The sequence below is a fragment of the Pristis pectinata genome, unplaced genomic scaffold (genome assembly GCF_009764475.1).
Source record: "Pristis pectinata isolate sPriPec2 unplaced genomic scaffold, sPriPec2.1.pri scaffold_93_arrow_ctg1, whole genome shotgun sequence".
In the NCBI taxonomy this organism is placed as follows: Eukaryota; Metazoa; Chordata; class Chondrichthyes; order Rhinopristiformes; family Pristidae; genus Pristis; species Pristis pectinata.
Window position 1 is genome coordinate 54,897 of NW_026262577.1, and position 123,952 is coordinate 178,848.

Sequence of the window (123,952 nt, forward strand, 5' to 3'; positions counted from 1 at the left end):
TATCTATTCCTCTCCTAACATTGTATATATCTATCAAGTACCCCTGATCCTCCGACGCTCCAGATAGAGCACTTCAAATTTGTTCTGCCACTCCTTATAGTGAATACACACTAAAGCAGTCAACATCCCAGCGATCCTCCTTTGCAGCCTGTCCAAAGCCTCCGCATCCATCCTATAATGCAGCGACCAACATGTACACAATACTCCAAATATGGCCCAACCAATGTTTTATACAGCTGCAACATGACTTAGGAATTTCATGCTCAATGCCCTGACCAAATAATGAAAGTATTATGTACACCTTCTAACCACCATAAAGAACATACAACATTACATCACAGTACAGGCCCTGCGGCCTACGATGTTGTGCCGATATTTTATCCCGCTCTAAGATCTATCTAACTCTTCCCTCCGACACAGCCCCCCATTTTTCTATCATATAAGTGACTCTATAATATCCTCTTAAATGTCCCTCATGTACCTGCCTTCACAACCTGTGCCGGTAGTGCGTTCCACGCACCCACAACTCTCTGATGAATAAAAAACTTACCTCTGACATACCTTCTGTATCTTCCTCCAATCAACTTAAAATTATGCCCCGTCCTGTTAGCCATTTTCGACCTGGGAAAATATCTCCGTTTGTCCATTTGATGTATGCATTTTCTCATCTTCTACACCTCTATCAAGTCACTTCTCATCCTCCTTCTCTCCAAAGAGAAAATCCCTAGCTCACTCAACCTATCCTCATAAGACAGGCTCTCCAACCTGGGCTGCATCCTGCTAAATCTGCTCTGCAGCCTCTCTCAAGCTTCTACATCCTTCCTACGATGAGGCGACCAGAACTGAACAAAATACTCCAAGTGTGGTCTAAACATATTTCTATAGAACTGCTATAGAGCTACTATCCCTCTGTTCCTCCACACTGCTGAGAGTCCTGTCATTAACGTATTCTGCCTTCAAATTCTATCTGCAAACATCTCGACGTTTCGGGAGAAAAGGACTTGCACCCCAAGATCTCTCTCTAAATCAGCGCTCCTTGGGTTCCTGCAATACATTTCTTCTGTGGTAGTACACTTTTAAAGCTGTTGTCTTCTTTGTTAAACTGGTCTCCGACCTGCGGTCTCCAATGAGAGGGTTGTATCACATGGTGTCACGAGAGGTATTTCGCGGAAGAATTGAGGAAGCTGTTACATCTGAAGCGGAGGGGAGGCAATATCCTTGCATGCAGTTTTGCTGGGGTGGTTGAGGAGGGTTTAAAATAGTTTGCTAGGGGGATGGGAAGCAGAGGGGTAGGTCAGAGGAAGAAGTGGATGTGGAAGAGTCAGATATAACATGTAGAGAGGCTTTGAGGAAGGAGAAGCAGAGGACAGGCTGTAAAAGTAGTAAGGTGGATGGGCTAAAGTGCATTTACTTAAATGCAAGAAGTATCAGGAATAAGGGTGATGAAAGAGCTTGGATAAGTACATGGGGCTATGATGTTGTGGCTCTTGTGGAGACTTGTCTGTCATCAGGGCAGGAATGGATATTGAATATTCCTGGATTTCAGTGTTTTAAAAGGGATAAGGAGGGGGAGGAGAGGAGGAGGGGTGGCGTTACTGGTCATAGATACTATCACACTGCAGCAAGTGTGGATTATGTAGAAGGATCCTTTATATAGTCAGTATGGGTGTAACTTAGGAACAAGAAAGGAACAGTTACTCTACTGGGAATACTCTTTAGGCCCGCCGGTAACAGCAGGTATACCGAGGAGCAGATTTGAAGGAAGGCTTTGGAAAGGTACAAGAATAATGGAGTTGTTATCATGGGAGACTTCAACTTCTCAAATATTGATTGGCAGCTGCTTAGTAGCGAATTTTTAGACGGGGCGTAGTTTGTTAAGTATGTCCAGGACGGGTTCCGGTCACAGCATCTTGATAGGCTGACCAGAGGGAATGCCATATCAGATCTAGTATCAGGTAATGAACCGGGTCAGGTGACAGATCTATCAGTGGGTGAGAACTTCGGGGACAGTGACCACCGCACCCTAAACTCCAAGATTGTCATGGACAAAGATAGGCGCAAAGAGGACAGGAATATGTTTAATTGGGGAAGGGCAAATTATGTGGCATAAAGGCTAGAACTTGAGAGTGCGAATTGAGATGAAATTCTGGAAGGGAAATGTACCATGGAGATGTGGTCGTTGTTCAGGGATCTCTTGCAGGATGTTAGGGATAAATTTGTCCCGGTGAGGCAGAGAAAGAATGGCAGGGTCAAGGAACCATGGGTGACAAGAGAGATGGAACAACTGGTAAGGAGGAAGAAGGCAGAATACATAAGGTGCAGGCAACAAGAATCAGATAGGGCTCATGAGGAATATAGGGTAGCAAGGAAGGAACTTAAGAATAGGCTGATGAGAGCAAGAAGGGGACGTGAAAAGGCTTTGGTGTGTAGGGTCAAGGAGAATCTCAAGGTTTTTTTCACGTACTTGAAGAACAGAAGGATGACGAGAGTAAAGGTAGGACCGATTAGAGACAAAGGTGGAAGATGTGCCTGGAAGCTGTGGAAGGGGGTGGTTCTCAATGAATATTTCTCTTCAGTATTCACCAAAGAGAGGGGCCTTGATGAGCTGAGGACAGTGTTGCGAAAGATAATGTTCTGCAGCATGTAGATATCAAGGGAGAGTTTGTGTTGGAGCTGTTAGAAAATATTAGGTCAGATAAGTCCCCGGGGCCTGAAGGAATATTCCCCAGGCTGCTGCGCGAGGTGAGGGAGCAGATTGCTGAACCGTTGGCTAGGATCTTTGAGTCCTCTTTGTCCAAGGAAATGGTACTAGAGGACTGGAGGGTGGTAAATGTTGTCTCCTTATTCAAAAAGGTTAGTAGGGATAGTCCTGGGAACGACAGACCAGTGAGCCTTACCTCTGTAGAGGGCAAGCTGTTAGAAATGATTCTTAGAGGTAGGATCTAAGAGCATTTAGAGAATCATGGACTCATTAGGGACAGCCAGCATGGCTGTGTGAAATTTCAGCCAAGAATCATCAGCACACAATGAACGTAAAATTATGTTACCCGCGTCAGCAACTAAATGGTCCAACGAAAGAAGAGGCCAAACTGGACCTGGTATTGTGAGAACAGCTCGGCCAGGTGACTCATCTTTCAGTGGGCGAAAGTTGAGGGAACAGTGATGACAATATTTTAGATAGCTGTGAATAGGAACAGCATGGATCTTGCGGGAGAATAGTTACCTGGGGCTAGAAATAAAAGCGAGTATTGGGTAGGAACTAGGGAGAGTTAATTGGGAACAGCAGTTTGGGATCAATCCACAACTTCCATTTAGAAGGTGTTTAGAACCATAGAACACTACAGCACAGAAAAGAGGCCATTCGGCCCTCTAGTCTGTGCCGAAACTTTATTCCACTTGTCCCATTGACTGTCCATAACCCTCCAGACCTCTCCCATCCATGTATCGATCCAAATTATTCTTAAAACTTAAGAGCGAGCACGCATTTACTACATCAGATGGCAGCCCGTTCCACACTCCCACCACTCTCTGAGCGAAGATATTTCCCCAATATCCCCGGATTACTCCCAGTTTCCATACGTGGATGCAGTGAAAGACACAGTTATTGTTTCTCATCCATCGAAAGAGAAACCTGCAGGCTGGTGTCTCTCTCCTTTCTCTCTCTCTCTCTCTCTCTCTCTCTCTCTCTCTCTCTCACTCTCTCTCTCTCTCTCTCTGTCTCTCTCTCTCTCTCTCTCTCACTCACTCTCTCTCTCTCTCTCTCTCTCTCTCTCTCTCTCTCTCTCTCTCTCTCTCTCTCTCTCTCTTCTACTGGCTTCGACTGCCCTCTTCGACCGCGTCATTATCTCCTTTATCTTCAATTGACGTAAGCACGCCACACGCACACACTACAAACTCTATCCTAAAGGGACATTCACCGAGTCCGCAACAGCGGATATTAAGTATTTAAGCTGACACGAAGGTTGGTACTCTATAAATCACCGATTTCAGCACCAGCTCCAGCTGTGTCGTCAATTAACACAGTCCATTGAATGCATTTTAATAAGAACTGCATGTTCCCGGGGCAAATTTATGTATTTGCCGAGAGCTTGCTCGACTTCTCTAGGAAGGTAAATCGTGAAAATCGACCTTCTGGCATAAATCAACATCCTTCAGCACAGGAAGCGAGCAGCTATCGCCAAGATCATTTGACGACGAGCTGAAACATGGAAAAATCCACAATGCAAATTTCAGTTATAGAAATTCTATATTACGAGACCAAATGAACATGAGCAATTTGAAAGCACGTAAAATCGATTGCTTCCCTTGTGTGCTGCGATCAATTGCTCAGGGCACTGAAGAAACAAAGCGTATAAAACCTCCAGTAACCCCTCCTTTGCGACATGTCAGGCGAAATTCTGACGATCACAGCAGTTCATATGTTGCATATCTTATAACACGATATTGTTTTCATAAACCTCCCAATCATCTTACGGTTAACTCTTTGCCTTTTTTCAGTAATTCAGAGAAGGGGGACAGCGTTGGTATTCGATTAGTCGTTATCTTTTATGTTATTCCGAATAAAGTGTTATTGACAGAAATACCTCAATTTATTTCTGTAAGGTGGAAAGTCATAGAGAGATTTCCCTGTAGGATTGTACAACAGCAAAAAATCGTCGCACAACGTTACTGCCGACATATTCTATCTTCGCCTATCCCAATTTCCCACTTCGAGAATGTATCCACCTTTGCATTGGCCTTTTACGCAGTTGATTATTGTCTTCCGAACGGAACGATTGTACTTGACTCCATAACCTTCCCTGGTAGCTCCGGAGATGTCAGAATCGATGCATTGCACATCCAGGAAGATACAGTATCGTATTGTTGCACGTTATGAGACGCAAGTCTAGCATTTAAGATGTTATTTCTGTTTTGCATTTTGTACTATTCACTGATATGGCAACAATGGGACAGTGGAATGTATATACGCCTTTCATTGTCGCCGGGACTGCATTCTCATTGAGACTGGTTGCTGGACATTATGGGATACTCAAATGGATAGTCCGGAAGTGTTGTCGCAGGGGATACGACAACGCCACATAATACATTGTGGAGCATAATCGGGATGAACTCACAAACAGAGAATGGAAGAGGAGCATTCCAAGTACACAGATTATTAGTTTCTGCAGGACAAGGGTGGTTTGGGGCATCGATGCAATTTTGTCCTCAATGTTTTGCTCTGCATTATTAACAAGTATCTACCTGAAAGAAGTAGATAAGATTATGAAAGGCATAGACGCGGACGATAGACAAAATATTTGCATGTGTATCAATAAACAAAATGGCGAAGATCTAAGAAAATTGTAAATAAGTTCTTAAAGAGACGAAGTGCAAGCTTTTGTCTACATGGATAGTGGTTGGTATACAGAAGGAGCTGCCAGGGAAGGTTATGGAGTCAATTACAATCGTTACGTTCGGAAGACAATAATCAACTGCGTAAAAGGCCAATGTAAAGGTGGATACATTCTCGAAGTGGGAAATTGGGATTAGCGAAGATAGAATATGTCGGCAGTAACGTTGTGTGACGACTTTTTTCTGTTGTGCAATCCTACAGTGAAATCTCTCTATCACTTTCCACCTTACAGAAATAAATTGAGTTATTTCTGTCAATAACACCTTATTCGGAATAACATAAAAGATAACGACTAATCGAATACCAACGCTGTCCCCCTTCTCTGAATTATTACTGAAAAAAGGCAAAGAGTTAACCGTAAGATGATTGGGAGGTTTATAAAAACAATATCGTGTTCTAAGATATGCAACATATGAACGGCATGGCGATCAACGGATTTCTAATCTCACAATTTATGAAGAAAAAGATAACCGGATCACCGGATTCCCGGCGGGTGAATCGGAAGTCCCTGCATTTTCGAAGGAATTTATGGAGAAATAATTTCAGCCATCATTTGAAGTTTCAGTGTATCCTGGTCCAGAACGGAGATATTTCTCAGGATATTCATCGACAGACATCTTAAATACAACATCTATCTCAATATCACTGTGCCCTTGGTTTAAATTATGGTTGAACGATGAAGGGTTAGACAATTTTATTTTCATTGGATGCTGATTACCTTAGCTCAACTTCCAACATAGCAGAACTGGACACATGGCTTACTAACGTTACATAGGTTCTCTTCTATTTCGTGCATCGCTTCTTGTGATTTGCCGGGCCGATCACAATTTGCTATATTTGTGATGCCGCTGGCACAGTTGGTACTTGTCTTTTGTCTAGTACCTGACACAAAATCTACTTGATCTTAATCAACTTCCGCTCTGAAAATAAAACGTTTTCCTGTATCACTCTGAGATTCGCTGTGGGTAAGTTGGGTATGCACCGTTTCTATGGTAGAATATCAAGGAATTTCAGCAGGTTTCCAGCAGCATCTCCAGTCCATTGAGAGAAATATTCAATATGACATCCAATTGAGTAAGAAACACTACCTGCTCCGTGGATTGCTAATTTAAAGAGTCCTTTAAGTTTTATATGAAGGCCAATCAACTACAGAAATAATTAATATTTGTAGCAGCGTTGTTCAGATACGAAAGATGATGTGATCATTTGAATCTTCGTGCCGAAGCACTGACAACAGCAGCGCAGAAACAGTTATATAAAGTCTTCATGGGAATGAGCAGTTCGTTCGTACTATTTGCCTTCCGTAGTTTCCAATTCCGAGGATTCGAAATTGACTGTCTGGGAGTAGTAGTGATGGTAGTGGATGATTGTGTCTCATACTGGAGACCTGTGATTAGTGGTGTGCCTCAGGAATCTGTGCTGGGACCATTGTTGTTTGTTGTCTATATCAATGTCAAGATGATAATGTGGAAAATTGGATCAGCAAGTTTGCTGATGACACTAAGATCGGAGGTGTAGTGGGCAGCGAGGGAGGCTTTCAAAGCTTGCAGAGGGATCTGGACCAACTGGAAAAATGGGCCAGAAATGGCAGATGTAATTTAATGCAGACAAGTGTGAGCTGTTGCATTTTGGAAGGACAAATCAACGTTGGGCATACATAGTAAATGGTAGGATACTGACCAGTGCGGAGGAACAAAGGGATCTGCGAGTTAAGAGACAAAATTCCCTGAAAGTGGCGTCACAGGTACAGAGGGTTGTAAAGGCAGCTTTTGGCATCCTGGCATTCATAAATCAAAGTATTAAGTATAGGAGTTGGGATGTTATGGTGAGGTTGTGTAAGACAATGATGAGGACAAATTTGGAGTATTGTGTGCAGTTCTGGACACCTAACTATGGGAAGGATATCAGTAAGATTGAAAGAGTGCAGAGGAGATTTACTAGAAAGTTGCTGGGTCTTCAGAGGTTGAGTTACAAAGAAAGATTGAACAGATTGCTCAGAAGCGCAGAAGAATGAGGGGGGATTTGATAGAGGCTTACGAGATTATGAAGGGAATAGACAGAGTAAATGCGTGTAGGCTCTTACCACCTTGGTTAGGAGGGTTAGGTATGAGAGAACATGGCTTTAGGCTGAAAGGGGAAAGGCTCAGGGGGATCATTAGGGGCAACTTCTTCACTCAAAGAGTGGTGGGAGTGTGGAACGTGCTGCCATCTGACGTGGTAAATGCGGGCTCACTGTTAAGTTTTAAGAATGGATTGATACATGGAATGGGGAGGTCTGAGGGTTAGGGACTGGGTGCAGGTCAATGGGACTATCGGAATAAAGTTTCGCACAGACTAGATGGGCCGAATGGCCTGTTTTCTGTGCTTTATTGTTGAATGGTTCCATTGTCGTTACTCAATAACAGTCCCTGTGCGTGTACAAGTCCCGTTGCCGAATTAACGGAATAAAAGACAATCCAGCAAGAGAGAAAAAATGTTCGCATCAACAATTCCGCCCAGAATACATCGGGATTTTTGGGAAAACTCTCCCCGTTGAAAAACAATATTTTGAATAAAACGGGCAAAAATCCTTGCTTGGACTCAACTTTTTTTTTTAAAGCGAAAACTGAAACGTTGAAATCGAGATGAATCGGATCGTGAATCAATGTAGATATCTGAGAATACGCAGACTAATAACTGCATTTATAACTATGGTTTCTAAATCTTAGGAACATGCTCATATAAGTAAACATATATCATCGGAATCTATGTGGATCATGTTGCAGTTGTCGGCGCACAGGGGAAAACAGATTGACGAACAATTCAATGGCAAGTTTGTAAATTCCGTGCATTACCCGTCCAATTTGAGAGCACGTCTGGATGATAGCTTCAACAACGAGCTGTCTCTGATGGAAAGGCTTGTTCTGTCAATCTGCATTGCATACATGGCGTAACATATTCTGCAATTATGTTCAAAACTATCTTTCCGTTTTACCTGCCAGTAATTTAATTGGGGAAAGGATATACAGGAGAAAATTTTGCAACCGTTTACTAAATGATGAGGAAAAAGTCGGAATTTACGGCACGTTCCTTCTAAATGGTCCAAATAGGCAGAACCTTCTCGCCAATCCAGAGGTATTCTCGTCGGAGTTTTTCTCACTCGTTCGTTTGATTTTTATTTCAAATAGAACCTGAATCAGATATTGGACAACAGTCTCGGGTCGAAACTTCCGATGCGATTGTAAATATAGATGATGGAGATCGACCGTTGACGTCCCAAGGAGAAACGGCCGAATTTTTCGAAAGGGCCACCGGTGAGTTCTTTGTTTAATTCTGCTCTACTGACATTTATGACGTGATTAATTATCATCCAATGAACCCGGTTAATTAAGCCGTTTCTTTTAACTCTGGGATATGCGAAATACTACTGAGGAATACTTATATCTCACTGAGGTAGAATTACCCGAATTCGTCATTCTTCTGCTGGTAAATTGGGGAGTCATATAGAACATAGAACAGACAATATAGGCACATCGCCCCGAGATGTCTATGCCAAACATGATCTCAAATTAAGTTAATCCCACCTGACGTCACATGATCAATATCTCTCTGTGCCCTGCCTGTTTAGGTATCTGTCTAAATGCCTCTTAAACGTGTCTAGCATATCGGTTACTGCGACTGCCACTGACTGCGCGTTCCACGTAGATAATGCTCTCGGTGTAATAGGTTTTCTCTTAAATCTCCTTTAAATGACCTCCTCTCACCGTAATGCTATGCTCTTTAGTATTTGACACTTCTACCATGGTTAAAAAAAAGAATCTGCTGCATCTACCCCATCAATATCTCACATAATTGATCGCCCCTCAGGCTTCGATGCTCCAGAGAAAACAATCCGAGGACACACGGTTTATTATATTTAATATATTCCAATACAGTCAACGTGATGGTCACCGTATTCTGCATTCCCATCCAAAGGCTCACATTATTCCTGCACTGCAACGATCAGAACTGCACACAACACTCCAGTTTCAATTATTAACAACATTTTAAAGGTACTTATACAGGGGCATGGCTCGTAAAGGGATGAGGAAAATTTGGGTCAAACCCAGACAAATGGGGCAATATTAGATGGTAATCTTCGTCAGCATAGATCAGTTGGGTCGAAGGGACATTTCCGTGATGTATGACGCCGTGGCTCTGGGTCTGCGGAAGGTGGTGAGGGAACCGACAAAACAGTCACAGGTGGCGTCATGGAGTAATGCAACACTGAAACAGACCCTTCCGCCCAACCTGTCCATGCTGTCCAAGTTGTCTATCTGAGTTAGGTTCATTTATTGACGTCGACCAATGTCCCTCGAAACCACATGGATCCATGTTCCTGTCCAAATACCTTTCATATGTTATCATAGTTCCCACCTTCAGCACATTCCCTGGAAGTTCCTTTCATAACCCTCCACAGTCTGTGAGAAAAATTCCGCTTCAGGTAACCTTTATGTCTTTTCCTCTCACTTTAAACCTCGCATAATTCCAGATCTAGTTACCAGACATAGTGACTGCACCTTTCTAATGACTGATCTCTATTTATATTGATTCATAGAGGAGCAACTCAGGATGTCCTCGTTAAATGCAGCCGTGTAATTTTCCCTGTTCAATTGCGTAACATCCCCACCACTTTGACATCCTTTTCCATTCCGTCTGAAACATGCAGACAGAGGATCGCCGAACTTCCTGTCCTGCCTTTCCCTCAATCAAGTCTCTGTGATGGCTGCAGAATCTTACCTTCATGCTCTATTCCAGGCTTAAAGTTCATCTGCCTCAGCAGAAAAGCGCCTTCAATTGAAATAAAGACACTTCAGTCCATCAGCCAGTCCATCATGTTCACTCACCTGGTGTTGCATTGTCTTATTTTCAGACTTATGAACTCACCACTACCGCTATTGATCTGCTTGTATGGTTCCCATCCACTGCCATCCTGTGTTAAACTCTCACGTGTAGCAGTAGCATACCTCAGAATGAGGATAGTGATGCCCCTCCAGTTTAGGTGCAACCCGTTCATTCTTTTTCATGTCCTACTTGCCATGGAGTAGATGCCCAATTATTAATGTACCTGATATTCCCTCCAGTTCCTCAGCCACGCCATCAACTGCAGTGTCATCCCACTTCAGCCGCGCAAACGTGTGGCACAGGGAGTAACACTGAGATCATATCTATGGAGGTGCTGTTGTCTTTTTAAAATTTTTACCTTAATCTTAACTGTGACCTCTCAGAGACATCCTTCACCCTTGCACCATGGCGGCAAAATACCATCCTGGCATATTTCCCGCTGCCACAGAAATGTCTGAATGTGCACCTGACTAGAGAATGAGAATCATTTCCGCTCGTCTTGAATTTTAAGCTGCAGAGCAGAGCCAGCCCTGGCTGCTGCTGTCGTTTTCTCTGGAGAGGCTATTCCACACAATATTATCCGAAACAGGATCCTTTCTCGAGAGGATACCAGCCACAGGATAGATACAGGACAGTGAGCCACATATTGCAGCCCTCGATGTCACCCATCTATCTGGCTGCATCGCTTTATTTCCTGTATGGTAGTGATTGAGTCTATGTACCGCTCTAATCGATTCATGAGGTCTGAGAGGAGCTGCAGCTTGATCGACTTCCTGCAGACATAATTATCAAGGGCAACTGAACAGTGTTTTAATGCAACTAGTGCACCAGTGAGTAACTAGTGGAGTCTGATAATAACTGTGTGTGGAGAGGGTTTCATCGGATGTAGTCAATTTGTAACAGTAACGTAACAATGTCCAGTGTTTGGCCAGAGCCAAGGTCTACATTTTAGAACCATAGAACCATAGAACAATATAGCACGATACAGCCCCTTCGGCTCACCATGCTGTGCCGACCTTCAAACCACACCTAAGACTATCTCACCGCTTCCTCACACATATCCATCTATTTTAATTTCCTCCATATGCTTATTTAACAATCTATTGAACTTGACCAACGTATCAACCTCCACCACCACCTCAGACAGCACATTCCATGCACCAAACACTGATATCTCCCTGAACGTCTCACCCATTACCTTAAAGCCTTATCCTCTTGTATTGAGCATTGGTGCCCTGGCAAAGAGACGTTGGCTGTCCATTCTATCTATTCCTCTTAATGCTTTGTATACCTCTATTATATCTCCTCTCATCCGCCTTCTCTCCAATGATTAAAGCCCTAGCTCCTTTAGTCTTTCCTCATAATCCATACTCTCCAAGCCAGGCAGCATCCTGGCAAATCCCCTCTGCACCCTTTCCAACGCCTCCACATCCTTCCTATCATGAGGCGACCAGAACTGGACACAGTACTCTAATTGTTTTCTAACCAGAGTTTTGTAAAGCTGCATCATTACTTCGCGGTTCTTAAACTCGATCCCACGACTTATGAAAGCTAACATCCCATAAGCTTTCTTAACCACCCTATACACCTGTGAGGCAACTCTCAGTGATCTGTGGATATGAATCCCCAGATCCGTCTGCTCCTCCACACTGCCCAGAATCCTACCATTTACCTAGTATTCCGCCTTGGAGTTTGTCCTTCCAAAGTGTACCGCCTCACACTTCTCCGGATTTAACTCCACCTGCCACTTCTCAGCCCAGCTCTGCATCCTATCAATGTCTTTCTGTAAGCTTCGACAGCCCTCCACACTATCCACAACACCGCCGATCTTCGTGGCATCTGCAAACTTGCTAACCCAGCCTTCCATCCCCTCATCTGTCATTAATAAATATCACGAAAAGTAAAGGTCCCAGAACCGATCCCAGAACAAAACTGTGAAATGAAAGTATCTAAACAACAATTTATCAGTCAATTTGTCATTAATCGTTGGCAATTTGAGCAGAATGTATCCTGCGAGAAAAACCCTGCAAATAAAGTATTGACGTAACCGCGATTCTAAAACCGATATCCACTCGTGTCTGCATTAAAGTAAAGCTTGCTTAAATCTTCTTCAGAAAGTTATTCTCAGCCTTTTCTGAGATTTTTTTAAAAACCGAATAATTATGTATTTTTCACTTTGTTCCATCTTTGTGGACTATCAGTTTAACTATACAGACATTGAATATTGCTGCATGTACTCCCGCAGGCACGTAAGCCGACAGCGGAGACAGTGAGCGGGTAAGCGATTGAAGGGTAATTAATGAATCTGGGAAAGTTTGAGACAAAACCAGTATCCGGAGTGATGGCGTCTTGGCCTACCATAGTTGGTATCCTGAGAGGGCTACGGGAGTTGAAGCAGTCCTGGCTGCTGCTGTCGTTTTCTCCGGAGAGGCTATTCCCCACAACATTATCCGAAACAGGATCCTTTGTCGAGAGGATACCAGCCACAGGATAGGTACAGGACAGATAACCACATATTGCAACCCTGGGGGTCACCCATCTATCTGGCTGCACCTCTTTGCTTCCTGTATGGCAGTGATTGAGTCTATGTACCTCTTCAATCGATTCATGCGGTCTGAGACGAGCTGAAGCTTGAGCGAATTCCTGCAGACATAGTCATGAAGGGAAATTGAACGCTCTCTGATCTCCCACATCCAACAGATGTGCAATCCAGTGCTTTAATGCAATTATTGCACCTGTTAGTAACTAGTGGAGTATGATAATAACTGCGTGTGTCTAGAGGGTTTCATCGGATGTACTCAATTGGTAACAGTGACGTTACAATATCCAGTGTGGGGCCAGAGCCAAGATGTAAATTTTGAGGCATTATTGCGAATGGAGAAGAGGTGCGAAGCATTGGACAAATGTATGACTTCATGTTGAGTCTGAGATGCGATCGGCAGTAGAGTGCATTAGAATTTGGCCACTTTTCTGGCCAAATCTGGCTGGGTGTGCGGCTGCCACCCGTATCCAGGGTTAATGAATGTTGAATTTAAATTGAGAATTTGAAGTGATCAAGCTGAGTCGTCGTTTGGAACTGTTATATTACTGAAGGGTTAGGTAGCCGTATGGAATTGCGACATAGAGATCATTGCGAGAGTCCTTACGTTATCTCTATGGTTTTGTTCACGTGAAACCGTCTCACGCTCCAGTGAACAACGACGTTTGCGCGCGCAACTCAGGATAGATGGCGCTTCCACTATCCATAGAATTATAGAACCATAGAACCATAGAGCACAAAACAGGCACTTCGGCCCACCTTGATGTGCCGTCTATCAAACCACCCTCACACTACCTAACCCTTTCCTCCCGCATATCCCTCTATCTCACATTCCTCCATATGCCTAACCAACAAACTCTTGAACCTGTCCAATCTATCGTGGGGAACATTTCTCAGATAGACTGGTTTAACGTAATAAAAGCATCCTGTCTGTGTCCTTGCACCTTGCTCAGATAGCTCCATTGATTCAACAGGGGGATATGGCACCATCGACAAAATGAAGCTTAGAGAAATCCTGGCGAGCAAAACAGATTTCCAGTTGTTCAATATCATGGAATGTGTCCGTGAGCGATTAGAAGACTCGATGGAAAACAACGTGGAGAAAATTAGTGAGTCGCTCTTAAATAAGAAGGGGATTACGAAGAGAAATAATGAGGTATGGCTCATCTATATTGCAATCATATATAACCGGACGGGTCTTGATGTCAAAACATTGGTATGGCTTAGATTTTCAATCTTGCGTTTTAGCGTAAGTTATGAACGTGAAATTATTGCCCTTCGCCTTGAAACTAACAATATAAGAGCATTTCTGGGATATCTCACTGGAAGCTTTGTTTCTGCTTGATGCACTGTGTCATACGAAAACGACACCTCGTGCCCCAGGAACGAACTTTGCCTTCTCCACTTAAATCCTGTCGTATCTTGATAAATACATTTCGATGGTCAGGTCACAATCATGGTTCTCATTGGAAAAATGGCACTTGTTTCATTACATGCGCAAATCCGCAGCCAAAATTGTTTAACTTCCCTTAAGATAGTCGACTTTGCAGCAGAGAATTACCATCTTCATTTTCTATGCGGATAAAGTTTCTTCTGGCGTCTATACCATATATTAAGCGAGGTTACGGAACTTGTGCAAACTCTTTAATTACTTACTTAACCAACATCTAAGTTCCACTGCAACTATATATTTGTGCTTCCACAAATATTCAAATCTTTTTGAAAGTTTTCCCCGTCTCTCATTATCAGAAACAATGATAATGTCTAGAAAATATTGCTCTTAAAATGGTCACGGTTGACAGTGCGGTGAAGATGGCTTTTGGCATGCTGGCTTTCATCAGTCAGGGCACTGAACATAGAAGTTGTGATGTTGTGTTGCAAATGTACAAGAAGTTGTTTAGGCCACGCTTGGAGCATTATGTTCGGTTTTGGTTATCTTGTTATTGGAAGGATGAGATTAAACTGGAAATAGTGAAATCAGATTTACAACGATGTTGCCAGGGCTCAAGGACTTATAGAAGATGTTCAGCGTGCTGGTCCTTTATTCCAAAGAGAGTAGGAGACTGATGAATGATCATAGGTCAGAGTCTAAAATCGTGAGAGGCATAGTTAAGGTGAGCGGTCTTTTTTCCAGGGTTGGTGAATGGTAAAAACTGAGCTCTGATACCCTCCTGTACTTTCCTCCAAACACCTTAAAATTATGCCCCCGTCGTGTCAGCCATTTCCACCCTTGGGAAAGCCTCTGGCTGTCGACTCGATCTATGGCTCTTATCATCTTGCACACCTCCATCCGGTCACCTCTCATGCTCCTTCGCTGCAAAGAGAAAAGCCCAAGATCTTTCAACCTAACCTCATAAGACATGCTCTCTAATCCAGGCAGAATTCTGGTAAATTTCCTCTGCACCCATTCCAAAGCTTCTACATCGTTCCTGTTGTGAGGCGACCAGAAATGAACAAAATATTCTAAGTGTAGCCTTACCAGGGTTTCTCGAGCTGCAACATGATCTCGTGGCTCTTGAACTCAGTCCCCCGACTAGTGAAGGCCAACACGGCATACGCCTTCTTAACAACCTTATCAACGTGCGCGGCAACTTTGATGGATCTATAGACTTGGACCCCACGGTCCCCCTATTCTTCCACACTGCTAAGATTCCTGCCACTCACCCTGTATCCTGCCTTCAAATTCGACCTTCCAAAGTGAATCACTTCACAATTCTTCGGGTTGAACTCCATCTATCACTTTCGATCCCAGGTTTGCATCCTCTCAATGTCCCGTTGTAACTCTCAACAGTCTTCCACACTATCCACAGCACCACCAACCTTGGTGTCATCTGCAACCTTACTAACTCACCCTTCCACATCCAATCCAATTCATTTATAAAAATCACAAACAGAGGGGTCCCAGAACATATCCATGCTGAACACCACTGGTCACCGACATCCACGCAGAATATGCTCCATCTACAAGCACGTTCTGCCTTCTTTGGACAGGCCAATTCCGAATCCAAAAAGCCAACATACCCTGGATCCTATGTCTCCAGATATTATGAATGAGCCTATCATGGGGAAACTCATCAAACGCCTTACTAAATTCCATATACACCTCCTCGGCTACTCTACCCTCAATAATATGTTTTGTCATATCCTCAAAAAAATTCAATCAGGCTCGTGAGGCACGATCTGCCTCTCACAAAGCCATGCTGACAATACCGAATTAAGAATATGCTTCTCCAAATACTCATAAATCTTTTCCCTAAGAATCTTTTCTAATAATTTTCCCACTACTGAAGTAAGACTCACTGGTCCATCATTCCCAAGGTTATCGCTACTCTCTTGTTTGAACAAAGGAATAACATTTGTCATTCTCCAATCATCTTTTACTGCACCTTTGGCCAATGAGGATACAAAGATCATCGCCAAGGGTCAGCAATCTCTTCCTTCCCTTCCCGTGATATCCTGGTAAATATCCCGTCCGGACCCGGGAATTACCAATGCTACTGTTTTTCAAAAGTTCCAGCACATCCTTCTTCTTAACTTCAACATTTGTAGCTTATCAGCCTCCTTTACCCTGTCCTCACAAACGTAAAGATATATATCACGTGAATAATGAAGCAGAGTATTCATTGAGGACCTCCACTACCTGCTACGACTCGAGGGACGTTTCCTCATCTATCCCTAATCAGTTCTACCTTCACTCCAGTCAACCTCCCGTTTTTGACAGACGAGTAGACCGCCTTGGATGACAAGAGTTCAGAGGGATATGGGCACAATGTTAGGAAATGGGATTAGCTTGAATATACATCTTGAACAACATGGAGAGGTAATAGCCAAAGGGCATTTTGCCATGTTGTTCAACCCTATGACTCTACCTCGCTGTGTGTAGCCGTGTTTCACTCTCTCTGTCTCTGTGTGTGTCAGTGATTATCTCTCTCATAGAATCAAAGAGCAATACTGTACGGACAAAAGCCAGTCCGACCAACCAGTCCGTGCAGACCACAGTGCCCACACAGTTAGTCCCAATTTCCTGCCTTGGGCCCATATTCCTCTAAGCCCCGCCATTCCATGTAACTATACATGTGTTTATTTCATGAAAATATTGTATCTGCCTCAGCCACTTCCTCAGACAGCTAGTTACATGTACTCATCACCCTCTGCGTGAAAAAAGATACCCGCAAATCCCATGTAAAGCTCTGCCCCTTCACCCTGAATCTGTGCACCCTAGGTTTGAACTCCCCTACCCTGGTGGACAGGCACATGCAAGACAAGAGCTGAGAGGGATATGGGCAAAATGCTGGGAAATGGGATTATCTTGAATATACATCTTGGTCGGCATGACCAAGTACGGGATAAAGGGCCATATCCCTGCTGTACAGCTCTATGAATGCCTTGGACAGGAACGTCAGTGCTTTTCTGGGTGGAGCGGGTGTATTTATTCATTATTTGGACTCGAGCATCTTTGCCAGAGAAGTTTCTAAATGCATTAATCTTTTTAAAGGAAATCATGAGTCTGGTTGAACGAAACCGAAGACACGATGCTTCACAACTGCTTCTTGAATCTATATTTGAGACTGCACCTTGGGGGTGCAGAATAATGTGGAACACACTTCTTCATCTGGGAACTATGAACGAAAATCTGCTGACATTTTTGACACACGAAGACGAACGAGGTGAGGTTGCGAAAAAACATGTGAAGTAAATGTCACTTTGTGAAATCAACGAAAATTAAGGTGATATTAATAACTGTGCAAGATTATCTCTAACAGGTTCCAATACACTGGCAGAATCAACACTGAAAGATCTGAATTCAGCAGGAGCCAATCTGTTATATGGTATGTGCCCAGGTATGACGGTGTAATCATCGTCTCCGCTGTCGGCTTACGTGCCTGCGGGAGATTATATGCAGCAAGATTCAATGTCCGTATGGTTAAACTGATAGACCCAAAGATGAAAGAAAGGCGAGAAGTAGATAATTATTTGGTTTTAGAAACAAAAAGCTCAGAAAAAAAACTGAGAATAACTTCCTGAGGAAGATTTACGCATGCTTTAATTTAATGCAGAAACAGAGTGGATATCCGTTTTAGAATAGCAGTTACGTCAATAGAATTGACAGAGCATTCTCTCAGGATATATTATGCTCAAATTGCCAACGATTAATGGCAAATTGACTGATGAATTGCTATTTAAATTATTTAATTTCACGATTTCGTGCCACTAATAATCTAATTACCCCATCAATATTTCGAGGAAGTATCCTTCAAGTATTATTGTTGTAATTTAGCTGCTCGTTGTATCAAGTGCCAAAATTATGGAATCATGTAACCATCCTGCAAGGCACTTTCCGGCAGGAGAATCAACTAAATTCAATTTCCCATTTACTCTACTGTTTAACCCTTCGGCACGCCTCGAAAGATAATTATGCGACTATTTCATGATCGGCTCCTTGAAGGTGTGCAAAGTGCCACCATCGAGGAACCAACAACCAGTTTATCTTCCTGCTCCGTTGCCCAATCATAACCTGCATATTCTAGCATTTCGCGCATCAGCAGAACTCTCCCTGTTGAGTCACAGTAAAAATCATATCTTCGCGGTGTGTTTTCGAGCCACGTTAACGTGAATGTATTTACTTTCAGTTAATATTATTTTTCGATGTTCACACATTTGTGTTTTTCCATTGAAATTATAATAAGAAAATGCCTTCTTTTAACGAACCAATCATTGTCCTGAAGGAAGGTTCTGACCCGAAACGTTGACCTGATGCTTTTCACCAATGATGCTGCCTGGTTTGCTGAGCTCCTTTTGTTTTTTAAAATTTTTTTTCTTTTTTTTATTTACAGCTTGGTAACAGGCCCTTCCGGCCCAACGAGTCCGCGCCGCCCATTTTAAACCCAAATTTACCTACCCGTACGTCTTTGCAAAAACTGTTGTTTTTGGCTTTGAATTCAGAATGCTTAATTAATTATATTTAGTTTCATGCGGATCAGTCGTTTACTACTGTGTAATATTTTGTTCTGCATCCGCTGGAATGAAATGGAAGACCATTACAATTGTTCTTTTGTCTCTATTCCAATTTCAAGAAGTGGAAGACATACACAGATGCACTCTCCGAAATCAGAGTATGAAGCTGAAAGGAGCAGCCGAAGTGGCTGAGACACGTCTACTTGATGAGTTGTACATTGACCTGACTGTTATCAAGACGTCCCCTGAGCGGCCATTCATTGAACATGATGAGGGACAGGGGGAAAATACCACGCAAAATCTTCAAGTTGAGTTTGACCAATTGTTCAGGAGCAGCGATACTGACACAGGCAGGACCACCACCACCGTGGTCTGTGGGGCGGCAGGGACTGGGAAAAGCACCATGATACAGAAAATAATCCATGACTGGGCCACGAAGGATAAATATAAACAGTTTGCATTTCTATTTCATTTCAACTTCCAGAACTTAAATAGAAGAAAATGTAGAACGAGTTTAAATACTATCATCCTTGACGCCTATCCTTACTTCAAAAATGTTCTGGAAGATCTGTGGAAAGAATCCGAAAAAATTTTGTTTATATTTGATGATTTCGACCAGTTTGATCAATCCATTAATTTCAGTGATGATGAGATAAACAGCAAACAATCTTACCAATGTTTAGACCCCCGTTTTAATTGCTCTATGTCAGACATCATCCGCTGCCTCATAGAGGGAGACTTCCTGAAAGGGTCCTCAGTGCTGATCACAGCCCGGCCGTGGAAACTGGAGACTCTACGTCAGATAACAGCAGATTTGACATTTCAAATCATGGGGTTCACTTCTCAGAAAGTAAAAGAATATTTTCGCCGCTATTTCCGAGATGAACAATTTGCCGCAAATACAATCCAACTCATTGGGCAGAGTGACATATTGCGCAGTATGTGTTGTAATCCTTTATTCTGCTCAGTCCTCACCTCTTCACTGGAATCAGAGCAAACATCAGCCGAGGTACAGGGTCCAGGCTTCGTTGTAAACCACACTCAGCTATTCTGTGCCTACGCCACAAAACTTTTCCGCAGATGCGGATATAACGAGAAAACCTCTCGAGAGAGTTTGTTTCAATTGGGAAATTTGGCCCTCAACGGAATTGCTTGTAAAAAATATTTGTTTGAAATGGAAGCACTTGGTGATCTCAATGTCCGTCTTCCCAATTTTACCTCTGCATGTATGATTCCGGTTCCAACCAACGATATGTATAGTGTTTGTTACAAATTCACGCACTCCAGTCTCCAAGACTTTGTTGCTGCACTAATTAAAGTCCTAAGTACCTCAGGAAATGGACTGAAAGGATTGTTAAATGAAACATTCCCTGCCAGAGATGGCAGATTCAGTACGTTCTCACGTTTTCTTGTCGGTCTGTCTTCACGGAAGTCAACTTATAGCGTCGAGTGGGAATTGGGCTCATTTCATTCGAATGCCACTTCCTGTGTCTCAGAGTGGCTGAAAGAATTTGTCAAAAGACGAGTGCCGAACCTGAACAGCGAGATTAACCAAGTCATGTTTTTAAACATACTGCACTGCTTATTTGAATTTGGAGACACAGAAACAACGACGGAAACATTGGAACCATTAAGGACAATAAAATTCAATCTATGCCGCCTTAAAACTTCCGACTGCGTGATTATGTCGGGAACATTAATCTACTCTGAGGTGATGGAAGAGCTGGATCTCAGTTCATGCCGTGTCCAACTGGAGGGCATTCAGCAACTGGAACCCGTGCTGCACAGATGTAAAATACTCAGGTAAATTTCTAAACTCGGAACCTCATGAAAGGAAAAGCGTCGTGCTGTTTCCTGCAGTAACAGAACTGAAGCCCAGTGTTTGCAATTAATGTTTAATTTACGTTGGGGTGGTGGTGGAACAGTGATCTTTTCACTAGATTAATAACGTAGGACAAAGTTCTGGGGATCTGGTTGGAATCCTACCCTGGAAGATGGTGATAAATTTGAATTCGAATTCCGAATTAACAAGTCTGAGAATGACCATTGAATGTATCATATCCCGTAGGGCAGGAAATCTGTCATTCTCACCTGGATGTAAGGCCACACAACATTGTGGTTGACAATTAACTTACTTCTGAAATTTCCATTTAAGTTATTTAGTTGTAATAAACTGTTAGTAAACCACAAGGATTAACCGGAACCCACACAGGCACCGTAAACGACAACGTCAATCCGATGAAGTGATCCTTGCCAACATCCGCGGTCTTTTGTCAAATCTGTGGGAGCTGCCTCACACACTAGTGAAGCAACATCCTGATATAGTCGTACTCACGGGATCTCATATTGCAGTGAACGGCCCACTCAGCACCATCTCCATCGCTGGGTATGCCCTTCTCCACCTGCAGGACAGACCCAGAAGAGGAGGCTGCTTAGTGGGTTACAGTCCGGAGGGAACTCCAGTGTTGGAATCGCCAACATTGTCTCCGGATACCATGAAATCTCACCTCACCAACTTAAAATTGTTTACCATCGATCCCCTCCAACCCCCACCCATTCCCCCATCGCTGATGAATCAATACCGATCCGTGTGGAGGAACGCCAGTTGGCGGAAACACGGAGGGAGACAAAGGCGCAGAAAGGGCACAGGGTGGGGACTTCAACGTCCATCAGCAAGTGACATGCGCGGGCACCACGAGGGACAAGCTGGCCGAGTTCTGAAAGGCATTGCTGCTTGATTGGATCTGCAGCAGGTGCTGAGTAAACCGGCAATAGAGTTCGAAACAGGGGCATGGAGTTGTGCAGCAATAAATAAGTCCTTCGGCCCAACTCGTCTCATTCTGACACAGTTGCCTACCTGAGCTAATCCCATTCAGCCGCGTTTCACTGATGTCCTTCCAAACATTTCCACTCCATGTACAGTAACATTTCCAGCCAGAGTATGTTGGAAGAAACAACAAAGACTTAGGCGAGCCATGAACTTCTTGCAAAGTGGGGACGAATTAGGATCTTATCACGAAGTTTTTTCCGTTCTTCTATCAGATGTGTTACGCCGATTCGGCAGGTGGCTATTGAGCTCAATGACACCGTGAGTCAGACATGGCTTCAGGTGGGCGACTGAGCTTATATTGCGTCATATTCAGAGACGAGCTGACAATTAAAATTGAATATCTTCCTTCAGATGTTCTACTGCATGTTCTTGGGATCTCTCTCAATTACCGATTAATAGACGGCTCAATGAACATGACACTCTATGCATTTTCTACAAACAAGTTGCTGTTGTGATCCTCAGTGAAGCAAATGGAAGAGTTGGTTCTTACCTTCATCTGTTGTTCAACCGACCATTTGAATGACCTGAATAGGGTGCAACAACTCAATCAATAACAGATTCGCTCACAACATCCAGTGCTGTCTGTGAGACGTTTGCACGTGCTATCTGAGACAGCGTGGGTTTCCCCCGAGTTATCCGGTTTCATAACATATCCCTAAAAAGTCATTTTAATGAGTGGGATAGTTGGCTACTGTAAATTGTTCCCAGTGATTCAGTGAGTAGTAGAATCTGAGGGGAGTTGAGAGGAATGTGGAGACAATAAAACTGGATGAATGCAGGACTTGTTTATGCGGTGCTTAATGGTAGATCTAGTGAAAGTGAAGAGCCTGATTCAGTGCTGTATGACTCTGTGACTCCATGGATTCTAATCGTGCAGGACCACTCTTCATTGTAATGCGAACATTTTCCGATGATTTGTAATTTTGCAGGATTGTTGCCGTGCTCGGGGCAGTTCCTTCCTTCAACCCTGTCTGTGCTCTGCAATAAAGTATTCAGAAACAAACTAGAGCCACGACTCCGGAATATTTGAGCTCCCGTTGCTTCTTTACTCGGTACAGCTCGTTGTCGCCAGTTTTTTACCTGGTCACTGTCTTGGGAGTGACGTTATCTTGAAAACGGTCACTGACCTTAATTTAATAATGCAAGTTGAGCTAATGCCATTATTGTTTTATTTAATCTCAAACTCTGAGTTATATTTTGCAGCTTGGTAGGTCTTTATTTTCACTGCAGATATTTAGTCAATATATCAATCCGTATTTATGCTGAAAAAGGATCATTTATTGTCCCTTGTAGCAGATCATAATGACTAGAATACAAAATAATGGATATTGAATTGAAGTTTCTGCATTTTCACAATATGAAAGTTAAAATGATTGATGGCGAATATCTGTATTTTCTGCATTCGTCCAAATTAATTATTGGTTGTGCTCATTTACATTTAGGCTTAATGAGAATGACCTGCAAGACTCTGGAGTAAAGTGTCTCTCTGAAATTCTGAAGAAACCGGACTGTAAAATACAACTGCTAGAGTGAGAAATGTTTAAAGCTGTTGACCTGTGAAAATATAAAGCTATGCTTACGATCGGCTGATAAATCTGTTCACAAATATCAGGCAATATTGCTTATCTATCGGCACTTAGATGGGACGAAGTAACTACTTGGTGTGCAATGGGTGTGGGTGGACCTATCATTAGTATGGATTAAATCTGCCCATGATCAAATTCCGTCGGGTAATACTTAAAGTTGGTATATATAATAGGCGAACGCGCGAGAGTTCATGCACGGTTGTGGGCCTGTATGCGTGTGTGAGAGCTTTACAGTCCCATTCTACATTGTATACAGGTTGAAATCCAACCATATCACAGATGATTGCTTGGAAAGTCTTTTCTCAGCCCTCACTATAAATCGTTCACTGACGGAGCTGAACCTGAGCAATTTCAGCCAGGATGAGCAACAAGCCAACAAGTTCACAGATTCTGCACTGCAGAATCGTCTGCATAGTGGGGCTCTTCAACGCAAAATACGGTGCGTTCCCCTTCGCGACGTTTATTAATTAAAATTACGTTGAAGAAAAATAATCGTCTGACGACTTTTACTTGAATTAGGGAGGGTAATTAATGTATTTTAATCGGGAGAACAAATTCGTTGGTTGGCGAACAGAATCCCTGTGCAAAGCAGTGCTAGTTTCAGATATTTATGAAAATATGCCTATCTATTTTTCAGATGGATTCGCAATCAAGATAATGGAAATCAGCAGGAAATTGCAAGGGAAAACACTGAATCACGTCTTTTAATTTTAATATCAGAATGAAGGATTGTTGAACTTTGAAATGTATGACATCCAATGCGTCTGCACGTCCAAATTCTCAAGGCAATTCCGGCTGTAGCCGGCAATTTTGAGAAAAACCTTGATGAAAGAGACCATCGGAAGACTTTTTCAAAGCAACAATGTCCCTGTGATGGAACAACAATACATCATGCGTCTCAGTTTGCTCTCACTTATTTCCTATCATCTTATTTTGTATTCAAGTCTGAACAATTGTTTTTATCCTTCACTAACGCAACCGGTGCATGTAATTTCACAATAATTAATGGAGCACCCACAAAATTGCCCTGAACGACGAAAATCCGTACTTGACTTGCTTTAACGGATATCGGCTCACATTATCTTACATTTTTGCCAGGAATTTACACTTGCCTGAAGTTATCTGTTTCAGCAACGTGTTTTTTTGTTCTGCTTTCACACAAAACCAACAAGTTCTGAAGAAAGTATTGAAGCAGCTCAGTCAAATTTTTCATGGTGTGAGGTTGGATTGTATTTGTGTTAAGAAAATATCTCGAGGATGAATGAAATATCGAAAATAGTTTCTAGGTTTTGTGTCACACGGTTGCAATATGAAGCAAACTACCGATGACTCATTGATTTACATGCATGCGCACTGGTAGTGGATAGTACAGGACACTCAACAAATTGTTAGGTTTAGTCTAGGGAATTACAGACCAGTGAGCCTTACGTCTGTGGTGGCCAAGCTGTTGGAAAGGATTCTTAGAGATAGGATCTATGAGCATTTAGAGAATCATGGACTGATTAGAGAGGGCTAGCATGGCTTTGTGAACGGAAGATAATGTCTCACAAGCCTGATCGGGTTCTTTGAGGAGGTGACCAGGCGATTGATGAGGGTAGTGCAGTGGATGTGGTCTACATTGATTTTAGTAATGCGTTTGACATGGTTCCATAAAGTAAGTTTCTTCAGAATGTCAGACGGCATGGGATCCAGGGATGCTTGGCCGTGTGGGTTCACGATTGGCCTGTCTGAAGAAAGTAGAGGGTTGTGGTGGAGGAGGTGCATTCATATTGAAGGAATGTGACTAGTGGTGTCCCAAAAGGGTCTGTTCTGGAACCTCTACTTTTCGTGATATTAATTAATGACTTCGATGAGGCGGTAGACGGGCGGGTTAACAAGTTTACAGGTGACGCAAAGGTCGGTAGTGTTGTGGATAGTATGGAGGACTGTCTAAAATTGCGGGGGGGATATTGATAGGATGCAGAGCTGGGCTGAGAAGTGGCAGATGGAGTTCAATCCGGAGAATGTGAGGAGGTACTCCTTGGAAGAACAAATTCCAAGCGGAGTACAAGGTTGATGGCAGGATTCTGGACAATGTGGAGGATCAGAGGGATGTGGAGATTCATATCCACAGATCACTGAAAGTTGCCTCAGAGGTGGATAGGGTAGTTAAAAAACTTATGGAATGTTCGCTTTCATCATTAGTGGGATGGAGTTTAAGAGCCGCGAGGTAATGACGCAGCTCTACAAAACACTGCCTAGACCACACTTGGAGCACTGTGTCCAGTTCTTGTCGCCTCGTTACAGGAACGATGTGGAAGCGTTGGAAAGGGTGCAGAGGAGATTTAGCAGAATGCTGCCTGGTTTGGAGAGTATGGATTATGAGGAAAGACTAGGTGAGCTAGGGCTGTTCTCATTGGAGAGAAAGAGGATGAGGGGGAGACTTGATAGAGGTATACAAAATATTAAGAAGAATAGATAGAGTAGAAAGCCATCGCCTCTTTCCCAGGGCACAAATGCACAATACAAGTGGGCATGGTTTTTAAAATAATGGTGGGAAATTCAAGGGAATTATTTGAAATAATCTTTACTCTTGCATACTGGTTGTTACTTGCCCTCCATGTACACCCCATACGAAGTGATTGTCGACCTGCCAATTTAGGAGCTAATGAAAAGTGGCAGAAAGTAGGCGGGAAATGAGAACGTTTGAAGCCTGAATTATCCGGCTCGAGGATCGCCACCTTCCAGCTCTGTTGAAACATACGCTGACATGTTAACAAACAATCTGGATAAATTGCACAATGTTGGAAAGATTCCTGGAACAGTTACTAAATCAGGTTGTTTCGCGACACAAGTTAGAAAGGTATTGAGGCTCCAGTCACACTGCCCCTGTCACCGTACCAACCACCTACATTCCAGAGACTGGATGGAAGTGGCATTCCGGACTGTGTGGACGGTCGTTTCTGCTGTGGTTCTTTGGGGACAAGAGCAAACTCTGCTAATGGACCCCAACTCTACTGTCACTGTTCCAGTCACCCCTGTCCCACACAGACAACAGCCGAGGTCAGCATGGAACCTCGAACTCTGGCGCAGTCGGTCAGCGACTCTATTCCTTATCATACTATGAACCTGAATCGTATTCCACGGAAGTGCAGACGATCTGTCACCAGCCCTGTTAGCATTTCTACAGGTTTTCTGTAAGATCCTCTTTAATAACATAATTTCTTAAATAAAGGGCCGATTCATAAGTCTGTCCGGTTAAAGAAGTTAGTTTAATTGATGTAAAAGCATGTTTGACAGGTTTGGAATAGACTGTAATACTGTTGAAAAAAGCTAATTTTCATGGCATTTATCCCCTGCGTGTCTATGCCTGTGAGACAAAATTTCGACTTGAAATATTTGTTCTGCTCAGAATGGTGAGAGTTCGCTGAACTCATTCCGCAGCAAGAACTCTGATGGGATGATACATCAGACCGCCCCCCACGCGCCCCGACCACCATCATTGCCACCAGGAACACCGAGGAACAGATATGCAGGCAGATTAGGTAAAGGTGCCAAAACAACAAGGTTGTTGTGTGGGTTTCTTCAACAACAGAATCAGAATCAGATTTATTATCTCTGAGATCAATGACGTGAGATTTGTTGTGTTTCGGCAGCAGTACAGTGCAAGGAAATAACATTTCCATCTATCACAAATATACGAAAATAGGGTAAAAAGAAGGAATAATGAGGCAGTATTCATGGGTTCATGGGCAGTTCAGAAAGCTGATGGCAGAGGGGAAGAAGCTATTTCTAAATCGGTGAGTGTGGGTCGTCCGGCTCCTCGACATCCTCCCTGATGGTAGTAACAAGAACAAGGCATGACCCGGATGGTGGGGTCATCAGTGATGGAAAACGCCTTTTTGAAGCACCGGTTCGAAACTGTCTTTGCTGGTGTGGAGGGTTGTGCCCGTGATAGAATGGACTGAGTCTATAACCCTCTTGCGATTCCGTGCATTGGAGCCTCCATACCAGACAGGAGCTGGACCTGCTGCAATTCTCCTCTAAAAGGAACCTCCTCAGTGCAATAGGTTTAGACGGGAGAGAATTTATTTCATGCATCCAAGCGGGGTTCTTAAATCAATATGTAGATGTTCCAACATGAGGAGTGGCCATACTGGACCTGGTATTGGCAAGTGAGCAGGGCCATGTGTTTGAACTTGTAGTGGGGAAACTTTGGGAATCAGTAACTACAATTCCAGAAGTTTTAAGATAGCGAAGTTAAGGTTAAGCATGGACATTACGGGAGAATACTGAACTTGGATCGGGTAACCAAACGGTATTAGCCAGGAATTAGGGAGAGTTAATTGGGAGCAGCTGTTTTTGGGCGTCCTCATCTGACATGTGCAAGGTGTTTAAAGACCAACTGCATGGAGTACAGGTATGTTCCAGTTAGAAAGAAGGGGAACGATAACAGGGCAAGGAAAGGGATGTCCAGAAAAAATGGTGAATTTAGTCAAGAAGGAAAACGAAGGAGATATGAGGTTTAGGGAGGTAAAATCAAACAGTACACGAGGAATAGAAGGAATCCAAAAAAGAACACAAGACGCGTGGGCCGAAAGGTCCTGCTCCTATACTTTACTGTTCTATGTTCCATGTCAGAGAACGAGTTATGAGAATATTTCCTGTTAAGAGGGATTACCAGTACAAGGATAGATACTGGGAACGTTTCTTTTTCTACAGAAAAGCGAGCCGTGATAAGCTATATTAGAAGCATGTAAAATGTTACTCACTGTGAAAAGCTGAAGCAGAAATTGCAGAATCCCTGTTTGAGATATGCATTATAGTTAGCGACCGGTGAAGATCCGGAGAACCGGTGGGCAGCGAATGTTGCGTTTTTGTTTAAGAAGGCTGCAAAGAAACACCCGAGAACTGTATACCAGTAAAATGAAGACCTGTGGCAGGTCGGTAACGTGAGAGTTTTCTGAGGAATAAGCTGTACAAACATTTGGAAAAACAGGGGTTGATTATGGATAGTCCGCATGGCTTTGTGCGTGGCAGTCATATCTCATGAATATGACTGAGTTTTTTTGAAGAAGTAACCAAGAAGTTCTATGAGGGCAGGGCGATAGACATGGTCTATATGGACTTCAGAAAGGCCTTTGACAAGGTTCCTAATGGTAGGCTGCGATAGAAAGTTAGATCCCACGGGATCCAGGGAGAGCTAGCTAATTGGATACCCAATTGCGTTGATGATAAGAAGTCGTGGATGATGATAGAAGCTTGTTTATCAGACTAGAGTCCCGTGACTACTGGTGTTCCCCTGGAGTAGGTGTTGTGTCGATTTCGAGTTGTCATCTATTTCAATGATTTGAATGAGAATGTACAAGGAATGTACAAACATATAGGAGGTTCTGTGGATGTGAGTATGAATCCAGGATGTATGTTGCTTCTCAGGGGCCAGGGTCTTGGAGTCTCTGATCGGGTCCATGGTACTCTTGAACGTGAGGGAAAACAGCCAGAAATCGTGGTACATGTTGCTACCAACGACATAGGTCGGAAGAAGGATGAAGTCCTGAAAAGTGAGTTGACGGAGCTAGGCAGAAGAACAGGACCTCAAGAGCAGCAATCTCAGGATTGCTGCCAGTGCCACATGATAGTGAAGGTCGGAATAGGAGGAGATGGCAGAAGAATGCGTGGCTGAGGAGTTGGTGCAGGAAGTAAGGGTTTAGATTTTTGGATCATTGGGATCTCTTCTGGGGCAGGTGGGGCGTGTACAGAGAGGAAGGGTTACACCTGTACCCGAGGAGGGCTAATATCCTAGCAGGCAGGTTTGCTCGGTTGCTTCGGGAGGGTTTAAACTGGTTTGTTAGGGGGATGGGAACCGGAGGGGTAGGTCAGAAGAAGAAGTGGATGTGGAAAAGTCAGATCTAATATGTAGAGAGGCTTTGAGGAAGGAGAAGTACAGGCTATAAACGTAGAAAGGTGGATGTGCTCAAGCACATTTACTAAACAAAGAAGTATCAAGAATAAAGGTGATGAACGGAGATCTTGGATAAGTACATGGGACTATGATATTGTTGCTCTTGCATAGACTTGGCTGTCACCAGGGCAGGAATGGATGTTGAGTATTTCCGGATTTCAGTGTTTGAAAAGAGATAGGGAAGAGGGGAGAAGAGGAGGAGGTGTGGTGTTTCTGGTCAGGGACACTATTACAGCTGCAGAAAGCGTGGGTAATGTAGAAGTATCCTCTCTAGAGTCATTATGGGTGGAAGTTAGGAACAATAAAAGAGCTGTTACTCTACTGGGAGTATTCCATAGGCCCCCGGTAGAAGCAGGGATATTGAGGAGCAGATTGGGAGGCAGATTCTGGAAAGGTGTAAGCATAACAGGGTTGTTATCATGGGAGACTTCAACTTCCCAAATGTTCATTGGCACCTCCTTAGTGTCAAAGGTTCAGACGGGGCAGAGTTTGTTAAGTGTGTCCAGGACGGATACCTGTCACAGTCTGATGACAGGCCGACAAGAGGGAACGTCATATTAGATCTAGTATGAGGTAATGAACCGGGTCAGGAGACAGATCTCTCGGTGGGTGAGCATTTAGGGGAGAGTGACCACAGCTCCCTAACCTTCAGCATTGTCATGGACAAGGATAGGAGCAAAGAGGACGGAAAGGTATTTAATTGGGCAAGGGAAAATTATGAGGCTATAAAGCTGGTACTTGCGAGGGTAAATTGGGATGACGTTTTTGAAGGGAAATGTACAATGGAGACGAGGTCGTAGTTCAGGGATCTCTTGCAGGATGTTAGGGATAAATTTCTCCCGGTGAGGCAGAGAATGAATGGCAGTGTGAAGGAACCATGGGTGACAAAAGAGATGGAACAACTAGTTAAGAAGCAGAAGGCAGCATACATAAGGAGTAAGCAGCAAGGATCAGATAGGGCTCATGAGGAGTAGAAAGGAAGGGGATGAGGAGAACAAGGGGCCATGAAAAGCCTATGGCCAGCAGGGTTGAGGAGAATCCGAAGGATTTTTTCACGTACGTGAAGAGCAGAGTCATAACAAGAGTTAAGGTACGGCCGATTATAGACAAAGGTGGGAAGATGTGCCTGGAAGCTGTGGAAGTAGGTGAGGCTCTCAATGAATACTTCTCTTCAGTATTCACCAAAGAGAGGGGACCTGATGACGCTAAGGACAGTTTTGGTAAGTTCAATGTTCTAGAGCATGTAGAAATCAAGAGAGAGGATGCGTTGGAGCTATTAGAAAATATCAGGACATAATAAGTCCCCAGGGCCTGACGGAATTTACCCCAGGCTGCTCCGCGAGACGAGGGAGGATATTGCTGAACCGTTGGCTTGGATCTTTGAGTCCTCGTTGTCCACGGGAATGGTACTTGGGGATTGGAGTGTTGCGAATGTTGTCACCTTGTTCAAAAAAGCTAGTATGGATAGTCCAGGGAATTTCAGACCGGTAAGCCTTACGTCTGTGGTGGGCATGCTGTTGAAATGGATTCTAAGAGATAGAGTCTATGGGCATTCAGAAACTCATGAACTGATTTAGGGACAGCCAGCATGGCTTTGTGAAGGGAAGATCATGTCTCTCAAGTCTGATAGGTTTCTTTAAGGAGGTGACCAGGACAACTGATGAGGGTACAGCAGTAGATGTGGTCTTCGTGGATTTTAGTAAGGTGTTTGACATTTCCACATGGCAGGCTTCTTCAGAAGGTCTGAGGGCATGGGACCCAGGGAGCCTTGGCCGTGTGGATTCAGCATTGGCTTGCTTGTAGAAAGCAGAGGGTTGAGGTGGAAGGAGTGCATTCCGATTGGAGGGATGTGACTGGCGGTGTGCCACAGGGATCGGTTCTGGGCCCTCTACGTTTCGTGATATTTATTAATGACGGCTGAGGGGGGTGGAAGGGTGGTTTGGAAAGTTTGCAGATGACACAAAGGTCGATGGTGCTGTGGATAGTGTGGAGGACTATCGAAACTTGCAGAGGGATATTGATAGGATGCAGAGCTGGGCTGAGAAGTGGCAGATGGAGTTCAATCCGGAGAAGTGTGACGTGGTACACATTAGAAGGACAAACTCCAAGGCAGAGCAAAAGTTTAATGGCAGGATTCTGGGTAGTGTGGAGGAACAGAGGGATCTGGGCGTTCATATACACAGATCACTGAAAGTTGCCTCACAGGTATACAGGGTAGTTTAGAAAGCTCATGGGATGTTTGCTTTTTATAATTCGTGAGATCGAGTTTCCAGCCGCGAGTAATGATGCAGCTCGACAAAACTCTGATTAGACCACACTTGGAGTACTTTGTCCAGTTTTGGTCGCCTCATTATTGGAAGGATTTGGAGGCGTTGGAAAGGATGCAGCGGAGATTTACCAGGATGATGCCTGGATTGGAGAGTATGAATTATGAGGAGAGACTGAGGGATTTAGGGATTTACTCTTTGGAGAGAAGGAGGATGAGAGGAGACATGATAGAGGTGTACAAAATATTAAGAGGAATAGCTAGAGTGGACAGCCAGCGCCTCTTTCCCAGGGCACCAATGCTGTACAAGAGGGCATGGCTTTAAAGTAATGTGTGGGAAGTTCAAGGGAGATATCAGAGGAAGGTTTTTTTTTACCCAGCGAGTATTTGGGGCATGGAATGCGCTGCCTGGGGTAGTGCTGGAGGAAGATACGTTGGTTAACTTCAAGAGATTGTTAGATAAGCACATGGAGGAATTTGTAATAGTGAGATATGTGGGAGGAAGGGGTTAGATAGTATTAGGCGTGGTTTAAAATTCGGCGCAACACTGTGTGCAGAAGGGTCTGTATTGTTCTGTTTTGTTCTATGGTATGTTTATTTACTTTGAAAATGACAATAAAATAGGTGGTTCGTTGACAGTGAAGATAGTCATCAGGATTTACAGCGGGATCTTGATTAGCTGGGTAAATGGCCGTGGAATAGCAAACGGGGTTTAATTCGGATGAGCGAGTTGTTGCGAAAGAGATTTTGCTAAAGACTTCCACAGTGATGCAAAACACTCTGATGATGGAGAAACTCAGCAGACCAGGCATAATTCGTGCAGCAAAGCAGGTGGTCAACATTTCGGGTCAGGACTGTTCTTCAGCATCTGCAGCGTCTGCAGTCCTTTATTTCTCAAGACTTTCACAGTGAACCGTAATGTCCTTGGAAGTGTTGTAGAACAGAAGGACCTAAGAGCACGAGTCCTGGTTCCCTGAACGTGGCATAGCAGGTAGACACGGTGGTGAAGAAGGCTTTTGGCACGCTGGTCTTCATCAGTCAGGCCATTGAATATGGATATTCGGAAGTAGTTTTGCAGTTGTACACGATGTTGTTGAAGCCGCAGTTGGATGTTTGTGTTCAGTTTTGGCCGACCTGCTATGGGAAAGATGCCATTAAGCTGGAAGGAGTGCAGAGGAGATTTACGAACATGTTGCGGAGACTCGAGGGGTTGAGTTTAGGAGAGGTGTTGAGCAAGTTGGGACTTTATTTACTGGAGCGTAGAAAACTGCGAGGTTATGTTATAGATTTGTATGAAATCATCAAGGACAAACATAACGTGAATGCGCACAGTTTTTTTTTCCAGCGTTGGGGAGTCAAGTACCAGAGGGCATATGTTTAAGGTGGGAATGGAGAGATTTAATAGGAACATGAGGGACAACTTTTTTCACACCGAGGGTGGACAGTAAATGCAAAGAGCTAGCAGAGGATGTGGTTGAGGCAGGTATATTAACAATATTTAAAAGGTAGTTGGACAGGTACATTGACAGGAACGGATCAGACAGATATGAGCCAAACGGAGGCAAATTGGACTAGTTTAGGTGGGCATGTACTCGGCATGGACGAGTTGGCCGAAGGGCCTGTTTCGGTGCGGTATGACTGTAAGTCTATGAGGCGGAAGATATTGGAGAGTGGAAGACTTTTTCCTGTCGTGTAAAGGTTGAGGAATAGACCAGGGGTATCAGGGGATGTGACTTTTCAGCACGATATAGCAGATCTGCTGCATCAACCGGTCTCGTAAGACCAGTGCAACGAAAACTATTTTAAAAAAAATATCCAAAGTTCATTTGTCATCGGGAATATATTGCGTGCAAATGTGCTGGAGGAAGTCTTCCTTCTGGCTTTCAAGAGGGAACTGAATAATTGGATGCTGGAGGAATTTGCAAGGCTACAGGCAAAGTATGGATTGGCAAACTGGGCAGTTGCTGTGTTTGATGGGTGAAAGATCTCCGTCTGTGCTATACATGTTCTATGACACTGATAATGAAGCTACAGAGCGAAATATATCAGTTGTGACAGTGCAAATATTAAAATTGGAATAACATGAATCAAATAAATTAAAAAGTACGGAAAGAAGCAAACCAAAAAAGCATGATATCTAAGTAAAGAGAAGATGGGGAATGATCAGGACGTTCTGGCTCACGATTCATAAATGCTCATTTCAGCAATCAAATCATTGGGGAAAGGCCCAAGAATATTGCGGCACATTTCCCGGGTGAAATTGAAATGCAAATGGAGGGAGATTATACTTCTGTGAGGCCGGGCATTGTTTATGATATCACATCTGGCATACGGTTTGATATTTCTCTCCATGTTTAAGGGAGTTGTTGTGTTTTAACACAGAGGAAGTTTATGGAGTGATACCTGCAATGGACGAAGGACTTTATATACTCACGGAGAGCTGCAGCAAAGACACAGGCCTTCCGGCCTACCGAGTCCGCATCGACTACCAACCTTTCCTTTGCATTAACCCTACCTGAACCTTAATCTCGCCGCATTCTGCCAGCTTCCATCAGATTCTAGCATTTACACAAACAAAAGGGGGCAATTTGCAGTAGCCAATTTATTTTCCAACCCGCACGTCGTTTGCGATGTGGAAGAGCCAGAGCAGCAATGGGAAACCCATGCCGTCAGAAACCATACAGGCAACACCGAGGTCAGAATGGATCCTGGGTCTTTGGCGCTGTGAGGCAACGTGTTGACTTGGTACTCCACTGAGCCATCGCTTGCAAGCCAACACTACATGCACTGTAATATTAAGCAGGGGATTTTATAGAAGGATGTAGTATTCTGTTGTTTTTAGAGGAACGTGGTTAGCAAGTTTCCTTTCACGCGTGAATCCAGGACTAGGGAATGCCTACTGAAGTTAGAGTCGGGGTTTTCCTTTCTCTGCCAGGATCATGAGCCTTTGCTCTTTCCTCCAATGGCAATGGAAGGAGAATATTTGTGTTTATTTAAAGCAGAGGTAGGAAGATACCTCATAACCAGGTTGGGGAGTGCGAAAGATTGCAGGGAAAGGGGGTTTTGCTGGGTTGAGTTTATGGTCGAATCAACCATGATATTATAAAATGGCGAAGTGGTATATCATTCGTAGCTCAGTCTCGACAAGCTGAAGGCGCGACGGCTTTAATATTAAGCCGGTCACGAAATATTTTGAACTATACTGGTGAATCAAAGGTGAAATCAACAGGATGAAACACGAACAGGAAGAAAGTTAACAAGACCTGGGATGTTAATTTTAGTTGTTTTTCGCCAAGATGGACACTTTTTCTTTTCGTGAGCACTCAACTGCAGATAGAAATAAATATCTTATTTCGTCTTGTGGGATTACACACCCGGCAAAGTTCCAAACTTCCACGTAATTGCGAAGCTGCGTGTGTTTGCTTAATGAAATAAGCGATGTCCATTTTGAATACAGCTGAAGGTCGCATCTGCGCAGTTAGATTCTGCAACAACCGATCTTCGAAGTCACGGATTATTCCAAATGCTTCCGTTCTACCCAGGGTGTTTGTAGAGCTCTTGCCCCTGCTGTTTCTTCCCAAACTATCTCCGTTCCTCGCCCTGCCTGGGTGATCTACTCTGATAATACACTGTTAAGATTAGATCTTTATTACTGACACGTACTTCGAAACCAATAGTAAAATACATCTTTTGCGTAGTGATTTTGGGGGGCAGGCCGCAAGGATCGCTACGCTTCCGGCACCAACATAGCATGCCCCTAATTTCCTAACCTGTACGTCTTTGGAATGTCGGAGGAAACCGGAGCACCCGGAGGGAACCCACGCAGACACGGGGAGAACGTACAAACTTCTCACAAACAGTGACCGGATTTGAATCCGGGTCGCTGACGTTGTAAAGCATTATGTTAACCACTATGCTACTGTACCGTGCGTGTTCATATGTTGGAAATAAAACGAAACCGAGGATTGGATGAAATCAGAGCCCTTGCCGTCTCGGGAGACTCAGGCAGAATCCCTCAGTGAAATGGAGCAATTGTGACCCGAAAGACAATTAATAATTTTATGTCCACCAATGTTTAAGAACTTCTTGCTTTGTATTAAGCTGTGTGTGACCTTCTGCACCAGGGAGGAAAGAGTAGAGCAGCTTTGCAGATGAAACTAAAGTCCAGATTTACGGCAGTGATATAAATTCATCGTTACACAGGCTGTGCTCAAAATAAGATAGAAACCACAATGCCAACCTGCTGAAGTCTTCTTTCTCTCATATCGGATTCCTTCTTCTTCGCCCTTTTGTCTCTTCGACCTATCATTTCTCAGCTCCTTAAAATACTCTCTTTCAATCCCGTCCCCCACCCACTTACCTGCGCCCCTCACCTGGACTTACCTATCACCTGCAAGTTCGTGCGCCTCCACCTCAGGTTGAGGGATCTCGGCCTTTTCTCCTTGGAGCGACAGAGGATGAAGGGAGACCTGACAGAGGTGTATAAGATGATCAGAGGGATTGATCGTGTAGATAGACAGAGGCTTTCTCCGAGGGCTGAAATGGTTGTCACAAGAGGACAAAGGTTTCAGGTACAGGGGAGTAGGTACAGAGGAGATGTCAGTGGTAAGTTTTCATTACTCAGAGTGGTGAGTGCGTGGAATGGGCTGCCGGCAACGGTGGTGGAGGCGGATACGATAGGGTCTTTTTAGAGACTTTTGGATAGGTACATGGAGCTGAGAAAAATATGGGGAAGCAGAGTAATTTCTAAGGTAGGCACATGTTCGGCACAGCTTTGTGGGCCGAAGGCCTGAATTGTGATGTAGGTTATCTATGTTTCTAACTCCTCCGAGCTTCTTATTTTGGCTTCTGCTCTCGTCCTTTCCAGTCCTGATGAAGGGTCTCAACCTGTAACGTTGACTGTTTACTTCCCTCAATAGATGATGCCTGACCTGCTGAGTTCCTCTGGCATTTCCTGCGTGTTTCTCCAGAATGCAGCTTCTGCAGAACCTCTTGTGCCTCCGATCCAATACTATAGGTTCCTCGGGGTCATGTGATAACTGGCAGATGAATCTATAATGTAAAAATCACAGAGTTTCAAGGGAAAATATGATGATACGAATAAAGTATCACTAATGATGCCGCCATGAAAAAGTACCCTAAATGGAGGTTTCATCGCTGCTGTGTTCAGCAGGGATCAGATCAGAGACGTTGCTCCACCTGCACCAAATATGACTTGTGGTTACGCAAATACCGCAATAAAAGCAAAAAAAACCTGTTATTTGTGCCAAGGTACAAAGTTACATCCAGGGTAATGATCAGATCAGGCGGACATAGATTGTCAAATAGTATACGACCTGAAGGCGTTGACATTATGTATTAGCTGTGAACAAATAGAGTGGCGGAATAATTGATATATAGCACGATAGCCAGAAGTGTAGTTGGATAGAAGTGTGTTCGTGTGCACACCTACAGAAGGCTTAATGTTGCAGAACAAGTGTGTAATGTAGGTAAGGAAGCGAACGGTATAAGTGTTTGCATTGGCTAAGGAGTGGAGCAAATAGCAGGAAGTTCATGATAGATTTGTGTAAGCCTTTCTCAGGATTACAGCTGGAATATTGTGTGCAATTCTACAGGGATGCTGGCTGACGATTATATTTACTCTGGCGTTATCTGGGTGGACAACTGCCCTCGTGAGTGCAGTTGCGTGTGACCTCGATGTTGCTTCCACCGGAGGGCTTCAGTGATGAGCTGGTCTTGTTTTCGCTGAAGCAGACGAGGCTGCGGGAGACCCCATAGAAGATTATGAAGTGAAGAACCAGGGCAGAGGGTAAACAATTGTTTCCCCACAAGTTAGAAAAACAAAAGCTTATTTGTTAAAGGTGAGATGAAGAAAATGTATAATGAATCTAAGGATAGTTTCTCTGTTACACAGAGAGCAGTTGATGACAGGAACGCGCTGCCGCAGGACATGGTGGAATCAGATGCAATTACTATGTCTAAGAAGCATTTAGACAGACACTGAAATTGACAAGGCATAGACAGATACGGTCCTGATGTGAGCAGAACGGATTAATGTGGATAAGCAAAAGAGTCGGCATGGTCGTGCTGGGCCGGAATGGCCCCTGCTGTGCTGTATAGATCTGAATCTCAGACGCTAATTATGCAGAGCGATTGGCAGGTCTGGGCTGTTTTCTTCGGCATAAATGAATCAGTTGAGATTGAATTGACGTGATCATGTATGTGGCAGGAGTTCAGAGGGTGAACAAACGCAGAGATTTCGATAGCTGGGGGAATAGATTTACTTCAATTGACAATAGAAATAGAAAGGGGAGTTGAACTCTTGTCCCTCAAGCGGTGGAAGTTTAGAACTCAAACCACGGAAGGTCGGTGCAGGCAGAAATCCTAACATCCCCGCATAAATGTTCCCCGTATGGCACTTCGAAAACCAAGGATCTAAAATGCCATGGGCTAAAGTCTGGGAAGTTGACCTACGATTAACTAACAAGATTAACATAATCCACCCCCCACCAGAAAGTCAAACAGGAGCTTTAGACTCAAGGTTCAGAACATTGCTGACACGTATGCAATCTTATTTCGCTATTAAACATTAACTAGGGAGTGTTCCAAGAACACTGTATTCGTTGTAATGTTGGAAAACAGCCCTGTAAAGTAAATTCTCCAATTGAGAGAAAAGGTTCAAGACTGCTTTTCTAAAAGGCGCGATGCCGAACCTGATAGGAATGTAATTGTGCTGTATTAGAAAATAAGAAAAGAAGCAGCCAGACTTCAGAATTAAATAATAGTCCTCACATTTAACTGCTTTCTCCAGAAAAGTGTGGAGAGCATCGTTGTATTGTTTGATCGCAATAGACTCGCAGCGACCTTTGTCCTTCGGTATCTGATCACAAACAGTTTCCAGTAAATAATATGCAAGTAAGGTCACTCCATGAAACAACACGTATCTTTTTTAAAATTAACTATTCTTTTACCGTGCACGCAATGAATTATTCTGCATTGAACAAACTTGCTGGAACGATTTTATCACAAAAGGACTGTATGTGATTCAGAACAAGATGTGCAGAGTAATGGTACATAGAATTGCATAGAGCAAAACACAATGAATGCTAAATCCCCAGGGGTGACTGAGAAACAAGAGTTTCCTGGCATTCAAGTCCAAAAATTGTTGAAAGTTGGTGCCGGTTCGACCACGTGAGGATAAAATCATGATGGGTATTTGTCAGTATTAGCCGGACATGGAATATAATCCAGGAAATATCCTAGAATGATAAAGGAAATAAGGGAGGAAATATTTGGGTCCTTGGCTGATACCCTTCTGTCCCCATTCGCCAGAGTTTCCGGAAGACTGAAGGATAGTTAATGCTCAGGGGAGGGAAGGTGGTGGGAAACGGTAGCTCGGAGAAGCGAGGGGTGACCTCATAGAAGTTTATAAAATGATGAAAGGCATGAACAAGGTAGACAGTCAGAGACTCAATCCATGGGCGGAAAAGTCAGTCAGATATTGGAGGGGACGCTGCCGGGTGGGGCTATTGGAAGCACATACGATGTTGACATTTAAAAGGCATTTGGTCAGGCAGATAGACAGGCAGGGAATGGAGGGATGTGGATCATTTATAGGCTGCTGGGATTAGTTGAGTTTGGAATCGTGGTCGTGGGCCGAAAGGCCTGTTCCTGTTCTGTACCATGTTCAATTATTTCGAGTGGTATCAATTGCGAAATTGTCATCGTAAGAGTAAGCCCCACCTGATAGTACTTGAACTAAATTTTAAGTTAACAGGTGAACTGAAAATGATCAAACTAACAACAAAGTTAGGTGTGGTTAAGGCTCAAGAAAAAAACTAGAGCAAAATATTTATAATATAAAGACTTAGAGTATCCCGACCTGAACATTTCGCATACCAATTAACGGTCGGACAAAGACATGAATGAACACATAAATGCATTGAAACGAGATAAATACAGCAAAACAAAAACAGATTGAAATACACAGAAGATAATGTAGTATCTAAAAAGCTAAAGTTGGATAAGATTTCTTCACCAAAAATTGCCAGACTGAGACAAACTGGAAAGTCTAACTTCCTGAACTTGTTGGATTACATGTTGAGTCCTAAGGGCTGAAACGATCACTGTCATAAATTATTCACTGAGTCATTTGGTCTCGTTGCAAGAACGTGGGACACAAAGACAGCGAGGTCAGAGTGGGAGTGTGTTGAGAATTAACAGGAATGCATTTTTATAAGAACTGCATGTTCCCGGGCCAGATTTATGTATTTTCTGAGAGCTTGCTCGACTTCTCTAGGAAAGTAAATCGTGAAAATAGACCTTCTGGCATAAATCAACATCCTTCAACAGAGGAAGAGAGCAGCTATCGCCAAGATCATTTGACGACGCGCTGAAACATGGGACAATCCACGGAATTCAAATTTCAGTGGTAGAAATTCTATATTACGAGACCAAATGAACATAACCGATCCGAAAGCACGTAAAATCGAGTGCTTCCTTTGTGTGCTGTGATCAGTTGCTCAGGGCACTGAAGAAACAAAGCGTATAAATCCTCCAGTAACCATTTGTTTGCAACATGTCAGGCGAATTTCCAATGATCACAGCAGTTACAAATGAGTACCGGAGATGTCAGAATCGACACATTTCTCATCTAGGAAGATACGGTATCGTATTGTTGCACGTTATGAGACTTAAGTCTAACATTTAAGATGTTATTTCTGTTTTGAATTTTGTACTATTCACAGATATCGCAACAATGGGACAGTGGCGCCGGGATTTCATTGCCGTCGGGTTTGTATTCTCTTTGGGACTGTTTGCTGGACATTGTGGGCTACTCACATGGATAATCCGGAGGTGTTTTCGCAGAGGTTACGAAAACGTTGCATCCGGCTCTGACACCACCACAGACAACATTGTGGAACATAATCGTGAGGAACTCACAAATAGAGAATGGAACAGGAACAGTCCAGGTACACCGATTTTTAGTTTCTGCGGAACAAGTGTGGTTTCGGGCATCGATACAATTTTGTTCTAAATGTTTTGCTCTGCATTATTAACAAGTATGTACCTGAAAGAAGTAGATAAGATTATGAGAGGCATAGACGGGCACGATAGACAAAATATTTGCATGTGTATCAATAAACAAAAAGGTACAGATCTAAGAATATGTAAATAAGTTCTTAAGGAGACGAAGTGCAAGCTTTTGTCCACATGGATAGTGGTTGGTATACAGAAGGAGCTGCCAGGGAAGGTTATGGAGTCAAGTACAATCGTTACGTTCAGAAAGCAATAATCAGCTGCGTGAACGGCGAATGCATAGATTTATACTTTCTCAAAGTGGAAAAGTGGGATTAGCGAAAATGATAAAATATGTCAGCAGTAACATTGTGCGACGATTTTGTTTTTCTGTTGTACAATCCTAAAGTGAAATCCCTCTATGCCTTTCCGCCTTACAGAAATAAATTTAACTATTTCTGTCAAATACACTTTATTCCGAATAACATAAAAATAACTACTAGTCGAATATCACCGTTGCCCTCCTTCTTTGAACTATTACTGAATAAAGGTAAAGAGTTAACCGAAGATGATTGGAAGATTTACGAACAACATCTCGTGTTCTGAGATATGCAACATATCAACTGCATGGCGAACAATGGACTTCTAATCTCACAATTTATGAAGTAAATGATAAATCACCAGACTCTCGGGGGATTAATGTAAAGTCCTTACATTCTTGGAGGAATTGCTGGAGAAATAATTTCAGATATCGTTTGAGTTTCAGTGTATACTAGTGTAGAATGGAGATATTTTTCAGGATATTCACCAACAGACATCTTAAATACAAGATCTGTCTCAATATCACTGTGTCCCCTGGTTTGAATTATGGTTGAACGGTGAAGGGTTACACAATTTTATTTTCATAGGATGCTGATTAATCTGTCTCAGCTTTCAACATAGCATAACTGACACATAACTTACTGGCGTTACTTAGGTTCTCTTAGAATTCATGCATCTGTTCGTGTGATTTGGCGGGTCGATCAGAATCCGCTATAATTTCGATGCCGCTGTCACATTTGGTACTCGTCTTTTATCCAGTATTCGACACAAAATCTACTTGATCTTAATCAACATCCGCTCTGAAAATAAAATGTTTTCCGGTAATACGGTGAGATTCTCTGTGGATGATATGGGTATGCTCCGTTTCTGCATTTATAACTATGGTTTCCAAATCTCAGGAACATCCTCATATGAGTAACCATATGTAATCGGAAACTATGTGGCTCTTGTCGAAGTAGTCGGTGCACAGAGGAAAACAGACAGACGAATAATTCAATGGCAAGTTTGTAAATGCCCTGAATTTCTGGAATCCAGTTTGAGATCACGTCAGGATTATAGCTTCAACAATGTGCTGTCTCTTGTGGAAAGGCTTGTTCTGTCAATCTGCATTGCATATATGCCTTAAATAGTCTGCAGTTACGTTCAAAACTTTCCTTCCGTTTTACTTGCCAGTAATTTAGTCGAGGAACAGGATATGCAGGAGAAAATTGTGCAACCGTTTACTAAATGATGAGGGAAGGGTCGGAATTTATGCCACGTTCCTTCTAGATGGTCCATATAGGCAGAACCTTCTCGCCAATCCAGAGGTATTCTCGTCGGAATTATTCTCACTCGTTCGTTTGACTTTTATTTCAAATAGAACCTGATTCAGATATTGGACAACAGTCTCGGGTCGAAACTTCCGATGTGATTGTAAATATAGATGATGGAAATCGACCGTTGACGTCCATAGGAGAACAGACAGACTCTTTCGAAAGGATCACCGGTGAGTTCTTTGTTTAATTCTGATCTATTGACATTTATGACGTGATTAATTATCATCCTATGAACCCGGTTATTTCATCCGTTGCTTTCAATTCTGGAATATGCGAAATGCTACTGAAGAATACTTATATCTCACTGAGGTAGAATTACCCGAATTCGTCATTCTTCTGCTGGTAAATTGGGCAGCCATATAGAATATAGAACAGGACAATATAGGCTCATCGCCCCGGGATGTCTGTGCCAACCATGATCTCTAATCAAGTTATTCCCACCTGGCGGCACATGATCGATATATCTCTGTGCCCTGCCTGTATAGGCATCTGTCCAAATGCCTCTGAAACGTGTCCAGCATATCGGTTTCCTCTACTGCCACTGACTTCGCGTTCCACGCAGATAATGCTCTCTGTGTAATAGGTTTTCTCTTAAATCTCCTTTAAATGTCCTGCTCTCACCTCAATGCTATGCTCTTTGGTATTTGACACTTCTACCCTGGTTAAAAAAAATCTGCTGCAACTACCCCATCAATATCTCACATAATTGATCGCCCCTCAGGCTTCGATGCTCCAGAGAAAACAATCCGAGGACTCACGTTTTATTATATTTAATATATTCCAATTCAGTCAACGTGATGGTCACTGTCTTCTGCAACCCCATCCAAAGGCTCACATTGTCCCTACACTGCAACGATCAGGACTGCACACAACACTCTTGGTTTAATTAGTAACAAAGTTTTAAAGGTACTTGGGCAAGTTCATGGCTTGTACAGTTTGAGGAAAATTTGGGCCAAACCCAGGAAAATGGGGCAATATTAGATGGTAATATTTGTTAGCATAGATCAGTTGGGTAGAAGGGCTATTTCCGTGCTGTATGACGCCATGGCTCTGGGTCTGCGGCAGGTGGTGAGGAAACAGACAAAACAGTCACAGATGGCGTCACGGAGTAATGCAGCACTGAAACACACCCTTCCGCCCAAACTGTCCATGCTGTCCAAATATGCTATATAAGTTAGGTACATTTACCGATGTTGGCCAATGTCCCTCGAAACCAGACGGATCCATTTTCCTGTCCAAATATCTTTCATACGTTATCACAGTTCCCATCTTCAGCACATTCCCTGGCAGTTCCTTGCATAACCCTCCACCGTCTGTGAGGAAAAGTACCCTTCAGGTAACCTTTATGTCTTTTACTCTCACTTTAAACCTCGTATAATTCCAGATCTAATAAACAGACATAGTGATTACACATTTCTAATGACTAATCTCTATTTATATTGATTCATAGAGGAGCCACTCAGGATGTTCTCGCTAAATGCAGCCGTGTAATTTTCCCTGTTCAATTGCTTAACTTCCCCACCATTTTACCATCCTTCTCCATTCCGTCTGGAACACGCAGACAGAGGATCGCCGAACTACCTGCCCTGCCTTTCCCTCATTCAAGTCTCTGTGACGGCTGCATAGTCGCACCTCCATGCTCTATTCCAGGCTTAAAGTTCATCTGCCTCAGCAGGTAGCACCTTCCATTGAAATAAAGACACTTCAATCCATCAGCCAGTCCATCCTGTTCATTCACCTGCTGTTGCATTTTCTTAGTTTCAAACTTATTAACTCACCACTGCCATTATTGATCTGCTGGTATGGTTCCCACCGACTGCCATTCTGTGTTAAACTCTCACGTGTAGCAGCAGCAAACCTCAATATGAGGATAGTGATGCCCCTCCAGTTTAGGTGCAACTCGTTCATTCTTTTACATGTCCTACTTACCCTGGAGTAGATGCCCAATGATTAATGTACCTGATGTTCCCTCCAGTTCCTCAGCCACGCCATCAACTGTAGTGTCATCCCAATTCAGCCGCGCAAGCGTGTGGCACAGGGAGTAACCTTGAGATCATATCTATGGAGGTGTTATTGTCTTTTTAACTTTTTACCTTCATCTTAACTGTGACCTCTCAGAGACATCCTTCAGCCTGGCACCATGGCGGCAAAATACCATCCTGGCATATTTCCCGCTGCCACAGAAATGTCTGAATGTGCACCTGACTAGAGAATGAGAATCATTTCCGCTCGTCTTGACTTTTAAGCTGCAGATCAGAACCAGTCCTGGATGCTGCTGTCGTTTTCTACGGAGATGCTATTCCCCACAACACTATCCGAAACAGGATCCTTTATCGAAAGGATACCAGCCACAGGTTAGATACAGGACAGAGAGTCACATATTGCAGCCCTGGGGGTCACCCATCTATCTGGCTGCATCTCTTTGCTTCCTGTATGGCAGTGATTGAGTCTGTACCGCTCCAATCTATTCATGAGGTCTGAGAGGAGCTGCAGCTTGATCGACTTCCTGCAGACATAATGATCAAGGGCAATTGAACTCTCGCTGACCTCGCACATCCAAAAGATGTGAAAAACAGTGGTTTAATGCAATTAGTGCACCTGTTAGTAACTAGTGGAGTCTGATAATAACTGTGTGTGGAGAGGGTTTCATAGGATGTAGTAAATTTGTAACAGTAACGTAACAATCTCCAGCGTTTGGCCAGAGCCAAGGTCTATATTTTAGAACCATAGAACCATAGAACAATACAGCACGATACAGCCCCTTCAGCTCACCATGCTGTGCCGACCTTCAAACCACAGCTAAGACTATCGAACCGCTTCCTCACACATATCCCTCTATTTTAATTTCCTCCATATGCTTATTTAACAATCTCTCGAACTTGACCTCCACCAACTATCAGCCTCCACCACCACACCAGACAGCACATTCCATGCACCAAACACTAAGATCTCCCTGGACGTCCCACCCATTACCTTAAAGCCTTGTCCTCTTGTATTGAGAATTGGTGCCCTGGAAAAGAGACGCTGGCTGTCCACTCTATCTATTCCTCTTAATATTTTGTATACCTCTATTATATCTCCTTTCATCCGCCTTCTCTCCAATGAGTAAAACCCTAGCTCCTTTAGTCTCTCCTCATAATCCATACTCTCTAATCCAGGCAGCATCCTGGAAAATCCCCTCTGCACCCTCTCCAACGCCTCCACATCCTTCCTATCATGAGGCGACCAGAACGGACACAGTACTCTAATTGTTTTCTAACCAGAGTTTTGTAAAGCTACATCATTACTTCGCGGTTCTTAAACTCGATCGCACGATTTATGAAAGCTAACATCCCATAAGCTTTCTTAACTACCCTATACACCTGTGAGGCAACTCTCAGTGATCTGTGGATATGAATCCACAGATCTCTCTGCTCCTCCACACTGCCCAGAATCCTGCCAATTACCTTGGACTCCGCCTTGTAGTTTGTCCTTCCAAAGTGTACCACCTCACAGTTCTCCTGATGGAACTCCATCTGCCAATTCTCAGCCCAGCTCTGCATCCTATAAATGTCCCTCTGTAAGCTTCGGCAGCCCTCCACACTATCCACAACATCGCCTATCTTTGTGGCATCTGTAAACTTGCTAACCCAGCCTTCCACCCCCTCATCTAAGTCATTAATAAATATCACAAAAAGGAAAGGTCCCAGAACCGATCCCAGAACAAAACTGTGAAATGAAATTATTTAAACAACAATTCATCAGTCAATTTGTCATTAATCGTTGGCAATTTGAGCAGAATGTATCGTGCGAGAAGGCCCTGCAAATAAAGTATTGACATAACCGCGATTCTAAAACCGATATCCACTCTGTGTCTGCATTAAAGTAAAGCTTGTTTAAATAATCTTCAGAAAGTTATTCTCAGCCTTTTCTGAGATTTTTTTTCTAAAACCGAATAATTATCCATTTTTCACTTTGTTCCATCTTTGTGAGCTATCAGTTTAACTATACAGACATTGAATATTGTTGCATGTACTCTCCCGCAGGCACGTAAGCCGACAGCGGAGACAGAGATTGGACCGACGTATCTGGGCACATACCATTTAACAGATTGGCTCCTGCTGAATTCCGATCTTTCAATGTTGATGCTGTCTGTACATTGGAACCTGTTAGCGATAATCTTGCACAGTTATTAAGTTATCACATTAATTTTCGTTAATTTCATGAAGTGACATTTAGTTCGCATGTTTTTTCGCAACCTCACCTCGTCCGACTACGTGTGTAAACAATGTCACCAGATTTTTATTCATAGTTCACAGATTTACAAGTGTCTTCCACATTATTCTGCACCCTCAACGTGCAGTCTCAAAAATAGATTCAAGAAGCAGTTGTGAAGCATCATGTCTTCCGTTGCGTTCAACTAGACCCATGATTTCCTTTTAAAAGATTAATGCATTTAGAAATTTCTCTGGCAAAGATACTCGATTCCAAACAATGAATAAATACACCCCGCTCCACCCAGAAAACACTGATATTCCTGTCCAGGGCATGATCTTATCCAAGGCATCCTGTCCTGTCCTGAACCTGTGCACCCTCGGTTTGAACTCCCCTACCCTGGTGGACAGGCACATGCATGACAAAAGCTTAGAGGGATATGGGTCAAGTGCTGGGAAATGGGATCAGCTTAAATAAACATCTTGGTCGGCATGGGCAAGTATGGGACGATGGGCAATTTCCTTGCTGTACAACTCCATGAATGCCTTGGACAGGAACACCTTTGACAAAGAAGTTTCTAAGTGCATTGAATCTATGTTTGAGACTGCACCTTGGGGGTGCAGAATAATGTGGAACACATTTCTTAATCTGGGAACCATGAATGAAAATCTGGTGACATTGTTTACACACGTAGTCGGACGAGGTGAGGTTGCGAAAAATCATGTGAACTAAACGTCACTTTATGGAGTTAACGAAAATTAAGGTGATAAATTGATAACTGTGCAAGCTTATCTCTAACAGGTTCCAATGCACTGGCAGAATCAACGTTGAAAGGTCTGAATTTAGTAGGAGTCAATCTGTTAAATGGTATGTGCCCAGATATGACGGTCCAATCATCGTCTCCGCAGTCGGCTTACGTGCCTGCGGGAGAGTATATGCAGCAACATTCAATGTCTGTATGCTTAAACTGATAGACCCAAAGATGAAAGAAAGGCGAGAAATAGATAATTATTCGGCTTTAGAAACAAAAAGCTCAGAAAAATCTGAGAATAACTTCCTGAGGAAGATTTATGCATGCTTTAATTTAATGCAGAAACAGAGTGGATATCAGTTTTAGAATCGCGGTTACGTCAAAATATTGACAGGGCATTCTCTCAGGATATATTCTGCTCAGATTGTCAACGATTAATGGAAAATTCACAGATGAATTGTTGTTTAAATCATTTAATTTCACGGTTTTGTTCCACTAAATAATCTAATTACCCCATCAATATTTCGAGACAGTATCCCTCAAGTATATTTGTCGTAATTTAGCTGCTCGTTGTATAAAGTGCTAAAATTATGCAATCATCTAAACACCCTGCAAGAAACTTGCCGGCCGGAGAATCAATTAAACTCAATTTCCCTTTCAATCTACTGTTTTAACCCTTCGGCACGCCTCGTAAAATATTTATGTGACTACTTCATGATCGGCTCCTTGAAGGTGTGAAAACTGCCACCATCGAGGAACCAACAACTAGTTCATCTTCCTGTTATGTTGCCCCAATCATAATCTGCATATTCTAGCATGTCGAGCATGAGCAGAACATTCCCTTTTGAGTCGCAGTACAAATCATATCTTCGCGGTGTGTTTTCAAGCCACATTAACGTGATCTATTTGCTTTTAGTTAATTTTATTTTTCGATGTTCACACATTTGTGGTTTTCCATGGGAATAATAATGAGAAAATTCCTTCTTTTAACGAACCAATCATCCAACTTGTTGTCCTGGTTCTGACCCGGAAGGTTGACCTTGCGCTTTTCACCACTGATGCTGCCTCACCTGCTGAAGTCCTTCTGCTGTTTTTTGTTCATTCAGAATGATTAATTAATTTTATTTCGTTTCATGCGGATCAGTCGTTTAGTATTGTGTAATATTTTGTTCTACATCCGCTGGAATGAAATGGAAGACCATTAAAATTGTTCTTTTGTCTCTGGTCCAACTTCAAGAAATGGAATATTTGCACAGATACGTTCTCCGAAATCGGACTATGAAACTGAACGGAGTAACCGAGGTGGCTGACACACATCTACTTGATGAGTTGTACACTGACCTGACGATTATCAAGACGTCCCCTGAGCGGCCATTCATTGAACATGTTGAGGGACAGGAGGAAAATACCACGCAAAATCTTCAAGTTGAGTTCGACGAATTGTTCAGGAGCAGCGACACTGACACAGGCAGGACCACCACCACCGTGGTCTGTGGGGCTGCAGGGACTGGGAAAAACACCATGATACAGAAAATAATCCATGACTGGGCCACGAGGAATAAATATAAACAGTTTACATTTCTCTTTCATTTCAACTTCCAGAACTTGAATGGAATAAAAGGTAGAACGAATTTAAATACCCTAATCCTTGACGCCTATCCTTACTTCATAAATGTTCTGGAAGATCTGTGGAAAGAACCCGAAAAGATTTTGTTTATATTTGATGATTTCGACCAGTTTGATCAATCCATTAATTTTAGTGACGATCAGAGAAACAGCAAGCAATCTCACCAATGTTTCGATCCCCGTTTTAATTGCTTTATGCCCGACATCATCCGCTGCCTCATACAGGGAGACCTGCTGAAAGGGTGCTCAGTGCTGGTCACAGCCCGGCCGTGGAAACTGGAGACTCTACATCAGATAACAGCAGATTTGACATTTCAAATCATGGGATTCACTTCCCAGAAAGTAAAAGAATATTTTCGCCGCTATTTCCGAGATGAACAATTTGCCGCAAATACAATCCAACTCATTGGGCAGACTGACATATTGAGCAGTATGTGTTGTAATCCTTTATTCTGCTCAGTCCTCGCCTCTTCACTGGAATCAGAGCAAGCATCAACCGAGGGACAGAGTCCAGCTTTCGTTGTAAACCACACTCAGCTATTCTGTGCCTACGCCACAAACCTTTTCCGCAGATGCGGATATAACGAGATAACCTCTCGAGATAGTTTGCTTCAATTGGGCAATTTGTCCCTCAACGGAATTGCTTGTAAAAAATATTTGTTTGAAATCGACGCACTTGGTGATCTCAGTGTCCGTCTTCCCAATTTTACCTCTGCATGTATGATTCCGGTTCCAACCAACGATATGTATAGTGTTTGTTACAAATTCACGCACTCCAGTCTCCAAGACTTTGTTGCTGCACTAATTAAAGTCCTAAGTACCTCAGGAAATGGACTGAAAGGATTGTTAAACGAAACATTCACTGCCAGAGATGGCAGATTCAGTACGTTCTCACGTTTTCTTGTCGGTCTGTCTTCACGGAAGTCAATTTATAGCCTCGATTGGGAATTGGGCTCATTTCCTTCGGATGCCACTTCATGTGTCTCAGAGTGGCTGAAAGAATTTGTCAAAAGGCGAGTGCCGAACCTGAACAGCGAGATTAACCAAGTCATGTTTTTAGACATACTGCACTGCTTATTTGAATTTGGAGACACAGAAACAACAACGGAAACATTGGAACCAGTAAGGACAATAAAATTCAATCAATGCCACCTTAAAACTTCCGACTGCGCGATTATATCGAGAACATTAATCTACTCTGAGTTGATGGAAGAGCTGGATCTCAGTTCATGCCGTGTACAACTGGAGGGAATTCAACAACTGGAACCCGTGCTGCACAGATGTAAAATACTCAGGTAAATTTCTAAACTCGGAACCTCATGAAAGGAAAAGCGTCGTGCTGTTTCCTGCAGTAACAGAACTGAAGCCCAGTGTTTGCAATTAATGTTTAATTTCCGTTAGGGTGGTGGTGGAAAAGTGATAATTTCACTGGATTAATAATGTAGTACCAAGTACTGGGTATCTGGTTCGAATCCGACCCTGGCAGGAAAATTCGAATTCGATTTCCGAATTAACTAATCTAAGAATGACCATCGAAAGTATCATCTGGTTCAATAATATCCCGTAGGGCAGGAAATCTGTCATTCTTACCTGGATGTACGGCAACACAACATTGTGGTTGACAATTAACTTCCTTCTGTATCGACCATGTAAGTTATTTAGTTGCAATTTAGTGATCCTCAGCAACATCCGGGGGTTTTTGCCAAATCATGGGGGAGCTTCCTCACACACTAGTAAAGCAACATCCTGATATTGTCGTACTCACGGAATCAAATCCTGGAGTGAACGACCCAGTCAGCACCATCTCCATCCCTGAGTATGCCCTTCTCCATCTGCAGGATAGACCCAGAAGAGGAGGCTGCTTAGTGGGTTACAGACAAGAGGGAACTTATCGGGGAATCGCCAACGTTGTCACCGGATCCCATGAAATCTCACCTCACCAGCTTAAAATTGGGGAGGGAAACATCTGCTGTTTACCACCAATCCCCTCCAACCCCACCCACTCCCTCATCGCTGATGAAACAATATCGCTCCATATGGAGGAACGCCAGTTGGCGGAAACATTGAGGGAGACAAAGGCGCAGAAAGGGCAAAGTGTGGGGACTTCAACTTCCGTCAGCAAATGATGTTAGCTGGCACCACGAAAGGCAAGCTGGCTGAATGCTGAAAGGCATTGCTGCTTGATTGGATCTGCAGCAGGTGCTGAGTGAACCAACAAGAGTCCGAAACAGATTCATGGAGTTATGTAGCCAAAAACAAACCCTTCGGCCCAACTCGTCCATTCTGACTAAGTTTCCTACCTGAGCTCGTCCCATTTAGCCGCGTTTCACCAAAATCCTTCCAAACATTTCCTCTTCACGTACAGTAACATTTCCAGTCAGAGTATTTTGGAACAAACAGCAAAGAATTAGCCGAGCCGTGAACTTTTTGTAAAGTGGGGACGAACTAGGTTCCTACCGCGAGGAGTTTTCCGGTTCTTTTATCAGATGTGTTCTCTCATCATATTCAGAGACGAGCTGACAAGTAAAATTTAATGTCTTCCTTCAGTTGTTCTAATGCATATTCTTGGGATCTCACTCAATTACCGAACAACAGGCTGCCCCATTAAGGTATCGTTTTATGTATTTTCCACAAACAAGTTGCTGTTGTGATTCTCAGTGTAGTAAATGGAAGGGTTGGTTCTTATCTTCATCTATTGTCGAACTGACCATTTGAATGACGTGAATAGGGTGCCACAAGTCAGTCAGTAGAGGATCCACTCCCAACCTCCAGTGCTGTCTGCAAGTTCTATCTGCGACAGCGTGGGTTTCCCTCGAGTTATCCGGTTGCCTAACATATCCCAAAAAGTCATTTAGATAAGTGGGCAGGTTCGCCACTGTAAATTTCCCCCAGTGATTTAGTGAGTGGTAGAATCAGGGGGGAGTTGAGGGGAATTTGGAGAGCATAAAATGGGATAAGTGCAGGGCTCATTTAAATTGTGCTTAATGGTCGAGTTCATGCAACTGAAGGGCCTGCCTCAGTGCTGTATGACTCCGTGACTCTATGGATTCTAATCGTGCAGGACCACTCTTCATTGCAATGCGAACATTTTCCGATGACTTGTAATTTTGTAGGTTTGTTGCCGAGCTCGGGACAGTTCGTTCCTTCAACTCCGTCTGTGCTCTGCTAAAGCGGATTCAGGAACAAACTAGAGCAGCGACTCCGGAATATCTGAGCTCCTGTTGCTTCTCTTTACTCGGTGCAGCTCGTTGCCACCAGATTTGTTTCCCTGGTCACTGTCTAGGGATTGACGTTATCTTGAAAACGGTCGCTGACCTTGATTTAACAATGCAAGTTGAGCTAATGCCATTATTGTTTTATTTAATCTAAACGTCTGAGTTATATTTAGCTGCTGAGTAGGTCTTTCTGTTCACTGCAGAAATTTAGTCAAGATATCAACACGTATTTCCGCTGCAAGAGGATTATTTATTGTCCCCTGCAGCAGATCAAAACGACAATAATACAAAATACTTGTTATTGAATTGAAGTTTCTGCATTTTCAAAATGTGAAAGTTAAACTGATTTTAGGCGAATTTCTGTGTTTTCTGCATTCGTCCAAGTTAATTATTGGTTGTGCTCATTTATATTTAGACTCAATGGGAATGACCTGCAAGATTCCGGAGTAAAGTGTCTTTCTGAATTTCTGAAGAAACAGGACTGTATAATACAACTGTTAGAGTGAGTAATGTTTAAAACTGTCGACCTGTGCAAATATAAAGCAATGCTTGCGCTAGCCTGTTAAATCTTATCACAAATATCAGGCAATATCGCTCATCTATCGGCACTTAGATGGGACGAAGTAATTACTTGGTGTGCAATTGGTGTGGGTTGACCCATCATTAGTATGGATTAAATCTGCCCATGATCAAATTCCGTCGGGTAATACTTAAAATTGGTATATATAATAGGCGAGCGAGCGAGTGTGCATGCATGGTTGTGGGCGTGTATGCGTGTGTGAGAGCTTCACAATCCCATTCTACGTTGTATACAGGTTGAAATCCAACCGTCTCACAGATGATTGCTTGGAAAATCTGTTCGCCGCCCTTACGGTAAATAGTTCACTGACGGAGCTGAACCTCAGCAATTACAGCCAGGATGAGCAACAGGCTAACATGTTCAGGGACTCTACACTGAAGTATTATGTGCATAGTGGTGCTCTTCAAAGATTTATAAGGTGCGTTCCACATGGCGACGTTTATTAATTAAAATTACCTTGAAGAAAATAATCATCGGACGAGATTTACTTGAATTAGAGTGGGTGGTTAATATATTTTAATCGTGAGAACAAATTCGTTTGATGGCAAATAGTATACCTGTGTAAAGAAGTGCGACTATCAGATATTTATGACAATTTGAGTACGTATCTTTCAGATGGATTCGCAATCAAGATGATGGAAATAAACAGGAAATTGCAAGGGCAAACTATGCATCAGATATTTTAAATTTAATAACAGAATGAAGGACTATTTGGCTTTGAAATGTATGATATTCAATGAGCCTGAGCGTCCAATTTTCAAGGTAATTCCGGCTGTAGCGGGCAATTTTGAGATAAAAGCCCAGATGAAAGAGACCATCGCAAGACTTTTTCAAAGCAACAACGTACGTGTGAAGGGACAACATGACAGCCTGTTTCTCAGTTTGCTCTCACCCATTTCTTAGCTTCCTACCTTTGTATTCACGTCTGAACAAATGTTTTTTTATCCTGCACTAACGCAATCTGTGTATGTAATTTTACAATAATTAAATGGAGCATCCGCAACATGTGAAGTTTACCCTAAACGGGGAGATTCCGCTCTTGATTTGCTTTATCGTATATCGGCTCACATTAATCTTACCTTTTTCCAGCACTTTGCACTTGCCCGATGTTATTTTTTTCTCACCAACACTTTTTTTTGTTCTGGTTTCACACAAAACCAACAATTTGTAGATACGTTGTTGAAGTAGCTCAGCCAAATGTTTTATGCTATGAGTTGTCATGGTATTTGTGTTCAGAAAATATCTCGAGGCTGAATAAAATATCGAAACTATTTTCTAGGTTGTGTGCCACTGTTGTAATATGAAGAGAACTACTAATGGCTCATTGATTTCCTTGCAAGTGGGATGTTTCATGGAATTTTGGCATACGCATTAATGGTCAATAAAAACATGATACCTCAGCCCTAAAGACACAATATACTTGTTTCCTCCACGGTCTTGGAACAGAATGCAGATCCTTGAATTTTCACATCAGTACTTCAATCAAAAAGTGCAGATATTGGTGGTTTTATTCAAATGTGTAAACGTTGTTGCAGGTTTAGAAATATAGTCCATTCTTCATTGTCCGTCGCAGAGTTCGTCTACATACAATCCCACTGATTTCCACTCAGCTGAATGGGGCGGAAGGTTGTGACTGGTGATTTTGCCTGGAAAATCCCAAAGCTTAAATAGTGTTTCTGTCTGGAAATGTGAAAATTGACATTTGTTCTCTTTAACGTCCATGATTATTGAAGCTACTTTGGCATTCTGTGAAGTTTAAATCTCAGACGAGGGACCGGAACTTGAATTGTCGAAGCGGTTGAAACCTAAAAAAGTTAATGCACACAGGGGAATGACATGTAAGCTGAAATAAAACTCATTTACTCATACAAGGCGCCATGAACACCAACTTCCTGGTCGAGCATCGTCAATGCAGTTCCTGGTTGTTCCTTGCCGGTCCCACATATATGGGGAAAATACATCATCTGTGCACGTTTTGTTGTTCAGGTGGTTGTATCTGACCTTTATTTCTACTTCTGTTCTCACAATTGAACACAATGACTGACCGACGATATACTGAAGATGAGGGCCAATGCATTCTGCATCTGTACACTGTCCATTTACCATAGTTGGTGAACGTACACATGGCAGTTGATACGTTATTGTCACCTGTGCCGAGATATAGTGTAAAACTTTGTTTTGCATGCCATCTTTCCAGATCAACTCAAAACATAAGCACCTCGAGTTAGTACAAAGCGGACAGCAATAAGGTAATTGAGAATATAGTGTTACAGTGACAGTGGAAATGCAATGGACGTAGGCAATAAGGACCATGACAAAGTAGATTGTGAGATCAAGATTTAATCTTAATGTGTTAAATGTATTATAATGGTTTGATACAAAGCTGTGCTTGAACCTGATGATGCGTGGTTCCAAGTGCATTTTTGCAGCTGGAGGTTGGGGGAGAGAATATCAGTGGTGGATGGGTCTTCGGTTATGTTGGTTACTTTGATAAGCTAGCGAGAAATGTAGACAAAGATCATGGAGGGGAGAGTGGTTTCCATGATAGACTGAGTTGTGCCCACAATTCTCTTCAATTTCTTCAGCCTCGGGCAGCGCAGTTGCCATACCAAGCCGTGATGCATCCGGATTAGATGCTTTCTGTGCTGCATCTTCAGGAATATGTGAGGGTCACGGGCACATGCCGAGGTTCCTTTGCCTTCGGAAGATATAGATGCGTAACTGTGTTTTCCTGGCCATTGTGCTTGGACCAGGACAGGATATTGATGATGTTTACACCGAGTAACGTGAAGCTCTCAACCATTTCCTCCTCAGCACGATTGATACAAGCAGAACCTATGTTCCGCCCACCTGATGAAGTCAATGACCAAAACTTCGTTTTGCTGAGATTGATGGAAATGTCGTTGTCTTGACATTACGAAAACAGAATCGTTTATATAAATGTATTAAATACCACAGAGAAAATGTTAACCAAAACCTTAACGTGACATAAAACAGAGGTGGTACCATCAGAGAAATTGCTGATGGACGAGGAGAGAATCAGGCCACATGGTCATCAGATAAGTAAAGGGTTGAGGACCAGCCTTCCGGAGCACCAATGCTGAGGATAATCGTGATGGAGGTGTTGGTACCTCTCTTTACTGATGGCGGTCTGTTATTCAGGATGTCAAAGATCCAGTGGCAATGGAAGGTGTTGAGTGATAGGACTATGAATTTTGAGATGCATTTGTCAGCCCCATGAATGGTCTCACCGCCCCTCTAGTGAAAGTATCTTCGGGAAATGTGATTGAGTTATTTTTCTTTGTTGAACATCAAGTTAAGATTTTAGTTGACGTTCTGTATCGTATTCTAATACATTCATACAAGTGACTCTACTTTCGTTATGTTAACTGCTAGAACAGAGAGCAGCGCATGACAGGAACAGGCCATTCGTCCCACTATATCTGCGCCGAGCATGATGTCAAATTATACTAATCCTTTCTGCCTCCAAACGAGCTATAACACTCTATTTCCTGAATGTTCATGTACCTATCTAAACGTTCCAGGAACCTCCCATACTCTACGTAAAAAGCTTGCCCCTCACATCGCCTTTAGACTTTCCCCCTCGCCAGTACTTGAACTGGTATTGCAATTATACTGATGTTTTTAGAAAGCTGGAACATTTCTCTGACTGCAAGATAACCTTTACAGTGTGGTTTTCAGATTCTTCTGCATTGACTGCAATCTAGGTTTTACTCAACCGGCAACTATTGGAGATATTAACGCCATGTGAACACAATTTCCATTAAGACGTCAAACAATCTAAACCCAGGTCGTGGCAGTATTGGGAAAAGACAATGACTTGCGTGTGCCTTCGTGAAGGAAGGGCAGTCAGTTCATCAAAAACAGGCAAGACCAGTGTGCTGGTAGTAAACTGCCATACTGTGTCACATTTCAGTTCTGTTGTGTAAACCAGTGCTGTAGTGCTTTCAGTGGCGATGCATGCGGATGTTACTGCAGTTATCTGGAGGAGCAGGAGGAGGAGGCGTAAGGAGAAGCAGAAGATGAAATTGATAATGGATTTGCTTGCAACTGTAGTTCGAAGAAGTGTGATTTGGTCAGAGGAATCGTAGTTACCCAAGGCCAACACTATTTACCAGTTGAATGTTGGAAATGTGTCGGCCAAACAATGATAGCATCATTGCCATCTATTGTCAGTATCTATCGCTACCCTGGACATAATATTTGGCAATATTATATTATTTTTCTGGTCGCATCACTCCTTCCTCTCACTGACACATTGACTATATTTTTTTTATATTCAGCATACCTGGCTTCGGACAATTTATCAATCATTTTTTCACCAATAAATGACTGCAATATTGGTTTGACGATTGCTTTGTTCAACCGAATCGTTACCTCCTGGAATTTCAAACTAAATATGAGAATTACGCGATTGTCATCGAGTCACGGAGCTGGACAGCGTGGCGGCCGGCCATCTGACCTATCGCGTCCATTTGGACGATTGGGAATCTATGTGCAATCATCCTATCTCCCACTTACTATGCCTTGCCGATATAAGGGCACATCTTAACACTTCTTAAATGTTGTCAGCTACCGACCATCAATCACTCACGATGGCAGTGCATTACAGGCATTCAGCAATAACTGTGTGTAGCAAATCCCCCTCATATCTTCTCTGAATCTCTCCTCCCCTTAGCTTTAATCCGTGTCGTCTTGCTTTGAGTACCTTTGATATGGGGAAATGTTTCCTGAAGTCTACCTTATCGATGCCCCTCATTCCATTATATATCTCAACCATGTCCCCTCATAATCACTCCGATCCAGCGAGAACAGACTCAGCTTCTCCAGGCTCTCCGCAAAACTGATGTGTTCAAGCCACATGCTGAGCAATCTTGTTTGCACATTTTCTACCGCTATTCCATCCTTCCAACAGTGTGGCACCCAGAACTGCAAGCAGCACGCACTCCAGTTGAAGTCGAACCGAAGTTTTATGAAGTTGTTGCATAACCTCCCTGCACTTGTATTCAATGTCCCGACTAATTAAGGGCAGAATCACATAGGTCTTCTTACCGACTTTATCTACGTGAGCTGCCATCTTCAGTGATCTTTGCAGTTGGACGCCAATGTACGTTTGTGCGTCTCTGCTTTCTGAGACACTACTATTCATTGTATACATCCTTGAATCGCTGGCACTCCAAAATACTTCACCTCACATTGATCGGGATTGGGCTACCTCTTCCATTTATCAGCCCATTTCACCCGCACATCAATGTCCAAATTTGTCATGAAACTTCCCTCCACACAATTCAAACTCCGCTAATCTTCACGTCAAGAGCGAATTTACTGATCATGAGTCTTCTATCCACATCCAAATAATTCACGTGCGTTACAGACAGCTAAAGACTCAATACCGATACCCGAGGAAAACCACTGGAGCAGGCAGCTAAACAGTGAAGCAATCTCTTACCATCATTTTCTGGTTCCTATTTCCATTACAATGTTGGATACAGCTTACCAAATTACCCTGGATCACATGGCCCCAAACCACTTTCACCAATGTCCCACGCGTGACATTGTCAAAAGTCTTACTGAAGTCCATGTAAACCAAATCTTCAGTTCTGCCCTTATTGATACACCTGACTACCAATTCAAAAATTAACCAGGTTCATCATAAACTAACTACATTCGATGCAGCGATCCTGGTTGTCTATGGTCAGGTCTGGTCGTTCCAAGTAATCATTCACCCTTTACCTTAGCATTTTGTAAGTTATCTTCCCTACAATCAACTCACAGCTTCTAGTGCAATTGCCACTCACCCCTCTCCCATCTGTCTATTACCCCCTCACCTGGATTCAGCTATTGCCTGCCAGCCCATGCTCTCCTTCTTCCCACCTGTTAATCCAAAAATCAATACACTTCGACATGCAGAGTCCCCTGAACATTCCCCCCGGCTTTTTCTAGCCCTGGACTCTTGTTCTTTCTCCAGTCTTGTTTTCTACCATTATGTCAGCAGCACCCTCCCAGTGCAACGAAGTGACCTCTAGTAGGCCATCGCTCTAACGGATTCCATGATGTTGTATCTGCTGATAGGGAAATTTATTTGTTCTAAGTCGTATTCTATGGGCTGCAGTCAGACACAGTCTGCAGGCGTGATCACCAAGGCCACTTGAAATCTTCCACATCCTGTCGCAAGAGCATGCCATTGCATATATCTTATCTGTGTCCCTTCATCTAAGAACGAAGAGGAAATTCTTACCTGGTAACCACTCAGCCCAGTTACCGAAGCCTGACGCTCACAAAACCCCTCAGATCAGCTGTTCTACCAAAGAGGTCCTTGACGAATTGGCCGCTCTAAAGATCACTTCTCCATCTCTGCTCTGTTATTCTCTCTCCCTCTCTCTTTCTCTCTCTCTCCCTCTCTCTCTCTCTCTCTCTCTCTCTCTCTGATTTTATATCTTGCCACGGCCGAATTCGCAGGTGTTGCTGTTTCTAAACACGACTCTCGTTCCCGCAGACGGCACTATTTTCACCTCTCGATGATGCTGACGCTGCCTGGAGTGCTGGCGACCCCGCAACTTGTTTTCAGGCCTCATCCGAAACCCAAATTTTCACGATGGGAAACTAGGCGTTGCCGGTGAGCCCTGTTATAACTGGATGTGAAGCAATGAGCGTATCAGGCATTTACCATGGGATTGGTGTCCTCTCGAGCCATAGGCGAGGTTCCAGAGGACCGGCGAGTAGTTACTAGTGTTCTACTGTTTAAGAAATGAAATTAGGACAATCCTATTAACTATAGACCAGTGAGTCTCCCGTCAGTGATTGAAGACACTCTGAGGGATTGGATTTATGAGCATTTGGAGAACCATGGCTTAACTAGCCACAGGCAGCATTGCTTTGTGCGGGCAAGTCGTGCCTTACTAACTGATTGAGTTATCCGAGGAGATGACAAAGGTAATTGATGAAGATAGATCTGTGGATGTTCTCGTCATGGATTTTACTCAGGTGATTGACAATATCCCGCATGGTCGGCTCATCCAGAAGTTTGAGATGCAAGGGATCCTCAGTGACTTAGCCGTTTGGATAAAGAATTAGACTGCCCATCGAAGACAAAGGGTTTTGCTCAACGGAACATAATATGTTTGAAGGTACGTAACTATAGTGTTCCGCAGTGATCCATTCTGGGACTTCTGTTTTCTGTGCTGTATATACATGACCAGGGTGGAAAAGATTGTGGGGGGGGGGGGGGGGTTAGTAACTTCGCGTACAATACAAAGGTTGTTTGCATTGTTGATCGTGTAGAAAATTGCCAAAGTATACAGCGGGATACAGATCAGTTGCAGATATGGCCGCAGAAATGGCAGACGGAGTTTATTCGGGCCTAATGTGAAATGTTGCACTTTAGGAGATCAAGTGTAAAGAGGCATACACAGTTAATGGCAGAACCTTAACAGTGTTGCTATACAAAAGAATCCTGGGGTCTAATTCCATAACTGCCTATATGTGGCTGCACACGTTGATAGGGAGTAAAGAAGGCGTATATCTTGCTTGTGTTTATTAGTCGAGGCATTTGAGATCAATAGTCAGGAATTTATGTTGCAGATTTATAACTCTGGATAGGCCGTATCTGGATTACTGCATTCAGTTCTGGTCGCCCCATCAATGGAAGAATGTGGGGCTTTGTAACGGGTGCAGAAGACGCATACTAGGATTATGCCTGGATTGGGGGTCATCTGCTCTAAGGAAACGTTGCACAATCTTGCATCGTTTTTTCTGGAGCGGCAGCGGCTGAGGGGAGACCCTGATAGATGTTTATATGATGTATGAGAGGCATAGATAGAGTAGACAGTATATTTTTTCCCCAGGAGCGAAAAGTCTATACTAGAGGGCATGCATTTCAAGTGAAAGGGTTTAAGTACAAAGGAGATGTGCGGGGCAGGATTTTATTTACACAGAGTGATGGGTGCCTGGCATGCGTTGCCAGGGGCGCTAGTGGAGGATAATTCGATAGAGAATGCAGGGTGTTCTACAGTGTCGGCAGAAGAGATTGGTTCAGTTATGTGTTGAATTCTCGTCTGATTAGTTCGGCACAACATGGTCCTGTGTTGTACTGTTCGATGTTCTATGTTCGTAACTCTCTGTCACACTTCCTTTCCTACTTTCCTAGTTAGCTTCATGGTTTGGGGGTTTATTGCCCTCTGCAATCCCAGCATCATTTTCAAGAAATAAAAAAAAAGATTTTTCGCACTTTTTAGATATTCTCTACAACGGCTTTGAGTTCAATGACGTCATGAGTAGGACATGGATCCAGATGGGCGATTTATCAAAATCTGCGTCAGATTCAGAGACGATCTGACAAATAAAATTGAAACTCTTCCTTCAGTTGTTCTGAATCATATACTTGTGATCTCTCTCAATTATGATTAACAGTCTGGGCCACGAACATATCAGTATATGTGTTGTCCATAAACAAGCCGCCAATGTGACCCTCAGGGCAGTAAATAGAAGGGTTGGTTCCTATCTTCATCTATTTGTTTAACGGACCATTTGAATGACGTGAATGGCGTGTCTTAACTCAATCGAAAGGTTTTACCTCTAACCTCCAGTGTTCGCTATGTGGGGCTTACACGTTCTACCTGCGACAGCCTGGGTTCCCCCGACTCATCCGGGTTTTTTCAGCAAGTCCCAAAAATCATTTGGATTAGTGGGTTAATTGGCCACTGCAAATTGCCCCCAGCGTGTTAGTGAGTGGTAAAATCTAGGGGTAATTGAGGGGAATGTAGAGAGAGTACAATGGGATCAGTACCGAACTCGTTTACATTGTGCTTAATAGTCGAGTTGGTGAACTGAAAGGCCTGTCTCAGTTCTGTACGGCTCTCTGCATCAACGGCTTCTACTTGTGCAGGACCACTCTTCATTCCAATGCGACTATTTCTGATTGTCATTTTGCAGGATTGTTATCGAGCGCCAGTCAATTCATTTCTTCGACCCTGTCGTTTTCCTGCAAAACAGGATTCAGGATATAACTGGAGCCCCGACTGCGGCACAACTAAGCTCCCATTCTTTCTCCTAACTCGATACGCTCGTTGTTGTCTGCCGGTCAGGGTTTCCCCCGGCAAATGTCTGGGGAGCGAAGTTACCTTGAAAATGCTCACTGAACTTCTGGCGGGAAAACTGCTTCAGGACTGAGAGTTTAAGGGAGATAAAGACTCATAGAGTCATAGAGCCAGTGTATCATGCAGCACTGAAGCACGTCCTTCGACCCAACTTGTCCATGCCGGCCAAGACTCCACTTGCTCATGTTTTGGCCCTTATCCCTTTAAACTCTTCCTCTCTGCACACCTGTCCAGTGTCTTTTAAATGTTGTTAATGTACCTGCCTCAAACTCTTCCTCTGCAGATGATTCCATAGGCTAAACTTCCTCAGGTTCCCATTCAATTTCTCTTCTCGCACCCTAAACCAATGCACTTTACTTTTTAATCCCCCAGACTTGGGGGGAAAGACTGTGTGTAATCACTCTGTCTATACCTTGCATAATTCTATACACTTCAATAAGATTACCTCTCGTTCACCTACGCTCCAATTAATAAAGTCCCAGTCTCCTCAAGTTCTCTCCATAACTCAGTCCGTCCAGTCCTGGCAACATCCTTGTGAGACTTTTCGAACCTATTTCCACCTTTATGACATCTTTTTTACAGCAGGGCTGTAGAAACGCATCATTTCAAATGCGGCCTCGCCAACGTCTTCTGCAGCTGCAACATTACCTCGCAGTTTTTCTACGCAATGCCCTGACTGTTGATGGCAGGCGTGCCAAATGTCTGCCTCACCAAACTGTCTACCTGAGACTCCACTTTCAGGGAACCATGTACTTGTATTTCTGAGCACCGACTGTTCTCCAACACTCGCCAGGACACCACCGTTCACCATGAAAGTCCTACCCTCATTTGTCCTCCCATAATGCAACATCTCGGATTTAGACGAATTAAACACCTTGCACTGATTCGAATGTCAGTATAAAGACGCGAGGAAGAGGGCTGGGCCATTAGCTGGTGTGTGATAGGTGTAGCTACGTGAGGAGGACATGATGTGCACATGGATTCAGGTTGGGGGGATTGTGCTGAAAGCGACACTGGGAGGTGATAGCTGGAGACTACAAAGGGCTGACAGTTATGGAATTGGTTAAGAAAGGAAGCTGTTGAGTGGAGCCACATAGAGGAGGGATGTGGGGCAGATAGCAACAGTGGCGAAGCGGAAAGGAGAAGGAACAGGACCATGGGGCTTTGGGAAGAAGGGAGATAACCTGTGTAAATCAGAAGGATATTGAGACAGAGGGGGAATTTTTCCTGAAATTTGAGGATTCAATATTCATGCGGTCGGGTTGGATCTTACCACGGCGGATTACGAGGTGCTGTTCCCAAGAATTGCATTTGGCCTCAGCCTGGCAAAGTACCAGAACAGGCAGGTGTGTGTTTGAATGTTCGGTAAGTTTAATTACATTTATTTACATTATTTACATATTACAAATATTTACATATTCCATCATCATTTTCGAAAAGCAAACAAAAATGTTTTTTCTACATTTCTCAGAAATTCGCTGTCACCACCTTTGTGTAAGAATGTTTTATCAATACTGTGAAATGCAATTTTAAGGAGTGCAGTTCTTTCGTTGACATGGATCGCTAAATAGCGAATGTGTCTGCTGCCCAAGGTTGCTGAAATAGTTGTCACAGTCATACTTCCAAGCCGTCTGTAACACTTTTCGCCGTGGCGCCTTACATTATTCTCAGCCTACATAACGAAATGAATTGTTCATCATCATATTGCTGGTGAATACTCACGGCTATCTATTGTAATCCGTGCGCAGGAAGATTTGTAAAATGACGCGACGGAGCTCTTCGAAGGAGTTACACAAGCAAAAATATATTCACTAACATTCTAGGGGTGCAAACACTAAAGATTTCCATCAGACCTCATGCAAGAACATTTATTCACAAATGCGCTTTGATTGTCTTTTTTGTTATTTATCAGATTATTACTGTTAATTTCCTTTTTATAATGAATTAACCTGGTACCAATCTGCATTCGCTGCTGAGGGAACCGCGGTCTCTCCAAATGTCTCATTCGCGATCTGGTGGCGATGGATCTTTGCTTGACTCACGCGAGGTATCAGATGACTGGAGGACAACAAACTCAGCCCCCTTTCCATGAACCGCAGAAGGGAAAAGGCTGCCAGCTGAGGAGCTGTGAGCCTAACATCAACGGTAGGGAAGGTACTGTAAAAACCTCTGTGGTAGAGGATTGATTCTCACTTGGAAAGGAAATCGAGACAGCCAACATGGACTTGTCAAAGGCAGATCATGTCTGACCAATTTGATTTAATTATTTGAAGAGGTAGCAAACTATATCGACGAGGCCAAGGCAGTTTTATAGTTCGACATGGGAAACTGGTACACAAGGTTAGGACCATGCGAAACAGAGCAATTTGGTCAACTGGATACAAAATTAGCTTGGCAATAGGAGACATAAGGTGATTGCAGAACGCTGTTTCTCTGACTGCTTGTCTGTAAATATCGTTTTGTAATTATCATTGCTGGGATCCTTGTTGTTTGTAATATATGTGAATGTCTTGGATGTAGATATAGGCGGCAAGATCATTAATATCAGGGATGACACAAGCATTGCATCAGTTGTTTACTCTGCGGAAGGTCGTCTTAGATCGCAGAGAGATATTAATGTTTTAGTAAAATATCTAAAAATTACTGATGGAGTTTAATACTCAAGGGTTGATATTACAGTATAGCTAAAACACTATCAATTGACTTCAAGAAAACTTTTCTCTTTAAACCTCGAGAATACGAGAAATCTGGAAGTTATTGACAGTCCAAACACAGTCAGTGAAACACCCACAAGTCAATATCAAGTCTTGCAGCCTCCAGGCTTTCAGTTTTCCACTCTCTGATCTCCACCGCCATTCTATTCTTAAACCTAGTTTTCCGACAGTCCTGGACAATGCATCCAGCTGTACCGCAATTACAACCTAATGCTGACATCTTTCAGGGCGCTGTACGTGGAATGGTGCAGGGTCCTTCACTAGTTAAGAGGTTTACTTTTCTGGATACGCTCTCTTTAACTTTGGCAAATAACCGCGCGATTATTTTGAGACTTCGCACCAAAATGCCAACACGCTCGTCGAGTCTCGTGGGAGATCAGCGCATTAAATTATAATCTTAAGGCAGTGAGAAGTGAAGATGGTATGTTCTCCAGGAACTCCGATTTAAAAGGTACGTTACTTTTCCGTTCTAAAGGAGTGTCACTGGGACGCCCTGTATAATCCCATACATTACTAACAACCGCTTCGCGAACGTCAAGACGTTCTGCGATATCTGAAGACCTTTGCTGGTTTGATACAAGTTTCGTTTTTACTATTCTACCTCAACTATCAGAACAATCTCTTCATGGTTGTTCTTACATTGATTAAAGGCAAGAAAAGTGATCTGATTCTGAAATCTGCGGAAACTGAGCTCAAAATAGCATATTATAGCACATAAAACTGTCTTCCGAATTGACGCTCCGCCTATCCCATGGGGCAGGTTTGTGGGGTGATTAGTGGAGACAAAAAGTGCTGACGTTGATGGAATCTTATGAGAAGGGGAGGTGAAGTGTGGAACCAAATATGAAAGGTGGGGGAGGCAGATGGGAAATTTATGGCGGAATGGACCCATTGGGAGAACTGTTTGGGTGACACGCAAATGTACTTGACGGAGGAAGGGAAAAAACTGTATGATCGGTGTGGAGTGGATAGGAAGGTGTGTGTGAGAGGCGCTGGACAGATCAGAACGAGAGAAAAGAAGGACAGTGAGGGAGAAGAGGGAGGGTTTATCTGAAATTGGAGAGTTCTTTTTACAGTCCGTTGGGTTGTATGGTCAAGCGGGACATAAAGTTTTAATCTTTAAATATGAGTTTGACTTCACCCTGACAATGGAGGAGATAGAAGCAGACAGATCAGTGTGGGTTCACTTCGGTCCTCTCACACATACTCTTTCTTACAGCACCCAGCACCTATCACCCAGCTCTCTCCCCACGTCCGCATATTCCGCTTGTCCATCATCACCACAGACTTCCCACTAGGTTCCATATACACTTAGCCCACTTCTCCCAGCTGTCCACCACCCCCAATTATCTGATCCCACCCATCATAATCCTTTCTTCTGAATTTCCATAATCAACGTCCTTTTGCTGACCATCTGTCACCACCCAGGCCCTCTGTCCAACCCCACCCCCGCTCTCCTCCCTAACCTGACTCCATCTGATCATCAACAGCTCCTCAGCTGGATCCACCTATCACTTGGCAGCTCACCTCTTTATACCGCCTATCTCCCATTTACACCCTTGGAGGGACTCGAGACGAATGTCGACGGCCCTTTTTCCGACACAGATGATGCCTGACCAGCTGAACTCCTCCAGAAACTCGTTTTTGGTACAAATTTCAACATACACCGTCTCTCTGTCTCTAAATATCGTCTCTAGCTTGTTCTGATATTCAATCGGATCTTGTTTCTCTTCCTTCCTCCGTTTGACTTACTGCAACCACATTTCTTTGGCGTAAGGAGTTCTGAGGGGCTCGGAGAGCAGAAATCCTTCCTGATTTCCACGTCCGCCACGTCAGAGCGCTATTTTCACAACACTTACGCCAATGAGACGTGTGCGTCAGCACAACAAAACATCACAATTACAGACCGAAGCAGGGTTCCTGACCATCCATACAGGAGGAGATGCTGGGAATGTCATTTTACGCAATATTCCGTGTCTTTTGAATGAGTTAATTATTGATTGGGATGGGAGGGGACGAAGTTTGGGTGGTGATGGGTCGGAATGGGGTCACTGAAATCTTAACAACCTTCTAGTTTATGTCATGGACCAGCAAGATATCAGGATTCTTTTCGGAATCTCTGTAACACTGGTAAGTTTGGTTGGAGTGCTTGCTAACACATCCATTGTAGCAGCAATGGAGCCGGGTGGTTACGAGGTTTACCCAAACAATCTACCAGAGTGAACTTCAGGATTATTAGCCACCAGTGCCCTCACTGCATCCCGCTTTCCACAAACACAGCATGCTCATGATTTCTTAGGCGACGGTGCAGATTGAATATGGCGGTGTACTTCAGCAAGATTGACAGGTTTTTTATATAGTCAGAGACTCATACAGCATGGCAACGGACCCTTCAATACAACTGGACGATCCCTTCAACATTTCCATCTAAGGTAGTCCTATTTGGGTTAAGACCGTATCTCGCTAATATTTTCCTATCCATGCATCTATTAAATGCTGTTAATGTACCTCGCTCAACAACATTCTCTGGTAGCTCATTATATATAAAAGACAGCCTCTGAGTGAAAATGTTGCCCCACGGGTACCTATGGACTATCCTCCCTCACAACTTAATCCTCTGTCCTCCAGTTTTTGATTCCCCTACTCTGGGAAAAAAGACTCTGGCCATTGACCCCATCCATACCCCTCATAATTTTATACTCCTCGATAAAATTCTCCAACACTTCAATAAGAAACTGTCCCAACATGCTCAACTTCTCCACATAACTCAGTCCCCCGAGTCCAGGCAACATCCTGGTAAATCTCTTCTGCACATTTTCCAGCTTCAAGTCATCTTTCCAATGCACGGTGACCAAAGTTGAACACAATATTCCAAATATTGCTTCACGAACGTCTTGTAATACAGGAACATGTCATCCCATATTCACTGCAGAACTGATGAAGGCAAGCGTGCCAAAAGACCTCTTCACCTTCATGTCCACTTGGGACGTCACTTTCATGGAAAAATGCATTGTACTTCCGGATATGCTGTCCTGCAACAATCCCCTGGGCCCTGCCATTTGCCCGTGAAAGTCCCACCCTTATTTGTCTCCCCAAAATGTAACACCTCGTACTTATCCACATTAAATTCATTTTGCCATTCCTCGACCAACTTACCCAGCTTATCATGATCCCTCTATAAATCCTGATAGCCATCTCACTGTCGGCGACATCACCTATTTTAGTTTCATCAGCAACTCTACAATCATGCCTTGAATATTATCATCCAAATTATTTATTGAGATGAAAATGGCAGTGGGCCCAGCACCGATCCCTGGGGAACACCACTAGTCACAGGCCTCAGTTGGTAAACAAACTTACACATCACCCTACAATCAAGCCCAAATCAAGTGTCCACTTATCCAGCTCCACTTATCCATGGATCCCATGCGATCTAACTTTCTACAGTAACCTACTATGTGGAACCTTATCAAAGGATTACCGAAGTCCAGATAGACCACATCTACCTCCCTGCTCTCAGCGACTTTCTTGTTTACTTCAAACAACTCAACCAAATTCGTGAGGCTTCATCTCCTACCCGCAACGCCATGCTGACTATCCATAGCCAACCTCTGCTTTCCAAGTGCTTATGTCTTATCTTTCAGAATCCCCTCTAGTAGCTTGACTGCAACAGATTTTAGGCTTGCTAGTCTACAGTTCCCAGGTTTTTACGGCCTTTCTTAAATAAAGACAGAACATTCGCTACCTTCCAGTCTGCCGGTACTTCACCCGTCGCTAACGATGATGCATATATCTAAGTCAGGAATCCCTCATTTTTTCTCTAGCTTCCCAGAGTGTTCACTGATCATCCCCAGGATTTTTAGCTGTTTTAGGACATCCACTACTTCCTCTGCTTTAATGTGGAAAATTCCCAAGACATTCCAGTTAGTTACTTCATGTCCCGAAGTGTTCATGTCCTTCTGCGGGCTAAAATCAGAGGAGAAACGTTCATTGAGGACCACAGCCATATCCTGTGGCTCCACACAAATACTTCCACTTTGGTCTTTGAGGGGCTTTATTTTCTCTCAAGTTACTCTTTTTGCTTAATATACTTACACAATCTGTCAATTAATCTTCTCTGCCAAAACTCTCCCCTCATTTTCGCCTCCGGATATCCTTCTTCAGCGCACTGCTGCATTCACTATACTCCTCCAGGGATTCACTTGATCCCAGCTGCCTGTACCTGACCCATGCCTCCTTCATTTTCCTGACAGGCGAATTAATAACCCATGTCACCAGGATTTCCTTCTCCTGTAGACATTGAGCTTCACTGAAACAGGAACATGAAGATCTTGAACACTCGAGATCTGCGACACGCTGAACATTCCGTTGCCCGCAAACAACTTATTCAAGTCATGTTTTGCACGTTCCTATCCAATACCGTCAAAAATTGCTTTGCCTCAATTTAGAAATTTAACTTGTGGATCAGATCTGTCCCTTTGCATAACTAATTAAAAATTAAAAGAACTGTGGTCAGTGGTGCCAAAGTCCTCCCCCCTGTCACCTCAGTCACTTGTCCTGCTCCATTTTCCAAGGGCAGATCAAGCTTTGCCCTGTCCCAGGTAGCATGAGGAAATGTTGTTGAACACAACAGACAAATCACACCCCGTCTAAGCCTTAGCACGGGAGAACTCTGAAATTTAAAATCCCCAATTATGACAAACCTATTATTCTTGGAACTTTCTGCAATATCCCAGCATATTTGTTACTCCAATTCCCGTTGACTGTTAGAGGGCCTATATTACAATCCGTACAAGATGGACATCCCCTTCTTATTTCTGAGCTCCACCCATGTAGACTCACTGGACGATCCCTCAGAAATTTGATCTCGACTGCTGCCGTGATGTTCTCCTTAATCAGAAATGCAACTCCACCTCCCCTCTTTCCTTCACCTTTATACTGCCAAAAGCATCTATACCCTCGAGCGTTTAGCTTCCAGTACTGTCCCTCCCTTCGCCACGAATCTGTAACGACTATAACATCACTGTCCAAAGCAGTTGTCCTTGCCCGGAGTTCATCCGTCTTACCTGTCAGGCTTCTTGCATTGAAATAAATGGTATTTATTCGAGCAATATTTCCTTGCTCCCTGCCATGCTACTGTCTGTCTTAGCTATTGACAATATTTCATTGAATTCTGTCTCAACTACCAGTTTTCTCTCTGTCTCACGCCTGCTTTGGATCCTACCATCTTTAAATCCAGATTAAACCCTAGCATTAGCAAATATGACCCGTAAAAATAGTGGTCTCCTCTAGTTCAGGTGTAAACCGCCCCTCTTTGACCGGTCTCATCTATCCCAGAAAAGATCCCAAAGGTCCACAAATCTGAATCCCTCCGTTCTGCAACTCTTCAGCCACACATTCTTACACTTACTAGCTCGTGGCACAGGGAATGATCTGGAGCTCACTACCCTCGGGTCCTGCTTTTTAACCTCTATCGTAACTCCCTATATACAATCTGCAAGACCTCACCACTTTCTCTACGTATTTTATACCAGGCAACGTGCACAATGACTTCTGACTGCTCCCTCTCCCCCTTGAGAATATCCTGCAACCGCTCAGAGACTTCCTTGACTCTGACACCGGAGTACATACACCATCCTGGAATCCCTTTTGCGGCCACAGAACCTCTGTTTGTCCCCATCCCCCAAACTATAGAGTCTCCTACCACTATAGTCCATTTTACATTTCACATCTACCCTTCTATGCTGAACCTTAAAGCCGGTCCTGGAGCCACAGACCTGGTTGATGCTGCAGCTTTCTCCTGAACGGTCATCCCCCAACAGCACCCAAAACGGTGTATTTGTTTTCAATGGGAATTCTGCACCACCGTCTACCTACCATTCCTGGTGGTCACCCAAATTACTGCAGCTTTCACCACAGGTGTGACCATCTCACTCTTATCTATGGCACTCTCAGCATGCGGGATGATCTTAAGTGCGTCCAGTTCTAACCGCTACTCCTTAACATGGTGTGCTAGAGCTGGAGCTGAAGTCTCCCTGAACTCCCACATCCTGCAGGATGAGCATACCGTTGCTCTGATTGCAATCCTGTTACACCAAATGTCAATACGAAAGTTGAAAACCCTTAACTGTGCTTACATTGACTTTGTCCAGACAGCAGAACTTTGACTTCAAACACTGCACTTTGCACGCAAACACGCCTTTTCTAGTAACGGCCGCTCCTAAATCGCTGCTCCGCTAGAGCCTGATTTCCTTTGTACCTGAAAAACAAATTGTACACTCTGCAGTGTCCTACCTTCTGCTACTATGGTTACTGGGTCTCAAAAACAAATCCTTACCTGCAAACAAGTCTTAAACTTCTTCTCGCTTCCTTCCTTGTCATTAAGATGTTTATTGTCTCTCTTGCGCCCCAGTTGTATCCCATAGCAGATCCTTGGGTCAGCACGAGTAACGTCCTGTCCTGGAACTGTCGCCAATAGAGGTTGTATATTTGCCAGAAACGACTTTCTCAAGCAAATTTATTTTCCCATCTGAAACGAAGTTTCACTGGGGATCCTCTGTGCCATCTCATGAATTCTATGGCCAGTTTCTTGAATGACACGAAAATTTCGTGGGGATCTGAATGCGACTTTTCCCAAACTCTGCATTCTCTATCCCGAGAACAGTTTGTAGAACAGCAATGACACCGTGCGGGTTACTTACAGAATCATCTAAAATACTCCGGTTTGGCCGCAGGGTGGGGGAGCGCGCATTCACGCCCAAACTATGGGCTTCTGTCTGTTGTTGTAATCCAACGAATTCACAGTGATCCCTCCCCCACGCCCACCATCTCTGGAGTTTTTGCCGGGTAACAAACGGGTTACACAGTCAACAATGTAATCGAACTTTCTGTGTGATATCTCTTTGGCCATGGTTCATGGAGTTTGTTCTTAAGCACAGGTAGAATGGCAGATGGAAACCTAATCAGTGTTAACAGGCGTGGATATACTAACAGCAGCAAATCAGCTAATTGCTGCCGCATCGATTTGCAGGGAACAGCGCGTGATTCAGAACCAGCCCCATACATGTTAAGGGGGAATTGGAATTTCAACTGATAAGGCTGTGGGTTGAGTTAATGATTATAAAACAGACCTGAAAATTTACTGGGATGCTTTAACTCATAGCACTCAGTCACCGCGATTCACTGGGAACAGAATCAGTAGCTTCCGTAAAAGGTAGGCCCAAGTATACACTGAAAAGGAAAGTTTTAACGTGATTAAGTCACTTTGAAGTTTTGTGGAACAGTGAAATAAGATTGAAAAATTATTTGATTGTCGCATGAATATCGTTCTGTAATAAATTAACTATTCAAGGAATTAATTAGTTTCTTTAGTTAATTAAACTAATCAAATTTCTGGACTCCATCTCCTGCGGAAATTTGGTGCTGTTGGGAGAAGTAATAAAAAATGTTACATGCTCCATAAAGTTTCGAATAACCATCAAACGCTGGGGACTTTTTAGAACCCAGCAGCCCGGATCCATCGCCAGGAGGAGGCTTACCCTTCTGCCCGTATTGATCTCACATTCTGGGCTTCGACGATGTCAGACAAGGTCACCAGAGGCTTCGTTTTACTTATTCCTTCACAGAACCCGGCTGTCGCTGGAGAAATAGACGTTATTTACCTTTCGTAGATTGCCCCACAGTAAATATTCTCTGTAATTGATGAGAAAATCTAAAAATGTTACTTTTTATTACAAGGGGAAAGGTTCGATTATATATGCCAATGTTGAGATCAGTTCTGGAGACCTGCATGCATTATCTATTTCCTTATTTCAGAAAGGGTGTCACTGGGTTCTGGAGGTTCCGAAAAGGTTACTAGATCGATAAATGGAATGGATGAGTTGTCTTTTGTTTAACTTTCATTCTATCCGCTGGAGTTTGGAAGAGTGAGGTTGTTTGATTGTACTCGCTGGATGTTAGAGGAAGCAGAGCGTTTAAACTTTGATTAAACCATAAACGATTCTGCGTGGTCTTTACCTAGTGGGTAGAGAAGATGTTTACTATTATGTAGGACATCCAGAACTGGGCATTGTATGTTGAAGACAGACGGTCTTGTGCATTTTTATAAAATCCCGCTACAAAGGTAATGAATATTGAAACTCCCTCACTCAAAAGAAATAGGAAGAAATCTTTCAAAAACGATCAGGTAGATTTGGAAAGATTCTTGATAAGCAAGGTAATGATATGTTTGAGAGGGCAGAGAGAGTTGAGGGGCTGCGATCACAATCGGATAAGGCATTTGCATAGTGAATGGCGGAGCAGGTTTGAGGAACCCAATGGACGACTCCAAATTCCTTATCCATGGAGGTATTCAATGTGCCAACGGTAAGTATTCTCGTCAAGAATTGACCCGCTGAATTTAATGTTCAGAGAGGTCTCCTTCGCTCACTGATGAGGAAAGGTTTGGTGCATCGATAAAATAAGGGCAACGTCATGGAAATATCCCAACAGGAAGACAATAAATAGACCCCTTAGTTTTTGGCAAGGAATCGTTAACATTTCCAGTAAGTGAGCACTAAACTAAAGGTGAAGGGCGTTGTTATTTTGCTTTGGACTTTGAAACGTGATTATCTCCAGGAAGTTGTAATCTCGACACAGTTGCGACCTTGCCCATTCCTGCAATGTTTCAGCAGGTGACAATTGTTGATCGGTTTTATAAAGGGATTGATGCCGAGGTTAATGAAGCTGCCGGCAGTAAGTGCAGCGTTAATATCTGCAGACAGAAACGGCCAGCATGAAACAGAAAACAATGCTGCAATTATATAACTTTTCACTCAGTGTTCACTCTACTGATCCACGTGTTGTTTCTGCCCAATGAAATCACAACAGTACTTGCCCTTCTCTGTCACTGGGGAAGTCTGACAAAGAATAAAGCAGATATTTTGGAACGTCCATTGTGAGAGCTGCTGTTGTTGAACTCAAAGTGCTGTGTTTGAGATGTAAGGCCTGAGATTTTGTCTCCAAGGGCTTCGACAAGGAGGCTCAGCAGTGGTAATATGAGACGTTTTTTGTATTTGTCAAGACTTGGTGGTATAGATTTGGCAGTTAGGACGGTTTTATGTTCCTTCCGCTGAACGTGGACTGTCAGGGAAACTTCCAGTGTCCCTGGCGACTCCACCTGAGAAGTGAATCCAGCTGCAGCTCCTGATATACCTCATTGAGCGGCTACTGCTGCCGTTGACTCATTCAGGAGCGTCTGCGATCACTGTAGGAGCATGAGCGAGGTGGGCCTACATAAGCCATGTATTGGATGACCATCATTAAAATCACAGCGAATAGGAAAGGAGTAAAGAAATCCGCTGTGCCCCCTACCGTCGGTAAAGTAGATCGTTTTGGATGTTGTTGTAAATGATAGCGTTTCAGAGAAGAGCAGTAGCAATCTCCATGTCTGCAGCATAACGACTGGCTCTGATGCATAACGGGGGAGACTGACGATAAAGAGAGTCCTACTTTTATGAGACTCGACATTTAAGTGGTCTGACAGGAGAATCTGGATGCTGTGTTCTCTCCTGGATGTCCACGTTCAGGATATCTCCGAGCTGTCGCAAACTAATCCCAAAAGCGAGCCTTTTCTTTTCTACTGAGGGCGTCGGAACCAAGTACATCGGAAGAAAGAGGCAAAATGTTCTGCAGAGTGAATACAAGTAGTGAAGCTGAAGATAAAAAAGCGGTACGTCAAGGGTTGTAATCTCTATTACTTCTGGTGACACGTCCTACAAAGAGTTGTAGAGGAGGATACGGCAAGTGAATACAGGGCTAAGTATCCGGTGTAGAAAGGAGAGATTCAGGTTGCTGGACAATTGGGATCTCTTCTGTGGCATGGGTGACATGTAAAAGAGTAACCGTTGCATCTAGTCTGGAGGGGGACCAATATCCTGAGGGGCCGATTTGCCTGTTCTAGTCGAAGGGTTTATGCTAGTCTGCTTAACTGGTACACAAAGAATTAGTGTTGCCGGTGAGCAAGTTGAGATAAATTTAGAAATTATAGCAAGCAATTCCAGGAGGAGCGACAGGCAAGAGCGTGTTAAGGAGAAAAGAAGGCCGGATAGACTAAACTGCATTTATCTTAATGCAAGATATCTGACAGGTAGATTATCTAAGGGCATGGATAAGTGCACGCTTTCGGGATAATGCACAAACGCGTTGAGGGAGGGGCAGGACTGGCAGCTCAATGTTCCGGGTACAGCTGCAAGAGGCGTGATATAGGTGGCTGTAAGAGAGGAGGAGGACCTGCGAATTTAGTTGGGTAGAACACCTAGGCCGCACTTACCGAGGATATTCCTGGGTTATCGTCCAGTGCGGCTGCATGGGTAGAGACGTGGTTGAGGGAGGGGCAGTAATGGGTGATCTATGTACCAGGATTTGGAAGTATTGCAACTCCTCCCCCTCTTTTACCCCCCTCTCTATTCTTCCTAATAGAGAGGGGGGTAAAAGAGGGGGAGGAGTTGCAATACTGATTGGACATAATATATCAGCTGCAGCCCCCGAAGATATAATGGAGGGCTTGGATGCAGAGTCTATATGGGTAGAACTCAGGGAAAGGAAGGCTGCAATCACTCTCTTGGGGGTGTACTATAGTCCTTCCAAGAGCCAGGGGGAGATTGAGGAACGGATATGTAAACAGATTAGGGAAATGTGTAAAATTTACAAGGTTGTGGTTATGGGAGACTTCAACTTCCCTGATATAAATTGGGACCTTTTCAGAGAAAAGTGGTTAGATGGGGCTGAATTTCTTAGGTGTATCCAGGAGGTGTTCTTAAATCTATATGTTGACAGTCCAAATAGGGAGGAGGCTATTCTGGGCCTGGTGTTGGGTAATGACTCAGCTATCAGTGGGTGAGCAATGTAGGAACAGTGACCATAGCTTATTAACCTCCCTGATAGCTATAGATAAGGATAGGTATGGGGCTAGCGTGACAATAATGCAGGCATAAGGAAGAAACTTGGGAGAGTAAACTGGGAACACCTTTTTTCTGGAACTTCTACGTCGCGCATGTGGAAAGTGTTTAAGGATCAAATACATAGGGTACAGGATAGGTATGTCCCAATTAGAAGGAAGGTCATGAATGGAAAAATAAGGGAACCTTGGATATCTGGAGTAGTAATGAACTTAGTTAAGAAAAAAAAGGACAAGTACGTAGAGCTACGGAAGTTACGATCAGACAGAACACGCGAGGACTATAAAGAATCTAGAAATGAACTCAAGAAAGGAAAGCCAGGAGGGGCCATGAAAAGTCCTTCGCAAGTCGTATTAACAAGAATCCAAATGCATTCTATACCAACGTCAGGAATAAGCGGATAACAAGGAAAATGGTAGGACCACCTAAGGAAAAAGGAGGGAATCGAAGTTTGGCTGCAGAGGATGTTGGTGAGGTTCTGAACCAGTATTTCTCTTCAGCATTTACCCAGGAGAGAGACATGCAGGATGCAGAAATTGGAACTGAGTGCGGAAAAATGTTAGGGCATTTAGAGGTCAGGGAGGAGGTAGCGTCAGCTCTCCTAAACAGTATTAAGGTGGATGAGTCCCTGGGGCCCGATGGGATATACACCAGGTTCCTGAGGGAGGCGAAATATGAAATTGCTGGGGCCTTGAGCAGTATCTTTGTGTCCTCTTTGACCACGGGTGAGGTCCCGGAGGACTGGCGAGTGGCTAATGTTGTTCCTCTATTTAAGAAAGGAACAAGGGAAAATCCGGGGAACTAGACCGGCGAATCTCACGTCAGTTGGAGGAAAGTTGCTGGAGAAATATTTAGAGATAGGTCATACCAGCATCTGGAATCCAATGGGTTAATTAGGGAAAACCAGCATAGCTTTGTGAGGGGCAAGTCGTGTATTACAAGGTGACGAGCGAGATTGATGAAAGTAGAGCTGTGTATGTCATCTATATGAACTTCAGTAAGGCATTTGACAAGGTCCCACATAATAGATTAAACTTCTACGTCGAAGACAAGAAGATGGTGGTTGAAGGATTTATTAGGGCTGGAGGCCTGTGAGTCGTGGTGTTCCGCAGGGATCTGTACTGGGACCTCTGCTGTTTGTTATGTACATAAATGACCTGGATGAGTATGTTGATGGGTGGGTTGGTAAGTTTGCCGACGATACCAAGATTGTAGGAGTTGTGAACAGTATAGAAGACTGGCGACAGATACAGCGTGATATAGATCAGTTGCCGCTGTGGGCAGAGAAATGGCAGATGGAGTTTAACCTGGAAATTGTGAGGTGTTTCACCTTGGTAGGACTAATGTCAAGAGGCAGTACACTCGTAAGGTCAATACCATTATCCGTGTTGGAGTGCAGAGAGGCCTTGGCTACAATTCGAGGCTCATTGAAAGTGGCCACACAGGTAGATAGGATGGTTAAGAAGGCTTACGGAATGCTTGCATTTATTAATCAAAGCACTGAGTAAAGGAGTCACGAAGTAATGATGCATCTCTATAGAACTCTGGTTCCGTCGAATTTCGAGTATTGCGTGCAGTTCTCGTCACCTTACTGTAGGAAAGATATCGAGGCTTTAGAGAGGGTCCAGAGGAGATTTACTCGGATGCTGCCTGGTTATAGGGCATGCGCAATCAGCAGAGGCCGGACAAACTTGGGTTCTTTTCTCTGGAACGGCGGAGACTGAGGGGTGATCTATCGGAAGTGTATAAAGTTATGAGGGGCATAGATAGGGTGGACAAGAAATATCTATTCCCATTATTTAACGATGCAGAGTGCATGCAATTAAGGTGAAAGGGCATAGGTTCAGGACGTGAGGGGTAGGTTTATTTTTACTGAGAGTGTGGTGGATGCCTAGAATGCGTTGTCTGATAGTGTGGTAGAGGCAAATTCATTGGGGCTTTTTAAGAGGGGCTTGGATGGGCACATGAAAATGGAGGGATATGGGTATTCAATCGGTAGGAGGGATTATCTATGTCGGCGCAACATCGTAGGCCGAAGGGCCTGTTCTGTGCTGTACTGTTCTAAGTTCGATGTTCTAAACAGTGATCACAACTCCTGAAGTTTCATGTTAGCTATGAATAAGGATATAGAAGAACTAGGGAGAATTAATAGAGATCAGCTGTTAAAAGGCAAGTCCATATCTGACATGAGTACAGGACAGGTAAGTTCCAGTAAGAAGGAAAGACAAGGATGGCGAGGTAACGGATCCTTGGATTAAGAGAGAAGTGATGAAATTCGTCAGGAAGAAAAAAAAGCCTATGTAAGATTTAGGAAGCTAAAATCAAACTGAGTCCTTGAGGATGATAAAGATCTCAAGAGGGGAATTCGGAGAGCCAGGAAGAGCCATTAAAAGTCCTTGGAAAGTTGGATTAAAGAGAATTCCATGACATTTTGCACGTATGTTAAGAACAAGGTGATAACTAGGAAGCTGGTGGGGCCATTCAAGGATAAAGAAAGACACGTGTGCTTGGAGGTGAAGTGCAAAATGAATATTTTGCGTTTGTATGTAACCAAGAGAAGTAAAACAGAACAATACAGCAGAGGAACAGGCCAATCTGCCCACAATGTGTGGCAAACCAAATAAATTGGCAAAGAAATTCTCAAATAAACTTATCATTTCTGCCTCCACAGTGACCACATCTCTCCATTTCCTGCACATTAATGCGTCTACCTCGGAGCCTCTTGAATGCCCCTATCGTATTTCCCTCCACCACTACCCCAGGTAGCGCATTCCAGGCACCCACCACTCTCTGTGTAAAAACATGCCCCGCACATTCCCTTTGAAATTGTCCCCTCACACCTTAAATGCATGCCCTCTGGCATTAGACATTTCAAAAGTGGGAAAAAGATACTGGCTCTCTACTCTAACTATACCTGTCATAATCTTATAAACATCGATGAAACCTACCCTCAGCCTCCACCATTCCAGAGAGAACAGCACAAGTTTGTCTAACCTCTCCTCATAGAAGATGCATTCTGCTCCAGGCAGCATCCTGGTAAACCTCTTCTGCACCCTCTCCGAAGCCTCGACATCCTTCCTATTATGAGGTGGCCAGCACAGAATGCAACACTCCTGATGCGGCCTAACTAAAGTTTTATAAAGCATCAGCATAACTTCCTGACTCTTGAACTCAATGTCTCGACTAATGAAGGCAGGCATGTCATATGTCTTCTTTACCACCCTGTCAACCTTTGTAACCACTTTCATAGATCTATGAACTTGGACCCCAAGAACCCCTTGCACATCAATACTACTCAGGTTCTTACTATTAACAGTGTACTTTCTCTTTACATTTGATCTCCGAAGGTGCAACACTTCACAGCTGGTCGGATTAAACTGCATCTGCCATTTATCAGCCAATATCTGCAACTGATCTATATCTCACTGTATCCTTTGCCAGTCTTCTGCACTATCCACAACACAACCAATCTTCGTATCATCTGCAAACGTACTAACCTTCCCATGTACATTTTAATCCAGGTCATTCATCTGTATCACAAACATCAGAGGTCTAAGAACGGATCCCTGAAACAATGTCACTTGTCACAGACCTCTTGATGGTATCAGTCCCATCGACCACTTCCCTCTTCCACAGGAAAGCCAGTTCTGAATCAAAACGGCCAATTCACCGTGGATCCCATGCATCGCATTCTTCTGAATGAGCCTCACATGAGGGACATTGTCAAACTGCTTACTAAAATCCAATTAGATAATATCTACAGCTCTCCCTTCATCAATCATCCTCGTCACCTCGTCAAACAACGCAACAAATTAGTAAGGCACGGCTTGCCCCGCACAAAGCCATGCTGACTGCCTCAATTTAGGCCATACTTTTCCAAATGCTCATAAATTCTAACCCTAAGAATACTCGCCAGTAACTTCCCTACAACCGACGCGAGACTCACTGTTCTATAGTTTCCAGGTTTAGCCCTGTTTCCCTTCTTGAATAATGGAAGAAAATTAGCTACTCGCCAGTCCTCCAGGACATCACCTGTGGCTAGAGAGGACACGAAGGTATTGGTCAAGGCCCCAGCAATCTCATCACTTGCCCTTCTCAAGAACCTAGGGTATATCCCATCAGGCCCTGGGTACCTATCCGCCTGAATGCTCTTGAAGTAAGTGGTGGATCCCGAGATCAGTGTGGAGTGTAGATTAAGGAAAAAAGAAGAATTGGGTTCCTTGAAGAGCATTAAGGTGGATAAGTACAGAGGGTCTGATGGGGTATGATACACATTATTAGGAAAGGCAGCAGGTGAGATTGTTGGGGTCTTGAAAAGGATCTTCGTGTCCGCTTCAGATGCAGGCGGGGTCCCGGAGGACTGTCGAGTGGCACAAGTTGTTCCCTTGTTTAAGAAGTAAAATGGGGATAATGCTGGTAACTATAAACATGTGTCAACTCAGAGTCCGATAGGGAGGCTATTGGAGAGGATGTTTATAGATAGTATTTAGGAGCCATGGCCTAATTATGGACAGGCAACATGGATTTGTTCGGGACAAGTGACGTCTTACTAATTTTACTGAATTTTCTGAGAATGGTACAAGGGTGATTGATGAGAGCAGAGCTGTGAATGTTGTCTTATGGATTTTAGTAGCACGTTTGTCAAGATCCCACCTGAAGATTGAGATACATGGGATCCAGGGTGACGGCCGTTTGCATTCGGAATTGCCTTGCCCATGGAAGGCAGAAGTAATATGTCGATGGGACTTATTCTGGCTGGAGATTCGTGACTGCTGGTGTTCCGCAGGGATATGTACTGGGACCTCTGATGCTTTTGAAAATGTATAAATGACTTGGATGAAAGTGTGGATCTGTGGATTTGTAAGTTCACAGAAGATACAAAGACTGGTGGCGAATCTCTGTACCACCTGTGTTGAGGATTGCCAAAGGATACAGAGGGATACAGATCAGTTGCAGATATGGACGGAGGAATGGCAGATGCAGTTTAATCTGCCCAAATTTGAAGAAAGGTGAATTTTCAATACACGGTTAATTGCAGGACTTTTAACACTGTCGATATACAAAATGATCTCTGAGTCCAAGTCCATTACTCTGTGAAGCTGGTGAACAGGTTGAGAGGGCGGTAAAGAAGGCGGGTGGCATGCTTGCCTTTTGTTGAGGCATTGAGTTCAACATTCAGGAGGTTATGCTACAGATTTATAAAACTCTGGTTAGCAAGATTCCGGAGAACTGTATTCAATTCTGTTCGCCCCTATTATTAGCATGAAACGGAGGCTTTGGAAAGGGTGCTGAAGAGGCTTACCGGAATGCTGCCTGGATTAGAGAGATTGTGCTCTGAAGAGAGGTCGGACAAACTTGGGTTCTTTTCTCTGGATCCGCGGATGCTGAGGGGAGACCTGATATAACTGCATTTGATTATGAGGGACATAGATTGAATGGACAGCCGGTATCTTTTTCCAGGGATCGAAATGTCTAATACAAGAAATAAGACATTTAAAGTGAAAAGGGGAAAGTTCAAAGGAGATGTGCCGGGCTGTTTTCTTTTACACAGATAGTGGTTGGTGTCTGGAGAGCTCTGCCAGGAGTGGTAGTAGATGCAGATACAATTTCGACTTTTAAAAGGCTCTGGGGTATGCACATTCAAGTGCAGAGAGTGGAAGGATATGGACATTATGGAGGCAGAAGGCTTTAATTTGGTAAGGATTTCAATTACCCAGTCTAATTAGTCCCACACAACATCATGGGCCGAAGGATCTGCCCTTATGCTGTACTTTTCTGTGTTCTAGTTTAGTAATTTAGAAATAAGAAGAGGGTGGTCACTTTTATGTACATATCAGAGTGAAGTGACAGGCTCCCGGGATTAGAGAATCATAGCTGACAAAGTACATATTCCGGCTCTGCTCAGGAAAAAATAAGAGGCATCTTTAAGGTACAGACATCTAGGATCAAGCGAAAAGCTTGATGAGTTCATTTTGTAATTCTGCATTTGTTGAGATGATTCTTAATTTTGACGCTGGATATCGTTCCGAACAGGTTCGCCACCAACGTAGTAACCTGCGAGATTTGAAGCTACCTAACATTCTGTCTGCTTTTGAACAAGAACTTTACGTTTTAAGTTCTCCGGAATGTCCCGAAGCTTAAATGTCCCCATTGTATCCAGCACTCAAATTATCTTGTTCTAATTTCTCTCAGCATCCTCATTGGATTCTGAGCGATTTTGTCTTATCTTTGTTGACGTCTTCAAACTTTCCTGGCACTTTCCTTTCATTATTTTCAGCCTATCCAGGGCATTGTTCTTATCTGAAATTTGGACATCTTTTTACTTGTAGAGATAGATTAATGGAACTAATTTATTTTATCTGTCAAATATTTACTACCACCCTTTCTGTCGCTCAATGTTCCTACCATATCTCGTTCCGCCCTTTTATTCTTCATATGCCTGCAGACCTCTATTTGGTTTAATTCTATGTTAGCTTGCCGTTAACAATAATATTTTCGGTTTATTTTTCTAAACTTAGCTTTATTTCTTACTCCATGCAAAACGCTTTATTATTTGATATATTGTAATCCATGTTGCCACCCTGACTTGCTCGATATTCGCTTTTGTTTGCTTGATTTCAGTCAATGTTTCCCTTATCCTCTGCAGAAGTACAGCTTTCACTGCACAACCACTCCGGCAGTGTAAATGTACACTGCAGAACCATAGAACCATGCAGCACAAAAACACACACAAAAACACACAAAATTCCAGAGGAAATCGACTGGCCAGGCAGCATCTATGGAAGTAAATGGACAGTCAACGTGTCGGGTTCAGTCACTTCATCAGGACTGTCAAGAAAAAGGGGAGACGGCCGGCATAAAAATGTGCGGGGAAAGGGCGCAGCAAGAGCTGGCAGGTGCCAATCGGATCCAGGTGAGGGGTTGACAGGCAGACGAGGGACAGGGAGAGTGTGAATGATGTAAGAAGTTGGAAGGTGAAAGGTAGAAGTGACAAAGGGCTGAAGAAGATGGAATCTGGACAGTGGACTATATTCCAAAGGAGGTAGGAGAGAAAAAGGAGAGAGGAATGTGTGGGTGATGGGAATGTCGAGAGGGCGTTGAGGGGAAAGAGAAAGAGTGATGGGACTAGCAGGGGAAAAGGGAAAAAAAGAGGATGGAGGGGAATGGTTGCCGGAAGTTGGAGAAATCGACGTTGATGCCGTCAGGTTACAGACGATCGAGGCAGAATATGAGGTGCTGTTCCTACAATCTGTGTCTAGCCTCAATATGGCAGCAGAGGAGGGCCTGAACAGACATAACGGTGTGGGAATGGGAAGTCGAATTAAAATGCCTGGCTACCGGGTGGTCCTGGCTGTTAACGTCGGAGGGATCGACGGTGATCGGCCCCATCCGCACTGATGACCGCTTGTCTCACCTCAAGCCGCCTTCTTCCTCTTAGACACCTCTCTCTTGCCTTCTGATGCATCTCTAACTGCAAAAGGGACATTAACCATATAAGCTTCACTACTCTTACCAATCTCAACGTCAGCGTCAAAGCCGTGGACAAGGGCGGTGCTGTTGCGGTCTGGTGGACAGATCTTAACCTTGCAGAGTCCAGATGGCAGCTCTCTGACACATGCTCTTCTCAGTGGGGCTATGAACCAGGTAACCACTGAGAAGCCTCAGGGTACTGTCTCCCGCACCTTCACCGACTTCATCGCCTCCAAATATCTCCCCATTACTGCATCCAACCTCCTTGTTCCCCAACCCCGCACTCACTGTTCCTGTCTCCTACCCAAGGTACACAAACAAGACAGACCTGGTAGGTCAACTGTTTCTTCCTGTCCCTGCTCTACTGAACTAGTATCCACGTATCTCCACTCCACCTTGGACCCCTTGATTTAGTCTCTTCTCAGCTACATCCGTGACACTTCGCATGTTCTCCACTACTTTACTACCTTGCGGTTCCCTGGCCCCGACTGCCTCATTTCCACCATAGATGCCCAGTCTCACTACACTTCCATCCTCATCAGGAAGGCCTCAGGGCTCTCCGTTTCTTTCTGGATAGCATATCCAACCAGCGCCCCTCTCCCACCTCCCACCTCCGTCTGGCAGAACTGGTAGTGACTCTCAACAACCCTTTTTCCGGCTCCTCACGGTATCTCCAGTCCAAAGGTGTAGCCATGGGCACTCGCATGGGCCCCAGCAATGACTGCCTTTTCGTTGGCTACGTTCCGAACCTACACCTGCGCCCTCCCCAGCTCTTTCCTCTCTGCTCTGACGACTGCATTGGTGCCGTTTCCTGAACCCGTGAGGAGCTGGTCAATTTCATCAACTTCGATGTCAACTTCCACTCTGCCCTCACGTTCACTTGGTCCATCTCGGACATTGGTCTCTCTGCCTCCGGAGACAGATTAGCTACGGACATCTTCCACAAACCCACTCACTCCAACAGTTACATCCATTCCACCTCTTCCTTCCTGTCACTCAGAAGAATGCAATTCCCTTCCCTCAGTTCCCTAGTCTCCGCCGCATCTTTTCTTGTGATGGGGCTTTCCATTCCAGTACCTTTTCGATGTTCAGAAAACGGGGTTCTTGCCACTGTCATAATTGGAGCCCTCCACCCGCATCTCTTCTATTTCCTTTTCCTCGCACTATCACCTCAGACAAAACAGAGTTTCCCTTGTCCTCACCTATCACCCCACAAGTCTACGCATCCCAGATCTCATTCTCCGCAACTTCCGCCATCTCCAACGGGATCACACTACTAGATACATCATCTACACCCCTCTCCGCTTTCAGCAGGGATCGCTCTCTCCGTGACTCCCTTGTCCGTTCATCCCTCCCGCCGATCTCCCTCCGGACATTTATACCTGCAACCATGCAGTACTACACATGCCCTGACACCTCTCCCTCACCCTGAACAGTCCTTGAAGGTGAGGCAGTTCTTCATCTTTGATCGATCAGAGTTCTTTATTGCATCCGGTGCTGCCGGTGCGGCCTCCTCCACATCGGTGAGACCGGACGCAGATTGAGTGATCGCTCCTTCAAGCACCTTCTCTCCGTCCACCGTAAAAGCCAGGATTTCCCGTTGAACAGACATTTTAATTCCACTTACCATTCCCACACCGACATGTTTGCCCACGGTTTCCTCTACTGCCAAGTTGAGGCTAGACGCAGATTAGAGGAATAACAGTTATATTTCACCCTGGTAGTCTTCGAGCTGACGGTATGAACATCGATGTTCCTAACTTCTGGTAACCACTTCGTTCTTTCCCCCTCCTTTCCCACAAATCGCACTGACCCCCATCGCCTCATCTCTATCCGCTTCCCCGCCGTCCAGATCTGCCCATCACCCACACTCTCCTCCCTCCGGTTCCTCTCCTCCCTCCTTTCCTTTTTTCCTGTGTCCACCGTCCTCTTCGAACAGATTCCATCTTCTTCAGCCCTTTGTCACTTCCACCTATCGCCTGCCAGATTCTGACACCATGCTTACTCTTCCCTTCCTCACTTGCCTATCATCACCCTCACCGGTCTGTGCCTATCACCTCCAAGTTCTTGCTCCAACACCTTCCCCCCCCCCCCTCCATCTTTTATATCGGGTTTTTCTCCTCTTTATTTCCAGTCCTGGTGAAGGGTTCCGGCCCGAAACGTCAATTGTCCATTTCCCTCCGTAGTTTCGGCCTCACCCTTCCAGTGCCTCCAGCATTTTTGTGTCGCTCCACACTTCCAGAATCTGCAGTCTCTCTTGTGTCTTCATGAAAATATGTATTGTCTGACAACGTATCTCATAGTTCTGCATTCGACTCCGTATAAGAACAATGTTAAAGACCATGCCAGCCAAGAGAATTTCCGAAACATGTCGTGAAGACGTCATATTCAGTTTGTTCATGGCCCAATGACGAAATCGGCACTTCTGCACCTGGTTCCACAGAAAGAGCTTAGCTAACTGAGAGAATTATTGGGATCGGTGATCATTATTTCATAAATACCAAAGAAAGAAAACATGTAGATATCTTCTGCAGCTCTTCCAAAGTGGAGGGTGTCTGATTCCTATTAGATTGGAGGGAGTTAAACCATGGTAAAGTGGGACCAAATATTGTTGCCTAAATCTGGAATTATTTATTAAGAAGATAAGATTATTTAATGCATCTTAAAGGTATCTACTAGTAATCAGGTGAATGGGGAAACAAATCCATTGCATTTGATATGATAAAGCAGAAACAAAGTAGTTGGTTGGAATGTGATGAAACTATAAAAGAGGATGTATAACATAATATATGTGATAATAAGACCAGTATGAACATAACAAGCTAATAGAGCAGGCGGAAAGGAAAACAACGAAAATTAGATGTTAGTTCATATGAAATGAAATCTGTAAACCTCTTACACTTGCGAATATTAAACGTTCAGAAAACGGAAGGGTGGGTGGATTATGGATCATGAAGTAAATTTCTGCATCCAGTCCAGTGTTATTTCCCAGGGAAAGCGGAGGAAAACGATGGAAGGAAATTGATGTGGAATAGTGAGAGGAAATGTTGTCTTTCCCATAAGTAAAGAGGTAATGGATGTAGCCCACGATTGGAGAACCTACACGGGAACCACTCCCCAACTCTTTCTCCGCTGCATTGAGGACTGCATTGGTGCTGCATCCAGTGCCCTCGCGGAACGCGTGAATTTTATCAAGTTTGCTGCCAACTTCCACCCCGTCCTCAAATTCACTTAGTCCATCTACGACATCACTCTCCCCTTTCTTTATCTCCCTGCCTTCATCTCAGTGCAGATAAGGGGGTGCGATTCAGAATGGCTGCCGGTGAGGATTGGAGTTCCTCTGGGGTCTCAACTTTTCACTTTATACATTAATGATCTGGATGAAGAAACTGATGACAGTGTGGCCACATTTGCAGACGATACCAAATTAGGTGGAGGGACAGGTAGTGTTGCGAAGGCAGGAAATCTGCAGAAGGATTTGGACAGGTTAGGAGAGTGGGCAAGGAAGTGGCAGATGCAATACAGTGCAGGAAATCTGTGTTTATGCATTTTTTAGGAAGTATAAAGGTGTTGATTATATTCTAAACGTGGAAAATTCATAAATAGGAGGGTCAAAGGGACTTGTCTGCCAAATTTCTGGATTCCTTTTTCAACTGCAGGTTCAGTTGGGAGTAGAGAAGTCAAATGCAAAGTCAACATTCATTTCGAGAGGACTAAAAGATAAAAGTAAGGATATCCTGGAGTCTTTATAAGATGTTGGTCAGACAGCATTTGGAGTGTTGTCTTTGCGAAGGCAAGGAATGAAAGTGTTGCGCAGGCCCTGGAGAGTGCACAGAGAAGGGTTACAAGAATGATCGCAGCAATTAAAGGCTCAAACTATGAGGAGCGTTTGATGTCTCCGGCCTGTACTCGATGGAGTTCAGGAGAATGAGGGGGGATTGCAAGCTCAACCTTGCGATCTACCCTTCCGTCAAACCTCCCATGCGGGGCCTTGTAAAAGGCCTTGCTGAAGTCCATACACACAACGCCTAAAGCCTGTCCTTGTCAATCCGCTTGGTTGCATTTTATTTTCAACAGAAGTCTAATTCATGTGACAAGAATTCCCACATACAAAATCATGCTTAAGATTCGGAATCAGTCTTTGCCTATCTGAATGTTAATAAATCGTTTCCCTCAGATTTTCTTTCCATCACTGATGTAACTCTCACTGACCTATAGACCACTTATTTCTCCATGCAGCCCTCTTATTTAATGTCACGGCATTAGCTGTCCTCCAGTCTTCCGGAAACTCTGGCGAATGAAGATAGAAAAGTATCAGCCAAGGGTCCAAAAATGTCCTCCGTTATTTCCCTTATCATTCTCGTATATTTCCTGGGTTATATTCCCTGTCCGTCTAATAGTGAGAAATATCCATGACGACTTTATCCTCATGTGGTCCAACCGGCACCAACTTTCAACAATCCTTGGACTTGAATGCCAGGAAACCTCTGTTTCTCAGTCACCCCTGGGGATTTAGCATTCATTATGTATGCAGTATGCAATCCCAAGTATGATTGCTCTGCACATCTTGTTCTGAATCACATACAGTCTTATTGTGATCAAATCGTTCCAGCAAGTTTGTTCGATGCAAAATAATTCATTGCCTGTACGGTGAAAGAATAGTTAATTTTAAAATAGATACGTGTTGTTTCATGGAGTGACCTTGATTTCATTGCATATTATTAACTGGAATGTGTTTGTGATCAGATACCGAAGGACAAAGGTCGCTGCGAGTCTATTGCGATCAAATAACACAATGATGGTTAAAGTACTTTTCCTAAGAAAACAGTTAAATGTGAGGACTATTATTTAATTCTGAAGTCTGTCTGCTTCTTATCTTATTTCCTAACACAACACATTTACATTCATCTTCGTTTCGGCATGGCACCTTTTAGAAAAGCAGTCTTGAACCCTTTCTCTCAATTGGAGAATTTACTTTGCAGGGCTGTTTTGCAACATTATAACGAATGAAGTGCTCTTGGATCACTCCCTAGTTAATGTTTAATGGCGGAGATAAGATTGTCTTCGATATGTCAGCAATGTTCTGAACCTTGAGCCGATAGCTCCTGTTTCACTTTCTGGTGGGGGGTAGATTAAGATAATCTAGTTACTTAATCTTAACTCATCTTCCCCCATTTTGGCCCATGGCATTTTAGATCACTGGTCTTCTACGGGCCATATGGGGAGCATTTATGTGAGGATATGAGGATTTCTGCCTGCACGGACCTTACGTGGTTTGAGTTCTAAACCTCCGCCGCTTGAGGGACAAGAGTTCAACTCCCCCCTCCATTTCTCTTGTCAATTAAAGTAAATCTATTCCCCCAGCTATCGAACTCTCTGCGTTTGTTCACCCGCTCAGAACTCCTGCCACATACTTAACCACGTCAGTTCAATCTCACCTGCCTCATTTGTGCCGAAGAAACCAGCCCAGACCTGCCAATCGCTCTGCATAATTATCGTCTGAGATTCAGATCTATACAGCACAGCAGCGGGCATTCCGTCCCAGAACTTCCATGCCGAATATTTTCCTTCTCCGCATTAATCCGTTCTGTCCACACCACATCAGGACCGTACCTGTCCATGCCTTGCCAATTTCAGTGTCTGTCTAAATGCTTCTTAGACATAGTAATTGCATCTGATTCCACCACGTTCTGCGGCAGCGCGTTCCTGTCATGAACTACTCTCTGTGTAACAAAGAAACTATCCTCAGATACACTATACATTTACTTCATCGCATCTTTAACAAATACGCTTTTGCTTTTCTAATAACCCTAACTTGTGGGGAAACAATTTTTGCCCTGTGCCCTGGTTCTGCCCGTCATAATATTCTATGCGTTCTCCCGCAGGCTGCTTTGCCTGAGCGAAAACAAGCCCAGCCTGTCCAATCTCATAGAACCACGGAACAATGGAGCACAATAAAGGCTCATCGGCCCACAATGTCGTGCCGACCTTAATACCCCGCCTAAGACTATCTAAACCCTTCCTACCACATATCCCTATATTTTAAATTCCTCCATATACTCAACCAGCAATGTCTTAAAATTGACCAATATACCTGCCTCCAACACCGCCCCAGGCAGCGCATTCCACGCCCCAATCACAGCCTGGGTAAATAAACCTTGCTTTGATATCTCCCTTGAACTTCCCACCCATTACTTTAAAGCCATATCCTCTTGTATTGAGCACTGGTGCCCTGGGAAAGAGGCGCTGTCTGTCTACTCTATTTATTCCTCTTAATATTTTGTACACCTTTGTCATCTTTCCTCTCCTCCTCCTTCTCTCCAAAGAGGAAAGCCCTAGCTCCCTTAGTCTCTCCTCATAATGCATAATGCATACTCTCTAAACCAGGCAGCATCCTGGTAAATCTCCTCTTCACCCTTTCCAACGCTTCTATATCCTGCCTACAATGAGGCGACCAGAACTGGACACAGTACTCCAAGTGTGGTCTAACTAGAGTTTTGTAGAGCTGCATCATTACCTCGTGGCTCTTAAACACGAACCCACGACTTATGAATGAAAACATCCCATAAGCTTTCTTGACTACCCTGTCAACCTGTGAGGCGACTTTCAGGGATCTGCGGATATGAACCCCCAGATCCATAAATCCTCCACACTGCCCAGAATCCTGCCATTAACTTTGTACTCCGCCTTGGAATTTGTCCTTCCAAAGTGTAACACCTCACACTTCTACGGATTGAACACCATCTGCCACCTCTCAACTCAGCTCTGAATCCTATCAATGTCCCACTGCAATCTTCGGCAATGCTCTCCACTATCCACAACACCACCGATAGCAGACGACATAAACTTGCTAACCACCCATCTACTCCCTCATCTAAGTCATTAATAAGAATCACAAAAAGTAGAGGTCCCAGAACAGATGCTTTTGGACACCGCTAGTCACAACCCTCCAGTCTGAATCCACTCCCTCCACCACAACCCTCTGCTTTCTACAAGCAAGCCAATTCTGAATCCAGACGACCAAGCCTTCATGGATCCCTTGGCCTCTGAAGAAGCCTACCATGTCGAACCCTGTCAAATGCCTTTTTTAAAATCCATGTAGACCACATCTACTGCACTACCTTCATCAATCTGCTTGGTCACCTCCTCAAAGAACATTGTCAGGCTTCTGAGACACGATCTGCCATTCACAAAGTCATGTTGGCTGGCCCCTAACAGATCATGATTCTCTAAATGATCGTAGATCCTGTCTCTAAGAATCGTTTCCTACAGCTTGCACGCCACAGAAGTAAGGCACACTGGTCCATCATTGCCTGGGCTATCCCTACTTCTTTTTCTGAATAAGGGAACAACTTTATCACCCTCCAATCCTCAGCTACCATTCCCGTGGACAACGAGGACTCAAAGGTCCTAGCCAAAGGTTCATCAATCTCCTCCCTCGCCACTCGGAGCAACCTGGGGAATATTCTGTCAGGATATGAGGACTTATCTGTCCTAATATTTTCTAACAGCTCCAACACATCCTATCTCTTGATATCAACATGCTCTAGAACATTAACCTTTCCAACACTGTCCTCAGCGTCATCCAAACCCGTCTCCTCGGTGAATACTGAAGATAAGTATTCATTGAGGACTTCACCCACTTCCACAGCTTCCAGGCACATCTACCCTGCTTTGTCTGTAATAGGTCCTACCTTTACTCTCATCATCCTTCTGCTCCTCGCATGTGAAAAATGCCTTGGGGTTTCTCTTAACCCTACGCGCCAAGGCAGTTTCATGTCCCCTTCTTGCTCTCCCCAGCCCCTTCTTAAGTTCCTTCCTTGCTACCCTATATTCCTTAAGAGGCCTATCCGATTCTTGCTGCGAGCACCTTATGTATGCTGCCTTCTAAAACCCTCCTAACTAGATGTTCCACTTCTCTTGTCACCCGTGGTTCCATCAACCTATTATTCTTTCTCTGCCTCACCGGGACAAATTTATCCCTCACATCCTGCAAGAAATCCCTGAACTACGACCACATCTCCATCGTACATTTCTCTTCAAAAATGTGATCTCAGTTTACACTCGCAAGTTCTAGCCATATAGCCTGATAATTTGCCCTTCCCCAATTAAATATCTTCCCGTCCTTTTAGCTCCTATCCTTGTCCATGATAATGCTGAAGGCTAAGGAGCGGTGGTCACTGTCTCCCAAAGGGTCACCCACTGAGAGATCTGTCACCTGACCCGGTTCATTACCTCATACTAGATCTCAAATGGCATTCACTCTAGTTGCCCTGTCAATATACTGTGACAGGAATCTGTCCTTCACACAATTTACAAATTCTGTCCCCTCTGAAACTTTGGTACTAAGCAGGCGCCAATCAATATTTGGGAAGTTGAAATCTCCCATGAAAACAACCCTGTTATTTTTGCACCTTTCCAAATTCTGCCTCCCAATCTGCTCCTCAGTAACCTCGCTGCTACCAGGGGGCCTATAGAATACTTCCAGCAGAGTAACTTCTCCTTTCGTATTCCTAACCTCCATCCATAATGACTCTAGATAGGATACGGCTCCATTATCCGCTCGTTCTGCAGCTGTAATACTATCCCTAACCAGTAACGCCACCCCTCCTCCACTTCGCCTCCCCCATCCTTTTCAAAACACTGAAATACGGGAATATTCAGTATCCATTCCTGTCCTCGTGACAGGCAAGTCTCTGCAGCGCCACGATATATTTGTTCCATGTATTTATCCAAGCGCTCAGTATATCACCCTTATTCCTGATTCTTCTTGCATTTAAGTAAATGCACTTTAGCCCATCCACCTTTCTACTTTTATACTTTATACTCTGCTCCTCCTTCATCAAATCCTCTCTGTATGTTAGATCTTACTTTACTTCATGCACTTCTTCCTTTGGTTCCCCTCCCCCTCGAAAACTGGTTTAAACCCTACCGAACCACACTAGCAAACCTGCCTGCAAGGATATTGCCTCCCTCGAGTTCAGGTGTAACTCATCCACTTTACAGGCCCCACCTTCCCCAGAAGAGATCCCAATGATCCAAACATATCAACTCATCATTGAAGCCCTCCGGTGGAAGCAAAATCGAGTCCACAGGCAATTGCACTCTCTCGAGGGCAGTTGGCCAGCCATATAACGCCAGAATAAATAGAATTGTCAGCCAGCATCCCTGCATAATTGCACGCAATATTCTAGCTGTAATGCTGTTTTTGGGCTTATACAATTCTATCACTGCTATTTACTCCACTTCTCAGCCAATGCAAGCAAATGTACCGTTCGCTTCCTCACCTATTGTACATTACCCACTTGTTCTGCAGCATTCAGCCTTATTTGGTGTGCACACAGATACACAACTATCCAACTTCACTTATGGCTATCGTGCTATATACGAATTATTCTGTCACTTCATTTTTCACTGCAAATACACAATGTCAACACCTCCAGGTCTTATCCCATTTGTCAATCCATGTCCGTCTGATCTGATCATTACAACCGGATGTAATTTTGTACCTCGTCACAAATATATTCTTTTTTTTTTACTTTTATTGCGGTATATACTCAATCGTAAATCAGATTTGTTGTAGGTGGAACAATGTCTCAGATCTAACCACTGTTAAACCCAGCAGCAATGAAACCTTCATTTAGAGTTCATCTTTTTCGTGGAGGCTTCATTAGTGATATTTTATTCATATTATCATATCTTCCCTTGAATCTCTGTGACTTTTACATTCTAGATTCACCTGCTAGGTATCACATGACTCCTAGAAACCTAGAGTGTTGTACCGTAGGTAGAAGAGATTCTGCAGCTGATGCAATATGTAGAAACACGCAGTAAATGCGACAGAAAATCAGCAGTTCAGGCAGCATCTACTGAGGGACGTAAACAGTCAACGTTAAGGGTTCATCAGCACTGGAAAGGACGAGAGCAGAAGCCACAATAAGAGGGTCGGAAGAGGTGGAGGAGCACAAAATGGTAGGTGATAGGTGAGTCCAGGTGAGAGGGGGAAGGTAAGTGAGTGAGGGCCGGGGATGAACGATAGAATGGTAGGAAGCTGAGAGGTGATAGATAGAAGAGGCAAAAGAGTGAAGAAGAAGGAATCCGATAGGAGAGGAAGTAGACCATGAAATAAACGGAAGGAGGTTGGGAATAGATGGACAGAACATGCGGGCAGGGGGTTGGGTTGGAGAGAAGTAGTGAGTGGACCACAGGAATGAGGGGAAACAAAAGGGGGAAGAGAAAAGGAGGAAATCGTGAAGTGGTTCCAGGAAGTTAGAGGAATCGATGTTGTAGCCGTCAAGTTGGAGACTACCAAATATGAGGTGTTGCTCCTCCAAACTGCGTCTGGCCTTAAGCAGCAGTCAAGGAAGCAGTGGATGGATTTGTCAGTATGGGAATGGAAAGTGGAATTAAAGTGGCTGGACACAGCCGCGTTTTGCTTCAAGGAGTGAAAGCAAACAATGAGAACTCAGAGGGCATCGACAAATCTCCCCCAACCTGCCTTTCCTGGCGGAGTGAAACAAAATGGAGTGGGTTAATCCCATCCGGATCAAAGAGCACACACGTGCGCGCGCACGCACACGCACGCACATATTCACACGCACACACATACATACACACACACACACACACACACACACACACACACGCACGGGTACACTCACATTTTGTGGCCTCGTTTTGCACGAAGCACTGTATTCGCGTACAGTGAAAGGCTTGTTAGGCAAGAAAAAATGTAGTCTACTTTTGTTCATAATCGATCGTATTCTGAGAGGAGGTCGGTGACCAGTGGTGTACCTCAGGGATCTGTACTGGGACACTTACTATTTTTGATTTTTTATAAATGAGCTGGATGAGGAAGTGGAGGGTGGGTTAGTAAGTTTGCTGATGCCACGAAGGTTGGGGATGTTGTGGATAGTTTGAAGGGCTGTCAGAGGTTACAGAGGGATATAGTTAGGATGCAACGTTGGGCTGAGAAGTGGCAAATGCAGTTGAACACAGAAAAGTGTGAAGTTTTTTTTATTTTGTAGATTAAATATGTTGGCGGAATATCGTCTTAATGGTAGGACCCCTGGCAGTGTGGAGGATCAGAGGGATCTTGGGGTCCGAGTCCATAGGACGGTCAAATTGGCTGCGCAGTTTGACTCTGTGGTTAAGAAGCCATATGGTGTATTGTCCTTCATCAATCGGGGAATTGAATGTAGGAGCCGTGAGGTACTGTTGCAGCTGTATAGGTCCCTGGACAGACCGCACTTGGAGGACTGTGCTCAGTTCTGGTCGCCTCACTACAGGAAAGATGTGGAAGCCATAGAGAGGGTGCAGAGGAGATCAACAATGATGCTGCCTGGGATGCGGAGCATGCCTTATGAAAGCAGGTTGAGGGAACTCGGCCTTTTCTCCTTGGAGCGACGGAGGATGAGGGGGGACCCGATAGTGGTGTATAAGATGATGAGAGGTATTGATAGGGTAGATAGTCAGAGGCTTTTCCCCATGGCTGAATTGGTGGCCACATAGGTTTAAGGTGCTGGGGAGTAGATTTAGAGGAGATGTCAGGGTAACTTTTTTACTCAGAGAGTGGTGAGTGAGTGGAATGGGCTGCCGGAAATGGTGGTGGAGGCTGACACGATAGGGTCTTTCATGAGGCTGTTATATCGGTATGTGGAGCTGAGTAAAATAGAGGGCTATGGGTCAGCCTAGTAATTTCTAGGGTAGGGACATGTTCGGCACAGCTTTGTGGGCCGAAAGGTCTGAATTGTGCCGTAATTATTCTATGTTCTGTGTTATAAGCAGTCAAAAGGAAATAGAATTCTACACTGCTGTCCGTGAGATTTCGCTTTAGAATGCTTTCTTTAAGTAACTGTCGAAATGGTTTATTTGGATTTCTTATTTCAGCGAACTTCAGAAAGTAAGCATTGTGCTTGCTCTCTGATTTTGAGCACACCCTATGTAAAGATCAATTCATATCACTGATGTAAATCTGGACTTTAGTTTCATTCACAAAGCTGCTCTACTCTTCTCTCCCTGGTGCAGAAGTCCACACACAGCTTAATAAAAAACAAGAAGTTCTTAAACATTGGTGGACATAAAATTATTAATTGTCTTTACGGTAAAAATTGCTCCATTTCACTCAGGGTATGAGTTACCGAAACGGCAAGGGGTCTGATTTCATCCAATCCTCGGTTTCCTTTTATTTCCAACATATGAACAGTTTATTATCAGAGTAGATCACCAGGACAGGGCGAGTGACGGAGATAGTTTGGGAGGAACCGGCAGGGGCAAGAGCACTATAAACACCCTGGGTGGAACGTAAACATTTGGAATATCCGCGACTTGGAAGATCGGTATTTGCAAAATCTCACCGCAGATGCGACCTTCAGCTGTATTCAAAATCGACATCTCTTATTTCATTAAGTAAACATGCGCAGTTTCGCAATTACGTGGAAGTTTGAAACTTTGCCGCGCGTCTAATTCCCACAAGAGGAAATCAAATATTTCTTTGTATCTGCAATTGTGTGTTCACCTTATGGAAAATCAGTACATCTTGGCGAAAAGCAACTGAAATCAACATCTCCGGGCTTATTAAATTTCTTCCTTTTCATGTTTCATCCTGTTGATTTCATCTTTGTTTCCCCAGTCTAGTTCAATAGCTTTCCTGAAGGGCTATATGTTGAAGCCGTCGCTCGTTCAGTTTGTCGGGACTAAGATACAAATTGTGTACCACTATGCCATTTTATAATATCATGGTTAATTCGACCACAGTATCAACACAGCTAACCCCCTTATCCCTGTAATATTTCACTCTCCTCAAGCTGGTTACTAGGCATCTTCCTGCCTCTGCTTTAAACATACACAAATATTCTCCGTCCATTGCCCACATATGTCCTTCATTTTTCTTCTTGACTAAATTCACCATTTCTCTGGACGCCCCTTTCGTTTCCCGGCTCTCGTTCCCCTTCATTCTTACTGGAACATACCTGTACTCCATGCAGTTGGTATTTAAACACCTTGCACATGTCAGATGTTGACTCCCAAAAATAGCTGTTCCCAATTAACTCTCCTGCCTAATACGGTTTGGTTTCCCTATCCCAATTCAGTATTCCCTGCAAGGTCCATGCTTAACCTTGCTCTTCGCTGTCTTAAAACTTCTGAAGTTGTGGTCACTGATTCCTAAAGTTTCTTCCACTGAAAGGTCAAACACCTGGCCATGATCATTTGGCAATACCAGGACCAGTATGGCAACTCCTCAAGTTGGACTACCTACATATTGATTTAAGAAACCCGCTTAGATGCATAAAACAAATTATTCTCCGTATAAAGCTCTTGCACTGAGGAGGTGCCAGTCTATATCGGGGAATTGCAGCAGGTCCAGCACCTGTCTGGTTCCATCACCGCCTGGTATGGAGGCTCCAATGCACAGAATTGCAAGAGGGTTGTAGATTCAGTCCATTCCAACACGGGCACAGCCCTCGACAGAAGTGAGGACATCTACAAGAGCAGGTACCTCAACAAAGAGTTATCCATCACTGAGGACCCGCACTAACCAGGTCATGCCTTGTTCTACTTACTACCATCAGGGAGGATGTCGAGGAGCCTGACGACCCACACTCAACAATTTAGAAAGAGCTTCTTTCCCTCCGCCATCAGATTTCCGAACTGCCCATGAACCCATGAATACTGCCTCATTATTCCTTCCTTTTACATTATTTACTTATTTTTGTGATTCATGGTCATTTTATTTCCTTGCACTGTACTGATGCCACAAAGCAACTGATACCATTGTGAGTTTGGTTAATGATTATCAAATAGAACTGACCTTTAACCGGCGTGTGTTTATTTGTCTTCAGAACCCACAACGCTCAGTCACAGGGAGTCGATAAGAACAGAAACAGGAGCCTCCGTACAAGGTAGGATCAAGCGAATTCGGAAAAAGAAAACTTCCGAGTTTTAATGTTGAAAAAGTTACTTCACGTTTTTATGTAACTGTTCAATTGTATTGAGAAATTACCGGATTATTGTATGAATAGTGTATCTGTTGCGTTAACTTTTGAATGGATCGCTATTTTCGGAGAAGGTTACTGCACCGATACCTGGAATGTGTGAACATTTTTACCGATCTTCCCTTGTATCCACTGGAGTTTAAAAGAAGGAGAGCGAGCTTGATTGCACTCGATGGCGTTTGGAGGAATTATTGGGAGAAGGAGAGTTGAGGCATGTTATTTTTATTATCTCACTGTGAGGTTAGTGGGTAATTGAAACTCTCTACTTGAAAAGAAATGGGAAGCAACCTTTCAATATGTTTCATGGCGATATGGAAAGGAAATTGACAAGCAAGGCGGTGAAATATTGCAGGCGGTGGGGTGGGGGTTCAGAAGCTGAGATCACAGTTAGATCTGCTGTGATCAGAGTGAATGGTGCAATAGACCTTAGGGGCCGAATGTCCCACTCCGATTTCCTAACCCATCGAGTTGTTCAATCTGCCCTCAGTAATCTTTGTCTGACAAACGATCTATTGGTGTCACAGTAACGTTCTCTTGATTCCAAAGAGACTGCCAATGAAACAGTTTTATCCATTCTTTTCAGCTTCAATAGCAGGTCCAAAGCCTTGTGTGATGTTCAAATGTAGTTATGATTCATGTTTCATTGAGACGAAGTGTGACTTCGCAATTTTTATAATTGTTGTGATTGGTCATCGGTTCGTCATAAATTCCCCACTCCTGCTCTGCACCCCCTCCCCAATTCCTTATCGATAAATTCCTTTTGCTGGAAAGCTGGGATTCGAGCACGTTAAGGCACTACGTTCCAGCATTAAATATTTCCAAATCTCTCCCTTGTTTATAGCCGGGGGCTAGTTAAGAAATGGATTTGCACATTATTGCAAACAGTCAGTTCTATTAATCCCCCAAGTTTTATTTTATTTTTCTCCGCCAGAAATGCCTGATGCATTTGCAAATCCATTACCGTTCCAGTAATTTATCGGAACATTGAACTGCTTAGTAGAAATGCTGGCGTAACAATTTTGCTTCTAAAGCACCATAACGTTCCCCAGTTGAATCTGTGCCCTCGGCTTGAGCTGAGTTACTCATTCGGTTTTCGGAGAATACGAGTAAATTAACGTTATGGGTACTAACAGTGAGTGAACACTTCCTGGTTAAAGCTCAGTTTATAATATATTCATCGGCTTGGACTTGGGCCTCATCAGCACATAGCTCTACGCCGTGTTCGCTGATGCTTGCATTAAATCACACAACGTCTTATTGAAGTAAATAGCTCCAACGCCTTTTCCGAGCCGAAATCACGCCGGTCAGTGCATGATAAATTTATTATTATTTATTTATTTACCGCGTGGTAACAGGCCCTTCCGGCCCAACGGGTCCGCGCCGCCCGTTTTAAACCTAAATTAACCTGCCCGTACGTCTTTGCAATGTGGGAGGAAGCCGGAGCACCCGGAGGAAACCCACGCAGACGCGGGAGAAAGTACAAACTCCTTACAGACAGCGACCGGAATCGAACCCCGATCGCCGGCGCTGTAATAGAGTCGCGCCGACCGCTACACTACCGTGCCGCCTTTTATATTTCCCTCAGTAATTACGTCTGCTCCAGAGAGAAGTCACGATAAACTTCCTGGTTCTGCTCAGATGGTGTCGTCTTTTTCACATATTGTTCACCATGTAACCATTTTACTGGAGTCATGACGTGGAAACAGGCCCAAATACCCATGACATGAATGCGGCACACCCCTGCCCATAGGCCTCTACTCTAAAATAAATAGTCCACTACCAGCATTTAAGTCCAACCACCAAACAGATTTTGCAACCAATTGTCTGGCGCTTGTCGGGTCCCATGTGATCTAACCTTCCACGCCTGCTGACCATGGCTACAAATGTGCCTTATTGGCTTAGCAGTCCGAGTCAGAGGATGGGACTGCCGGGTCCTTCCTCAGATTGGGACTGCGGTGATCAGTGGTGTGTCACAGGGACCGCTACTGGTTCCAATATGGTTTGTCATCAACGTTAAAGATTTGGATGAGAATATGGATAGAATGATTAGTAAACGTACCAATGGCACTGAAATTGGTGGTATACTGTACAGTGAAGAAGGTTAACTACGAGTACGTCAGGATCTAGATCAGTTGGGAGAGTGGGCCAAAGATTGGCAGATGGAATTTAACTCAGACTTGCGAATTGATGCCCTTGACAAGTTAAAACATAGTCGGGCAAACACAGTAAATGGTAGGGCCCTGGAGTGCTGTTGTAGTGCAGAGAGACGGAGAAATCCAAGAACATAGCTCCATTAACGTGGCGACACAAGTAGACGGGTAGGGAGAAAGGCGTTTAGCACCCTTGACTAAATAGGCGAGGGTATTTGTTATAAGTGTTGGGACGTCATGTTATATCTGCACAACATGTCGGCAAGTATTGTGTTCGGCTCTAGTCGCCCAGCCATAGGGAGGATGCATTTTAAGCTGGAATAGGTGCAGAAAATATTCAGGAAGATGTTTCCTGGACTGGAGGGTTGCACTTACGAGGGGAGTCTGGATGAGCTGCAACTGTTTTCTCTGGAGCGTAGAAGGCGAGGAGTGACGTTGTACAGGTTTGTAGAACCATTAGGGGCGTAGGTAAAGTACATGCTCAGTGTTTGTCCACGGCTATTGGTCTAAACCTCGAGGGCACATGTTCCAGATGAGAGAGGAAACAGTCAAACGCACGTTTTTCACATAGAAGGTATATCAAAGGAAGGTGGTGGAGACGAGTATAATTACAACGTTTATAAAGTAGGCAAAGGTTTAGATGGAGATGGACGAAACACAGGCAAGTGGGATTAGCTTTGTTAGGCAACTTGGTCGACACTGACGAATTGGGCCAAAACACGTTTTTCCGTGCTGCATAAATCTATGACTCTCTGCGGAAAAACAATATTGTCAATATCGTGTTGACAACGCCCTGCCCTCGTTAATCGTCTTGATCAAGAATGTCGATCAATTTCGTGAGCCCCAATTTTCCACGCACAAAGGAATGCTGACTATCTCTAAGTAGTAATCGCCTTTCCAAGTGCAGGTATGTCCTATCCCTCAGAATTTCCTCTCGTAACTTTCCCACCACTGATGTTAGGCTCACCGGGCTGGAGTTTCCTGGATTGTCCTTGAAGCCATTCTTAGATAATTGCATAATATTAGCCACTTTGCAGTCTTCCGGTACCTAAAAGTCGTTAGTGATGATATGAATATTTGGGCCACGGCCCTGGCGTCGCTGGCTTCGCACAATGTCCAGTCATACAGGCTCCTGGTACTTTTTTTTCAATTGTATGCTCTTCAAGACGCCATAACCTCCTCCTTTGTAATATGGGCAGGCTTTTGGATATGTCCGTTCTTTTCCCTGTTTTCCCCAATTTTCCGAACTTCAGTGAAACTATTCTCCGCCTAGATAGTCTTTTTGTTTCAACATACTTACAGATTCTGTGAGGAATCTCCTTTACCATGTCACCAAGGACACCTAACATCCACTTTCGCCCACGCGATTTCCCCCTTAAGTGTGCTCCTACATCTCTCAGATTCCTCGAGGTATTCGCTTGATCACAGTTGCCTACACATGATATATACCTTCTTGTTTTATTTCCTGACAAGGGCCTTTATCTCCCTCTTCAATCAGGGTTCATTAAGCCTGACAACCTGGGTTTTCCCCCTTGCAGGAATATGTTGGCCCTGAAGTCTGCATACCTCACTTATAAGAAAAAAAACTCCCAATTGTTAGACAACCCTTTAGCTGTCAGCACGCTCTCTCAACCGAACTTCGCAAGCTATTGTCTAATGAGTTAACCTAATCCTTGTCCCAATTTATGGTTTTAACTTGTCGATTAGGCCCATCTTTTTCCACAACTAATTTAAAACTAATTCGAATTATGGTCATTTGTCCCAAAGATCTCCCCCTCTGAAGTTCAGCCACTTTTCCAGCCTCATCTTCCATCAGAATATCGAGCATTACCCTTTTTCGTTGTGTCATCACATCTGAGAAAACTTCCCTCAAAACACAACAAATTTTGTCGCATCCGATACCTCGCTTAAAATTGCAACCCTATTATTCCTTCGGCAACTTAAATACGCAACTCCCCCTCCACTCAGCTCCAACTCTGTCACACCCGACATTAGACCAGTCAAAGTAGAATGAGTAGACGATCAGCTCAATATTTCTGCATGTTCCCCAAATCACTTGATTCGTTCTCAGAACAAAACTGTGTCTAGCTCAGCTCTAAATATACCCAATAACAGCTCAGGGCAGGAGTGGGGATTGTGTTGGGAGGGATTCCAAATTATCACAATTTAGAGGAAGATACTCGTCTGCATGGCTGGAACAAATGCTATTCTGCAATGCTCCAGAGTCCAGCAATCGTCCATGAGAACGACAACAATGTGAATATCGTCACCACTAGGTCGAAGCAGTTTCAGTAATATTACTTCTTACTGGATACCTGAAGATAATTAAAAGTATTCTGATGGAGGTTTTCCCTGCGAATAGTTGCAGGGTAGTTTCAGGACCTAGACCCATCAATGATTTGGAGTCGGAGATATATTTCTAAATGGAGTGACACGTAACGTGGGGGGAATCTGTGTTAGCTGTTGCGCTTGAGGGCTGAAACCCTTGTTCCTCTTGATTAAAGCAGCCAGGAGTTTTAGAAGAGCCGCCCAAGTAACTGCAATGGATTTTGTGAATGTCTTGCACTGCAGTCACTTTGCGACTCTGACGGATGAAATAAATGTTTCGTGTGGTGCATGACGTGCCAGTCAGGTAGTCGGCGTTCCACTGAAGGGTGTCGAGCTACTCGACCGCAGTTGTGTTGCAGCAATCTAGGTACGTCGAGAGGATGTGATCACTCCGGTGACATGTGACCATGTAGATGACCGTGGCGACACGTGTGGGCTGCCCTCAGAACGCACGGCGCATTTCACTGTGTGTTTCGATGCACATGTGACTAATAAAGGCATCTTAACCTATGTTATCTTAAAAGGTAGATAGCTATCCGGAAAAATAGTCTTCTCCATCCCTGAATCAAATGCTTACTCCATTTTCTGAAGCAATGCCGTCAAATTCCGAGGGAAAATGTTCCATCAATATTTACAATCGAAGTCTCCATGCATTCGTAGGTGTTTTATTAAGGCCACTTCGGAATATAAGTGTGAAATTAATCACCTCAACCCGCTACAACCGTTCGGATGTAAGTTCTCCCAGAGTGATCTTGGGCATGGAATTCCAGTAGCTAGAGCCGACCAGGATGAGTGTCAGGAGACATCCTACTAAACTGTGAAGGCTTGCAACTGCAGGGCGAATTGCAAGTAGTGTAAACATTTTAGGGCTAAAGACCATGTCCTTTTTGCCGGTAAAGCTGGCGGCTTTAGAAAGTGCTGCTGGTGCAGCCTGAGCGAGTACCTACATGGCACTTTAAATAGAGGGCGCAATTCAGTCAGTATGTGATGGAGCGAATGGAGGTTAGGGTGCAGATGGGATGGTAATCAAGTCGGTACTTTTTTCGGATGTTGTCCATCTTCTTGAGAGTTGGCGTTGCATTCATACAGGCAAGTGAGGAGTATCCCATCACAATCCTGACTTGTGATTTGTAGAAAGCTATGAGGTGCGGGGATGGCAGGAGGTGAGTCAGCTGCCACAGGGATCCCTGTCTTTGACCTGTTATTGTAGTCGCATTATTGGACTTAACGTGATCAAATCTGAACTACCATTTCACAGCGATAGTTCACTTGCATAATCACTGTGCTATGTCGTCGAAATGACATATAAGTTCTTCATGTCATAGACCTAGAGAAAACAAAAGAAGTGATTTGCATTATCGTGCGCACATCTGCTCTATGATAAGTTTCTCATAGACCAGTTTCCCCAAATCTGTGTGAACCAAACAGATAACGAATTGGCTTTCAAATTTCTAATGGAAGCCACTTCGTCACTCTTCATGTTGTCGGTAATGAATCCAAACAAAAACGGTATATGTGGACAAAATACATGTGTTGATTTCCGTGCAGACCCTCAGCAGATTGTTGTCAAATTGTGTACTTAGTTTACTGTCTCACTTCACAGTATCTTTTTTTTCGTCCACCAGACGGTACAATATTCAATAATCTCTTCTGATTGTTCGACCTTCTTTGCTCCGGGATAAAGGATATCTGTTTGTTTGCTCCTAAAATGTAGGCTTCAGTAGGCTTTGATGTTGTAACGTTACAGTGATAAAAATCATTGGAAGAACACACTAACTCGCTTGGGAGGAGGAGCTAAGGTCACTTGAGTTTTGAAACTGTCGTCATAAATGTAATGAAATGTTAGCACATGAGAACGGAATTAATTGTTCAATGGGTTGTAAGTGTTTACATTTGGCTCTCTGGAAGTTTGAATGTTATCCCAGACAGGCTAGTAAGTTGTCAGAAAGAGATACAGCAGTTACAGCGCTCACCCATGGAGTGGTAAGTGGCAAATTCTGGGACCCATGTCCTAGACAAACATATGTTCAGGCATTATCACCGGCTGCAGGAGTCCTAGCACAGGGTGACCGAGTTGGAATTGATGTTGCGGCTACTGTTCTGCAGGGCGTGGCTGAGATAAACATGAATTAGACGGAGTGAGGGAATAAAATGACTCCCCTGTAGTTTTGGAACGGAAGGCGAGGTGGCAAAGGGTGATGCCCAAGCAGAGCAGGAGGACAAAGGAGATAATTCAGGAAGCCAGTACCCATCTTCTGCACGGGCCCGTATTGTGTGCTGAATATTGGAGGCGTGATTGTTCCTCCTGGGAGTCCAACAGATCAAGGTCCACAGAAGGTACAGCTGGACGGAGAGCGAATGGCGGTGGGGAGAGGAGAGGGAGAACGACTGTGGTGCGGCCATCAATGGTCAGGGGAGAGGACAAACGTTTCTCTGGTGACAGACCCCACAACCGTTTGGCTGAGCGAACTAAAAGTAATATTTTCCAGTCTGCTGATGATATGAAACGGTGGGAATTTGACGACTTTAAAGATGGTAAGATATCTTAAGCTATCTTTAGCGTTATATCTTTATTAGTCACATGTACATCGATACACACAGTGAAATTCATCTTTTTACGTAGAGTGTTCTTGGGGCAGCCCGCAAGTATCCCCACGCTTCCGGCGCCAACACAGCATGCCCACAGCTTCCTAACCTGTACCTCTTTGGAATGTGGGAGGAAGCCGGAGCACCCGGAGGAAACCATCGCAGACCACGGGGGAGAACGTTATAAAATCCTTACAGACAGTGGCCGGATTGAACCCGGGTCACTGGCGCTGTGAAGCGTTACGTAAAACAGCTACACTACCGTGCCTGCCCAGACACAGTGGCTCAGATATTTTGCTGCATAATTTCAGTTACGCAGATTCAATCCTGACCTCCTGTGACAACTTTATTTCCAAAATTCCAAAGAGTCCTTGATAGATGCAGATTGCATGGGCTGGGTTTGTTCTCACTGGAGCGTCGGTTGCTGGAAGGTGGCCTGATGGAGATTTATGAGACGATGAGGCCCATAAATAAGAGTGGATAATCAGTCTTTTGCCAGGGTGTCGGAGTCTAAAAATAGGCCTGAGGTTTCGGGTGAGAGGAAAGAAATTTGAAGGAGATCTGAAGGGCACGATTTTCACGCAGAGGGAGGCATATAGAAGTACAGGACATAGACCACAAGACATGCGAGCAGAATTACGTCATTGGGCCCCAGAAGAGGTGGTGGCGGCGAATACAATTACAACGTTTAAAATACATTTGACATGTACTTCGGTAGGATGCGGGCCTCATGCACGCAGAAAGATGAGTGTAAATAGCTCACGGCCGGCATGGACGACTTGAGCCGAAATTCCCATTTCTTTGCCATGACGCTGTGATTCCATGTATATTGTTAGCCTGTGAGTACAAGGTGGGCCGGAAAAATTGGTTCCGTGATATGTGGCTCTAATTGGAAAAGAAAAGAGAGTGAAAGTGTGGAGCTGCAAAACTCGGTTTGGACAGATTAAATGCTGAAATGAATGGATATTGAATAGATATTGAAATGCTTGAATGATCTTACCTCGAAGAGGATGTGTGTGTGTGTTTGGGGGGGGGGGGGATGTCAGCGTATAGGAGACCAAAGGGCATTTTAATCTACTTTAACCCGGGCTGCAGCTCGGCAGTGACCCAGACCGAGTGCCGTCGGAAGGGATAGGAACCAGTGCCCGAAAGCTGCTTTTACTTTTCTCGCCCAGTCCCATTCCCTGGGATGAGTTTGTTCATGTTCCGCGGAGGGTGGTGGGGAGGGGGAGGGCTTAGTTTGTCTGCACGGGAGACTCCGAGCTCATTTCAGATACATAAGAGTCCCTGGAGAGAACGGGTCAAGAGCTTAATCCCCTAATGGTCTTACATGGAAAGTCCGTGGATGTGTTGATACAAGTCCCGGGAACAGTATTGGCCGGACGGTGCTGCTGAACCTGCAGCAAGAATAGAACGTAGTGCGTTTCGTTCGATAAATCGGGGATCTAAGACAGGTTGACATTGGTGGCGTGGAACTGACTGAAGGTATCGTCCACCAAAGTGAGATTGGACAGTATGTGACCCAGCGAGAATGGGTCCCGGTGTACAAATTTTGTATGACCCGGGGAGTGTGGCCCCAGGGTATCGGAACGTGTGTGACCCAAGGAGGGTGTGTCCTGGGGATCGGACAGTGAATGACTCCGGGACGTTGGGCTACGAGGGATTTGACCTGGTTACTGTATTGGTATTGGTTTAATGTCACTTGTACCGAGGTAGAGTGAAAGACGATGCGTTTGCATACCCTTCGCACAGATCAATTCATTACACGGTGCAAATACATTGAGTTCGTACAGAGTGCATTGAGGTAGTTCAGGGTAAAAACAATAACAGAATACAGAGTAAAGTGTCACAGTACAGCGAAGTGCATCGCAGGTAGACAATAAGGCGCAAGGTCAAACAAGGTAGATTGTGTGGTGAAGAGTGCATGTCATCGCATCAGGGAACTGTTCAATGGTCATCACCGTGGGATAGAAGCTGTCCTTGAGCCTGATGGTATGTGCCTCAGGCTCCTGGATCTTATGCTTGATGGAAGAGGAGAGAGGAGAGAAGAGAGAATGACCCGTGTGGGTGGCGCCTGCTAATTTGCGTTGAACGTTCACCTTTGACCACGATATTGTAATTCATTTAAACTTTGAAACGGTACTGTGATCCCGCAGCTCTCTATTTAGTATGAGTCGCGTTTACTTGTAAATTGTGTAATCCTGTGTTGAAGTGGTTGCTGCACAGGTAATCCATAGAATAATCCTCTCATGTCTTGTTTTACAGTGACTTTATGTATCACCAATGTTGAATTAATCTGTTTTGTTCACTGATTACTTCTGTTCTTTACTCTGTAATTCCATTTTGCAGGTAGCAAGCCAAGTGAAATGGGGAGCCAATGCTGTAAAGGTAATTCCCGAAAATCATCGGTGACGGAAAATGCCGGATCCACTTCCAGTCCAAAAAGTAAATGTCCGATCCCCTGCTCAAAGGGAAGGAAAGCAGTCCGCAGAGACCCGTCCTGTTGAAAAACATCCTTCTCCACGAATTTCATCGAAGGACGCTGAAAAAGGTTTGGCCATTGAAAGTCACTTCAAATTAAGTATTTTCCAATATGTCAGATATTACATCAGAACGCGGGCCCGTAACACATTTGTTTGTACGGAACGGTTAGCATACATGTTGACTTTCGACAGTGTGTTTGAGTAACCTGTTGATGTTTGTTGAAGATGCATCGGGGAAAATAGATGAGGGGGAATAAGTATATTTTAAGAAAGATTCTCCTTAAGGTTCCACGTTGTAGGTCGGTGAACAAGGTCAGAGGACACGGAATCACGGGCAATATGAACATGAATTGAGAATTGCTTCGGTTGGCAAGCTGCACCAGTCAGGTACTGTAGCGATCAGTGCTTCCCGCGCCATTCATAATATTTTCAACGATTTCCCTAAGGTGACCAAAGGTTACATTTTCAAGTTTGCAGATGGCACAAGACTGAGTGGGAATAGTGATGATCATGGAAATTGAACACAGAACAGTACAGGACAGAAACGGGCCCTTCGGCCCACGATGTTGCGCCGAACTGATTAAACGAATAATGAAAGGCCTAACTAAACTCCTCCCTTCTGTCTAAACAATATCCATATCCGTCCATACTCAGCACATTCATGTACCTGTCTACCAGCCTCTATCTTATTTACCTCCAGTACCATCCACGGCAACGCATTACAGGCACACATCGCTCTCCATTTTGTTACGAACCAGCAACAAAAGAAACACACTGAGTCATGATTCAGTGTTAAAAACTATTTTATTAATCACTACTTACAATAACACGAAAAATAGAAGTAAAATGTTAGTATGTTAGAATTAAAAATGGTGAACATTAACCCCAAAAACTAAACTCTTCGTTTGTGTGTGGTAAAGTCCCAAACTCCAAGTCCAGGAATGGTTCTTAAAGTTCACTTCAGCAAGCCATAAGGTGAAAAGTGAGCAAAGGCTTCTTCAACAACCACCGTTGTCTGAAGATAAGAAGAAGATGTAGAGAACATAGGGGAGAGTAATGACAGAATCCAAATGTTCCACGATGGAACCCAAACGACACTTCAGTGTTGACTCGGTAGTGACTTCCTCACCCCGAAAAGCATCCGAATCGTGGTCGTCCACACACAAATACCTGTTTCCTTCTACAGGTCAGCAACAAAGTGAACTCCACCGGATACTTCCAATTCCAGCAATGGGATGTCATGGCAGACACAGTTATTGTTTCTCATCCATCGATAGAGAAAACTAGCAGGCTGGTGTCTCTCTCCTTTTTCTCTCTCTCTCTCTCTCCCTTCGACCTTCGACTGACTTCTTCAGCAACGTCATTACGTCCGTTACCTTCTGTTGACGTAAGCACACCACACACACACACACACACACACACACACACACACACACACACACACACACACACACACACACACTATCTTAAAGGGACATTCACTGAGTCCGCAACACCTCCCACCTAAAAAGAATTTTTCCCAAGAAAAATTTAACCGCGCATACCGTTAGTAATGTTAATAATTATCCTGCTACACAATTACGGAATATCAGATTAGTAAAGCTATATGTTTCCCATTTAACATCGGGGAAGGCAATAAGAAATCACGTTATATTTGCCTTTAATGTGAGTTATCATGAGATAAAACTCTTGCAAAATTAAACTCCAGTTTAACATCCTTCTGTTCTTGTTTTTGACTCGGCTCAGAAACACCAATGGGTTAAGATCTGTATACACAATCAATGGTTTCTGAGCGGTGCAAATATATACACTGAAATGTTACAAGGCTAAAGGAAGCGACAGTAATTCTTTCTCTATGGTGGAATTATTCTTTTGATGCTCATTAAATTTCTTTGAAAAGTAAGCTACAGGATGGTCAATATCATCAAGGTCACCCTTCTGAAACAACACAGCTCCTCCAGCTTCATCACTGGCATCGACTGCTGACGGAAATGGCTTTTCAGTCAGGTGATTGGAGCACAGGATGGTAGCATAAAATGGCTTTCAGCTTCTCAAATGCTTCTTGACAAGAATCTGTCCTAACAAACTTTACTCCCTTCTTCAGAAGATTAGTTAGAGGAAGAGCAATATCAGCAAAATTTTTACAAAATTTTCGATAATATCCAACCATCCCCAAAAGTCTTCTAACAGTCCTCGTACCTTTGGGAATAGGGAACTCAGATATTGCTTGAACTTCTTCCTGAACAGGAGCTTGCTTGCCTTGACCTACAACATATCCAAGATACGTCACAGTGACATGGCCAAATTCACTTTTAGCCAAGTTAGCTTCGGAAAGTCTTTCAAACAACCTTTCTAACGCAGATATGTGATCCTCCCATGTATCATTCCCTGTCACAAAGTCGTCAATGCAGCCATCTGTATGTTGTAACCCACGAATCACTGAATTAATCATTCTATGAAATGCTGCCGAAGCATTTTTCATTCCAAATGGCAAAACATTATATTCATACAATCCAGAATGGGTTACAAAGGCAGAAATCTCCCTTCCCTTATCTGTTAATGGAACACACCAGTACACTTTTAATAGGTCAATCTTTGTAAGAAATTTTGCCTTTCCCACTCTGTCTATGCAATGATCCACCCTAGGAATAGGGTAAGCATCTGACTTCGTTACAGAATTTACTTTCCTGTAATCTGTGCAAAATCTAACAGTTCCATCAGGTTTAGGCACAATAACACAGAGCGAACTCGAGTTTGAAGTAGAATGTCTAATAATATCATTTTCCAACATGTATTCAATCTCCCAGTCAACAAGTTTACTTTTTTCCATATTGATTCGATACGGGTATTCTTTGATTGGTTTTGAATCCTCAAAATCAACATCACGAATAATTATAGACGTTCTGTTTGGAACATCTGGGAACAGATTTTTAAATTTTAAAATTAATTCTCTCATCCGTTGTTTTTGCAAAACTTGTGAATGGTCCAACTTCGTGTCAACGTTCTCCAGGATATTTTGTTGTTTCAGTCTCGATGGAACAATCTTTGGTCTAAATTGGCCTTCCTCAATATCAATATGAGGCATTCTAGAAACAACCTTCATATCATCCATCATGGCCACAACTGAATCTTTCTCATAATAAGGCTTCAGCATGTCTGCATGACAGAGTTGTGTTTTTTTGCGTCTACCTGGTGTTTTAATTATATATGTCAAATAAGTAACTCGGGATTCAATAATATATGGTCCAGAAAAAAACGAGATTGCAATGGATTGTTCTGGCTAGGGAAAAATACCAACACCTTTTGTCCCACTGCAAATGTCCTAGGCCGAGCACATCTGTCAAAACATGTCTTCATTCTTATCTGGCTGGTTTTCAAATTCTCTCTCGCCAGCTGGCAAGCTCTCTCCAACCGAGTTTTAAATTTTTGGACATAGTCCGACAGACTCAAATGCACTTCTTCATTAACCTATTGTTCTCTTAACAATTCTAAAGGTCCTCTCACCCGACGTCCAAATACAAGCTCAGACGGACTAAATCCTAATGACTCCTGTATTGATTCTCAAACGTCAACAAAAGTAAATGAACGCCTTCGTCCCAAGCCTTTGTGTTTCAAAGCAATAAGTCTTCAGCATATTTTCGAGAGAAGAATGAAATGTCTCCAGAGCTCCCTGAGATTCTGGGTGTTATGCAGATGATACAATCTGCTTTGTCCCCAGCTCATAGACTAGTTGTTGGAATAAATTAGACATAAAATTACGGCCTTGATCAGATTGGATTTCTATTTTGCAAACCAACCAAAGTAAAACAAAAAATAGAAGGGCATTTGACACAGTCTTGGGCCTGTAATATTTCTAAGGGTATTGCCTCTGGAAATCTAGAAGTTGCACACATGATGGTTAACAAATACTGATTTCCAGCCTTAGACTTTTGCAATGGGCCAACACAGTCCACAATCAACTTTCGAAAAGGGTTCACCAAAAGCAGGAATTGGCTTCAACGGAGCCACAGGGGGGTTTTTGATTTGGTTTACCTACCATCTGACATGTGTGACAGGTTCGACAAAACATCACCACATCCTTTCTCAGACCAGGCCAATAGAATTGTTTCAAGATCTCCCTTACAGTTTTATTCACACCAAAATGACCACCCAAAGGCATACTATGGGCCAGATTTAAAATATCATTCCTATAAACGTTTGGAACCACAACCTGCTGAAGAACTTCCCATTCCTCATTAACAGGAACATGAGGAGGTCTCCATTTTCTCATTAACACTCCATTTTTGACATAATATCCAGTTGGCACTTTTTCAATCTCATCACATGAGAGAGCTTTTTCTTTCAATTCTGTAAGCTCAGGGTCCTTCGTCTGTTCCAGCATAAATTCTTTCCTCGACAAAGACAAATCTTTAAATTCAGGTTCACTGCAAGGATTTTGATCCTCCAGTGAAGATAGAAAAGTATCAGACAAGTCATCATAATTTTCTTTCTGTTTATGACTGTCACAGGGAACCACATCAGGCTACACAGGACTGTCGGCCTTGGCTAATTCTTTAGCTCCAGCTCGAGTCCCCGCACAGGATGGGTGAACATCTGGATCATTCTCAGACTCATCAGTCCTTTGTTTGGTCGTTAACCGTACCGCAGGGACAAATTCTCCATACGCAAGGTCATTCCCCAATAACAACGAAACCCCTTCCACTGGTAAACTAGGTCTTATCCGTATCTCTGCAGGTCCTTCTACGAACTTTGACTTTAAAATCACCTTGTGCAAAGGGACAGACATGGTGTCACTTGTAACGCCTCGCCCCAGATTTAACTCACCAGTGTCAGTTTCTTCACCAAAATTTAAAACACTGTCCAGCAAGAGAGATTGACAAGCCCCCGTATCTATAAGGATTTTCACTGGCACTTGGGGTGACACATCATTCAGTGAAACAAAACCCTCGGATACATAAGAACGGAATTCATTTCTCACCTCCTCCAACTTACAGCCTTTACCTCTGGCAAGGACTGATCTTTACCAACATCTCCTGAACCTTTTTGATTTTTTAATCACCTGAAAGCCAGCATTGGGCACGGCTTCCTTCTTTTTCTTCAGAAGGTTACAGTTAGATATCACATGGCCAGATTTCTTCCAGTAATAACAAGTACGCTCAACAGGTTTCTCCAGCACTGGCTTCTTTTCATCCTTCCCTTTTTTGATTATCTCCCAATTTAATCTCCGGTTACCTGGATTGTCCTTATAACTCTTTTGAAAGGTTTTAGGTGGTCCCCATTTGGATTATGGGTTAAGCAGAATCATCTGCCAACCTAGCAGTTTCTTGTAAAGTTTCCACCTCCTTTTCATTTAAATATGTTGTTATTTCAGCTGGGGCACATCTTTTAAAGTCTTCCACTAACATCAATTATGCCAATTTATGATAACCCCCAACTACATTTTTAGCCATGCACCATCGTTCAAAACATATTCTCTTTCCATTGGTAAATTCCATGTACATCTGATCAGCAGATGTCTTCAAGTCTCTAAATATTTATCTATAAGCTTCAGGTGCCAATTCATAAGCCTTCAACACAGCTCGTTTTACCTTTGTATAATCAGCTGCATCCCCAACAGACAAAGCAGAATAGCTTTTTGAGCTTTACATTTAATCACACTCTGTAACGTTAGAGCCCATCCTTCCTTTGGACGTTTGAACTCATAGCAACCTTTTCAAAATGTTCGAAATACTGATCAACCGAATCGAACCTCCCTGCTGGCTAAAAAAAAACCATCATCGGAATCAGATACCAAACTCTTCCGCTTCTTTTTTAACTCACCTACCTCTGTTTTTCCTTCTCCTCCCTATCCAGCTCCATCCTCCTCAATTCCATTTGAGCTTTCCTTTCCTCTGCCTTGGCCTCAAACTTCAACCGAATTAGTTCCCGTTCCCGTTCAGCCTCTAACTCTAGTTTCCTTCGTTCGGCCTCTATCTTTGCCAGCTGCACCTGTGCCTCAGAAATCGCTTGTTCACTTCGAGGAAACTGTTTTAACACCTCCTCAAACACCTTCGTCTCCACATAATGGCCAGCTGTCAGTCTCTGATACCTGCCTTTCTCATAATTCGTGTTACTGCCTCAAGATGTAGCTCTGCAGCAATTTTTACCAATTCAGGCTTCCTCATGCCCTGCAATCCTCAAGGAGTGTTTTTTTTTTCAAAAAGGTATCCATTGTTTCTGGTTTCCACACACACACACACAAGCCAACTAAAAATAATTTATCAGGCCGACCACAATCAGTCGTCCACTAAGATCTCAATTTGTTCAAACTCAGACCTCCCTCGTCAATCTTTGGATGGATCCCGGACGAATCTCGTTAACCTGGGGAACGATCCCGGATGAATCTCGTTAACCTGGGGAACGATCCCGGACGAGCCCTCATTTTGTTATTAACCAGCAACAAACGAAAGACACTGAGTCATGATTCAGCGTTAAAAAACTATTTTATTAATAACTACTTATGATAATAATAAAAATAAAAGTAAAAATTTTAGAATGTTAGGAGTAAAAATGTTAGACCTTGAAAATTAACCCGCAAACTAAACTCTTCGTGTGTGTGTGGCAAAGTCCCAAACTCGAAGTCCAGGAATGATTCTTAAAGTTCCAGTCAACAAGCCATGAGGTGAAACATGAGCAAAGGCTTCTTAAACAACCACCGTTGTCTGAAGATAAGATGTAGATGTAGAGAGAAAATAGAGTAAGTACGAAGTCCAAATGTTCCACGATGGAACCCAATCGACACCCCAGTGTTTACTTGGTAGTGACTTCCTTACCCCGAAAAGCATCCGAATAGTGGTCGTCCACACAAATACATGTTTCCCTCGACAGGTCAGCAACAATGTGAACTCCACCGGATTACTCCCAGTTTCCATACGTGGATTGCAGTGACAGACACAGTTAGTGTTTCTCTTCCATCGATAGAGAAACCTTCAGTCTGGTGTCTCTCTCTTCTCTCTCTCTCTCTCTCTCTCTCTCTCTCTCTCTCTTCGACTGCCTTCGACTGCCTCTTCGACTACGTCATTACGTCCATTATCTTCTGTTGACGTAAGCACACACACACACACACACACACACACACACACACACACACACACACACACACACACACACACACACTACTAACTCTATCTTAGAGGGACATACACTGAGTCCGTAACAGCGGGAATTATGTATTTCAGCTGACACAAAGGTGTTCCGCTATAAATCACCGATTTCACCACCAGCTCCAGCTGTGTCGTCAATTAACGCAATCTATTGAATGCATTTTAATAAGAACTGCATGTTCCGGGGCCAAATTTATGTTTTTTTCTGAGTGCTTGCCCGACTTCGCTTGGAAGGTAAATCGTGAAAATCGACCTTCTGGCATAAATCAACATCCTTCAGCAAAGGAAGCGAGCAGCTATTGCCAAGATCATTTGACGACGCGCTGAATCATGGGAAAATCCACAGAATGCAAATTTCAGTGGTAGAAATTCTATATTACGAGACCAAATGAACATGACCAATTTGAAAGCACGTAAAATAAAGTGCTTCCATTGTGTGCTTTGATCAGGGCACTGAAGAAACAAAGCGTATAAATCCTCCAGTAACCCCTCCTTTGCGACATGGCAGGCGAAGTTCCAACGATCACAGCAGTTACAATGAGTACCGGAGATATCAGAATCGATGCATTGCACATCCAGGAAGATACGGTATCGTATTGTTGCACGTTATGAGACTCAAGTCTAGCATTTAAGATGTTATTTCTGTTTTCAATTTTGTACTATTCACAGATATGGCAACAATGGGACATTGGAATGTATATACGCCTTTCATTGTCGCCTGGACTGCATTCTCATTGGGACTGGTTGCTGGAAATTATGGGCTACTCAAATGGATAATCCGGAAGTGTTGTCGCAGGGGATACGACAACGCCACATAAAACATCGTGGAGCATAATCGGGATGCACTTACAAACAGAGAATGGAAGAGGAGCATTCCAAGTACACAGCTTATTAGTTTCTGCAGGACAAGGGTGGTTTCGGGCATCGATACAATTTTGTCCTCAATGTTTTGCTCTGCATTATTAACAAGTATCTACCTGAAAGAAGTAGATACGATTATTAAAGGCATAGACGGGGACGATAGACAAAATATTTGCATGTGTATCAATAAACAAAAAAGCACAGATCTAAGCAAATTGTAAATAAGTTCTTAAGGGGACGAAGTGCAAGTTTTTGTCTACATGGATAGTGGTTGGTATACAGAAGGAGCTGCCAGGGAAGGTTATGGAGTCAAGTACAATCGTTACGTTCAGAAGGCAATAATAAGCTGCGTAAAAGGCCAATGCATAGAAGGATATATTCTCAAAATTGGAAAATGGGATTAACCAAGAAGATGAAATACGTCGGCAGTAAAGTTGTGCGACGTTTTTTTTTTGTGTTGTACAATCCTACAGTGAAATATCTCTATGACTTTCCACCTTACAGAAATAAATGTAGTTATTTCTGTCAATAACACTTTTTTCGGAATAACAATAAAACATAACTACTAATCGAATATCATCGCTGTCCCCCTTCTCTGAATTATTACTGAAAAAAAGCAAAGAGTTAACCGTAAGATGATTGGGAGGTTTATGAAAACTATATATCTAGTTCTAAGATATGCAACATATGAACGGCATGGTGATCAACGGATTTCTAATCTCACAATTTATGAAGAAAAAGATAAATGACCGGATTCTCGGCGGGTTCATCGGAAGTCCCTACATTTTGGAAGGAATTTATGGAGAAATAATTTCATACATCGTTTGAAGTTTCAGTGGATCCTGGTACAGAACGGAGATATTTCTCAGGATATTCACCGACAGACATCTTAAATACAACATCTATCTCAATATCACTGTGTCCCTGGTTTAAATTATGGTTGAACGGTGAAGGGTTACACAATTTTATTTTCATTGGATGCTGATTACCCTGGCTCAACTTACAACATAGCAGAACTAGACACATAACTTACTAATGTTACATAGGTTCTCTTCTAATTCGTGCATCTCTTCTTGTGATTTGCAGGGCCGATCAGAATTCGCTATATTTTCGATGCCGCTGGCACATTTGGTACTCGTCTTTTATATAGTACCTGACACAAAACCTACTTGATCTTAATCAACATCCTGTCTAAAATAAAAACGTTTTCCTGTATCACTGTGAGATTCGCTGTGGATAATTTGGGTATGCACCGTTTCTTTGGTAGAATCTCAAGTAATTTCAGGAGGTTTCCAGCAGCATCTCCAGTCTATAGAGAGAAATGTTCAATTTCACATCCAATTGAGTAAAACACACTACCTGCTCTGTGGATTGCTAATTCAAAGAGTCCTTTAAGTTTTATATGAAGGCCAATCAACGATAGAAATAATTAATCTTTGTGGCAGCGTTGTGCAGATCCTAAATATGATATGATCATTTGAAACTTCGGGCAGAAGCACGGACAACAGCGGCACCCAAACATTTATATAAAGTCTTCCTGAGAATGAGGAATTCGTTCGCACTATTTGCCTTCCGTAGTTTCCAATTCCGTGGATTCAAAATTGACTGTCTGGGAGTAGTAGTGATGGAAGTGGATGATTGTGTCTCATACTGGAGGCCTGTGATTAGTGGTGTGCCTCAGGGATCTGTGCTGGGACCATTGTTGTTTGTTGTCTATATCAATGTCTAGATGATAATGTGGAAAATTGGATCAACAAGTTTGCTGATGACACTAAGATTGGAGGCGTTGTGAACAGCGAGGAAGGTTTTCAAAGCTTTCAGGAGCATCTGAACTAACTGGAAAAATGGGCCAGAGATGGCAGGTGGAATTTAATGCAGACAAGTGTGAGGTGTTGCATTTTGGAAGGACAAATCAAGGTAGGACATACATAGTAAATGGTAGGGTACTGACGAGTGCGGAGGAACAAAGGGATCTGCGAGTTCAGAGACATAATTCCCTGAAAGTGGCGTCAGGTAGACAGGGTTGTAAAGAAGGCTTTTTGCATCCTGCATTCATAAATCAAAGTACTAAGTATAGGAGTTGGGATGTTATGGTGAGGTTGTATAAGACATTGATGAGGCCAAATTAGGAGTATTGTGTGCAGTTCTGGTCACCTAACTATAGGAAGGATATCAGTAAGATTGAAAGAGTGCAGAGGAGATTTACTGGAATGTTGCTGGGTCTTCAGAAGTTGAGTTACAGGGAAAGATTGAACAGGTTAAGACTTTATTCCTTGGAGCGCAGAAGAACTAGGGGGGATTTGATAGAGGTTTACGAGATTATGAAGGGAATAGACAGAGTAAATGTGTGTAGGCTCTTTCCACCTGGGTTAGAAGGGTTAAGTATGAGAGAACATGGCTTTAGGCTGAAAGGGGAAAGGTTCAGGGGGAGCATTAGGGGCAACTTCTTCACTCAGAGAGTGGTGGGAGTGTGGAACGGGCCTGCCATCTGACGTGGTAAATGCGGGCTCACTGTTAAGTTTTAAGAATACATTGGATTGATACATGGAGGGGAGGTCTGCAGGGTTACGGACTGGGTGCAGGTCAATGGGACTATCGGAATGAAGTTTAGCACAGACTAGAGGGGCCGAATAGCGTGTTTTCTGTTCTGTAGTGTTCTATGGTTCTATTGTAGTTAATCAATGGCAATCCCTGTACGTGTACAAATCCCGTTGCCGAATTAACAGAGTAAAGCCAATCCAACGTGAGAGAAAAATATGTTCGCATCAACAATTCCGCCCATAATACGTCGAGATTTCTGGGAAAACTCTCACCGTTGAAAAAATAATGAATAAAACGGGAAAATTCCTTGTTTGGACTCAACATGTTTTTAAAGGGAAAACTGAAACGTTGAAATTGAGATGAATCGGAAGATCGTAAATCAATGTAGATTTCTGAGAATACCCAGGCTAATAACTGCATTTATATCAATGGTTTCGAAATCTTAGGAACATGCTCATATGAGTAAACATATGTCATCGGAATCTATGTGGCTCTTGTTGAAGTTGTCGACACAGAGTGGAAAACAGATTGACGAATAATTCAATGCGTTTATAAATTCCAGGCATTATGGAGTCCAATTTGAGAGCATGTCACGATGATAGCTTCAGCAATGTGCTGTCTCTGGTGGAAAGGCTTCTTCTGTCAATCTGCATTGCATATATGGCGTAAGACAGTCTGCAGTTATGTTCAAAACCTGCTTTCCGTTTTACTTGCCAGTAATTTAATCGGGGAACAGGATATGCAGGAGAAAATTCTGCAACCGTTTACTAAATGATGAGGCAAAAGTTGGAATTTATGGCACGTTCCTTCTAAGTGGTCCAAATAGGCAGAACCCTCCCGTCAATCCAGAGGTATTCTCGTCGGAATTTTTCTCACTCGTTCGTTTGACATTTATTTCAAATAGAACCTGAATCAGATATTGGACAACAATCTCGGGTCGATACTTCCGATGTGATTGTAAATATAGATGGTGGAGATCAACCGTTGACGTCCCAAGGAGAAAAGGCCGAATTTTTCGAAAGGACCACCGGTGAGTTCTTTGTTTAATTCTGCTCTATTGACATTTATGACGTGATTAATTATCATCCATTGAGCCCGGTTATTTCAGCCGTTTCTTTTAACTCTGGGATATGCGAAATGCTGCTGAAGAATACTGAGAAGAACACTGAGGTAGAATTACCCGAATTCGTCATTCTTCTGCTGGTAAATTGCGAACCATTTAGAACATAGAACAGGACAATACAGGCACATCGCCCCGGGATGTCTGTGCCAACCATGATCTCAAATCAAGTTAATTCCACCTGGAGGCACATGATCAATATCTCTCTGTGCCCTTCCTGTTTAGGTATCTGTCTAAATGCCTCTTAAACGTGTCTAGCATATCGGTTTCCTCTACTGCCACTGACTTCGCGTTTCACGTAGATAATGCTCTCGGTGTAATAGGTTTTCTCTTAAATCTCCTTTAAATGTCCTCCTCTCACCATAATGCTATGCTCTTTGGTATATGACACTTCTACTCTGGTTAAAGAAAAGTATCTGCTGCATCTACCCCATCAATATCTCACATAATTGATCGCCCCTCAGGCTTCGATGCTCCAGAGAAAACAATCCGAGGACTCACGTTTTATTATATTTAATATATTCCAATTCAGTCAACGTGATGATCACCGTATTCTGCAAACCCCATCCAAAGGCTCACATTGTCCCTTCACTGCAACGATCAGGACTGCACACAACACTCCAGTTTCAATTATTAACAACGTTTTAAAGGTACTTGGGCAGGTGCATGGCTCATAAAGGTTGAGGAAGATTTGGGCCAAACCCAGGCAAATGGGGGCAATATTAGATGGTAATCTTGGTTAGTAAGGCCAGTCATTTGAGTATCAGCTCTACGGAAAATTTGGTCAAACAACGATCGCTTTCCCTGCAGCAAATAAGGCTGACGGCCGGTAAGATAGAAGTATAAAATTGTGGGAGGCACAGACAGAATAATTATTCACAGTCTGTTTCCAGGGTGTAAAATTCAAACACTAGAGGGTGCAGGCTTAAGTAGAGAGGGAGAACGTCTAACGCAGATGTGCGAAGCAAGTTGTTTTACACAGCTGAAACTTCGCTTAATTCCCTCCGTCGCAAGAGCATCGTGCTTCAGATAAGGAGGACAGAACTGCGTGCAATACCAATGCGCAGTCTCAACAAATCCCTGAATATTGCACCAAGACAGCACCAATCCCCAACGCCACTGCTCATATACTCGATTCCTCTCGTTGTTATTCTCAACGTAGAAGTTTGCTGCTTATTCACCTGCTGCACGTCAGTGCTTACCTTCACCGACTGCTGTACACGACAACACATTTCTCCTGGTACCCCTAAGCTTATCGCCATTTGGATAAATCATTCATTTTTCTTGTTGCTATCAAAGCGGATAACATTACATTTAGCCACTTTGACCGCATCCGACATGTATTTACTAAATCCTCCAACCTGTCGACAAACCTGCAGATATTAGATGTAATTCCCTCATCCAAATCATGTTTCGTTATTAGCTGGTATTGCAGCAGTGCTCTGTGCGGTATCCCGATGTCCAGTGCTCAGAAAACTGACTGTTTATTCCTGCCGTTTGTTTCTTGTCTGCCATCCAATTCTATATTCATATTCACAAATCTCCCTCGCTGACATTGTTATAATATTGCATGGTAAGCTCTTCAGTTGGACATTATCGAAAAGTTTCACGAAGTCTAAATACACTCACATCCACTGGTTCTCTCTCGTCTGTTAATCCACTGCCATTCTCAAAAATTCCCTGTGCATTTGCAAGCACGACTTCAATTTCATGAATACTTTCACTTTTGTCCGATCCAGTCACCCTTCTCGAAGTACTCTGCTATCATATCAAGACAACCCGTCTATAATTTACTATTTTGTCGCTACATGGTTTTGGATTATTGGCAACCTGCTTATCCATTGGAGATATTCCATTTTCCAGGGAAGGTAGTAAATGACAACCAATGCCAAAGTATGTCGGGATGCAGAGTACCTGGCGCTGAACATTTATTGCTCCTCATTCTCCTCAGCTTCCTAAACACCATTTCCACGCCAATACCGATATTAGTTTCTTCCCGTCAGTGGATCCAAAGTTTTCCAATATTCCAGGACGGTTACTGTATCTTTTGTGAAGACATGACCAAATAATGAAGTTAATTGGTTTTCATTTCTCTTCACCCTATTAAAAATTCCACCAGTCTGTGTATCAATGATCTGCGTTTGTGTTGAGTGTTTCCCTCTTCACATAAATGTTCCATATTGCATAGTAGTTTTTAATGTTTTCTCACACTCTGGTTTTCCCTAATGATCAATCATTTGCTTCTCCTTTGTTGAATTCTGAACTGTTCACCGTTGTCTATTCCCCTATCTGTCACCAGTTATTAAATTGAAATAACTTTTCAGTTTTCTTCTGAAGAAAAACAGCAGAACTATTCAAATTGTGTGTTTTTCATATTCAAGAAGTGGATGAATACACTCTCCGAAATCAGAAATGAACCTGGATATCATACGCACAGGAGGAAGCGAAGATACTGAGGCAAGATTATTTGACGCCTACACAGACCTAATGATTCATGTCACAACACCTATGTGGTTATTTGTCGAACACAATAAGATAGAGGGGCAAGATCACAAGCAAAACTTTGAAGTGGACTTCCAACAATTGTTCAGAAGCAGTAACTCTAACACAGACAGAACAACCATCACCGTGGTCTGTGGGTCTGCAGGGTCTGGGAAAAGCACCATGATACAGAAGATAGTCCTGACTGGGCCAGGAATAAGAAATATGAACAGTTTAAATTTGTCTTTCATTTTAAGATTCAGAACTTAACTGCAATGAAAGACAAGACACATTTAAATAACTTGGTCCTTCACTCCTATCCTTACTCGAAGGATGAGCTGGATCATGTATGGAAAGAACCCAGAAATATATTGTTTATATTGGATAATTTCGACCATTTAGATGGAACAATTAATTTCTCCGATAATGAGAGAAACAGCGATCCACCTCACCAATGTTTCATTCCCGAGTCTTCCAGCGAAGTTTCAGACATCGTGCGCTGCCTCATGCAGGGAGACTTGCTGAAAGGGTGCTCAGTGCTGGTCACAACCCGGCCGTGGAAACTACGGACGCTGCGTCAGACAACGATAGATTTAACTTTCCAAATCATGGATTCACCTCTGAAAGTGTAAAACAATATTTCCACAGTTATTTCCGAGATAAACAGTACGTGGGACGGTGTTATGAATCTCATTGAGAGGAATGACATATTGCGCAGCATGTGTCGTAACCCTTATTCTGCTCAGTCCTCGCCTCTTCACTGAAGTCACGCCAGGTGCATGGAGAGGAACAGAGAGCAAGGTTCAGCATCACCTGACTCGTTTGTTCTCTGCCTACGTCACAGTACTTCTCAGGGATAGCGGATATGATGAAGAAACCTCCCGAAACGGTTTGCTTAAACTGGGTGAGCTGGCCCATAATGGAATTTCTCGTAATATCTTTTCGTTTGAAACCGATGTATTGAGTGACCAGAATTCCTTTCCCCCCAATCTTACCTCTGGGTTTATGAGTCAAGTTCCAGACAAGAATACGCGCGGTGTTGTTTTCAAATTCGCGCACTCTGCTGTGCAGGACTTTGTTGCTGCCCTAATGAAAAGAATGGGTACGCCAGGAAGAGCACTGAAAGGATTGTTGAATGAAACGTTCACGGCCGCTGATGACCGATTTAGTATGTTCACGCGTTTTCTTGTTGGCCTTTCTTCACCGAAGTCAACAGATCAGCTAGAGGGCAAACTGGGGAAATTTCCTTGTGAAGCCAGCTCGCTATTTCCGATTGGCTCAAAGATAATGTCAAAAGCAGACTGCAGAACTTGGAACATGGGCACAACCAAACAATATTCTTAAACATGCTGCACTGTTTTCTTGAATATGAAGATAGAGAGCTGATGACGGCCGCATTGGCATCGATAAACAGAATAAAATTTAATCAATGTTCCCTTCAATATTCGACTGCGTGGTTTTATCGACCACTTTAATAAACATGGAACTGATAGAAGAGCTCGATCTCAGTTCATGCGGGATCAAGGCGGAAGGATTACAGCTGTTGCAACCAATGATGCATAAATGTAAAGTACTCAGGTAATTCAGTGAATTCGGTGAAGAGTTCAAAAGCAGTAAATGTCAGTAAAATGTTCATGCTGCGATGCGGAATTATCCTCCTGAATCCCAGTGCTAGAGAATAATGCAATATGTCCCGCGTCTACATTTTTGTTTCAAATCGTACTTGGAATTTATGTTTGTTTTCGTTATTAATATATATTCGCGAGGTATTTAAGCATTGGATTCCATTCGTGAAAACCCCTCATTTTTAACGCTTGCAGTTTACAACATAATCACGTCTTCTGTAATTCAGGTAATACAAATAACCGCAGTACGGGGCTTTCCTAGATGTTCCTTCCTTAAACCTGTGCATCAGATTTTGCGATCCAGTTGTTTCCATCTGTATAGTTAAATTAGCAACTTCTGAAAATCCAATATAAAGTATAGTTGGTTCACCAAATAATAATGACTTTAACTGTAGAACAGTTTGGCGTCAGTGAAATGCAGCACTGCGTCATCTAACCGCGTATTGCTAGCGTGGCATGCGTAGAATTTATTGTTCAGTAGGCGTTAATAAAACCATATAAGTTTTAAAAAACATACACACAGCTTTCGGATCTCCATGTTGCATGAAAAGCAAATCACTATTGACATCCCTAATTGTCTTTGTGCTGGTGGCGACGAGCCGGGTTCTGACATGCTGCATTCATTCGGACGTCATAATTCCCACAATAAACGTGGGCAGGAGGTTCGACGGGACAATGAAGTGCTAGCGACGTCTTACCAACATAGGCAGTGATATGTCGAGGACTCCGCTGGTGACGGTGTTCCCCGGAATCCCTTGTCTTTGCTTTCCTGACTATCACTGGTTTAGAAGCTGCAGTCGGAGTGCCCAATTGAGCAATGGCTGTGAAATGTGTTGGATAAGCGTTTGAGGATGATCTGCTCGGTTGACTTATGCGTGCAGGTCGTATCAGTAGTTTACTCCAGATTATTTCCAGGAAATGGCCAGTTTGGTCGTGAATTGAATCCTGTGCACGATTTAAGAAACAGTTTAAAACGTATGGCCGGAATAGAAATGCGCCTCTTGCATCTTCGAGTAGACTCCTCTCAGGACGCGTTGATGGCGGGGGATAGGTGCACGTGAATATGGATTCTATGACCACCAAAATTTGTTCTATTAGCTTTCTAGCGGTCAGTTATCAGAAAATTTGCCAAGTTGTGCAATTTTAGAAAATTATGGACGAATTGCATTGATATCGAAAGGCATTTCCGCATTCGTCTCTCAGATCTGTTTTACAAATTCAGTTAGACACCTTTACACTAAATGGTGTCGTGATGCGGATACTGGCCTGTTCTGCAATTGGATAAGGTGCGTCATCTTCACAGGTTAGCGGAGCAAAAGCAAAATGCGAAACCTTCTTTCATGTGTTGTAATACACGTTTTCCGGTCAGTTTCACACCGCTATCAATGATTTTAACAGAACATGCTTTTAGCTGAAATGAAATAGTGTTGTGAATCTCAAAGCCAGAAAGTGCGGTGAGTGCACAGAAAACTGACAAGATGTTTGCTTGGATTGGTGGCCTGAGTTACAAGGAGATGTTGTTTAGGCTAGGACTTTATTAGCTGAAATGTAGGAGATTAAGAGGGGAGACCTTATAGAAGAAGATAAAATCATAGGGAGCACAGACGGGGTGAAAGAACTTCGTCATTTTCCCAGGAAGGCAGTGCTGAAAACAAGAGGGCATAGGTTTATGCTCAGAAGGCGACAGATATAAAGAGGACTCAGGGGAAGCGTCTTCACACAAAAGAGTGGCACGTATTTGCCATGAGCTGCCAGAAATAATTGAGGCGGACACATTAGCAACGTTTACAAGCTATCTAGATAAGTACGTGGCTAGGGGAGGTTTCGAGGGATATCGGCTAAACATCGGCAGATGGATTGGTTCGATGGGCAGAACAGTCGGCATGAACATGTTGGGCCGAAGGGCTTGATTCTTTCCTGTAAGACTCTGCGAATCAAATTGCAATGGAGGCGCGATGATGTTCAGCTTCAACTGTAATTTTACGCAGCCGTTTGAATGAATCGAAGCTAA

General features: G+C 43.5%; 2 protein-coding genes and 1 long non-coding RNA gene across 3 annotated transcripts; all 3 read left to right on the forward strand.

Annotated features, from left to right (window-relative positions):
• Positions 1–13,812: 13,812 nt before the first annotated feature.
• LOC127567286 (NACHT, LRR and PYD domains-containing protein 1 homolog) lies at positions 13,813–24,336 on the forward strand. The gene is made up of 7 exons (XM_052009969.1): positions 13,813–13,950; positions 17,290–17,461; positions 17,558–17,623; positions 18,869–20,552; positions 23,022–23,108; positions 23,422–23,604; positions 23,803–24,336. The coding sequence occupies exons 1-7, from the start codon at positions 13,846–13,848 to the stop codon at positions 23,888–23,890; spliced, it is 2,385 nt and encodes a 794-aa protein (XP_051865929.1). The 5' UTR covers positions 13,813–13,845; the 3' UTR covers positions 23,891–24,336.
• A 12,509-nt stretch (positions 24,337–36,845) lies between these two features.
• Positions 36,846–53,505, forward strand: LOC127567284 (NACHT, LRR and PYD domains-containing protein 1 homolog). The gene is made up of 8 exons (XM_052009968.1): positions 36,846–36,861; positions 36,988–37,233; positions 40,120–40,344; positions 42,072–42,197; positions 48,210–49,893; positions 52,229–52,315; positions 52,629–52,811; positions 53,009–53,505. The coding sequence occupies exons 3-8, from the start codon at positions 40,131–40,133 to the stop codon at positions 53,094–53,096; spliced, it is 2,382 nt and encodes a 793-aa protein (XP_051865928.1). The 5' UTR covers positions 36,846–36,861; positions 36,988–37,233; positions 40,120–40,130; the 3' UTR covers positions 53,097–53,505.
• A 17,890-nt stretch (positions 53,506–71,395) lies between these two features.
• Positions 71,396–120,247, forward strand: LOC127567285 (uncharacterized). Its single transcript, XR_007955857.1, has 5 exons — positions 71,396–71,436; positions 96,472–96,531; positions 106,038–106,239; positions 117,620–117,745; positions 120,217–120,247. It is a non-coding gene; the product is annotated as an uncharacterized LOC127567285 (long non-coding RNA).
• The last annotated feature ends 3,705 nt before the right edge of the window (positions 120,248–123,952 follow it).

Bases quoted from the DNA above. Each gene is read 5' to 3' on its own strand.
- LOC127567286 (XM_052009969.1), top strand. From the start codon at position 13,846: ATGGAATGTGTCCGTGAGCGATTAGAAGACTCGATGGAAAACAACGTG. The intron at 17,462-17,557 runs GTGAGGTTGCGA...TATCTCTAACAG, and splicing joins GACACACGAAGACGAACGAG to GTTCCAATACACTGGCAGAA. The intron at 20,553-23,021 runs GTAAATTTCTAA...ATTTACATTTAG, and splicing joins CACAGATGTAAAATACTCAG to GCTTAATGAGAATGACCTGC.
- LOC127567284 (XM_052009968.1), top strand. From the start codon at position 40,131: ATGGGACAGTGGCGCCGGGATTTCATTGCCGTCGGGTTTGTATTCTCT. The intron at 40,345-42,071 runs GTACACCGATTT...TATTTCAAATAG, and splicing joins ATGGAACAGGAACAGTCCAG to AACCTGATTCAGATATTGGA. The intron at 49,894-52,228 runs GTAAATTTCTAA...ATTTATATTTAG, and splicing joins CACAGATGTAAAATACTCAG to ACTCAATGGGAATGACCTGC.